Genomic DNA, 144179 nt, shown 5'->3' with positions numbered 1-144179 from the left:
ATTTTTACTAACATAATTTTTATTATTAATTTATATATAAATATACTACATGTGTACATATATATGTAAATATGTGACTAAGTTTATAAAGGCATTGTTTTTTAAATAAAGCTATTTGCTGATTCCAATGAATCGAATGTCATTATATGGAAGATGAACATTTAGTCTAGGACAGTAAGTTAATATTAATAGATAAAATGTTCTGGGTACTTACCATTTGACAGGCCTTATTCTAAAAGTTTTATATGTATTAGCTAAATACATAAATACATTGATAGAAGGTCTATAAGATAGATGATACAAATCAAAACTGCCGTGAGATGTCACTGCACACCCATATGATGGTTGCATCTAAATAAATAAGTAACAAGAATTGGCAAGGATATGGATAACTTAGAAACCTTGTGAACTGTGTTTGAAGAATGTGAAATGATGTGGCTGTTGTGGAAAACTGTTCCTCAAAAATTTACAAATAGAATTAGCATATATTTCAGGGCTGGGGTTGTGGCTCAGTGGTAGAGCATGTGCCTCACATGTGCGGGACCCTGAGTTCGATCCTCAGCACCACATAAAAATAAATTAATAAAATAAAGGTAATGTGTCCAACTACAACTAAAAAATAAATTTAAAAAAAGAATTAGCATATGTTTCAAAAATTCCACTTATGGGTATAGACCCAAAAGAAGGATCTGGAAGGGATGTATGTATACCCACATTTATAGCAGCACTATTCATAAACCCAGAAGCAACCCAAGTGCCCATCAGAATATGAATAAGCAAAATGTGGTACACACATACAATGAAATATTATTCAGCCTTATAGAAGAAGGAAATTCTGGCCCATGCTACAACACAGACGAAACTTGAGAACATTATGCTAAGTGAAATAAGCACTTAAAGGCAGATGCTGTATGATTCCTCTTAGATGAGGTACCTAGACAAGTCAAAATCACAGACAGAAAATAGAATGATAGTTTCTATGGACTGAAAAGGAAGGGAAAATGGGGAGTGGTTTCATGAGTACAGAGTTTCACTTTTGCAAGATAAAAAAAAATTCTAGAGATGGATCATGGTTGCTCAACAATACGAATTACCTAATACTACTGAATTAGATGATTTAAAACAGATAAAATGGTAGAGTTCATGTGTATTTTACCACAATAAAAAACTGGGAGATAAAAAGTTTTTCTTGCCAATTTCATTCAACAGAAGCAGTTTTTGCAACAACTAAAAAACAGTTTTCTCACAGGTCAAGGCCATCAGGAAATGATGCCTGATAATAGAAATCACCTGGGTTCCCACAGATGTTTTCAGTCTCTTCAAGTCCACCAGATTATCTCTGCAGGGAAATTACACATTTCCAGTTTCCTCCACTTTAGAAGCAACAACTTTTGTGATACACAGCACTTTGGAAAATAATAATGTCTGGTTTTCTATTAATTTGGAAATAATAAAAAATAATAGTGATAATTATATTCACCATGTAAATGTTAGTGTGTGAAGAGAATGACTTCCACAACCCGGTGGTGCTAAAGATGGGCTCTCATTCCTAACCTGAAAGTATCCCTTATTTATTTAGATCTATAAAGCAGCTATTGAACTAAATCCAGATCAAACACACGCCTGGATGAACACCAGGATAAAGGAAATCGCTCACAGCCTCATGAACAGAGGTTTCCCCCCTGGTTTCCCTTTCCATGTGTCTTCTCTTTTAAGTGATTATAAACCTAAACCCTCACTGAATTCTCTGAAGTCCCAAAACATAGATGCTTAAAAGTGAGATTTGCAGGGTGTGTCCCACCTGTGGGATCTGGATGTTGAATGCCGTCAGTCCCTCCTTCTTTTATTTTTTTGAGTGTGTAGATGAGGCACCATGATTTTACCAATCACAAACAGAATCACATGGACTTCTCGGAAATATCATTATATAGCAATTATGAACTAATTCTATGAACTAAAATCCTGTTCGAGTTCAGTTTTTTTTATTTTTTCTCACGATTTTATTGAAACATCAAGATTAAAGTGCTATTTTATCTTGGGGATGGAGTTTCCTGAACCAAACCTATGGACACTGAGGGGTCACTGTACAGATATGAGAGAGTGTTTTCCTTTTGACCCCCCCCCAAAGGCCTGCCTATTGTAATTGGCAATGTCCATGGAACCTCTGCCTCCCATCCACTTCCCTCTCTCCTCTCATGGAAGGTCTTACCTGGAAGCTAATAAGCTTGAGCTTCAGGTATCTCACTTGCCTGGGCTCTTTCCAGGCTTCAAGGGGCTGTAGCCATATGTTCAAATGGTCAGATGTTTAAAAAATAAAAATAAATCACAAAAATAAATAAAATAAATAAATAAAATATTTAACAGCTGGAAAAAAAAGTGCTATTTTAATACTATTTTCCTATTTCTCACCTAATATATCTTTCTTCCTTCCTGACTTTTTGGGTAAATTACTGTGCTTCCTTTTATTTACCTTTTTTTTTTAATTGTCAATGTTACCTTTATTTTGCTTATTTCTATGTGGTGTTGAGGATCGAACCTGGTGTCTCACACACGCTAGGCAAGCGCTCTACCACTGAGCCACAACCCTAGCCCAATTCCTGTGCTTTTTATTTCCTTTTCTTCAAGAGAATTCTTCGAACCAAGAAGGGCTGATAATTATTTGTGTGTCTCTCCCTCCCCCTCCCCCTCCTTCTCTCTCTCTCCTTCTCTCTCTCCTTCTCTCTCTCTCTCTCTCTCTCTCTCTCTCTCTCTCTCTCTCTCTCTCCTGAGATCTATATTGCTGGGGCCCACCATGCTCTGCCCTCACTCAGGCCTCAACACTTTTCAGGCCCAGCCCTCTCACACCCTCCCCCGCATCCCCTCTCCATGAACTAGTAGGAGACTTTTGTTAGGGCTCCCCCGTTCAGGGAGATCTGACCTTCACCAAGGATCTACCTGACCTTCACCAGCACGGTTTCCCATGGGGTAAAAGAGAAAAGGGGAGTCAAGGCTTCCTCCAGTTAGACTCTAGATTATACTGGACAAATAAAAGATAAAAGGATTAAAGACTTGAGTGCTCCTCTATTTTGGCTAATGGCTGCTTCTCATTACACAGGGACAGACGCAGAGGCTGCCAGCCACTTTTTAACCCTATCAACACCATCACCCTTTGTTGCAAGCCTCTCTTCCTCTGGGTGAAGTGACTTCCAGGACCAGTGCCCATACACCCCTTCATTTCTTCATCAGTCCCCTTTTGGGAGCTAGACATTAAAGACTAAGACCTTTAAAAGCAGCTGTATATGAGAGAAGAAATAGAAAGTTACATGTTCGTGCAGGGAAAGGTGCAGGCACAGAAAAGACCTAAGAAGACCTTAAATTTAGATCGTAGACTGAAATTCAGCACAGAGACAGTCCATAAGAATCAAAACCAAAACAAACAGCAGCAAACCTGGGGAAGAAAGAGAACCTGCTTGTTAGAATAAAATGCCCAGAATTAAAAAAAAAAAATCATTATGCCCACACAAAGAAACAGATCTATAGTGTATATTTAAGGAAGGAAAAAAACTACAGAAGCAGTCCCTGAGAAAGACCAGATAGCAGCCCTACTAGACAAAGACTTTAAAACAACTGTCTTAAGTACATGTATGAAGACATGAATTGGGTGTCAACCTACTTTATATACAAACATAGATATGAAAAATTGTGGTATATATGTGTAATAAGTCTTTTGCCAATTTTAAGGTGTTTTTGGTAAAGGCCCCTGGTTCAATCCATGGTCCAAAACAAACAAACAATCAAAAAAAGGGAATGCATTCTGATGGGTAACTTCGTGTTAATTGAAATGACCCAGACACCCAAGGAAAAATACTGTGTGATTCCACTTATATGACCAGGCAAGTTCACAGACACAATAAGAACACAGGTTACAAGAAATAGAGCGGCTGGCCAGGTGTGGTGGTGCACACCTGTAATCCCAGTGGCTCAGGAGGCTGAGGCAGGAAAATTGCAAGTTCAAAGCCAGCCTTAGCAAAGTGAGGCACTGAGCAATTCAGTGAGACCCTGTCTCTAAATAAAATACCAAATAGAGTGGCTCAGTGGTTGAGTGCCCCTGAGTTTCAATCCCCACTACCAAAAAAAAAAAAAAAAAAAAAAAAGATAGAGCAGAGGGGAGAGGGGAGACTAGAGAATTTTTTTGATGGACACAGAATTTGAGTTTTGTAAGGCAAAGCATCATAACACAGTACTATGACTGCATTAATGCCATTGAATTAGTCACATGAATATGGTCAATATGGTAAATTTTGTTGTACTTATTTTACTAAAATAATTTTTTTGTGTGTGATGGGGATTGAACCCAGGGCCTTGTGCTTGCAAGGCAAGCACTCTACCAACTGAGCTATATCCCCAGCCCTACAATAGAATTATTTTTATTTATTTATTTATTATTTTTTAGCTTTAGGTGGACACAATATCGTTATTTTATTTTTATGTGGTGCTGGGGATCGAACCCAGTGCCTCATGCATGCCAGGTGAGTGTGCTACTACTTGAGCCATATCCTTAGCCCCTATAATAGAATTCTTTGAAAATTATTCCAGGTTTCTCTGTGATAAATTCTGCTGCAATGCAGCCTTTCATTTAATAAATCTTTATTGGGCATTTGCTATGAGTCAAGCAATGTGGATAATTTTTTGTAGATAAAAAAGGAAAGAGACACAACCAGCATTGATCAAGTACCTATTCTAGACACCCTGGCTCCTCAGGATTTTGAGAGGTAGAAGCAAAAAAAAAATGCACAAATAACAGTAAGGACACTATACAAGGATCCTCAAGGGTGCAGGTGAAGCACTACTGGCTTTGTGAAGTGGAACGGCTCCATCGAGTCTCCAAGGATGGCCACCATAGTAACAGTAGGGTAGACAGGGTGAATCCAGGTGCCAGCAGGAAGTAAATGGCGGGGAAGAGAACAGAGACAAGTATGGAGGGGACATTGGACTTATGAAGAGGACGTGGGGAAGATTGGAAGTCAGGGGAGCTGGCTGGTTCCAGATCCTGAAGAGGTCACAAAGGCTAGTCGCAGCCTTAGTGGGTGAAGCCAAGGACATCTGCGGGTACAAGAAGCAAGGGATCTTGAGTGGGAGTAAAGCAAAAGGAGAAGGCAGGATCGAGATGCTGTCCGTGGAAAATTCTGGTCTGGAATGAGTTTGTGTTGACTAAAGCATCTCTTGCTAACTTCTAAGCACATGGAAAGTCTCATCGGTACACTCCAACTCCTGCCTAGTGAAGAAAAGCCAAGTGGGAATTTTTCCATCAAGACCTTGATTAGGGGAAAATTCCTTAGGACAGACAATTATGTCCATATATTTCTCTAATTTATATTTTGAAATGCATAAATGTTCCCAGAGGCCTGGTGACAGACTTAACATTTATAAATACAAAAAAGTTAATCTGCCACAACTGCTGGCCCCTTTCAGATTTAACCAGTCTGTTTTTTTTTTTTTAAGACAATCGTGCTTTCAATTTTTAAATATGCAGCTTATCAGTCTAAGGAAAAACAAAGTTTACTCCAATAATGCTGCAGAAGAGCATATTCCCTCAACCCCAGTTTCTTCAACATCAGAGTTTTTCTTCTTGAATCAAGAGCTGGAGACCTATGTACATCACCAGGTATGTGAAGGAAAACCTGAAGCGCTATGAGGTGCAGGCAGATGTGGTGGTATGGAGTCCAGCTATGCCATCCTGAGCACGTGGCCTCCAGGGTGGTCATGGCAGGAAAACAAATAGAAGAAGGTCACAAGGGCCACACCAATTCCACTTCCTGTCAATTGGCCAAAGCAAGACCCCTGGCCCAAACTTAACTTCAGGAAGAACTGAGAGACACAGAGAAGTGTGGAGGTATTTGCTGAGCAACTGTCATAAGTAGATAACGTTATCATATTCCCATTCCATTAGAGAGGTTAAGTGTTTCTTTCACCCAGAGCCACACAACCAATAATCAATGTAGCCAACAGTCTCATTTAACCATCTGATTCTAAAACCTACAATTTACCCACTGAATGGCATTGTCAGATGTGAAGAGCTTTTTATTATGATAAGATTGGATGATATCCTGTAGACAATGGAGAGCTACTCAAGAATCTGAAGCAGATAATGGCATGATTAGATTTTCCTTTTACATAGATCACTTGGGCTGTGGTTTGGAAGATGGCTTTGAGAGATCAAGATCAGATGTATAAAGGACATTTAGGAAGCTGTGACCACAGTTCAGATGAGAGATGATGAGGGTCTCAAGTAGAGCAAGAATAGAAGGAACATAGAAGAGGGACATACTGGAGAAGCCTTGGGGACATGGATAAAATTAGCCAGATTTATTGATTTATTATGAGAATGAGGAATAAGAACTATTCAAGAAAGATATCCCGATATTTGAATGATGGCCTAAAAAGACAGTGTCATCAATAAAAGTAAAATATATAATAAAAGCAAGTTTAGTAGTCAAAATGGTGATTTCAGTTGTGGAAATTTGAAAGACATCAAATGACAATGCATAATCAACTGCTTATAGAGCAAAGTTAGGGAACAAGTTAGGGTGGGAATTCATAGATATGTAAGTGGCTGTTGAATAAAAGACAAAGAGTTAGAATCCTGCAAAAAATAATCATTGAAAGACAAAGTTCTCAAAGGAGAAAGAAGAGGAAAAACCCAGTGGTGGTACAGTCAAAGCAGCAGACAGCCCAATATAAATATCAGTTGGGTTTTGTCATTGAAAGTCGATGATGATCATAGTGGAAAGGCTTCAGTGCAGTAGGAGTGGGGGCCAGAAGTCATCACATTGCACAGGGAAAGTGGATGTAAAATGCTGCCTCTTTTAATTCTCTCAATAAGTAATTTTGTCATCACTACTTTATAGTGAAGCTCAGAATGGTGACTTGGGGCCTTGGGGTCCCAGCTAGGAACTCAGACTCTGGAACATGGCTATTTCAAATTGGGTTCCTTGGAATTAAACTCTGAGATGGATATTGCATGTAGGTTTACTGGGGTGCATTTCCAAAACCAAGGTCTATGAGGACTGGGGATGGGAGGTGGGCAGGGGTGACGAAGGAGCTATAGGAGGGCTACTATTACCTTGCAAAGACCTCTTGAATTGGAAAGGGCATACCAAGCTGCCTTAACATAGAGGCTTTTAGTCCACATTGCCCAGACATTGGGAGTGAGCTAATTCCAAGAAAGGATTTGACCTGGGGTGTGGCAGCTCCTTTTGGTCAAGGACAACTCCCAGAGAGGGATTCAGCCAGAGTCATCAGGATGCCAGATTTCCCAGCAGCCTGGCTACTGAGTACAACAGATCTGAACAGGGACTCTGTGGGGCCTGTGACAGGATCCATGACAGCACAGTCTATTGGGTAGCAATCTCAGTTCAGCCACTTACTAGCTATGAAACCTAGATTAGTTTCCTAATCATTCTATGTTTTAGTTTTCTCAATTCTACATCAGGAAAAATACTATACATATATATACTCATTCTGATAATTGTCATGAGGATTGGATGAGTTAACAAAAGAAGATTCTAGAAACATGCCTCACACAGGGTCAGTACTTCATAAGGATAGGCTGTTATCACTAAAGGTAGAAAAACCACTGTAGCCCAAGTCTGGAGATTTTCAGACCTGGGCTGCTTCTTCAAATCATCCAGCCTCCCCCAGTCTAATTCTGTTTCCAGTACATGAAGTACTTAAGTATGGTGGGTCACATCACCATGGTGAAGTACATAGGCTACATCGGGTTAATTTGCTCCTTTACAAAAGTCTGTGTTAATTTAATATTACCAAAACAATGATCTTAACAACCTGGACATTTCAGTAATTTTATCCCAAACCTTTGCCCACTCATACATCTGAGGGTTTAGGTGATATGTCAGGGCTTAGCTGCACCTGCCTCCTAGCTGCAGGCTGAGTCCAGGCCTGCTCCACGGCACTCACCTGTATTATCAGTGCCCATGACATATTGTTTTCGTAGTAAAAGGGAAGCGCTCATGAGAACACCCAAATATGCAAGCACAGTTCAAGGCTCTGCTCACCTCTGTGGACCTCCCCTTGGCTAAAGCAACTCAAGTAGCTGAGCCCAAAATCAAGCACATGCAGCAGGGTAAAGAGCATATGCACAACACCCAGGGAGGTTGGAGTGAAGGAGGAAACAGAAAATTGCTAAACAACATCCTTCTACACATCTGAAGAACAAAGATTCTAAAGTAGAAAAGAACATACCTGTGACCAGAATTTAAACAAAAAGAAAGAAATAAAAAGCTGCAATTGCTGGGCATGGTGGTGCATACCTATAATCCCAGCAACTCAGGAGGCTGAGGCAGGAGGATGGCAAGTTTGTGTCCAGCTTGGGAAACTTAGTAAGAACCTGTCTCCAAATAAAATTAAAAGTTCTGGATATATAGCTCAGTGGTAAAGCACCTGGGTTCAATTTCCAGTACTGGTGGGGGCAAAGGTTGCACTTGAAAGCCTTTATTAAATATGTTTTGCTGGTTTGTCTGGGTAAGTCCTTCTAGCCTCTCTTTAACTCAATCTCCTCAGTTATAAATCATAATTACATTACTCCTTCAACTTAACCTGCAGGCATGAGATATTATCATTTTCATCCATGTGTCATACTTTTATGTGAAATATTGAAGCACATTTTATGAAAAATTGAAATTTTTGCCATCTAGTATAATTTTTTGTTGTTGCTACTAAGAAGCAAGGTGTTTATTTGAAGAAGTAATCAACTCAATCTGGAGAATGCTTATAATTCTTTACTGAGTGTTCCAATATGAGCCTGATTCCCAGCGCTGCCATAAAAAGATACAAGAATTGCAGATTAAGTAGACAGGAGCAGATGGAATCTTACACACTACAGATTCCACAAGCCCTGGGTCTTCATCTAAAAGCCTTGACAGTGCCCAGTATATAGAGGATCTTCCGTACTATCTAGTTAATTTCCTGAACTCCTACATCTTCAAGATTGGTTAAATAGAAGATGGTACCAAAACACTGCTGAGATAGATCCCTTTCAGCTAAAAATCTAATTCAAGTCTCATTGCCAATCACACTAAATACACAGCTGAGCACATATCTGCTTAATTCCGAAATCTTCTATTTGGGCACTACCTGTGAAGAAGCAGTAAGTTTCCTCAACAAAGGAAGAAAGAATAGTGGTTCAGCAACCTGCAGCTTCTTGTCCAAAAAAATATATATATATTTTTTTTGTCTTTCTAATCCATTCAATTACAGCAAGACAGACGCCAAACTCTTAAGGCCTCTTAGTCTAATGAAATTTGTTTACACAAAGATGAAATCTTCCTCTCTCCACTTGCCAGAAACAAGACAGAATCTTTATCCCCATAAAAAACTATCTTACTACAAGCATTATCCAGCTCCTTAAAGATACTCTGAAATCATTTAGATTTTAGTAATGCTTTTCATTAAACCTCTTCCAGACAGATCTTTTATAAGTGCTACAAGACTTCTTGAAAGAAACACTGGAGAAAGTCTCAGTGGCTTAGTGACTGTTGCTAGGACTGTATGGAGAGCAGCTGTGACCTGCTCAGAGTTATTATAAGATGCACAGAACAGCAAGTTTTGAGCTGTGCCTAAACCTGTGTTACTCTGTTTTTTAAAGCAGTAGTTTGCCATGAGCTACTATATTTTGAATACAAGTGCCAAGTAGAATAAGTCTAAACCTTGATCATATAATTAAATAGCCACCATCATCCCAGTACAATCATAAGGAATGAATTGATAAATTGTATGTGCCAATTTATTAAACTAAATCAAGTACCTAGACACATGGACATCCAAAATCATATCAGAAACACCAGACACAGGAGCTTATCAACCTCACCAGATGCAACCCCTTGCCTAAGACCCATAAAAGGGGGAATACCCTGAGAATAGACATGGCTGTACCCTGAACCCATCATCTGACCACTCATCACCAAGCCCTACCCATAAAAATCACCACAGTGACACACCTATGACTCTCTGTTCTCTGGCTTCATGTAGTGAGGCTTCTCCTGCTCCTGATGACTATTCATCACCCAAACTGAGAATCTGAAACTAAATCTGACATCCATTGTTGTCCAGACCCTCTGTTTTGACAGAACTGGTTGTTGACATTCTTATCTGGCTACCTACAGTGACTCTGACTCTGCATTCATCTCACTGCCTGTGCACTTGTCTCCGCATTCTGTAACCCTGTGGCTGCCTTAACCCTTCCTTCATCTATCGGTGATATATATCTATATGATATATATGTATAAGCATATATATCATATATGTCACAGCATACATATGTGTGTATCTATATATGTTATTATGTGAAGTATGATATGTGACTTGAGTGTTAGAGATATTAGAAATTAAGATTGGAATAAAAAAATACCATGCTTGCCTAGGTGACCCACAAGCATTTGGAGAATCATCATTAATAAAAATAGTATATCCCATGAATTTATTGTTATTCAAAAGTTCTGACACTGTGGAAAGACACAAACATGTTTGGTCTATGTTAATGACATAGCTTGCACACAACAGGCTGCCATAAAAAAAAGTTCCACAAACTGAAGGGTTTAAACATCAGAAATTGTGTTATCTCACAGCTCTGGAGGCTGGAATCCCAAGGTCCAGGTGTGAGCAGGGTGGTTCCTTCTGAGGACCATGAGGGGGGACCTGTTGCAGGCCTGTCTCCTCTCCTCACGCTTGGCTGACATTTTGGCATTTTTTGGCTTTGGATACCTCACCCAATCTCTCCTTTAGATTCACCTGGCACTTTTCCACCTATCTGTCCTCAAATTTCCTTTATATAAAGACACTAGTTATGCTGGATGAGGAAACAGCCCAATAACCTCATTCTAAGTTGAATACCCCTGTGAAGACCCTATCTCCAAATGAAGTCACAATCTGAGGTTTTAGCGAGTGGGACTTTGATATATAATTTGGGGGAGATACAATTCAACTCACAATAGTGACCTTGTGTGACACAGACTTCTAATAAACCATAAAAAAATACAATTGATAAATTGAATGTCATCAAAATCAAACACTTCTGGTATCCAAAAAACACTGTTGAGAAAATGAAAAAAAAATCAGCCATAGACTGAGTGAAAATATTTCCAAACATGTATCTGATAAGGAATATATAAAATATAAAGAAATCTTAATAATGACTCAATAAGAAAAATGAAATGACAAATAATCCAATATAAAATGAATAAAAGATTTGGAAAGACATGTTAACGAAGAAGATATATAAATGGTCAAAAGCATATGAAAACATGCTCAAAATTATTAGTGATCAAGGAAAAGCCAATTAAAACTACAGAATACCTCTGCACATCAATACATGAAAAATCAAAGGGAATGACAATACAAAGCGTTGGAAAGGCTAGGGATCAGCTGAAACTCTCATGTAGTCATGTTGGAACACAGTATGGCATTTCCTTGTGAAAGTCATCATATTTCCATATTTATACAATACATCAATACAAATCTTAGGTATTTTACACAAAAGAAACAAAACCCACATCTATACAGAGACCTACATGAATGTTCATAATGTCTTTATTCATAGTAACCCAAATCTGGAAACAACCTAAATGCCCATCAATTGAAGAATGGATGAATGATGATATACATGTACAGTGGAATACTATTCAGTAATAAAAAAATGAACTTCTAATACAAAAGAATGTATATCCTGTATTCAATATGTATGTCATTCTGGAAAAGAAAATACTATAGAGACAGGAAATAGATCAGTGGTTAGCAGGAACTGGGAGTAGTGGAGGGAACTCACTGAAGAAAAGGAGAACAGTGGAACTTTGGAGTGACAGATATTTATGTATCTTGATTGACAGACTTCTGTATCTGGATGATACTGATATTAGATGACGATGCATTTACCAAAATTCACTGAGCTATACTCTTAAAAAGGAGAATTATTGTATGTAAATTATTTTTAAAGAACTACCATATCTCTCATTCCTCCAGCATTTACAAGATTGCTGAAGCTGCCCCACCTCCATGTGCAATGCACCATGTAAATCCCCACCACAAGGTCATCAGGGATGTAGTTTCCTCCTTGTGGATCATTACTGGAGCCAGCTTCCCAGCTGGAACATACCACATACCTGCTGACTGTGTTATTCTCCCTCTGATCATTTATGGGATGAGTGTCCCCAGCCCTTCTCCTTTGCAGATAAATCAGGTTCTGATTCTGCCCACTGATTGGTACCTTCCCTGCCTCTCCCTCTGCGCACAAGTAAGCAACACTGAGGTCCTTGGGAGGCAGAATTGGGGTGGGGGAAGCTGAGGAATTAACTGTTATGAAAATATGCTTCACTTTCCAGGGCACCGAGAGAAGAATCCCACACCTGGAAAGTATGAAGAGACCAGAGCAGAACTGGGAGAGTTGGGATCAGGGTGATTCAGAGAGAGAACTGGGCTGGGCCAGGGGGTGATGAAGAAGCTCCTTCTGTGGGAGAAGAGAGATGGGCCTCCATCCATGTTGTCAGGTGCTTAGGAATGTGAGGGAAGGGGGTTGGGGTAAGAGCTGCCTATGTGTTGCATATTTGATTTGTGTGATTTTGATTCATCTTTGTAGTATTCTTTGAATGTGGCTCCATCCCAAATGAACCAGAGAGGTTGTGATTTTAAGATGATCATACGTATCACACAAGCTTTTATCAAACAACCTTCTGGGGATCCCATATCTCACTATGCAGCAAAGGATAAGCAAAAGATGTAAAAGACAGCTTTCAAAATCTTAGGATGTTTGATCCATTGTGATTTTATTAAATCCTGATTAGAACTTGGTGGGACAGATAGAATTAGTTAGTTTATCTAACTAAATAACTGAGAGTAACTGGTGTTCAGCTCAATGACAAGAACCTGAACCCAGGTCTGAAGGACTGCACATCTTGTTCCCATTGTTCTCTCTGCGACCTCTCACTCTGTCTGGTCTGATAAGAATCATGGAATACCAGAGAGAGACTCAAAGCGGAAGTCCAGTTTTTGGTGTGTAAAGTGGCACTCAGGATTTACTCCAGACACGCCTAGTTCCCTTCAGAGCAAGGATCGCCAATAAGGATTCACAGCATGTCAGGTTTCCAAGTCATCATCTGCCTTTTGGCTGGACAGTCACTCTTAGTCTAAAAGAGTTGGCTACACCCCAGGCTCACAGACCACTAATCGCATCTCATCAAACATTGGGAGATAGCTTCTATTTCTGCTTATCTCCTGGAATCCATGCTTAAGAAGAAAGAGGATCAAGTTTATCAATCTAGCACCATCCCATACAGCATTCTGTACAGGAAATGCTTTTGCCCAAAACTCCATGAAGACATCTGGCCTCCCTAGTTTTCTTCCAAGGAGAGCTGTGGATGGATTAGCAGTGATGAGTGGAGAGAGGCTGTGACTTTGAGGCAAATGATACAAGTAACACTGCTATTACATTGTATTTTCTATAAATTTTTGATAAATATGTAGCTTTGTTCTTTCCTTTGGTACAATATAAACCTAATATCTCACATGTTTTTGCATTTTTGTCTCCAATGCTTTCAGGCAACATGGGCTTTCAGAGCAGTTAGTTTTCATTACTCCATCTACCCACCATTCCTCCACTTCATCCTCTCAGCTTTAAGAGTGCATTTATCTCAATTCAGAAAAGAAGAGAAATACCTATGCTATTGCTTTTTAGATGACTCTGAACCAATTCTAACATAGCACTCAGAAGCAGATATTGCTTATTCTTTAAAGATTCTAAAGCTCCCTGAAAGAGATATTTTTAAAAACTGACACAAATTATCAATGGGTCATATTATTTACTATATTTTAAGGTTTCATGAAAAAACATGAAACAATCTGGTCTGTAACTCACAATTTGAGTGTTAACTCAAATTTTTAAAATATGTAATTTTAAAATTAATGTGGTACAGATAAATTAGAAGTCATACCTGTTGGCCTCAGAGTTATTTAGTATCTTTAATTCTCTAAAGATATTTAGTATCTTTAATTCTGTCATGAGGAAGGATTAACAGCTCAACTGCTTCACTGTAAGCATAGCAATTATTGTGGTTGGAATTCAGGGTTCTGTAAACTATCCCATCAAAGTATGTGGAGGGCAGATGTTGAATCACTATAGTTAAGGATTGCTGCCATTACGCCACTTAGATCATGCATCTTAATTTCCTATAATAAGCTCAACTACCGCAATATTTGCATAAGAAGAGTGAGGTAGATGATGGGACTGACCTTTGACCTAAGACTCAGGAAGCCTTCTGGAAAGATCTCAGCAGCAGCCCCTGCTGTCACTCTCAGATCACCTCTCAGCACATGATCCTAGTCCACGTTCCTGTCCTGTCTGGATGAGTTTCTGAGGGTTGTTTGGACTAGATGTAGAGACTGAGAATTAGTAGGCACCCAACTATATTATGATTTGGAAGATTCTTCAAAGGATCCCCTTTCTCCAAGGATAGTCCCTCTACCTTCCATTAGGATATCTGAAATCCAGATCTCAAAGGCATTCTAGTTCTTTTGACATTTTTATCTAAGATCACACATCTTACGTGGGGCACAGGGGAGGCAAAAGAGAAAGACAACACTGGGAACACTGGGATTGGTCTTTCTCCAATAAACAAGATTGCAGAGCTGGCTCAAGAAATCCTCCTTTCCTTCTTTCCTTTCTCTCTCGCTTTCTCGCTCTCTCGCTCGCTCGCTCTCTCTCTCGTCCTACTCATTCAAAATATACTTTCCACTTACATCTTCTCTTCCTTTTGCAAATTTATTCTCTTTCCTTCCCTCTCCTTTCTCCCTTTGTTTCTCTCTCCCTTCCACCTCTGACTTCTTTCCCCAAGATCAATTATAGAAAATTACCAAAAAATTATGATAATCATTTATCTTCTGTTGGCCCTTTTAAAGACTTCTCAAATTTGCTCAAAATTCAAATTAAACATGTGACTTATGACATCACCCTGATCCCCAACTTCCTTGAAAGTTGTGCACTGAAATGCACAAAATACACAGAATCTGACTGAACCCCTGAGAAAACTTTGCTTTTGTCTTCTGAACAATGCAAGTACATTTTGAAAATATGCTAGCATTTTTATATAGTTATAAACATATTGTATAAATATGGTGATAGCATAGTTTTGAATTTTCCCATGACTTCTATTGAAAACCACAAGGAGCAAGACAGAGAATTTTTTTAAAGAGACAAACTTAATTTTTGTAAAACTATGAGAAAAAAAAACTATAAATTGAATGGAAAGGTTTTCAAAAGCTGTTGAGTTCAGCAGAGCTTTTTGAGAGGCAGAAATGAGACAAATAGGATGATAAGGAGAATGCAGAAGCACCTAGTAGTAACCCACCTCAGAAATCACTAGCAAGAGTTTTCTCCCAGAGGACCTCCCCCGAATGACAACTGCTGTGGGAAGGGATGACGTTGAGTAGGTTTCGAGTTCTCGGAAAGAGTGAGAAAAGAACGTGGAAGGTGTACAGGGGTATGCAAAGTGGTAAATATCAAAAGCAGCAACCGAAACACACTCTCTAAATGTGAAGGAACCAACTACTTGAGTAGGCACAGCACTAAGTGAGGGAACCAGGGGAGTGCAGAACTGGCTGTGGCCACCACTTTGAACCAGGTAAATTCATAGACACTATATTTAGAGAAAAAAGAAAAAAAATATTTGAAGAAATAGTTACAACTTCCCACATTTGCTCAAAAACAATCTATATATCCAAGAAGGTCAATAATTTCTAAATAGAATAAACTCAGAGTTCCATGCCTAAACATATCATACTCAAATTGCCAAAAGACAGAGAAATTTTTGAATACAGCAAGAGAAAACTTACCACAAAGAATCTGCAATAAGATTAACAGCTGACATCTCATCAGTAACAATGGAGGCTCGAAAGCAGTGAATTAACAAGGTCAAAGTGCTAACAGAAAAAAAGTAGACAACTAAAAAGTACATATCCAGCAAAATTACCATTCAAAAATGCAAATGAATTAAAGAAAGACATTCCCAGATAGTCAAAGTCTGAGAGAATTTGCAACTAACATCTTCCCATACAATTAATTCTAAAGGAAGTCCTTGAGTCTAAAAAGAAATTACACTAAACATAACTTGAATCCATACAAGAAATAAAGAGCACCAGTAAAAGAAGTTATATTTTTCCTATGGCTAATGTAACAAGTTACCAGGAAATATATAGTGACCTAAAATAATGCAAAATATTATCTCATCTGTGAAATTTAAAAGTCTAGCCCAAGTTTCACTGGGTTAAAACCAAGGTGTCCTGGAGAAAGGGGAACTCTTATACATTATTGCCAAAACTAAAAATTACTGTCACCACCATGAAAAACAGTATGGAGTGCCACAGTCCAGCTGGGCAAAATAACCGGGAGGTGACAAGCAACTTGGAGGTTGAAGTGGGAACTGCTTTATTGCGGGGGAACTCATCGGGAACTGAGCGGGAACTCAACGTAGCGGGCTCCCAAGGTAGCGGGAGCCGCTTTATTGCGGAACAGCAGAGGTATATATACCTAACTGATTACACACAGCTTGACTCAATTAGCATCATCTAGATACAGCAGTCAGCCAATAAGGAAGGAATCCCCACCATCTTAATGGCTTGGTGGCATTGCTTCACAAACCACTCCTCCTGGCAAACTGCCAGGTGCCATCTTGACTTGATGTGCGGTCCCCAACAATGGAGTTTCCGCAAAACAGCTAAAAATAGAACTATCATGTGATCCAGCTATCCCAGAACTAGCTATATCCAAAGAAAATAAAATCCACATATCAAAAAGACATTTGTATTCCCATGTTTACTGTGGAAGTACTCACATAGTCAAGATATGGAATCAGCCAAGATATGTATCAATGAATGAATATACAAAAGAAAATGTGCTATACACACATACATACACAATGAAATATTATTTAGCCATAAAAAGAATGAAATTCCATCATTTGTAACAACTTTGATGGAATTGGAGGACATCATGATAAATGAAATAATCCAGGCACATAAAGACAAAGACTGAATGTTCTTCATCATATGTGGAAGCTAAAAAAGTAAATCCCATTAATGACTACTGCCAACCCCATCAGCAATTTTCTAGGCAAGTACTTTCAAATTTTTAATTGTCCTTTGCTTTCTTGAGGGGACATCTTCTAAGTGGCCTATTTCTCAGCTGCTTTATTACTGTTGTTTTCTGAAATTTTTGTAATGTGACCTGGAGTGCAACTGTACTAATTTTCAAGAACCATGCTCCCTTTGAAGAATACATCATTTTAAAAATATAAAACAAAATAACATGCTTTTGAAAACAAAATATTAAAATAACTTTGGCAAAATTGCCCTCTTTTTTTTCTCCCTGTTTTTTATTCTAAATTACAAAGAAGGAAGGAAGGAAAGAAAGAAAGACAATCCTCCTTTTACAAAATGCTGCCCTCATGATAATAAGGGTGTAATTCACCAAGGCAGCCAGGTTTCCCTCTACAAATCCCCATTCCACAGAAAAAGAAACCACCTGAGCCAGTGTCAAGACCAGGAACTAAAATACAGACATCCAGATTTCCTGAATTTCCATCTGAAAAAAAAATACCTTTCTCCTACCTGGACAGCTCTGGCTAATAGTCAGTTAATAATATCTAAAGATAATATTTAAAATAATAAACATTCTTCAAAACAGAATCCTTGAGTTACTGGCTAATGTTCTAAATAAATAATATGAAAGTATTCCGTGATATTAGTATAAGACTGTGGCTTAATTTCTAAAACCAAAATATACTCATTTACCTTTCTCCCTTTGATTTTGATTTTCATAAAGATCAAAGCATGTAACTGGCAGTTTGCCAACAGTCTCAGTCCTCTAAGTCCAACAGCAGTTTTGGAAACAAAAGTAAAGATATGCTAATGATCACTATACTCCAGTTACTTCCTTGAAGGGCTATTAAGTAGACAATAGCCTTTAGCCCCCAAAGAGATAACCCCTCCCAACAGTTTTTATGTCTAAAATATTAAAGCTAAACATTCAAGTCATCCTGGAGCAGTTCTTTTAGCTTGCTCACATGGACGAACATCTTCCACTCTTTTTCTCTCCACGTGGTTTAAGTTCACACTGTGAGGTGCATTTGTGAATGGATGATTCAGTCAGCCTTATCTGGGGCCCTTCAGAGCTGGGAAGGACCTCTGATTGGCCATATTCTATGGTGACTGAGAAAAGTGGCGGGGAACCAACAAATCAGAAAATAACAAGTACTGACGACAAGTGCTGACAACGTCACACCTGCTGTGTGCTTAGCACAAAGCAGGCATTGACACAGTGGTGGGGTGAGGTACAGGGGAAAAGTAGGCACACCCCCAGAGTTCCTCGGCAGGGCCTTCCTAGCACCAGTTGCATCACCATCATCCCCACCACCCTATGCACCAGACACAGCCCATGGTCCACTCTGATCTCAAAGCCTTTGAAATGGCACAGGTTAGGTGAATTTTCATTACTGGGATTTGACTTTTTTCCTAGCTCTGCCAAAGACCACAACATGATTGATATTACCTACTCTTTCCAAACATCTGCTTTTCTCCTTCCCCCTTTTCCTTCTTTTGTATCTAATAGTCAAAATATGCAGAGTGAACCAGATTAACAATCCTTCCGCCTCTAAAGTGTCAGTAGATAGTTAATGAGCTTAGCATGAATGGCTGCAATGTTCCTAATATAAACTAAACTTTCAAATAGGAAGAGATGAAGAGGTATCTAAAGAAATATTAGAAATCACAGGAGAAAATAGGAGGACGACAAAGTACAAAGCCTTGTCAGAAATGGTATCAATGACCTTTAAAAAGCATGTTGGCCCATAAATACTTTTTTAAAAATCAGGAAACAACATACCAAGAATTTAAAATCACAGCATGTTTTAGAGAGCATCGATAAATTTGTGTGGGTAAAAATAATGTTTGAAATTCCAAAGACAAAGTAAGTCACAACCTCTTCTTTGCAGTACTAGTAACAGAGAATGCAGGTGGCCTGGGGTGAAGCAAATAGCTCAGTGGCTCTTCCTCTGCTTGCCCAGTGTGCACGGAAAAGCAGAAGCTAGCCTTGGCCTAGGTTATGCCCATATTCTTAGATGTTGACTTTCAGACATTCTTCTTCAATAGATGGAGTTGCCGTCTCTATTTATGGTGACTTCTGTACATATCTACAGCTTTTAAAAGAGGAGAGTTGTGCAAAAAAATGTACACTCCATTTTAAAAATATTCTCTTGCACTGTCACTCAGACACATAGGAGAGCTTAGACAAACTAAGACAGCTACAATGTCACCAGGCATTATAAACTAATAGGACCAAGTATGTGCAGTATGTGATTGTTTTAGACAGAATTTGCATTACTGTGATCAAAACACCTGACAAAAACAACTTAGAGGAGGGAACATTTATTACATTTCATCGAAAAATCCCTTAGAGGCTGGAGGTTTGGTCAAACCTGATTGACAGCACATTCCATTACTCTAGTTTAGTGGTTCCCTGAATGGCAAAAGAGAATTAACAGTGTTATCAAATAACCATTGTCAAGTGACAGTTCAACAAAGACCTGGGGAGCCAAAAGCCTGTGTTATTTAATGAAACACAGGCAATTCTACTCTTATATTTTAACCTTAGATGACTTTGAAAATCATATTTCTAAGTTGAATATAACATGAGATGATAAAAATAGAACCCAATGGCAGAGAGACATGCAAGTACTATTTATTTATTTATTTATTCATTCACCATTCATTCATTCATTCATCCATCAGGAGCCACTCTGGAAATACACGCCCTTAAGTCCTGAGCAAGAGATACTGAATAATTTTTAAGCCCTGCAATAACATGGGCTTTACTCCAGCTCAGACAACACAGCATGGCTCCAGGAGTAGGCGTCTCCCACTGGGGTTGAGTTACACTCACCTGTTTCTTTTTAATCCTACCCCTTTGCCCTTTTGGGGATAGAATGTTCCATGGAATCTCCCCTTGTGTGTCCCCTATATAAGAATAAAGAATTCCAGTGGCTCTCTCTTTCCAGAACCCCTAAGGTCAGAGAGCCGTCCCAGATTTTGAAAAGGTACTTCTGTGTGTTTGCATGCTTTCTTCACCATTTTCTTATAGGAATAGTCAGATTTTGTGAACCCAGCATTAGGTTGCCAGCTAGGTTAAATGGCGGTACTTATTTACTTATTTATTTTTAGTACCGGGTATTGGGGTATTGAGCCCAGGGCCTCATGCATGCTAGACAAGTGCTCTACCACTTAGCTATATCCTGGACCCTTTTGAGTTGATTTGATTCTGAGACACATCTCATTAAATTGCCCAGACTGGCCTTGAACTTGCCATCCTCTTGCCTCAGCCTCCTGAGTAGCTGAATTTACAGGTGTGTACTATCATCAATGCCAGTGCTTCATGTACTATAGAAGAATCTACTGAAGAACTGTCTCAATTGTATGAGTTAGTAGAGCTGCCCCACGGACACATCCATAAATACAAATGAGTACATTAAGGAGTCTCGCCCACAGCTCATGCGGGCAACAGAAGCTGGGTTCCCCTGCGTGGAGTGAGCTGGCTGAGATATTTGCAAAAAATCACACAACACAGAAAATAGTTTTAAAGAGCAAGGGCAGGAGGGCTATTCGACAGTGAAGATACTAAGCAGCTCAGGAGTGGCTTCCCACAAAGGACTATAACTTGTATGAAGCCTGAATACATGAAAAATCAGCCATGGTTGCAAATAGGACTTTATGGCCATATAAATGGAAACTATAAGTTAGATCATGTCTTGTCACTTGTAGAAAGTTTTGCATATTAGAAAATAAAGTTGGGGGCTGGGGTTGTGGCTCACGCTTGCCTAGCATGTGCAAGACCCTGGGTTTGATCCTCGGCACCAAATGAAAATAAATAAAATAAAGGTGTTGTGTCCAACTATAACTAAAAAATAAATATTTTTTAAAAAAGAAAGTTGGCTAAACATTGAAACAAATGATAGTCCTTAAGAAATAATGCCTTGGGCTGGGATTGTGGCTCATGGGCTGGGTTTGTGGCTCAGTGGTAGAGCGCTTGCCTAGCATGGGCAGGACCCAGGTTCGATCCTTAGCACCACATAAAAATAAAGGCATTGTGTTGTTTTATCTACACCTAAAAAATAAATATTAAAAAAAAATAATGCCTAGCATCTGTAAACAGGTGCAAACTGAATCTAAGCTGTTTTCAGGTATACCTTAGTTTGAAAGTAGACAATCTAAACCATTTTAGGTTTATCCTATTCACTCCAAATCACTAGGGGGAAAAGTGTTTCTGAGATCCATACAATATTTTACAAAAATCACAGCTCTTTACAAGGGATACATGTCTTTAATTGGTCACTTCCATGGGTAAATAAATAGCAATCATAGAAGTGATGTTAGAAAGCATATGGGTTTTTATTTGCTGACAGACTTCAGGAAATGCAGAGAAAGATAAAAGGGGCTTCCTTGAAATTAGCTGCTTTTAGTGAATTTGAGACATCAAATTCCAAGATGATTTCTATACCACAAGATCTATGAGTTCAGCAGATTATAAAATATGCCTTCCCAAGTTGCTAGACCAGATGACACATCTTATCAAGAAGTGGTCTGTTGGAGAGGGGCCAGGATTGTAGCTCAGTGATAGAGCACTTGCCTAGCATGCATGAGGCATTGGGTTCAATCCCAGGCACCACATAAAAGTAAACAAATAAAATAAAGGTACTGTGTGCATCTACAACTAAAAAATTATATAAAAAAAGAAATAATCTGTTGGGCTAGGGATATAGCTCAGATGGTAGAGTGCTTGCCTCACATGGGGCCCTGGATTCAATCCACAGCACCACCAAAGAAGAAGAAGAAGAAGAAGAAGAAGAAGAAGAAGAAGGAGGAGGAGGAGGAGGAGGAGGAGGAGGAGGAGGAGGAGGAGGAGGAGAAGGAGAAGAAGAAGAGTAGTAGTAGTAGTAGTAGTAGAAGTGATTCTCTCCCCTCCTTTATAATCAGGGCCTGAGTATGACTCACTTTGGCCAAAAGGATGCAGAAGTGGCACTGTGGGACTTCTGAGGCTGGACAGCAAGAAGCTTTCTACTTTCTTAAAACAATTCCATACAAAGGAACCCAGTCTTGCTTCCTTAAAGCTGCAAGTTCAAATGAGAGGCCCAACTATCCCAGGGGAGCCCACTCCTCAGCTGACTTGCCAAATGGTGAGCCCACAGGAGCAGCAACCAACCAACTTACAAAATATTGAGAAATAACAAATTGTTGTTTTAAGCTGTGAATTTGGGAGTGGCTCTGTAACAAAGGCCAACTGAAAAGGGGGGATAGGGGGAATGCCATAACAAAAACCTAAAACACACAGCATTAGCCTTTGAAGCAGATGAAACACTGAAGATAGAAAGTGGGGTAACCACTATTAGATTCTGGAGAAATCATGACCCATTGTCTTAGTTTTTCACTGCTGTGACCAATAGATCCGACAAGAACAATTTTAGAGGAGGAAAAGTTTATTTGAGGTTCACAGTTTCAGAGGTCTCAGTCCATAGATGGCTGACTCAATTGCTTGGGCCTAAGATGAGGCAGGACAAAATATAGAGCCCAAAGGCACACCCCTTCCCCTGTGGGAAGCCATTCTCGCACGTGATTGGGCACCTCCCTGATTGGGTGTGAGGCATTCTGGCTAAACTGTGTCAAATTAATCCCCACCCTCTCCAGGTGTGAGAGCCCTTCCGTGTGGGGGTGTGACTGATCATTGACCCTGAGACCAGTCACTGACCCTGACCTTGGAATTCTGTCCCCCTCAACCATCATTGGATGGAATTTTTCCCTGAATTTCTTGTTCCCCAATAAAAGGCCATCCTCTGGCATGCTCTCTCTTTCTCTCCTGCTAGTCCTGAGTAAGCCTTGGTGCCCCAACAGGTGGTTCGAGGCAGGAGCCAGAGGGAGGGCCGTCTCAGACCTGGTCAAAGAAAAAGGTAGTTGAGTTTTGTGTGTTTATTTTGATCTCACTAGTTAACTTCTATGCTACGAACCTCTTGTATGAAGCCAGCGTGCTGGTCGCGCAACTGACACCCCAATGACCCAACTCCTCTAGCCACACTCTACTTGCCTGCCTTCAGTTACCAGTTAATCCCTATCAGAGAATTAATGCACTGGTTAGGTTAAGGCTCTCATAAACCAATCATTTCACCTCCAAACTTTCTTGCATTGTCTCACACATGAGCTTTTGGAGGGACACCTCATGTCTAAACCATAACATGCATGCTCCATACTGGTGGAAACATTGGTAAAACTGTTGCCCACAGTAACTCAGAGAGTTATTTTTTAAATGTACCTAATAAGGGTCAGGCCCAGCAACCAGCCAAGTGACAGCAGCTACACGCGCCTGCGGGGAACGCGGATCGGACCCACTAGGACAGGTCCCGAGGACGGCTGAGGGCTAGGCCCGTCCCCTCCCCCAGTGTCTGCAAGGTAGGCGGGACTGTGAACACCAGCAGAAAGGGCCCAAAGCCTGCTGAGGGGCGGAACCGGCCCCTCCCCCAGTGCCTGCAAGCTAGGCGAACCTGCAACCCATCGGGAGGTTAGGCCCAGCAACCTACGGAGTGACACAGGTGCCCCTGGCACCTGCTGGGTAGGTGGACCTTTGACCTACCAGCAGAGCAGACCTAGGGCCTCCCAGCATGGTAGACGGATCACACTAATTGGAGGAGGATCACAGCCACTACCTGCCCTGCAAGGGTGATTTTTCAACTATACAAGAGCAATATAAATAAATAGAGGGAAAATATCAAAGACACAACAATTTCACCAAGCAGAAAGAAACGCCAGCGGTATGAAACGACAAGGAAAGAAAGGACCACAGGCAATGCAGGTCAACTCAACTTTAGAAGAGGTAATAGCTGCAACAGATGGAATGTCAGATAGAGAGCTCAGGACATACATGCTTCAGATGATCTGGAGTCTCAAGGAAGACATGAGACAGCAAAATCAGACAATGAAAGATCACATTGACAAACAAATCCAGGAAGTAAAAGATCAATTTCACAGGGAGATAGAGGTAATAAAAAAACAAACAAATAGAAATACTAGAAATGCAGGAAACAATAAACCAACTTAAAAACTCAATTGAGAATACTACCAGCAGAGTGGATCACTTAGAAGATAGAACATCAGACAATGAAGACAGAGTATTTCAACTTGAAAAGAACATAGATAGCTCAGCAAGTCTACTAAGAAACCATGAGCAGAACATTCAAGAGCTATGGGATAATATCAAAAGACCAAACTTAAGAGTCATTGGGATACAGGAAGGCACAGAGCTCCAAACCAAAGGATTAAGCAATCTATTCAGTGAAATAATACAAGAAAACTTCCCAGACTTGAAGAATGAGACAGAATCCCAAATCCTAGAAGCCTACAGGACGCCGAATGTGCAAAATCATAAGAGATCCACACCTAGACACATTATAATGAAGATGTCCAACATACAGAATAAGGAGAGAATTTTAAAAGCTACAAGGGAAAGGAAGCAGATTACATTTAGGGGTAAACCAATCAGGATAACAGCTGATCTCTCAACACAGACTCTAAAAGCTAGAAGATCCTGGAATAACATATTTCAAACGCTAAAAGAAAATGGATTCCAACCAAGAATCGGGTATCCCACGAAATTAAGCTTCAGGATGGAAGATGAAATTAAAACCTTCCACGACAAACAAAAGTTAAAAGAATTTGCAGCTAGAAAACCATCTCTTCAAAAAATCCTTGGCAAAACACTACAGGAAGAGGAAATGGAAAACAACAATGAAAACCAACAGTGGGAGGTAGGACAGTAAAGGGGGGAAAATAATCAAAGAGGAAAACAAATCAGGTTTAATAGCATTAATAAGCAAACTATGGCTGGAAGAACAAACCATATCTCAATAATAACCCTAAATGTTAATGGCTTAAACTCACCAATTAAGAGACACAGGCTAGTTGAATGGATCATAAAACAAGACCCAACAATATGCTGCCTGCAGGAGACGCATTTGATAGGAAAAGATATACATAGACTGAAGGTGAAAGGTTGGGAAAAATCATATCACTCATATGGACTGCGGAAACAAGCAGGAGTGTCCATACTCATATCAAATAAAATAGATTTCAAGCCAAAGTTAATCAAAAGGGATAAAGAGGGACACTACATACTCCTCAAGGGAACCATACACCAACAAGACATAACAATCATAAATATATATGCCCCAAACAACGGGGCTGCTATGTTCATCAAGCAAACTCTTCTCAAGTTCAAGAATCTAATAGACCACCATACAATAATCATGGGAGACTTTAACACACCTCTCTTACCACTGGACAGATCTTCCAAACAAAAGCTGAATAAGGAAACTATAGAACTCAATAATACAATTAACAACCTAGACTTAATTGACACATATAGAATATACCACCCAACATCAAGCAGCTACACTTTTTTCTCAGCAGCACATGGATCCTTCTCAAAAATAGATCATATATTATGTCACAGGGAAACTCTTAGTCAATATAAAGGTGTAGAGATAATACCATGCATCTTATCTGATCACAATGGAATGAAACTGAAAATCAACAATAAAAGAAGGAAGGAAAAATCATGCATCACTTGGAGAATGAACAATAGGTTACTGAATGATCAATGGGTTTTAGAAGACATCAAGGAGGAAATTAAAAAATTCTTAGAGTTAAATGAAAACACAGACACAACATATCGGAATCTATGGGACACATTGAAAGCAGTTCTAAGAGGAAAATTCATTGCTTGGAGTGCATTCCTTAAAAAAAGAAAAAACCAACAAATAAATGATCTCATACTTCATCTCAAAATCCTAGAAAAAGAAGAGCAAAACAATAGCAAAAGAAGTAGAAGGCAAGAAATAATTAAAATCAGAGCTGAAATTAATGAAATCGAAACAAAAGAAACAATTGAAAAAATTGACAAAACTAAAAGTTGGTTCTTTGAAAAAATAAATAAAATTGACAGACCCTTAGCCATGCTAACGAAGAGAAGAAGAGAGAGAACTCAAATTACCAGCATACGGGATGAAAGAGGCAATATCACAACAGACACTTCAGAAATACAGAAGATAATCAGAAATTATTTTGAATCCTTATACTCCAATAAAATAGAAGATAGTGAAGGCATCGATAAATTTCTTAAGTCATATAATCTGCCCAGATTGAGTCAGGAGGATATAGACAACCTAAACAGACCAATATCAATTGAGGAAATAGAAGAAACCATCAAAAGATTACCATCTAAGAAAAGCCCAGGACCGGACGGGTATACAGCAGAGTTTTACAAAACCTTTAAAGAGGAACTAATACCAATACTTTTCAAGCTATTTCAGGAAATAGAAAAAGAGGGAGAACTACCAAATTCATTCTACGAGGCTAACATCACCCTGATTCCGAAACCAGACAAAGACACTTCAAAGAAAGAAAACTACAGACCAATATCTCTAATGAACCTAGATGCAAAAATCCTCAATAAAATTCTGGCGAATCGGATACAAAAACATATCAAAAAAATCGTGCACCATGATCAAGTAGGATTCATCCCTGGTATGCAAGGTTGGTTCAATATACGGAAATCAATAAATGTTATTCACCACATCAATAGACTTAAAAATAAGAACCATATGATCATCTCGATAGATGCGGAAAAAGCATTCGACAAAGTACAGCATCCCTTTATGTTCAAAACTCTTGAAAAACTAGGGATAACAGGAACATACCTCAACATTGTAAAAGCAATTTATGCTAAGCCTCAGGCTAGCATCATTCTGAATGGAGAAAAATTGAAGGCATTCCCTCTAAGACCTGGAACAAGACAGGGATGCCCTCTTTCACCACTTCTGTTCAACATAGTTCTCGAAACACTGGCCAGAGCAATTAGACAGATGAAAGAAATTAAAGGCATAAAAATAGGAAAAGAAGAACTTAAATTATCACTATTTGCAGATGACATGATTATATACCTAGCAGACCCAAAAGGGTCTACAAAGAAACTATTAGAGATAATAAATGAATTCAGCAAAGTGGCAGGTTATAAAATCAACACGCATAAATCAAAGGCATTCCTGTATATCAGCGACAAATCCTCTGAAATGGAAACGAGGACAACCACGCCGTTCACAATATCCTCAAAAAGAATAAAATACTTGGGAATCAACCTAACAAAAGAGGTGAAAGACTTATACAATGAAAACTACAGAACCCTAAAAAGAGAAATTGAAGAAGACCTTAGAAGATGGAAAAACATACCCTGTTCATGGATAGGCAGAACTAACATCATCAAAATGGCGATATTACCAAAAGTTCTCTATAGGTTTAATGCAATGCCAATCAAAATCCCAACGGCATTTCTTGTAGAAATGGAGAAAGCAATCATGAAATTCATATGGAAGAATAAAAGACCAGAATAGCAAAAACAATACTAAGCAGGAAGTGTGAATCAGGTGGTATAGCGATTCCAGATCTCAAACTATACTACAGAGCAATAGTAACAAAAACAGCATGGTACTGGTACCAAAACAGGCGGGTGGACCAATGGTACAGAATAGAGGACACAGAAACCAACCCACAAAACTACAACTTTCTTATATTTGATAAAGGGGCTAAAAGCTTGCAATGGAGGAAGGATAGCATCTTCAACAAATGGTGCTGGGAAAACTGGAAATCCATATGCAACAAAATGAATCTGAATCCCTTTCTCTCTCCAAGCACAAAAGTTAACTCAAAATGGATCAAGGAGCTTGATATCAAATCAGAGACACGGCATCTGATAGAAGAAAAAGTTGGCTACGACCTACATGCTGTGGGGTCGGGCTCCAAATTCCTCAATAGGACACCCATAGCACAAGAGTTAACATTTAGAATCAACAAATGGGACTTACTTAAACTAAAAAGTTTTTTCTCAGCAAAAGAAACAATAAGAGAGATAAACAGGGAGCCTACATCATGGGAACAAATCTTTACTCCTCACACTTCAGATAGAGCCCTAATATCCAGAACTCAGAAAATTAGACAATAAGATAACAAATAACCCAATCAACAAATGGGCCAAGGACTTGAATAGACACTTCTCAGAGGAGGACATACAATCAATCAACAAGTACATGAAAAAATGCTCACCATCGCTAGCAGTCAGAGAAATGCAAATCAAAACCACCCTAAGATACCATCTCACTCCAGTAAGATTGGCAGCCATTATGAAGTCGAACAACAATAAGTGCTGGCGAGGTTGTGGGGAAAAGGGTACTCTTGTACATTGTTGGTGGGACTGCAAATTGGTGCAGCCAATTTGGAAAGCGGTATGGAGATTTCTTGGAAAGCTGGGAATGGAACCACCATTTGACCCAGCCATTCCCCTTCTCCGTCTATTCCCTAAAGACCTAAAAAGAGCATGCTACAGGGACACTGCTACATCGATGTTCATAGCAGCACAATTCACAATTGCAAGACTGTGGAATCAACCTAGATGCCCTTCAATAGACGAATGGATAAAAAAAATGTGGCATTTATACACAATGGAGTATTACTCTGCAGTAAAAAATGACAAAATCATAGAATTTGGAGGGAAATGGATGGCATTAGAGCAGATTATGCTAAGCGAAGCTAGCCAAGCCCTAAAAAACAAATGCCAAATGTCTCCTTTGATATAAGGAGAGTAACTAAGAACAGACTAGGGAAGAAGAGCACGAGAAGAAGACCAACATTAAACAAGGATGAGAGGTGGGAGGGAAAGGGAGAGAGAAGGGAAATTGCATGGAAATGGAAGGAGACCCTCAGGGTTATACAAAATTACACACAAGAGGAAGTGAGGGGAAAGGGAAAAACAGTACAAGGGGGAGGAATGAATTACAGTAGTGGGGGTAGAGAGAGAAGAGGGGAGGGGAGGGGAGGGGAGGTGGGATAGTAGAGGATAGGAAAGGCAGCAGAATACAACAGACATGAGTTTATCAATATGTAAAGCAATGAAGTGTAACTGATGTGATTCTGCAAGCTGTATACGGGGTAAAATGGGAGTTCATAACCCGCTTGAATCAAAATGTGAAATATGATATATCAAGAACTATGTAATGTTTTGAACAACCAACATTAAAAAAAATAAAATAATAAAAAAAATAAAAAATAAATGTACCTAATAAAACTGTGTATCTGATTAAGGATATTTAGAGGCAAACTTTGTAAAAATCAGTGGGCTTTTTTTCTTTTTTACCTCTACATGTTATAGCATGAAAAGAAAACTAAAAAGATTTGTTCAGTTTTCAAGTCAAATTTGGAAGAGGTATAGAAGACTCAGGATGTTTTATATCAGGAAATAAACTGTTAAACATTTCTAATATTTCCAATCAGAAAAAAAAATCAAAGTAAGAGAAGACCTTGGTGTAGAATCAAAGATGTGGCTATAAGATCATTTTTTGTTGAGACTTCAGAAAGATGTAAGGCAGCATCTAGTAGACATTGCTCAGAAGGATAAAAGGCCTCCTAGGAATCTTAAAAACATTGTCTCAGCTGTGGGACAAATTAGGTCTGTCTCAAAAGAATAATGCACGTGGCTTTGGATTATGAAAAGAACCCCAATAAGACACATAACAAATCCACAAAGTTTCTGAGAGAATTATATTGGTAAGGATGCCACTAGTTTAGAATAGAAGAGACAGAGACAGTTAAAAATGGAGAGTCTGGGCTTCAATTTTTCTACAGTTGGCAAATAGATTAAGAAAGTTACTTTTCAAAAACAAAAGAAAAAGAAAAAAGAAAGTTACTTTTCTACAAACATGGGACATTTTTAACCAAAAAGGAAAAATATCTCAGAAGGCACAACTGAGGGCCTAAAGGGTACCAAGATCCCACTGCAAAGCCAAGAACCAGGGATCAAGTAGGATAAGACAATCACTCTAAGGGACTAGAACTAGGTGCTTGTTAATCATTCCCTGCTACCAAAGAAGTGGGTCCTAGCAAGATGAACCCAGCAAGCCATGTTTCAAAATTCCTGTTAACTAGTCACTATCAAGTACCTTCCATTCCTCATATTTTTCCATGAGAGTGCTCTGTGGACATCCTCTTCCTGTCTCACCTTTGGATGTGCATTGGGTGGGGAGGGAAGAAAACCTCTGAGCTCTCAGTTCTCTGCATCAGGAGGAGCTACACCCATGGAGACTAAACCATTTGGACCTAATGCAGATCATAAAATAATGGACTTTGAGACTAATGCAAAAACTGGATAAGACTTCAGGTATCTTGGGAAGAACTGAGTGTATTTTGCATGTAGAAGGAATTTGAATTACTGGAAAAGAATGCAGAAGTGGCAGGTTCTTACTATAATGACTTCCAATGAATTATAGCATCCTATGGCCACACTCTTTTGTAATGTGATTTTGCCACTCCACCCATCAAGAACTAATCTGTTTCTATCACTTTAATCTGATAAGGACTTGTTTTATACAATAAAATGCAGCCTAAGTGATTCTGTGACTTCAAAGGCTTTTAGACCATGCAGCTTCCATTCATACTGTATCATGTGAAAAACTTTGGCCTTCCAGCTCCAGGAAGAAAGAGGCCTCATTTGCTCAGGTGAGCACCCCCACAGGCAATCAAGCAGCTAAATGCAGTTGCATGAGTGAGTCCTGAGAATGTAACCAAAAACATGCACAGAATAGTGTGAGGGAAACTTATTTTTTAAGCCAACAAATCTTGGGGGTGGTTTGTTACACAGCAAAACTGAAACAGTATATAACAAAATGCATGTTTTGGAATAGGTAGCTAACTAATTTTAAATCCCCTTCTTAAATTGTCTAATTCCTAAATCTCTGCCATCATTATTTAGCCTCAACAAGATGCAGATTATCTGATCAATCTACGTAAGTTTTACAATGTGTCTAAAATTGCTTTTTATTTTTTTGTTTTTTTTTAAAGAGAGAGAGAGAATTTTAATATTTATTTTTTAGTTTTCAGCAGATACAACATCTTTGTTTGTATGTGGTGCTGAGGATCGAACCTGGGCCGCACGCATGCCAGGCGAGCGCGCTACCGCTTGAGCCACATCTTCAGCCCCTAAAATTGCTTTTTAGAAACATTAAAAATGCTCCATCCTTTTTTCTGCCTTGTCCCCTCTCAATTCTGGGTATGAACAATGTATTAGTTATTTATAGCACACAACAAAATGTCCTCAAATGTAGCAGCTCAAAACAATTATTGCTGAAGGGTCAGGATCCAGGCTCTCAAGAGGTTATAGTCAGCTGTCAGCCAGGCTGAAGATTCTGAAGAATCCACAGGGCTGAAGTATCTACCTCCAGGTTCACTCATGTCTTTTGGCAGGAGGCTTCAGTTCCAAACCATGCAGATCTCTCCACAGGACTGCTCATGATGTGGCTTCCTCCAGAGTCAATGATATAGCAGAGAGACAGGGAGAGAGAGCACCTGAGACAAAGTCACAGCTCTTAATAACCTAATCTTGGAAATGACATACCATACATAACTTCTCCTGAATACTATCACCCTGAAGTCCAGCTGCAGAGCAATGTGAGAGGGACTCAGTGGAGAAACAGAATTTAGTACTGGACACTCAAAGCAGATTAGGGACTCAGGAGGTTGGATATTAAAAAAATAAGGAAGAAATCTCCAGCACCACAATCTCAGCTTCTGCTAGAGGCACCAACCAAAGCAGTCCCTCTATGAGCACAGTGGAGGGATAAGAGAATTAGAGGTACCCGCATATTTAGGAGGATTGGGGCGTGTCTGGGTACAGAGAGTTTACAAATCAAAAACACTTGCCTGACTAAGCTGAAAGAGGTGCTTCATAACAGCCTTGTATGGGAAAGAAACCACACCTCTCCTGGAGGTGTGTAGAGGACAGAGGAAGAAACCATTTGAAGCTGTGCGTAGGGACTAGCAGCAGAGGGAGCCAATTCCTGGCTAACACAAATCTGGCCCAAAACACAAGCCTGGCAAACCCACACTGCACAACATAGAGTGTGCCTAAGAATATCAAACCTGGAAAGAGGTTTACACAGGAGACAGCTGGTCATGGAAACCCACATAGCTATCCTTCTCCCCTTCCGATCAGGCTGCTTGCAGGATCTCCTGGGAGAGACGTGCCTGACCAGGAATTTTAAAAGGCCAAGGAGGGAGAGATTGAGTTTGGAGAGTGAACCCGGAACCAGGAAATGTGGGGCCCACAGGTGACATAGTGGACTAAGAATTCGCTCCTCCACCACATAAGTGGAACCCAGAGGAGATCCCTGGGGTGCAGACTTCCAGCTTGAACCAGCAATTGCCAGGCCCTGGAAGTACATTGATTTAAAATCTCCAGACAACTGGCATTCAGCAAAGAGCCTGCAGCCTATTTAAGCCTAAATCCTGCCTTCAGAAGTCCTGCCTATGGGATTAACTCTCTCACCCTAGCAACTCCACGCTAAGGGTGTAGCAAGCATCATGCTGCAGAAAACCCCACCAAGCTATTGAGAAAGAAAGCTGAGAATCTTTTGAACTCCAATAGAAACAATTCTTTAACTTTTCATTGAGATCTTTTTCCCCCTTTTTGTTTTCTCGAGTTAGTTTTTTGAGGACTAGGAATTTTGATTGTTATATTTCAGTTTTGTTTTGTATTCTTTTATTTTTTTATTTCTCAAATTTTTACTTTATATATTTTTTCTTTCACTTATTTATTTCCCTTGAATCTTTTTCTAGCTTTTCTTCTGCTAACAGCCAAACCCTATTGTTCTGTCACTCTTCCTTTAATTTTTTACTTCTATTCCCTTCCCTCCTTCCTTATAATCCTTACATTCTACATCATTTCTTTTCTCTCCCTGTGCACCATTTGAACTGTAAACCCTTTTGCAAACTTACTGTTTTTACTGTAGGCAATAACTGATCATTTAATTTCTGTTTATTGTGACAACATTGTAGACATCATAGCAGGGGCTCTTTGGTTTAATGCTGTATATTGTTAACATTGGTTGTTGTTATAATTTGTCTCTCCCCTAGATGGTGAAGTCTTCAGGGAAACTATAAGTTCAAAGGGGAGAAACTCTACTGCCTCAAATTCATATTGTTAGGTGGGTAGATACACAAATAACATGAAAAAGCAAGGGAACAAAATGTACCAAACAAACCAAAATACTTCAATAACAGAATCCATCACCAGCACAGTGGAAGAAATGTCAGAGAAGGAGTTCAAAATGTACATAGTTAAACTGATCTTTGAAGAAAATAATGATATGAGGAGTGAAATCAGAGAGAAAATACAGGAGGTGAAAGATCACTTCAACAGAGAGATGAAGATTCTGAACAACAACAACAACAACAACAGAAAGCAGAAATCCTCAAAATGAAGGAATCAATAAACCAAATTAAGAACTCAACTGAAAGTATCACTAACAGGCTAGACAACTTGGAAGACAGAATTTCAGGCAATGAAGGCAAAATATATATTCTTGAAAACAAAGCTGAACATGGAGAAAACATGTTAAAAGACCATGAACAGGACTTCCAAGAAATATGAGATAACCTAAAAGACCACACTTAATATTTATTGGGATAGACAAAGGCTCAGAGATAAAAATGAAAGGAATGCACAATCTTTTCAATGAAATAATATCAGAAAATTCCCCAAACCTAAAGAATGAAATGGAAAATCAAATACAGGAGGCCTACAGCACCCCAAAAATACAAAATCACAACATACCCACACCAAGGCACGTTATTATGAAAATGCCTAACATACAGAATGAGAATAAAATTTTAAAGGCTGCTAGAGAAAACTAACAAGCCACGTTTAGAGGGAAACCAATGCAGATCTCAGCTGATTTCTCAACTCAGACCCTCAGAGCTAGGAAGCCTTGGAGATATATATATATATATATATATATATGATGTCAGCTGAGAATACTACACCCAGCAATATAGCTTCAGAATTGACAATGAAATAAAAACATTCCATGATAAATAAAAGTTAAAAGAATTCACAATTAGAAATCCTGCTCTATAAAACATACTACACTAAAAGAAGAGTAAATCAATGGAGAAATTAATTCAAATTAAAAACCAGAAAAAAATAAAAGTGACAGGAAATAAAAATTATTTCTCAATAACATGAATGTAAATGACCTAAACTCATCAATCAAAAGACATAGACTGGCAGGTAGGATTAAAACACAAGACCTGGGCTGAGATTGTGGCTCAGTGACAGAGTGCTTGCCTAGCATGTGTGAGGCACTGGGTTTGATCCTCAGCACCACATAAAAATAAATAAATAAACAGAGGTCCATCAACAACTAAAAAATATTTTTTAAAAAAAACAACAATATTCTGTCTCCAAGAGACTTACCTCTTAGCAAAGACATCCACAGACAAAAGGTAAAAGTATGGGAAAATACATATCACTCACATGTATCTCGTAAACATGCAGGAGTTTCTATCACATAAAGTGGACTTCAAGCCAAAGCTAATCAGAAGGGACAAAGTACATTTGCTTAAGGGAATTATATATCAACAAGACATAACAATTATAAACATTTATGCCCCAAACAATGGAGCATCTACATACATCAAACAAACACTTCTCAATTTCAAGAATCAAATAGATCACAACACAAATAATACTGGTTGACTTTAAAACATCTCTCCACCATGGGATAAATCCTCCAAACAAACACTAAAAAAAGAAGTGATACAACTAAAAACTACAATTTATAATTTAGACTTAAGAGACATATTCGAATATTTCATCCATCAATGACTGAATAGACTTTCTTCTCAACAGCACACAGATCCTTCTCTAAAATAGACCCTATGTTACGCCACAAAGCAACTTTTAGCAAATTAAAAAAAAATAGAGATAATACTTGTATTCTATCAGACCATAACGGAATGAAATTAAAAATCAATGAGAAAATAAAAAATAGAAGCTACTCTAAAACTTGGAGACTAAATAATAAGATATGAATGACCAATGGATAGCAGAAGAAATCAGGAATGAAATTTTAAAAAATAAAAAACTTAGAAGTAAATGAGAACAGGAATACATCCTATCAAAATCTCTGGGACATTCTGAAGGCAGTGCTAAGACAAAAGTTTGTTGAGAGCCACAGCCAAAGGGGCCCCAGCAAACTTCCAGCTGCCAGCAAACTTCCAGCTGCTAGATGATGATTGGCTCACAGCGGCCCCAGCAAACTTCTAGCTGCCAACTGATTGGCTCCTCTGCGGTGATGCTCATTGGGCTGTTTCCCCGCCCTTTCAAACCACAGAGCTGCTCATTGGGGACTTTTTTTGGCTCTGCCCATGCAACCCAGCCAATCAGCCTCAAGAGCAGGAGGAGAGGGGGAAGTTGAGAGGCTTGTGGGAAGCCGGTGGTGGCAGTTGGGCTCTGAGGGTTTTTCCTGAAGAGCTGTGTTGGGCGGTGTGTGTGGTTCTAAAAATAAAGTTCATTTCTTTTGACAAGTGGCTCCTGAATTGTGCCCAGCCAGACTGCAGCATTTGGTGGCTCGCATGGGGGAACGACTGAGGGTAAGTGATAAGGTAAACTCCTCGCCCCTGAGGACAGGGCGAGAGGATGGGTAGCCATTTTAAGATTCTTCTTTTGTTTTCCTTCACTTTTCTTTTAAGTTGCCTGTCCCTGGAAATGTGTAAGGTGGAAGAAAAACTGCTCACATCTGAGGAACAGATAGGGAGAAAGGACGGATGGACATTTCAGGAGGATAGAAAGGCTGATATAATGATTTTTTGTTGTTCCAATTTTGTTTCACTCTGTTTCAGTTTTGTTTGGCGTTATCTTGTTGGGTTGTATTATAGTTATAGTAGAAAAATTCAAGTAAAAGAGAAGGTCTCTTGAGCTAGTCAGACAGAGGAAAAAAATTCAAGTAAAAGAGAAGGTCTCTTGAGCTAGTCAGACAGAGGAAAAAATTCAAGTAAAAGAGAAGGTCTCTTGAGCTAGTCAGACAGAGGAAAAAATTCAAGTAAAAGAGAAGGTCTCTCGAACTAGTCAGAGGAAGAAAGTTTAGAGCAGAAAAAGCCATCAGGGGGAAAGTTACAACAGGAGACTGCTACTAACACCTTTCTATCACCAGAGGGTATAAGTGTCCAACCAACAACACCACCTCCATATGCTGGGAGGCCCCCAACCCCCGCAGTTGATAGATGGGATCCTGAGACAGGATCTCAAATATTAACATGCCCTGTATTTGAGCAGGCAGGAGGGCAGCGAATTCACAATGCTTTAAATTTTAAAACAGTGAAGCAGCTAAAAGAGGCTGTAACAACAGATGGTCCTCAAGCACCCTTCACTGTAAGCATGGTCGCATCCATTACCAACTTGAACATGACGCCAGCAGATTGGGCTAATATGTGTAAAGCTGTGCTAAATAGAGGACAATACATGTTATGGAAGGTTGCCAATGAGGAATTTTGCAAGGAGACGCCTAGGCAAAATGCAGCAGCTGGTTATCCTCAGAGAAATCTAGATATGTTGTTAGGAAAGGGACCTTATGAGGATCAGCAGCAACAAATTGCATACGATCCTGACGTATACTCACAAATTGCTGTAGATGCAGTTAGGGCATGGAAGACTTTACAAGGACATGGAGGTTTACAAGGTCAATTATCTAAGGTAATACAAGGAGCTAATGAACCTTACGCTGAATTTGTAGATACGCTTATTCAAACAGCTACCAGAGTTCTTGGGAATACAGAACAAGCAATGCCATTAATAAAACAACTGGCTTATGAGCAAGCGAATCATTGGTGCAGAGAAGTCATTAGACGATGGAAACATGAAGATTTAAACACATATATTAAATTATGTAGAGACATTAATGAACAAGGGCAAGTCTTGGCAGCTACAGTACAACAGGCTTTAGATGCCAGGCCAAAAACATGCTACAATTGTGAACAAACAGGACATTTTAAAAGGAGTTGCCCCATAGGAGGAGGGTTTAACAAAACTAGGTATCAAAGGAGTAGAATACCGGGTATTTGCCCACAATGCCATAGAGGGAGACATTGGGATAATGAATGCCGTTCTCAAACCACCATAGAGGGTACCGCGTTATCAAAAAATGGACAAGGGCCAGGTGTTTATCCACGATATCGTGGAGAAAGGCATCGGGCTCCATTGCCAAAAAATGGACAGGGGGGCCCAATTCTCCGGGGCACAAGACCACAAATATATGGAGTACTGGAGGAACCCAGCAACCCCATCAGGGTAGTGCCCAGGACACATTGTCCATTAGATCTCTCATCAGACAAACCAGAGGGAGCTCAGGGTTGGACATCTGCACCTCCACCAGAGCAGTACTAACTCCAAAGATGGGAGTTCAAATCATTCCCACAGGGGTAAAAGGACCTCTTCCCAAAGGAACAGTAGGCTTATTATTGGGACGCAGTTCTTCTACTCTAAAAGGACTTATGATAAGTCCTGGGGTAATTGATCCCAATTATAAAGGTGAAATAAAAAATATAGCCAGTTCTCCAAAGGGTATATCAGTAATTTCACCAGGAGATAGAATAGCACAGTTACTAATAATACCCAGCCTACATGATAAATTTTCCAGTCGTACTGTAGAAAGAGGTTCCAGAGGATTAGGCTCCACAGGTGTAGATTGGGCTATGCTTTCTTTAAATTTAGATTCTCGCCCCATGCTAAAACTAAATATTCAAGGACATGAGTTTAATGGGCTACTGGATACAGGTGCAGACCTTAGCATCATCTCTCATCAACAATGGCCAAAACAATTTATACACAATGGAGTATTACGCAGCACTAAAAAACGACAAAATCATGGATTTTGCAGGGAAATGGGTGGCATTAGAGCAGATTATGCTAAGTGAAGCTAGCCAATCCTTAAAAAACAAATGCCAAATGTCTTCTTTGATATAAAGAGAGCAACTAATATCAGAACAGGGAAGAAGAGCATGAGGAAAAGATTAACATTAAACAGAGACGAGTTGGGGGAGAGAAAGGGAGAGAGAAGGGAAACTGTATGGAAATGGAAGGAGACCCTCATTGTTACACAAAACTACATATAAGAGTTTGTGAGGGGAAAGGGGAAAAAAACAAGGGAGAGAATTAAACAACAGCAGATGGGGTAGAGAGGGAAGATGAGAGGGAAGGGGAGGGGAGATAGTAGGGGATAGGAAAGGTAGCAGAATACAACAGTCATTAATATGGTATTATGTAAAAATGTGGATGTGTAACCGATGTGATTCTGCAACTTGTATTTGGGGTAAAAAATAGGAGTTCATAACCCACTTGAATCAAATGTATGGAAGATGATATGTCAAGAGCTTTGTAATGTTTTGAACAACCAATAAAAAAATAAATAAAAAATAAAAGAATGGCCAAAACATTGGCCATTACAACAAGCCACTCAAATGCTTTGAGGCCTAGGAGTGGCAACTAATCCCCATAGAAGTACAATGGTATTGGATTGGAAGGATGCTGAAGGATGTGAAGGAAAGCCATATGTATTGGATCATCTTCCCGTAAATTTATGGGGACGAGATGTCCTGGATCAATTAGGTTTGACATTAACAAAAAAAATCAATCAAAATGCACCCACTATTAGGGCTAGACAAGGTTTTAGGAAAGAAAAAAGATTAGGAGACAAGATTAAAAGACAAGGTATAGCAGCACCAATTCAAATAGATCAAGGAATAAATAGACATGGATTGGGTTTTCAGAAGGGGTCACTGAGACAATAAAAATTACTTGGAAATCAGAAAGAAAAGTATGGGTTCCTCAGTGGCCCCTGACTAAAGAAAAGATACAAGCAGCCCATGACCTGGTCAAACAACAATTAGCGGAAGGACATATACAACCTTCTGTATCTCCCCATAATACTCCCATTTTTGTCATCAAAAAGAAATCTGGTAATGGAGATTATTGCAAGATTTAAGAGCCATTAATAATTAGATGGTTATTATGGGACCTGCTCAATCAGGGATTCCTCAATTGTCTGCTTTGCCAAAAACTTGGTATGTTTTAGTTATAGATATTAAAGATTTTTTTTTCAGTTCCAATTCATCCTGAGGATAGTCCACGTTTTGCATTTACTATCCCTGCACTGAATCATGAAGGTCCTGATCAGAGATATGAATGGAAAGTACTCCCTCAAGGGATGGCTAACAGCCCAACTATGTGTCAAATTCATGTTAACAAAGTAATCCAGCCACTTAGAAATCAAAATTCTGAATTACAAATATTTCACTATATGGATGATGTATTATTAGCACACAAAGATAAAAACACATGGCTAGAATGTTATGCCACACTTACAAACTTATTAAAAAATTATAATCTAGAGATAGCAATAAGTAAAGTATAATTAAATTTTCCAATTGATTATTTAGGAGTTCTATTATCCTCAACCATGATCTGTCCACCAAAAATTCAAATACGAGTAGATCAACTCAAATCACTTAACAACTTTCAAAAGTTATTAGGAGACATAAATTGGATAAGGCCTTATCTAGGTATACCAACAGGAGAGTTGGGACCTTTATTTGATATCCTAAAAGGTCCATCAGATCCAAATTCACCCCGAATGTTAACGCCTAAAGCAAGAAAGGCATTAAAAATCATTGAAACATATATGGAAAATATGCATTTGGATAGAATTGATATAAGTTTGGCTTTATTATTTATTGTACTACCAACAAAAAATATTCCTACAGGCGTATTTTGGCAAGAAGGTCCTTTATTATGGATACATTTATCTTATTCTCCTAACACTATTCTTACTAGGTATCCTGAGGCTGTAGGACAATTAATACTCAAAGGAATAAAAGCAGCAAAGGGAGTGTTTGGAATTTCTTCCAATAAAATTATTACTCCATATACTATGAATCAAATTGATGAGTTAGCTAATGAGTTAAATACTTGGGCAATAATCATGTGTAAATCTAATGTTTCATTTGATAACCACTTACCATCTAATCCTTTATTGTCTTTTTGGTCATCACATCCTGTCATTTTTCCAAAAATGACAAGAAAAACACCTATCATGAATGCTCCAAATATATTCACTGATGGGTCAAATAATGGTACAGCAGCAATAGTCACACCTGATCAAACTTTTACATTTTTAGTACCCAAACAATCAGCTCAAAAGGTAGAGCTTAATGCAGTATTACAAGCTTTTGTGATGTTTAAAGATTCTGTATTTAATTTATTTTCTGATAGTCAGTATATAGTTAATGCTATAGTATCCCTTGAAGATGCTGGTAGGATTTCCCCTTCCTCTACTGTTTTCTCTTTGCTTTCCACTATACAAAGTCTAATTTGGGACAGAAAAGATCTATTCTTTATAGGACATATCAGGGCACATACAGGATTGCCTGGAGCCCTTAGTTTGGGCAATGATTTAGCAGATAAAACTACACATGACATACATATTTTCTCTACACTAGAAGAAGCTACAAATTTTCATAAAAAGTTCCATGTTAATGCTAATACCTTATAAAAGTGTTTTAAAATAACTAAGGAACAAACTAGACAAATAATAAAACAATGTCAAAATTGTGTGACCTTTTTACCACAAGTTAATCTTGAAGTCAATCCTAGAGGACTGATACCTAACCATATTTGGCAGATGGACGTCACACACTTGCCAGAATTTGGAAAATTAAAATATTTGCATGTTATAGTTGATACTTCTTCTGGATTTTTGATGGGCTCCCTTCATGCCGGAGAAAAAACTAGATATTATAGCTCATTGCTTACAAAATTTTGCCACTGTGGGCGTTCCAAAACAGTTAAAAACAGATAATGGCCCTAGTTATACTTCTACCTCTTTTAAACAATTTTGCTCATCATTTGGCATTACTCATATAACAGGAATCCCATACAATCCACAGGGACAAGGCATAGTTGAAAGAGCTCATCGAACTATTAAAATGTACTTATTAAAACAAAAAGAGGGAATTGGGAAGGGGAATATATTCCCCAAAGATAAACTTAAAATAACCCTTTTTACTCTAAACTTTTTAAATTTGGATTCATCAGGACTTAGTGCTGCAGAAAGGCATATGTGTCCAAAAAATGTACATAAGCCTAAGGCACTTTGGAAGGATATTCTAACAGGACAATGGAAAGGTCCTGACCCAGTAATTGTCTGGAGTCAGGGGGCTGTTTGTGTGTTTCCACAGGGAGAACAGTAGCTGATTTAGATTCCAGAGAGATTAACTAAAGTGATTTCTACAGACCAAAAAGATGATGATTTGGTTCAAATTCATAACAGCTGATATCCAAAACTCCAGTTTGGCTATCCTTACATCTTTGACAGAACCAGGATGTTTTTTCAATATCTATTTTATTATTACCCTTTCCCACATCATGAAGTTCTATTTTGTTTTTTGAGCTCATACAGACCTTGGTTAATGTTTTGCTGATCAGTTCTATTTTTTGACTATAGAGTTTTTAAACATTGCAATCGAGATTTCACCTGTAAAAAGTTATAAGGCCTTTACTATTATGTTATGTGTTGTATGTATATTATGTGTGCACACTTGTGTTTTATGTTGTATGTTTGTATGTACGTATGTCCATATATATGATGAGCAATCATGAAAAAATGGATCCAATTTTTTTTTATTCACGTGATTTAAATGGTCTAATTTAAATTGGGTAAACAGCTGTTGAGGATTGTTTTAATATGTGAACAAAAAAGGTTAACAGATCTATTTGTTTACTTTCACCTTTCCTTTTCATTATATTTAATAATTCTGTTCAAGATAATGTAAATTGTTCAGAAAATTGTTTTCTTTTAGTGCCTTCTGGAATGTAACATAATTTTTTTCTTTAGCCATTATTGCCAGAATTCCTATCTTTATCCCAGTGCCGGTGAAGAGAAAGATAAAACCAATCTACAGCTTCTGCAATAGCTATCACTGAACTGCTTGCAGAACTTGCCTGGACTACGTATCACTTGTATGCATTGTGAACTATCTGTTAGTGAAGGGACTTGTGGTAGTGTTGGGGTATTTTTGCTGATGGTGTCATCAGTGGTACAATTTTTCCAAAAGGAGGCGTCAATTGGCTTGGTGTATCTTCCTCCCTTCTGCTTGTCATGGTTGTTCAGCTAAAATTTTGGGGCCAACAAAGTTGAGGCAAAGAACCTCACCCCCCGCCCCCCCGCTGGTACAAAGACCTATCCACAGGTGTGGCTGTATGCTGGACCAGTAGTCAATGACGGGTAAGATCCAATTGCAATGGTACCAACCTAAGACAGGAGGCTGACGCCTTGAGGTCAGCTCATCCGATGACGGGTAAGGACCATATATAGTATTGGACAACCTAAGGCAGGCACAGTCCCTAAGCCACATGCTTGTTGTTTAAACAGAAAGGGGGAGATGTTGAGAGCCACAGCCAAAGAGGCCCCAGCAAACTTCCAGCTGCCAGCAAACTTCCAGCTGCCAGATGATGATTGGCTCACAGCGGTCCCAGCAAACTTCTAGCTGCCAACTGATTGGCTTCTCTGCAGTGATGCTCATTGGGCTGTTTCCCCGCCCTTTCAGACCACAGAGCTGCTCATAGGAGGACTTTTTTTGGCTCTGCCCACACAACCCAGCCAATCAGCCTCAAGAGCAGGAGGAGAGGGGAAGTTGAGAGGCTTGTGGAAAGCCGGTGGTGGAAGTTGGGCTCTGAGGGTTTTTCCTGAAGAGCTGTGTGGTGCGGTGTGTGTTCTAAAAATAAAGTTCGTTTCTTTTGACAAGTGGCTCCCGAATTATGCCCAGCCAGACTGCAGCAAAAGTTCATTGCGTTAAGCTCATTCACTAACAGGATAGTCAACAAATAAACAACCAAACATTACATCTCAAAGCCCTAGAAAAAGAACAAATCAACACCAAAATGCTGCAACCTGTACAGCCATTAATTCAGAAACCCAACAAAGGGTCATGGTGGCCTGGAAAAGATAAAGAGAGAAAAAGCTGAAACCAGGTGTATCATCACACTCCGATGGAGATATAATGACCCAGAGGTAGCTCAGCACGTTTATCATATAGGGTTTAATATCAAAAGGATTTTTTCTGGGAAAGTTTCTCCAAAGCAGGCAGGGTAAAGGATGAAAAAATAAAATGTCTATCAACAACTAAAAAAAATTTTTAAAAATAGAAAATCTTGAAGACATTGACAAATTTCTAGAAACCTATGACCTACTAAAATTGCAATGGGAGGACATAGAAAATTTAAGCAGATAATTTTTGAGCAATGATATTGAAGATGCCATTAAAAGCTTACCAACAAAGAAAAGCCCAGGCCCAGATGGATTCTCAGTCACATTCTACAAGACCTTCAAAGAAGAACTAACACTAATCCTCCTCAAATTATGCCATGAAATAGAAAAGGAGGGAACTCTTCCAAAATCATTCTCTGAAGCTAGAATCACCCTGACACCAAAATCATAAAGAGACACATCAAGGAAAGAAAATTTCAGAATATCCCTAATGAACATAGATGCAAAAATTCTTAATTAAATACTGGCAAATTGCATACAAAAACATATTTAAAAGATAGTGCACCATGATTAAGTGGGGTTCATCCCAGGATGCAAGGTTGGTTGGACATACAGAATTCAATAAATGTAATTCATCACATCCAGTGACTTAAAGACAAGAATTACATTATTATCTCAATATATGTAGAAAAGGCATTTGACGAAATACAGCATCCATCCATGTTCAAACAACTAGAAAAACTGGGAATAGTAAGAACATACCTCAACATTGTAAAAGCTACCTAAGTTAAACCCAAGGCCAACACTATATTAAATGGAGAAAAATCAAAAGCATTCCCTCTAAAACCTGGAACGAGACAGGGATACCCCCCTCTTTTACTACTTCTATTAAACAATCCTGGAAACTCTAGCCACAGCAATTAGACATAAGAAAGAAATCAAATGGATACCAATAGGAAAAGAAGAACTCAAACTATCTCTATGACATGATTCTATATTTAGAAGACCCAAAATACTCCACCAGAAAACTTCTAGAACTCATATGTAAATTTAATAATGTAGCTGGATATAAAATTAACACCCATGAATCAACTGCATTCCTATATATCAGTGATGAATCCAACAGAAGAAAAATTAGGAAAACTATCCCATTCACAAGAGCCTCAAAGAAAATAAAATGTTTGGGAATCAATCTAACAAAAGAGTTAAAAGATCTGTACAATGAAAACTACAGATCTCTTTAAAAAGAAATTGAAGAAAACCTTAGAAGATGGAAAGATCTCCCATGTTCTTGGATAGGCAGAATTAATACTGTCAAAATGGCCAAACTACCAAAAGCACTATACAGATTTAATGCAATTCCTATTAAGGGTCTAATGATGTTCTTCATATAAATAGAAAAAAGCAGTCATTTGGAAAAATAAGAGACCCACAATAGAAAAAGCAATCCTCTGCAGGAAAAGTGAAGCAAAAGGCACCATAATTAACTAGAACCTAAATTAGTCTACAGAGCTAAAGTAACAAAAATAACATGGTATTGGCACCAAAACAGACATGAAAACCAATGGTACAGAACAGAAAACACAGAGACAAACCCACATAAATACAGTTCTCAAATACATTGAAGAAAAAATAGCCTCTTCAATAAATGGTGCTGGGAAAACTGGAAATCCATATGTAACAAAATGAGATTAAACCACTCTCTCTCACCCTGCGCAGAACTCAGCTCAATGTGGATCAATGACCTAGGCAATAGACCAGAGAACCTGTGCCTATTAGAAGAAAAAGTAGGCCCAAATTTTCATCATAAAGGGTTAGGAACCCATTCCTCAACAAGATTCCTAAAGTGCAAAAAATAAAATCAAAAATCAGTAAATGGCATAGTATCAAATATCAACCTAAAAACTTCTTCACAGCAAAGGAAACAAGAACATGAAGAGAGAGCCTACAGAGTAGGAGAAAATCTTTGTCACCTGCACCTCAGATACAGCATTAATTTCCAAGATTTATAAAGAACTCAAGAAGCCAGGCATGGTGGCACATACTGTAATCCCAGAGGCTCAGGAGGCTGAAGCAGGAGTATCATGAGTTCAAATCCAGCTTCAGCAAAAGCAAAGCACTAAGCAATTCAGTGAGACCCTGTCTCTAAATAAAAGACAAAATGGGACTGGGGATGTGGCTCGGATGCCAAGTGCCCCTGAGTTCAATCCCTGGTACAAAAAAAAAAAAAAAAAACTAAAAACTTAACACCAAAAAAACAAATAACCCAATCAATAAATGGGCCAAGAAACTGAACAGACACATCACAGAAGAAGAAATACGATCACTCAACAAATATATATATATAAAAATTGAACTTCTCTAGCAAATTAAAACTACACTGAGAATTCATCTCACACTAGTCAGAATGGCAATGACCCAGAATACAAGTTAATACAATAAATGTTGGTGAGGATGTGGAGAAAAAGATTCACTCATACATTGCTGGTGGGAATGCAAACTGGTGCAACCACTCTGAAAAGCAAAATGCAGATTCCTCAGGAAACTTGGAATGGAACCACCATTTGATCCAGTTATCCCACTCCTCGGTTATAACCAAAGGACTTAAAATCAGCATACTACAGTAAAAGAGCCACATCAATGTTTACAGCAGCTCAATTCATAATAGCTAAGCTATGGAACCAACCTAGGTACCCTTCAACAGATGAATGGATAAAGAAAATGTGGTACATACAATGGACTATTACCCAGCCATGAAGAATGAAATATGGCATTTACTGGTAAAAGGATGAAACTGGAGACTATCACGCTAAGTAAAATAAGCTAATTCCCAAAATCTCTCTGATATGCAGACACTGACTCACAATAAGCAGAGGGTGGGGAGCAGTTCACCAAATTGGAGGGAGTATGGGCAAAAGAGGGGGAGAGAATGGGAACAGGAAAGACAGTAGAATGGATCAGACATAACTTTCTTATGTTCATATATGAATACACAATCATTGTAACTCCACATTGTGTACAAGCATGAAAGTGGGAAGTTACACTCGATATATGTGTGATATGTTAAAATACATTCTACTGTCATGTATAACTAAAAAGAACAAATTTTTTAAATTAGCTGGCTACAAATACGTGGGTTTATTTCTGGTTCTCTATCCTTTTCCACTATTTGTGTTTCATGCTATTGCAGTTACTCTATCTTTGTATTGTGTTTTCAGTATTGTGATACCTCCAGCATTGTTCTTTTTTGCTCAGAACTGCTTTAATTCTTTGAAGTGTCTTGCAGTTTCAAACAAATTTTAGGATTCTTTTTTCAATTTCTGTAAAGAATATCATTGACATTTCGATAGGGAGTGTCATTAATCTATAGATCTCTTAAGGCATTATAGACATGTTAACAGTATTAATTCCTCCAATCCACAAACATTGTGTGTGTTTGGGTGTGTGTGTCCTCTTCTGCTTCATTCATCAGCAATTTACAGTTTTCATTGTAGAGTTTTTTTAATCTCCTTGGTTAAATTTATTCCTAGGTTTTATTTTTGTAACTATTGTTAATGGAATTACATCCTTGATTTCTTTTTCAGCTAATTCATTGTTGGTGAATTGAAATGTTAATTTTTGTATGTTTATCTTATGTCCACAAATCTCTAAATATATCAGTTTTAAGTATTTTGATGAAGTCTTTAGGTTTCTCTATTTATAATGCCATTTGCAAACAAGGATAATTTGACTTTCCCTTTCTATTTGGATGCCCTTTCTTTTTCTGGCCTAACTACTCTGGCCATGACTTCCAAATTGTGTTGAATAAGAGTGACAAAACTGAGCTTCTTTGTCTTGTTCCAGATTTTACAGAATGTTTTCAACTCTTCCCCATTTTGTATGATGTTAGCTGTTAATTCATCATAAAGAGTTAAGAAATTATATTCTGTCTATATCTGATAAGACTTTTTATCATGAAGGAATATTGAATTTTATCATTCTTCATATCTATTGAGATGATCATATGGTTTTTGTCCTTTTGATGTTTAATATGCATGTTGAACCATCCTTGCATTCCTGAGATAAACCCACTTAATCATGGTGTATAATTTTTTTTTTAAAGAGACAATTTTTTAATATTTATTTTTTAGTTATCGGTGGACACAACATCTTTGTTTGTATGTGGTGCTGAGGATCGAACCCGGGCCGCAAACATGCCAGGCGAGCGCGCTACTGCTTGAGCCACGTCCCAGCCCCTGTATAATCTTTTTTGAAGAGCTGTTGGATTCAGTTTGCTAGTATTTTATTGGGAATTTTTGCACATATATTCACCATGGATATTATTGGTCCATAATTTTACTGTTATTATATTCTTATCTGGTACTGATAACAGGGCCATTCTGGCCTCATAGAAGGAGTTTGAAAGTACCCCCTTCTCCTTTAATTTCTCTGGGGGGAGATTTTGAGAATTGGTGTTAGTTGTGCTTTAAATTTTTGGTAAAATTCAGCTGTAAAGTCATCAAGAGAGATTTTCTTCACAGAAGAGGGCACATTACAAGCAATGCCACAGAAATTCTTTTAAAAAGATAATAAGGGATTATTTATGAACAATTACAGGCCAACAAATTTCACAACCTAGAAGAAATGAATAAATTCATAGGAACATATAAGATTAAATAATTAATCATATATATTAAACATATAAGATTAAATAACATACCAAGATTAAATCAAGATGAAACAGGAAGCCCAAGCAGAACAAAAACAAACAGGATTGAGTTAGGAATTTTAAAACTTTCAACAAAGAAAAGGCCAGGAACCAACTAGAAGAAACACATGAATTGGAAACACTGAAAATAGGCAACTAAAGGTTACGGAGGGTGAGGAACAGCCAGATTACTTTGGACATTATACATCACATTAAAGATTTTCTCTTTATCCAAAGCCATTGAATACATCTTAGGTTTGTGATACCATCAAGATTAGGATTTTGAAAAATCTGTCTACTCTGTGAACAATGGGAAAGGACAGTGAGGTGGGTCACAGGAGCAGGTAGATGATCTCAGGTTTGAGATATAGGAAGAAAAAAGTGATATAGGAAGAAGTAAACAGATTCAAAATGTATTTCAGAGAAGGAATTAGTGAGACTTTGTGTTTGCAGGGTGAGTGTGAAACAGTGGGAGTTATCAGTATGAACAAGCTTAGAAGTTACACAGAGGATAATGACTCCATAAAGGGAAAAAAAAAAAAAAAAACCATGTTGGAGTTAGGAGAAAGGCAACTAGAGAGGTCTGAGAAAGAAAAAAAATAGGAGGAGGAACCTATTTTGAACACTGCTCACTGCTGCACATAAAAACTGTGCACTGGGGGCTGGATCTGTGGCTCAGTGGTAGCACAGTTGCCTGGCATGTGTAAGGCACTGGGTTTGATTCTCAGCACCACATATAAATAAAGATCTATTAGCAGCTGAAAAAATATATTTTAAAAAATTGTGCACTAGGTGTAGAAAGAACAGGAAGTACAGCCACAGTGATTCACAAACATCTCGCTTTCACTGGCACAAGCCAACTTTTCTTACCAAGGAGCTGCTGCTGATACTGCATTTTTGTTTTCTCCTTCTAAAAGCCAGGTGCCTCCACAGAAATCTCTGTCTCTAAGCCCTTTTTGGTGTCCTCTGAGATATTTCTAAGTTCCAAGCTCATTGGTAGAACCTCAAATATTCATTCATTCTATCAGCCATGCTTAGCCACCAGGTGCAGCACATCATAAATATGACAAGATGTTTTTGTTTTTATTTATTTATTTTATTTGTGGAGCTGGAATTGAACCCAGGGCCTTGTGCATGTAAGGCAAGCACTCTTACCAACTGGGCTATATCCCCAGCCCAAATAAGACAAAGCACTATATAAAGCAGTCTCCTCCCTCAAGCCTATCATCAATGGTGTAATCTAAGGCAAGGCAATAAAACACAAGTGACAGGAACACAGTTCTAGTTCATTGCCATGCTTAAGACATAAGCCTAGTGGAGTCGGACTATATGGAAATTAATAGGAGGGAAGACCCAGTTATAGAACATGTCTCCAGGACAGAATGACTGGCAAGAAAAAGAAACAGGGTGCTGTCCTCACCTTCTAGGCAGAACTGGAGAATCATTCTAAATTTACAAAAGCAGTGTATTTGACGCAAAGACACAGCTGAAAGGTACCCGTGAGGCCTTGTGGGGAAGTTCCCGTTCTTACCAGGTTTTTCTTCCATGCCTAGATAGGTTCTTTGGAGGAAAAGTTTCCTGAAGATATTCTTCTCCAAATAGATCTTAGCTCCTATGCATTCCAAATCATTGTGATAGTCCTGAGACAACCCCATCTACTTGCAAAATCTTTTTCAAGTTCGGCAACCTCCAAGCTGAATTTCTTCTCATGTGTCCTGCTAGGAGCACGTGAACCCACTCCCTCTTCCTCCCTGATGGCACAGTTTGCATCCCCCCTCTCCGGAGCACACTCCTCTCCTTCCTCTACCAGCACTACTACTGTCTTGCCCAGCCTCTCCAAACACATGCTCTTGATTATATACTTCTGCTGTCTTAGCTACAGAATTAACTGTTTGCCCTATGCTTCTTCCTCAAGCACAGTCCATGCACAAATAAGAAGCCATTCTCTTGATTTTGCAGACTTATCAGCAGAGTACCCAAAAGCTCACAACCCACCCAGAGTCAGCACTGTACACTGGTCCCAATGCAGACAATGGAGTATGGACAGGAAGGGTTGTCATCTACAGCACACCTGAATGATTTTTAACAGATAACACTTGTGTGCATGCACACAGAGATGGTTCCTAATACTAGGCCAAGTTCCCCCTGGATTTTCAGTCCCCTTTACTGAAAACTATACTATATGTAATTCACTCTATCACCTAGAAAACAATTATTTAAAAATTGTCATTTATCTTAGAAACATTCACTAACTTCCAGTGTATTGGTTCAGTGTAGTCTTAAAATAACTTGGAGGTGAAGATTTTATTGTCAAGAAAGGGAAGCACTAAGAATATAAAGGCTAGCATATATCCAACCAGTTATGACCACTCCGAATTTCATAATAAGAATATTGGTCCAATTTAGTCACCTTTTCTCTTCCTTCCCTTTCACCTTCCCTTCCTGATGTAGGTAAATGACCTTGCTTTTCCAGAACTCTGTCACTCTCATTTGGATATGTGACTGGGGCTCAGTGGTAGAGTACTTGCCTATCACTGTGTGGGGCGCTGGGTTCAATTCTCAGCACCACATAAAATAAATAAATAAATAAAGGTGTTGAGTCCATCTACAACAAAAAATATTTGAGAGAGAGAGAGAGAGACAGAGAGACAGAGAAAGACAGACAGAGAGAGAGAGAGAGAGAGAGAGAGATAGGGGGCTGGCTTCCTACCACTCCCCATACTTTGGCTGTTCCTGATGAGACCTTCTGTTGGCCCAGATGAGTCCCTGGTACCTTCCAGACCAAGTCACCTTGCTGCAGTTGTCAGAAAAAGGTACTGATAGTTTGTTATCTGCCTAAAGCGCCTGCACATTTTGGAAAACATTTTACACAGAAGAGTTCAGAATCCTGGGAATCAGTCCGCATTTTATTTTACAGTACATTCGTGTAAGTTCCTGCATTTCCAAGATAACCAGATCACATTCAGGTTAGCACTGCTGGTAACAAAATCATACAACTTCCCTGGCTTCAAATACAAGATAGGGCAATGCACATTAATACTTCTTTCCCTTTAATACTGCAGAAGATAATACATCACACACACAAAAATCACATGCCTTTTACAATCCAGTGTGAAGGCATTTTATGTTAAAATTAAGCCATGTGGAACATGGGCACAATAAGAGTTCCAAAGTTCCCTAACATTCCCAACAATGCCATCTTTCTCTTAACTGACAAGGATAAGATTCAGCTTCAATGCCTTGGGAAGTGAGGGATGGGAAAGCAGAGGATTATTTAATTCTGAAACTCATGGCTTTTCAGACTACTTCTGTGAAAATTATTTAAATAATCTAAAATTGTAAAGAGTTAATATGAATATGGGATAGTAATATAGGAAGCACCTGGGAAAAAAATTCCACCAGTCACTGATGGGAAATTTAAACTGCAGACATTTCACAAAAATGGAAAATCTGTATCACATCCAGTAATATGTAAATTTTCAAGGTACATTTTCATTTTACTGAATGAACACACTATGATCCATGTTCTGGTCTTGAACAGTTCAGAAAAATCCTCCATCTGCAATATTTACTAAAAGCCATCCTAGATCATAACCCATCTAAAAATAAAACTGACCAATATACCCAACCCTTACAAACTGAGCTATAATAAAAACGAAAACAAGATATGTAGGAGAAAATCAGAAGTGTAGGAAAGCAAGTTAGACTTGTTTAAGTCGTGTGACTAAATAAACAATTACATTATAAAATGGTTCAGACCCTGGTCCAACACAGCTGGAATGATGAGTTACTGAAGATACAAGCCCCCATCCAGAAAGACACTGTGCTACGCAGCATCTTTCTCCTAAAAGTTCAATGTGCTTTAGGTAAAATCATTACTTCACTGCATAATTAAGTACATGATTCAGAATATCTTCAGACTTGCTGTTAACTCCAGTGACTAATGAGCCTCTGCCACTTGCTTCCAAGAAGCTGCTGAGTCCTGAACGTATCAGGTTCTGAATAAAATCGATATGCATATTTGTTGATCCTGAAAGAAATCCCACCCCTTTCAAGGCAGAAAAATATGATGGAAGAGGGAATAAGACACTTCTTAGGAAAGCCACAAAACAACTTATGAAAAACCAGAGCCAGTGCATATTTTACAACCCCTGAAGAAAGCCCCCGTAGCAGGGTGGGCAAAGGGAGCAGTGATGTTTTTGAAACCAGAGTGACTTGCAGCTAACTGCCTAACAGTAAATTCACAGAGTAAAATGCAGAATAAGTCGACATATAACCAAGGTTTACATTGTATCTAGAAATATGTTTTATGCTTTAAAAAAATTGCAATGCACTCCAAAAAAAGTTTTCTGATAATTCATGTACAACAGAAGGCACTGTTATCCGCATAAATCCATGGATTCTGCATGGCAAAAACCTGAGACCTGCAAGTCAATCCAATCCTCTAAAAACCACCATAGGCTGTCAGCCTTTGGAGCGTATGGTTTGTCTTTTTCCAATGCAATGATTCTGTTTTTCTTTAATTTCATACATTACAGTAGCTGTTGAAAATATATATTTCAGGGTGAGAAAGGTCAAAGGGGAAAGGGAGAGTGGATAAAAGTACTGCCTAATGCCAGATGATAACTGGTGCAGCAGGAGGGCCCTGAAAAGCAGCCCCCTAATTTCTCCCCTTGACTCTCACACTCCCTTTGTGAAATTGTGAGATAAAACACAGCGAAGACATCTGGTCAGCTGATGTCCTTCCTTCAGTTGTTGCCCGGCACAGTCCCAAAGTTAAAGGCAGAGAGAACTCCTTTGTTTTCAAACGTGAAGCCTCCTTGTTGTTCAATCTTCTTCTTTGCCTCTAGCATTTTCAAAAAAAAAAGAGGAAGAAAACAGAAGAGTCCATAAGGCACAAAGTTGGAAAGAATCTCAAAAGAGCCAGATTCTTTACATACTTAGAACTGAAGAACTGTGACTTATGGTATTTGTTACCTGGCCAAATTGAATGCCAGCCTTTAGCAGGAGCACATCAATAAGTAATTATGTTTACTATCACAGAAAAACATTACTACAGTAAGTGAAATTAAAACAAGTCTCAAGCTAGATTCCAATAGCTTCACTGTCTTTACTGCTGAAAAGGCACCAGACTTCTCATAGCAGGAGGGTCGATACCAAATCCGAAGACCTAAGTCTGTGAAGAACCAGATTTCTCAACTCTAGATGCCCATCCACGATGTTTTCTACCAAAATATTTTTGTGATCACAAAGTCTTTTCCATTGCTAATCTAGGAGTGACCATAACAATCTCAACATAAAAATAAAATAATTTCTTTAGCTTAAAAACTGAAAATCAACATGAGTCACCAACACAAAAAGCCCAACAAATATAAATGGAGAGCATTTGTTACAGTTTGGATTGTAAATATCCCCCCAAAGCCTACATGCTGAAGGCTTGGTTGCCAGCCTTGGCACTCCTGGGGGGGATGAAACCTTCAAGAGGTAGGGCCTAGTTATGGGAAGTTAGGTCAACAGGGGCATGCCCTTGGCTCCTTCCTTCCTCTGTTTCCCAGCCACCTCAATGAGCAGGTTTCCTCCACCACAAACTCCTACATGATGTTCAGCCGTACCACAGGCCTAAAAGCAACAGGGCCAAGTGACCATGGATTGAAGCCTCTGAGATTAGAAGCCAAAATAAACTTTCCTTCCTTATAAGTTTATTTTCTCAGACATTTTGTCACAGCAACAGAGAGATGACTAATGTAGTATTTCATTTCCAGGAATACAAGTTCCTTGCAAGAATTCATAAAGGGACTTTGGTCTACCTGTGGTTAAGATGTTTAGGTAGGTGTCCATCTGATTAAGTCTCTCTCAGCAAGATTCATGCCTACCCTTACTTTTTACCTATACCTCCAAAATAACATAAGGATCTGAATGGGAATACCACTAATAAACACATAATGGACAGATTTTTGCAAATCTAAGATATTGGAAATGATTAAAAAGAACAACCATTCAATGATAAAAACTCCTCATTATCATAAAGGGTTGGTCTCTAAAAATTTAAAAAGCATATTTAGGTGCCCCCTAGGACACTGAAAAAGTCTGGCTGCCAGCAGTCTGACACATGTGAAAGTGAGTGGCTGACCTGCCACCGTCCTTCGGTGCTCTGCCAATGTGTACACCTCCTGCAGTGTTCTCTTCTGGTCCTCACTGAGAGGGGCTAACAGCAACTGGTACCAGGCAGCATCCCGATTCTGCACAGCTGTTGCATTTCAGGGGTGTATAGGAAAAGGAGAAAAAGATAAGAGTCCAATAACAACTATTACCTCAGATAAAAACGAGTGGCATGATCAAATTACAATGAAATTACTTCAGATAATAAGGGACAGGATGATGAAACTTAACCAAGGAATAAATTGTTCTTCTTTCTAAATTTTACCATCTATAAATGTTCCCTAAAATCCAGATCATGGGACATACACCTGTACTCACTTGTTACCATTTTCCTCTAGAGTTTTCTAGAGGAAAATGCAGCTTCAGCATTATTTCCACAACAAGGACCCACATCTGTGTGCATTTAGGCAAAGTCTTCCCCTTAGCTACTGGACTTTCCCCCTTAGATAGCTCATCTCAAATTCTACACAATAAAACCAAATTCAGCACTTTCCTCCCAAACTCTGTTTATCTCCTTATTTCTATCACTGGTTCTATTAGTCTCCCAGGCACCCATCCCAAGCCCTTACCACCTCTGCCCACATTCTCTTCATGTCCAATCCTCTGAGACTTGATGTTTTCTACTCACATGATTCTTTCCATTAAATCCCATTCTCTACTCCAGGACCTTATTCCTCCTACTTTAACAAAATAATCTCAGAATGCTTGGCTCCCTCAGCTCTTTTTACACATTGAACACCTGGAAACTCCCTGAAGGTAAACTACCACATGCCCTTACAGAAAACACTCAACACTCTACTGGGGAATGGAGACCAGAACTCAAAGCCGCTACAATCTCGTCCTGTTTCCTTCCTTCACTGAGGCTTTCAGCAGTGGTCATTACAAACTGGCCCAAAGCTGGGTACCTAACTATCACTTGAGGAGCATTTTAATAATACCATACATGCCGAGCACAGAGGCACACACCTATAATTCCAGATACTCAGGAGGCTGAGGTAGGAGGATCACAAGTTTCAGGCCAGCCTCTGTAATTTAGCAAGACCCTATCTTAAAATAAAAAATCAAAAGGACTAGAGATAGGGGTGTTTAGCCACTGAGCCCTGAGTTCATTCTCCAGTACCTAAAAATAAAAAAGGGTGGGAGTATAGCTCAGTGGTAAATCACCTCTAGAGTCAATCCCCATTACTGAAAAATTAAAAAATGAACTACATCTTTTGAGACTCCACTCAATACCTAAAAGTTTCGTTGGTGACTAGGGTGCACACCCATGTCTGGAAAAAACTATCTTGGTACACATCATATTTCCATCTCCACATTTATGCTTTTATTTTCCTAATTATTTTGTAATGACATTCCTTGTACTCTCTTTAATTCCTGTGAAATTTCAATAAAAATATTTAGGTAGTTTTTAATCTTCATCAATGGTATTTGCAACAACACCAAATGATGCCAAAATTATGCTAATATTGTCCCTGCCAGTAAAAATATTTTATACAGAAGCATATCCACTTTAATATCACTTATAACAAAAAACTAGAAATAATCCTAAATGCCCAACAATAAAAATAAGTTATATTATGATACAATCACAGAAATACCATCTAACCATAACAGAATATACATTAGTGGGATTTTTTCATTATAATTTCTTTAATAATTTTCTAAATATTATCATTGGTTTATCATTTCTTTTGCAGGAGGGACTGAACTCAGGGGCACCCAACCACTGAGCCACATCCCCAGCCCTGTTTTGTATTTTATTTAGAAACAGGGTCTCACTGAGTTGCTTAATACCTCACTTTTGCTGATTCTGGTTTTGAGCTTACAATCCTCCTGCCTCAGCCTCCAGAACTACTAGGATTACAGGTGTGCACCACTATGCCCGGTTCATTTATTTTTATTCTGTAAAATTTCTATTTCCCATTTTTATACTAGTTCATTGGTCTTACTCATTTGTAGAAGGCTTTTGGATGTTGTGCATCATAAGCCTATGATATATTTAGCAAGTCTTCTCTCCCAATCTTCAATGAGTCTTTTAATTATATTTATGTGTCTTGCTGTACAAAATTGGTAAACTGTTTAAGAAGTAAAGAGCTACCCTCTGTTCCTTCCCTCAGGGACTGTGAATAACTAAAAGGTTTACACCACCATTTTTAAGTAATATACATCTGAAATACTTCATTCTTTTCTGTTAATGCTTGCTCGATTTTTGCCTAAAGGATCAACAACACATTTGCCTGGAATTGCTTTCGTGAGGATAACCAACAGGCTCACCCTATTGCTTTAAAATGATGAAAGATGCTAGGACTGGGTGATCAGAGTTTCTTTATGCTAATCCCTTTCATTTTGCATATGTATGGATATTTCTGTAACAAAAAATTAAAATTTTAAGTGTCTATACCAATTTTTAGTCAGATCCCAAAACAAGTAACAGAAAGGAATGAAAAAAAAAATCTAAGAAATAGCTCAAAATTCAGGGAGTAAAGACATACTTAACAGAGCTTGTGTAAAGAACTGATATTCATCCACACTATTGTCAAGGTCAAGTGGAGTGCTGAACCCCTCAAGGGCAGTTTCTTCCAGCACTTCTTCATCCCAGTCATCCTCCTCTTCCTCCTCGTCTCCACCTCTCCCGTTATTTGCCTGCATGGCTTGAGCAGCAACGTTTGTATCCTCCTCATCACTGGAAATCTCCTCTGTGGATCCATTAATTATTTAAAAGGAATCAAAATATGCAAGTGTAATAGATCAAATTCTATGAAAAAGACTATTTTAAAAATGTAGAAATGGAAAAACAACAATTTTACATAAATACATAAAAATAAACCTTATGCCTACTCTACAGTTTGATAAATTGAGAATGGCTTTATCCTTCTCACTGAAAACAATTTCCCTAGATCTGCGGGTTACCTGAACATTGCTAATGTTATACTATAGCTGACTCATTAACTTGAGAATACTATTTAACTGCAGATTTCCCATAATTTTTGTTAAAAAAAAGACATCAAATGATTTTGTAATCAGTACACGTTTTAGATAACAATGACCTCCCATTGAGAATTCAGGTCTCTCATTGATTAAACAGATTACAAAGTGTTCAGAAGTACCAAAATGAGGAGGTCATTTCCTTTAATAGAAATAGTAAAAATGCAAAAAATGTAAATAATAATAAAGTAGTCAACTACATGTGCCTTGAAAAGTTATAAGCCAAGTTACACATGACCTATTTTCAGTGCTGCTCTGTTCCAAGTGGTTAGATGAATATTATAACTGGAATATTGTAACTAGAAGGCAGCAAATGCAGAATAAAAATCAACTTAAAAGGAAAAACCTAGAGTAAACCAGGCAACGTCAATCTAAAACTAGTTCCATAAAACACACCACACTGAAACAGTTGGATTAAACTAAAAGACAGAGATAAAACAAGAAACCATAGTTTGGGACCAGACATGTAGTGGGGGAAAGTGGCAAAGGTACAATTACAAAGATAGCAAGAAATACCTTTGCTAGTTAATAATTCTACACTTTGGTAGGAAATTCAACAAGTCTTGGAATATTACTAGAAAAAAAAAATATTTCAAGCCATATTATTTATAAGCCAAAAACCAGCAAAACATGAAGTTAGAAAGAGATCATAACAAAATGAAAAAAGAATTTGTAATTCTTGGAATATGCTTAACCCCCTCCAAAAAAAATAATAAAGAGGGGGAAAAAAGTAACTTCTAAAAAGAAACTATTTCAAAAGATCTACTCAGAAATCAGAAAAATCAGAAACTTTTGTGGTAAGAGTGGTAAAGGGTAGCTTAAAATTCCTTATATACCAGTTAAAACAAAAAGTGTTTTAAATCTATACCTGCTGAAATCACAAAGTTTAGCATCAAAAAATAGTTTGGTTTTTTGTTTGTTTGTTTGTTTGTTTTTGTTTCCTGGCAAGAATTCTGATTTTTCTTAGCTAAAGATAAATGTCTGTTTTTAACCAGAAAAGGAAAACCTCCACTCAGAATTAAATAGTGCTATTTCCTGGGCCCTAGCAAGTAGCTTTACAATCTCATTATTAAATGTCTAATATTCTTGATATTGACAATCTTATTCTGACTTTAGATTAAGCAAATCATCTTCATTTCTGAACTTTATTCTAAATGTATATTTAGACTACAAATACATCTCTCATTAATAATTTTGGAAGATGAATCACCTACCAATCCTTTTTTTTAAAAAAAAAAAAATCAATCTCCACTGTTCTTAATCTAGTGTTTCATTTAATTCATGGTTGCTGCCTTCATTGAGTCTATTAGCATTAACTAGAAAATAAAATACTAAGTTGTTAATGTGTAGCAAGACCATATGATTCTGTTACAAATATATTTACCAGGTATAAAAACATCCATTAGGCTCAGGTTTAAAAATAATTCAGTTTACAGTTTCAAGAAGTACACAAATCTGTTATCCCACATGATACAATTAACAAGTCAATCAAGTCCAAGATATTTGTCAAATGTTCAGCAAGCCAAAGAATGTAAATCTGTTTAATGAAGCCAAACAGACTAAAAGTCAAAGAAAACAATGCTCAAATCACAATCAATTCTAGCACCGTATAAGACTTTACCATTTTCTTCTATGTCAACTTTCTCTGCTTTTGAGCGATCTTCCCGGTTTACCAGTTGCCTAGTGGCACAGACCTGCTTTAGGCCAAGGAAAAGGAAAAGTATTGAAGGGACAATCTGTCCCACCACAGCATCTACTGCAGGAGGTCGATTTTGCAATTCAAAAAGGATACTTAGTCCTATTATACACATCTTCCGATCATGATGCCTGCAAAATTTAAAGGGAAAAAAATGTAGACATGAGAAGTGCAATAAAGGACAAAACCCAGAGAAATTACAAAAAGAAATGTTCAAGGCAAACTCTAGGGTTTATTCATTGGGATTGTACAGAAATATCTCCAGTTTTCTGCTATATGAAATCTTACATTAAAAAAGTTTTATAAATCATTATCATTAAAGACCCATGGGAGTCTGCAATTAGCATGGTGAATCTTGCTGTAATACCAACTTATGACTAATGTAAATGCTACATTTCAGTGTTGGCATAATGGGTTTTGTTAAAGCAGAAAATTCTTATACAATGGAAAACATGGAGAGTTCCCCAGACTCTTCCCATTAGTCTAGTCCTCAAGTTTTCTTGGCACAGGTATTGTACACTAACATCAGGTGCCAAAAGCTATTTCAAAAACTCGACATCCAATAAGCTGAGCTTAATAGATCTAAGTAAATCTACTAGCATCCTCTGCTATAACACGGATAAGGAACTCTTTTTATTAAATTATTTATTCTAATTTGTTATACACAATGGCAGAATGCAATTCATTTCATGTTACACATATGAAGCACAATTTTTCAAATCACTGATTGTACACAAAGTATTTTCACACCATTCATGTATTCATACGCGTACTGAGGGTAATGCTGTCTAACTCATTCCACCATCATTCCTACCCTCATGCCTCCTCCCTTCCCCTCCCTCCCTTTTGCCCTATCTAAAGTGCCTCCATTCCTCCCATCCTCCGCACCACACCAGGAAAATTTAATTCTAAAGGAAAAGATGTTTGACCAATTTATATTAGTCATATTTTTCTATATATTCCCTTTAAATTGTTTAAAACTAAAGATACTAAGAACTAAAAGACTATTATATTAGTATAACCACTTAAAATTGCAAGCATGAACAAAAAAAATCACTTGCAGTGGTTCAATTCATTTAAAATGAGATTATAATACAACAACCTCATGAATACTTTACAAGCTTCTGTTATTCCTCATTATTTGCATTGCTTGCTTCATTTGAGTTACTAATGGCCAAGTCGTATGACATAAGAGGAATTGTACTTGACCGAAGGCTTTCTCATTCTCATAGTATCAAACTAGTAGTGCATACCAGTCAAGTGGATCATAGCAGGAAAGACGATTAACCAGTGGGTCTCTAAATAATCTAAGGAAGCACTCTCCAAGGATGCCCAGTGTATGCAAAAGCTAAAAAAGACTGTCTTTGAAAAACTGCTTATTCATGTTGACAAAGATATAAGAATACCAACTACATAACTTTGCATGAACAAATCTCTATTCTAAATCTTTGTCAGAGATAACTTTAAGCACACTTTCTTTTTCTTTTTTTTTTTTGGGGGGGGGGGTGGGGGCGGCTACCAGGGATTGAACTCAGGGACACTCAAACACTGAGCCACATCCCCAGCCCTATTTTGTATTTTATTTAGAGACAGGGTCTCACTGAGTTGCTTAGCACCTTGCTGTTGTTGAGGCTAGCTTTGAAGAATGTTTTTCCCTTGAAAGTTTTATAAAAAAATATAAGTGAGGGACAAATTCCAGGCTTCTACAAGTAGAAAACAGGCAGAGCATCCTGTAAGTGTGTTCACTCAGTCCTACTCTACCATCCTAACCCAGGCCTTCACCATCACCCACACACATGGTAGTGTACTGATCATTTCTACCCAAGTGTCTACTCCCTTCAGCAAACTTTTCTAAGTAATATCTTACAAAACTTAAAAAATGTTCCCAAATTAAGACAGCAAGCAAGCTCAAATTCTAATATAATATGGCCATCAACATGTGTTGGGTGACTTGAGATGGGCATATAACAACGTAGGACCTTATTTTTCCTGTGTTTGAACCATGCCCCCTGCCTTTTTTTTTTTCTCGCAATACTGAGGATGGAACCCAAGGCCTCACGCATGCTACGCAAGCACTCTACCTTAGCTATATCCCCAGACATAATTTGTGTTTTTTTTTCTTTGTGGCACTAGGGAATGAACCCAAGACCTTGTACATGCCTCGCAAATGCTTTACCACTGAGCTCCATTTCCATACCTATGTTTAAAAACTAGGAGAGTGAGTCACAGAAAGCCAAACTCTTCTACAGAGGCAATCTCTAAGCTAAAATTAATAATCTTTCTGACCACATTTCAGAACAGGCTCCTTTGAGAGCTGCAAAGAGCTAAACATCCCAGGACAGTATGTAACATCTTTGGCAGACTGGTATCCTCCTTAGAAACCTGATTGCCCCTAGAATGTCTGCCCACAGACACATAATAGTCATAGCATTTAGACCCTTAATTTTTGCTGCCTAAGATAATGACACACAATAATCAAAAACAAATGGGAAGGGGTTGGGGATATAGCTCAGTGGCAGAGCACTTGCCTAGCACATGTTGAGGCACTGGGTTTAATCCTTAGCCCACATAAAAATAAACAAAATAAAGGCATTCTGTCCACCTACAAGTATTAAAAAAAAACTTTTTTAAATGGGAAGAGGCTTGAATTCTTTTCACTAGATTGTACTGTTGAAACACATTCATAACACTCTAAAAATTAAATATCATGTTACTAATATACCAAAAATAGCTCCAATGATATGAAAATTAATTTTGTACATGGTATCCTACATATATATATATGAAGTAAACTTTCCAGAAACAGAAAGTCAATATGAAGTCCAAAGGCACACATACCCAAGAAAATAATCTGTATCGTTCATCCACTGGTTTATAAACTGTACAGTGATAGGTCCAGGGTTGTGAGGCAACTGAATTCGCTCTAAAGTATGTAGCAGCAAATCAGGGTTATAGTACAAGGCAGCAATTGCAACCTGAAGACACATCGTACGGAGTTCACTAGTTTTGACCCCTCGAGTTAATCGCTCCAAAACAAGTTGAACAAAGAGAGGAATGCACTAAAGAGTAAAAAGAAAAGAAGAGTCAACCATACACAGAGCAACCAAGTGACTTACAGAAAGCTAATGCTGGCAAAGAGTAGTATCAAAAAGTCAATAAAATGACAATAAAATTTTTGCTTAAATTGTTTTTAGATATTTACAAGATTTACATGTTCATAAAATTCACAGAAATTAAGTAAACAAAACAACAGTCCTTCAGCAATGCCAGGAAATCTGCTTTCTTAAGTGAACACTGGAGTTCATGCAAGACTGTCCAGTAGAGTCCACACTCAAATGGTGACAATAACCCATGGGTAAACTCAGCTAGATAAAATGATGAAGGTGGACTTTTCTTTGATTAATCAAATTGAAAATAAATGATTGGGACTAAAAATAAGTATGATAGTCTCAGTATGTCTCTTGAAAACAATTTTACATGAAAGATGAAAAAGAAGTGGTGAACCCCACACATTAAAATAAAATGATCTAATTCCAATGCTAACTCTGTTTCTTACTCAGATGCAGAATATTCCTGGTTCTAATGTAATAGCACAACACATATGATTTTAAAATACATTAAAAATTATTACCCTGGCCAAATAACTGGTTGAGAATCAGTGAAGTCACAATGGAAAACAAACCTGAAGAGCTCTTTTTGAGAGGTTTTAAAAGTAAATTTTAATTTTAATTAAATTTTTTAAATTAATTTTTACTAATACATACAAAGCCAAGAGGAACCAAAGGAATCTAAGTTTTAAACTAGTAACACTAAAATTATCCCCTTTACAGTATATTAAGACAAAACTGATTATGGAGACAGGTTGGACAAGTTACACAAATCCACAAATAAAGCACAGTGCAACTACGAGAGCAGTGCAGGAGAGCTGCTAGTACCACTGTGGAGGGTGGTCGCCAAGAGAAGAACGACGAAAAACATAGGTAGAGTGCACTACTGTCTATGTAAAAAGCAAGGAAAGAATGAATTTAAAATGGAGGGAAATAGGGAATTGCAGTAAAGGTAAAAGGATCAGTGATGGAGGCTAGACTCCTCTGAATACACCTTGTTTATTAAGTTAGACTTTAGAACTGTGTATATGTTCTATATTCGTTAATTTTTTTAAAAAAAGCAATCCCTAAAAATTCAGATTAATTGAGGTAAATGAATAAGCCAAACAGGGATTATTTTAGTGACTTTAAATTTAATGATTTGACTGTATATTAACTACATGTATATATTTGTATACTCCCAGAGTATGGACATACCTTGGGTGAAAAGAGCTACCAAAAAATCTTGAACTGTTAACAGTAATTTTTTTTTAAAGAGAGAGAGAGAATTTTTTAATATTTATTTTTTAGGTTTTGGTGGACACAACATCTTTATTTTATTTTTATGTGGTGCTGAGGATCAAACCCAGCGCCCCACGCATACCAGACGAGCACGCTACCGCGTGAGCCACATCCCCAGCCCAACAGTAATCACATATTGATGATAATAATGATATAATTATTCTGAGACTATTATTTATATTAGTGGAATAAAGCACATAAGTAATTATGATGATAACCTAATTGGTCCTACCTCCTACACCAAAAATTATATTTAACTAAAAATAAAGAAGCCCTGAATTTTAATTGGAAATTAGAAACATCTACATATATCTAAGTGTACTAATGATGCACAGACTAAAAAAAGAAAAAGGTATTTCAGCTCTTCTTCATAGAAACAATGACCAACTCAATATTGATGACTATACATAAATAGCAGTAAAATATATATTATATATGAATGTTAATATATAATTGATGCATATTACATCATCAACATACTAATATATTAATGATATACTACATCTACATAGAGAGAAAATGTGCATGCATGCATAATAAATATCACTTATGCCCAGCTTATAGTCTTGAAATACCATTTCCCAGGGTAGGGCAGTCTAGGACAAGAAATCTTTACAATGATCCTGGAACAGCTAGTTCTACCTGATAATAGGAAATCTACCAACGACTATCAGAGTTAAGTCAAAAGGATTCATAAGGGCTGGGGTTACAGCTCAGTGATAGAGTGCCTGTCTAGTACGTGTGAGACACTGGGTTTGATTCTCAGCACTGCATATAAATAAATAAAGTCCATCAACAACTTTTTAAAAAATCAAAAAAAAAAATGACTCATAAGACAAATTCAAGAGGTTCCCACTGGCCAAAGATGACACATCTTTGTATACTTGGAATATATTCAAATACCTCAACCAATTTGAATTCATAAGTTCACAATGATACAAATCAACAGAATGAAACAAAAACAACATAATAAAATACTTCATTGGTCATCTCTGGAAGATGTCAAGAAACAAAAGTATTATCTTGCTGGGCACAGTGGCGCACACCTATAATCCCAGCAGCTCGGAAGGCTGAGGCAGGGGGATCGTGAATTCAAAGCCAGCCTCAGAAACAGCAAGGCACTAAGCAACTCAGTGAGACTCTGTCTTTAAATAAACTACAAAATAGGGCCAGGGATGTGGCTCAGTGGTCAAGTGCCACAGTGAAAGTTCAATCCCTAGTACCCAAGATAAAAAGTATTATTTTGAATCATGGCAGAAGAGAGAATTAACATACTTAAATACTCAAACTTTCTCAGGATAATCTGATAATTTATGAGAAAACATTTCGTTTTACAGAAATATTTCATATAATAAATGAAGAAGGAATGGTAATTAGAATATCACTTTCAGCACCACTAACCTCAGAGGATAGGAGACAACTAGACATACTGTGCTTCCTGGGAGAAATACACATCATCACCCATGACTTGTTCTTGCCAGAAAAGTAAAACCTGAGTCTAACCCAATCTCTAAATTTAACTACCATGTGACAGGAAATTTAGAGAAATGGAATGCCAAGGTAATGTGTTCCTTAATAGATAGTGAATGCACTGTGTATTCGCAACCATTAGAAATCCTCTTAAGTCCTCAGCTTTCTGATTAAAAATTGTCTAATACTATCTTCCCAGATCCTTCTACCACCCAGTTTTAGGAGTAGAAATTGACTATATCACTTTAGAGATTTTTGGTTGCTGACTTTAAATGAACCACCACAAATAAACAATCCTCTTATTCAACTCTTGATTACCTACCATATTGCTCCAAACTGAAATTTCAATTTTTTGCACTTTTACAAGTCTTCCTAATTTGCTGATAAACAAAGCTAAGATAGGCCAGTAGTTCAGCAGAAAAAGCCCAGGAAGGAGACAGCCAAGAACAACTTTCCTGGGGAACAAGAACAATCTTCATGGGGACAAGACAAACCTCACAAGAACCTGAAAACAAAAAATCAGCCATTACAAATGCTTAAAGAATAAAGGAGGGCTAGGATATAGATGAGTCTAGAGAGCTTGCCTAGAGGTGAAGCCCCTGGGTTCAACCACCATGAAGGAAGAGGAAACCATTCTTAAAGGAAACTTTGATTACAATACCTCAAATATAAAATAACAATAAAAACAGACATTATAAAAAAAACAAACAAAAATTCTGAACTTAAATACTATGAACAAAATGAAAAATTCACTAAAGAAGCTCCACTGGCCAAAGGTTTAAAATGGCAGAAGAGAGAATTAACATACTTAAAAGACAAGCAATAAAGACTATGAATTCCAAAGACCAGAGGAAAAAAAAGAATAAAGAAAAATGTCCATAACCTCAAGGAAATGTGGAACATAATTAAGCACACTAGTATACGAATAACAAGAGTAACAGGAAAAAAAAACAGGACAGAAAGGGGGGGAAATACAGAATCAATGGTTGAAAACTTCTCAAGTTTGACAAAAATAATCTGCACATTTAAGAAGCTCACAAATTTCAATTAAGATAAACACAAAGAGAGCCACACACATCCACATCATAGTAAAAATGCTGAAAGACACAATCTCGACAGTAGTGGTAAAAGAAAAACATATACCAACACAATGAACAAAGGAAGGTTAATAAGATTAACATCTGTTAATCATTGTTTCTTCCCAGAAATAATGGAGGCCAAAAGGCACTGTCATAGCATAGGTAAAATTTTGAAAAAGTTGTTCACCAAAAATCTACCAAAACTACCTTTCAAATATGAAAGCAAATCTTTTCTAGCTACACTTCTGACAGAGGATTAATATGCAGAATATATAAAGAACTCAAAAAATTTAACACCAAAAAAAAAACCCACCAAAAATCAAATAACCCAAATGATAAATGGGCAAATGAACTAATTAGACACTTCTCAAAAGAAGAAATACAAATGTCCAAAAAATATATTAAAAGTTCAACATCTTTAGCAATTACAGAAAAGCAAATCAAAACTATACTGAGATTTCATCTTATTTCAGTTAGAATGGCAACCATCAAGAATACAAATGACATCCAGGCGTGGTGACATATGCCTATAATCCTCAGCTCAGGAGGCTGAGGCAGGAGGATCACAAATTCAAAACCAATCTCAGCAATTTAGCAAGGCCCTAAACAACTTCATGAGACCCTGTCTCAAAATGAAAAACAAAAAGGCCTGGGAATAGGTCTCTGTATTTATGCAACCCTGGGTTCAATCCCTGGTACCAAAAAAGTATGAACAATAATAAATGCTGAAGAGGATATGGGAAAAAAGTTAAACTTGTACATTGTTGGTGAGAATGTAAATCAGTACAACTACAGTATGAAGGTTCTTCAAAAGACAAAGAATGAAATTTCCATATGATCCAGCTATATCACTCTTATTTATACAAAAGAATTTTAAGTTATCATACTATAGTGATACATGCATACCACTTTATAGCAGCACAACTCATAATATCCAAACTATGGAACCAAACCTACGTGTCTCTCAGTGAATGAATGAACAAAGAAAATGTGGTATGTACATACAATGAAGTTTCTTTCAGCCATAATGAACAAAATTATGTCATTTGCAGGAAAATGGGTGGAATATGAGACCATAATGTTTACCAAAATTAGCCAAATTCAGAAAGTCAAAGGTCATGCGTTTTCTCTAATATGCAGAAGCTAGAAAGATAAAAAGAAAAGAAAGGTGGGGGTGGATCTCATGAAAATTGAAGGGACATTAGTAGAGTAGAGGAAAGGGAACAGGGAGTGAGAGGAGGGGAGGTAAAGGAGAAATACTGGGAAATGGTATCTGCCAAATTATATTGTTATATTGTGTGCATGTATAAATATGTAAAAACAAATCCCTCCATTATGTACAACTACAATATACCAATTAAAATATTTAAAAAAAAATAAATATCCCTTTAAAAAACAAATACAAGGGGCTTGGGTTGCAGCTCAGTGGTAGAGTGCTTGCTTAGCATGTGTGAAGCCCTGGGTTCAATCCTAAGCACCACATAAAAATAAGTGAATAAAATAAAGCTATAAAAATATGAAGGTAAGATAAAGGCATACTCAGATAAAGAAAACCAGAGAGGGGCTGGGGATATGGCTCACGTGGTAGAGTGCTTGCCTCACATGTACAAGGCCCTGAGTTCAATCCCCAGCACCACCACCAAAAAAAAAAAAAAAAAAAAAAAAAAAAAAAAAAAAACGAGAATCCATTGCTAACATAGCTGCATTATAATAAGTACTAAAGGAAGTTCTTTGGGCTGTGAAAGCAAATGACCCAGATGGCAATTAAATGTTACACACACACACTCATACACATACACACAGCACCAGTAAAGACAGCATACACAATATTTCTTTGACTTTGTTTTCTTTACTGTTTTAAAAAGCAACTACATAAAACAAAGTATACCACAATTGTACTGTTGGGCCTATGACATAAAGCAATGTAATAATACAGAAGAGGTAGGAGGAGCAAGGTAATCTTGAAGCAAGGAAATAACACCAGATGGTAACTTAAGTCCACAGGAACAAGAAAACAGAGATGGTTAAATAAGAAAGCTAATATAAAAAACCCCATATTCCACAAACCAAGAACAACTTTGTGCATACATAGTCTCCTCTCTCTCTTCAATTTCTTTAACAGATGCAAAGTTACAAAAAGTGATAATTATTAATAATGTATTATTGGATTTGTAACATAAACATAATATGTATAAGAACAGTACAAAGAGAGAAGAGGAAAGAGTTATCAGACTATTTGTTATCTTTCTGAAATTAATATTAAGTGGATTCTATAAATCACCAGAAAAAATTTATTAAAATGAAAAAAGTTTATAAGCCTATGTCAGATTCCTTAAAATCTTCAGCTATACCAACAACTCTTAAACAATATATATATATATATATATATATATATATATATATATATATATATTTCCTTAAACTATAGGTTCCTGGCCATGATTATTTGCTGTAAACCCATGATAAAGGGGGATCAGGAAGAGAAAATATTTAGGCTGACAGGTTTGGCCTTAGGTTTCTCTGTCCAATTTCCTGGCCTATGCGTACTTCCATTTCAGATGGAATCTCTCACTGGGCTTCTCTGTGATTCAAATGAACAATCACTATTTATATCAAACACTACTTTAGTCATGTCTTTAAATTTTTTAACATCCAAAAAATTTAAAAAGTGAAAAAATATAGAGTAATCACTAAGAGAACAAAAAAGTATAGTGAAAAAAATAAAGAAATTAAGATGTGACATTGGAAAATATTTACTTAATCAAAATAAAGCAGATAAAGGATTAAATAATGGGAACAAAAACACATGAGATATAAAAAATTGACTAAATCCACATGTAACAATAACAGAGAATGTCAGGATGTCAGATTGGATTAAAAAACAAGATCCAATTATAAACTGTATACAGAAAACACTTTAGATTCAAGACACAGAATAGATTAAAAGCAAAACCATAGGAAAAAAATATATCAGGGAACACAATTATGAAAAAAGATAATATCAGACAAAATAGACATTAAAACAGTTTCTAGAAATAGAAATTTTGACTAATGAGTCAATCCATCAGAAAGCTAAAACTATTATAAATATACACAAACCTAACAACAGAGCCAAAAAAATATGAAGCAAAAATGAACAGAAATTAGAGAAGTAGACAATCCAACAATAGTTGCAGGCGACTTAAATACTTCACTTTCAATAATGGACAGATCAAGTAGGCAGACCATCAAGATATATAGGACTTAACATTATAAACCAACAACTAGACCTAACAAACACCTATGGAACACATCAAAGAACAGCAGAATATACATTATTCACAAGTGCACACAGAACACTAAGACAGACTAGATGAGAAGCATAAAACAACCCCCAAGGTTTTAAAAAGGAGTGAGATCACACAAAATGTGTTCTCCACTCAAAATGGAGTCAGAAATTTCTGAAAATCTACAAATTCACAAAAATTTTTAAAAATACTTCTAAATGATTGGTGGGTCCAGAATAAATCACAATGGAAACTAGAAAACATTTTGAGATAATAAAACAAACACATATCAAAATTTATGGAATTTATCTAAATCAGTGCTGAGAGGAAAATCTATAGCTGTAGGTTCTTATATTAAAAAAGAAGAAAGATCTCAAATTGATAACCTAAAATTCCACCTCAAAACACTAGAAAAAGAATAACAAATCAACAAAGGAGAAAAAAATAAAGATTAGAGGGGAGACTAAAAAATGGAAAACAGAAAATAAAGAATGAAACCAAAAGTTAGTTCTTTAAAAAGATGGACAAAATTGACAAAACCATCAAGTCAATTACCAAAGGGAAAAAAAAAAAGAGAGAAGACTGCTAAAATCAGGAACAAAATAAGGTCATTATTGCCACTCCTATAGAAAAAAAAAAAGAATTGTAGAGAATCACTATAAACAACCACATGTCAACAAACTAGACAACTTTGATGAAATGGCCAAATTCCAGAAAGATGCTAGATAATGAAATTGATTTCAAAAAAAACTGGAAATATTAATAGACTAACAAATGAAGAAACTATGATAGTAAGTTTAAAACTAACCACTGAAGTCTACCAAACATAGAAGAATACCAATCCTTCACAAACTCTTGGAAAGAATAGGGAAGAACTTCCAAAATTCTGAGACCAACATTACTCTGATACCAAAGCCAGCCAAAGACATCACAAGAAATGAAAATTCTAATTAATCTCTCTTATGAATACAGACACAGCCAGACATAATGGTGCATATCTGTACTCCCAGTGGAAGGGAAAAAGAGAAAAAAAAAAGTAAGGAAGGAAGAGAGGGAGGGAGGGAGGAAATCAACAAACTTTGTCTAGAAATACATAAAATGAATTATACTCTATGCCCAAGTTTGTACCAGGGCTGTAAAGTTGACTTAACATCTGAAAACTGAAAGAAGGGGAGGAAACCACATCATCTCAATAGACGCCAAAAAAAGCATTTGACAAAAATTCAAACCCCCTTCATTGTAAGGGTCCAGCGAAGCATCGGAGGAAGAGACCACAAGAGACTGTCTTCATGCAATTGGCAGCAGGGGTTTTATTGATTCAGCATGCTGAGGCTCAAGGCTCACTCAGGAAGATAGAGCAGCCCAGAGCCCAGAGGAGTGGTCAAGCAGAGCTTAAGTACACTTTTTGGGGAGGGCGGGGGGCTTTGCATACATCAGAACAAATCATCATGAGGCGCGGGAAAACTGAAAAACTCCTCTTAGACCTGATTAGTACATTCATTGGCGGGAACAGGCTGGTCAGGGGTGATTGGTCACTTCTAAGCGGGGTACACATTTAAACTGATTGGTTTTGGGCCTAAATAACTACGTGACAAACTACACAGAATCCCTGGTTATCAGACAACCAGTGGAAACAGTGGGGATATTTACTGGGCAGTTCCAGTATTGTCCTAACAGCTACAGGGATTACAGGTTCTGGGGGTAGCAGAGGAATTTTAACAATACCTAGTCTTTTACTTTTTAACCCAGGCCTTGCAGCTTGGAAACTTTACAATGTCTTGTCTTCTACACTTTAACTCAGGCTTTGCAGCTTAGAATCAGCTTAGAAATTTTACCTTTACATCATGATAAAAATATTCAATAACTAGCAATAGTCAAGAACCTCCCTCAACTTGATAAAGGGCATCTTTAAAAAACCCCAATTAACACTAGATCTAATGGTAAAAGACAGGATGTTTTCTCTTCCTAAAACCAGGAACAAGACAAGATGTCACCTCCCACCAAAGGCAGTCAACATGGGATACAAAGTTCTAATCAGGCAATTAGTCAAGAGAAAGAAATAAAAAGCATCCAAATTAGAAAGGTAAAACTATTTGTAGATGATATGATCTTTTATATAAAAAATCCTAAGTAATTACTAAAACAAATGAGTTTAGCAAGGTAATAGAAGATAAACATACAAAACACATTTGTTTTTCTATACACAGGCAGTGAATCTAAAAATAAAATTATGAAAACAATTCTACTTATAATAGTATCAAAAAGAATAAAATACATAGAAATATTTTAAGAATAGAATTGTAAAGCATATACTCTGACAACTATCAAATATTGAAAGAACATAAAGATGATCTAATAAAAGTTAAGACATACCATGTTGAGCCTGCAGCAGGACCCGGGAGATCCAGGCCAACTGATTCCCGCGGCCTGCCCTGCGGCTACAGAAGGCGTGGCGCCTCAGTGAAGCCATTAATTAGCAAGCAGGGAGGTTAGGAACTGCCATTAGGTGGAATCCCGCCAGCCAAGCCCACACAGACCCTTGGGCCGAGCACGGGATCTCAGAAGGGGAAGGAAGCGGTACAGTCCCATCCCCCACAGCGGACACTCCACCAAGGCAGTCAGCGGCCACCATCCGGTAAAGCTGAAGGATACACCGCCACTCTCCTTCAGAGTGTAATATCAAAACAGGTTGGTGTCAATCAGCTCACCCCCCAGACAGCGGGAATTCGCATAAAATCTCTCCTAGGCTTGCCGGGAGAGGGAGTATCAAGCTGAGCCTCCATAAAGACTAGGGGGAAACTAGAGACACCTGACCTCCAACCCCTCCTCCCAGTAGCAGCCAAAAGGAAACCTGGCTAGCCAGCGCTGGGGGAGGGGCAAGCAGAAAAAAAATCAAAGTGATAGAGTGCCAGGGATCCCAACAGCCTGCAGCAGGACCCAGGAGATCCAGGCCAACTGATTCGCGCGGCCTGCCCTGCGGCTACAGAAGGCGTGGCGCCTCAGTGAAGCTATTAATTAGCAAGCAGGGAGGTTAGGGACTGCCATTAGGTGGAATCCCGCCAGCCAAGCCCACACGGACCCTTGGGCCGAGTACAGGATTTCAGAAGGGGAAGGAAGCAGTACAGTCCCGTCCCATCCCACACAGCGGACACTCCATCCAGGCAGTCAGTGGCCACCATCCGGGAAAGCTGAAGGATACACCACCACTCTCCAACAGCTTGCAACATCAAAACAGCCAGCAGCAGGACCCCGGAGATCCAGGCCAACTGATTCGCGCTGCCTGCCCCGCAGCTACAGAAGGCGTGGCGCCTCAGAGAAGCCATTAATTAGCAAGCAGGGAGGCTAGGGACTGCCATTAGGTGGAATCCCGCCAGCCAAGCCCACCGCCCACGCCCGGAACAGGCCCAGCGACCTGCCAGCATGGTAGTCACGACACCCCAATTGGAATAGGAACAGAGCAGAGCCACTTTCCACTCCCGGAACAGGCCCAGAGAGACGCCAGCGTGGTAGACACGTCACGCCAATTGGAGTAGGGGCACAGCTGCCGCCCGCACCTGCAAGGGAGACTTTTCAACTATACAAGAGCAACATAAATAAATAGGGGGTAAATTTCAAAAACACAACAGTTGCACCAAGCAGAAAGAAACGCGAGCAGTATGAAAAGACAAGGAAAGAAAGGACCACAGGCAATGCAGGTCAACTCAACTTTAGAAGAGGTAATAGCTGCAACAGATGGAATATCAGATAAAGAGTTCAGGATATATATGCTTCAGATGATCTGGAGTCTCAAGGAAGACATGAGACAGCAAAATCAGACAATGAAAGATCACATTGACAAACAAATCCAGGAAGTAAAAGATCAATTTCACAGGGAGATAGAGGTAATAAAAAAACAAACAAATAGAAATACTAGAAATGCAGGAAACAATAAACCAACTTAAAAACTCAATTGAGAATACTACCAGCAGAGTGGATCACTTAGAAGATAGAACATCAGACAATGAAGACAGAGTATTTCAACTTGAAAAGAACATAGATAGCTCAGCAAGTCTACTAAGAAACCATGAGCAGAACATTCAAGAGCTATGGGATAATATCAAAAGACCAAACTTAAGAGTCATTGGGATACAGGAAGGCACAGAGCTCCAAACCAAAGGATTAAGCAATCTATTCAGTGAAATAATACAAGAAAACTTCCCAGACTTGAAGAATGAGACAGAATCCCAAATCCTAGAAGCCTACAGGACGCCGAATGTGCAAAATCATAAGAGATCCACACCTAGACACATTATAATGAAGATGTCCAACATACAGAATAAGGAGAGAATTTTAAAAGCTACAAGGGAAAGGAAGCAGATTACATTTAGGGGTAAACCAATCAGGATAACAGCTGATCTCTCAACACAGACTCTAAAAGCTAGAAGATCCTGGAATAACATATTTCAAACGCTAAAAGAAAATGGATTCCAACCAAGAATCGGGTATCCCACGAAATTAAGCTTCAGGATGGAAGATGAAATTAAAACCTTCCACGACAAACAAAAGTTAAAAGAATTTGCAGCTAGAAAACCATCTCTTCAAAAAATCCTTGGCAAAACACTACAGGAAGAGGAAATGGAAAACAACAATGAAAACCAACAGTGGGAGGTAGGACAGTAAAGGGGGGAAAATAATCAAAGAGGAAAACAAATCAGGTTTAATAGCATTAATAAGCAAACTATGGCTGGAAGAACAAACCATATCTCAATAATAACCCTAAATGTTAATGGCTTAAACTCACCAATTAAGAGACACAGGCTAGTTGAATGGATCATAAAACAAGACCCAACAATATGCTGCCTGCAGGAGACGCATTTGATAGGAAAAGATATACATAGACTGAAGGTGAAAGGTTGGGAAAAATCATATCACTCATATGGACTGCGGAAACAAGCAGGAGTGTCCATACTCATATCAAATAAAATAGATTTCAAGCCAAAGTTAATCAAAAGGGATAAAGAGGGACACTACATACTCCTCAAGGGAACCATACACCAACAAGACATAACAATCATAAATATATATGCCCCAAACAACGGGGCTGCTATGTTCATCAAGCAAACTCTTCTCAAGTTCAAGAATCTAATAGACCACCATACAATAATCATGGGAGACTTTAACACACCTCTCTTACCACTGGACAGATCTTCCAAACAAAAGCTGAATAAGGAAACTATAGAACTCAATAATACAATTAACAACCTAGACTTAATTGACACATATAGAATATACCACCCAACATCAAGCAGCTACACTTTTTTCTCAGCAGCACATGGATCCTTCTCAAAAATAGATCATATATTATGTCACAGGGAAACTCTTAGTCAATATAAAGGTGTAGAGATAATACCATGCATCTTATCTGATCACAATGGAATGAAACTGAAAATCAACAATAAAAGAAGGAAGGAAAAATCATGCATCACTTGGAGAATGAACAATAGGTTACTGAATGATCAATGGGTTTTAGAAGACATCAAGGAGGAAATTAAAAAATTCTTAGAGTTAAATGAAAACACAGACACAACATATCGGAATCTATGGGACACATTGAAAGCAGTTCTAAGAGGAAAATTCATTGCTTGGAGTGCATTCCTTAAAAAAAGAAAAAACCAACAAATAAATGATCTCATACTTCATCTCAAAATCCTAGAAAAAGAAGAGCAAAACAATAGCAAAAGAAGTAGAAGGCAAGAAATAATTAAAATCAGAGCTGAAATTAATGAAATCGAAACAAAAGAAACAATTGAAAAAATTGACAAAACTAAAAGTTGGTTCTTTGAAAAAATAAATAAAATTGACAGACCCTTAGCCATGCTAACGAAGAGAAGAAGAGAGAGAACTCAAATTACCAGCATACGGGATGAAAGAGGCAATATCACAACAGACACTTCAGAAATACAGAAGATAATCAGAAATTATTTTGAATCCTTATACTCCAATAAAATAGAAGATAGTGAAGGCATCGATAAATTTCTTAAGTCATATAATCTGCCCAGATTGAGTCAGGAGGATATAGACAACCTAAACAGACCAATATCAATTGAGGAAATAGAAGAAACCATCAAAAGATTACCATCTAAGAAAAGCCCAGGACCGGACGGGTATACAGCAGAGTTTTACAAAACCTTTAAAGAGGAACTAATACCAATACTTTTCAAGCTATTTCAGGAAATAGAAAAAGAGGGAGAACTACCAAATTCATTCTACGAGGCTAACATCACCCTGATTCCGAAACCAGACAAAGACACTTCAAAGAAAGAAAACTACAGACCAATATCTCTAATGAACCTAGATGCAAAAATCCTCAATAAAATTCTGGCGAATCGGATACAAAAACATATCAAAAAAATCGTGCACCACGATCAAGTAGGATTCATCCCTGGTATGCAAGGTTGGTTCAATATACGGAAATCAATAAATGTTATTCACCACATCAATAGACTTAAAAATAAGAACCATATGATCATCTCGATAGATGCGGAAAAAGCATTCGACAAAGTACAGCATCCCTTTATGTTCAAAACTCTTGAAAAACTAGGGATAACAGGAACATACCTCAACATTGTAAAAGCAATTTATGCTAAGCCTCAGGCTAGCATCATTCTGAATGGAGAAAAATTGAAGGCATTCCCTCTAAGACCTGGAACAAGACAGGGATGCCCTCTTTCACCACTTCTGTTCAACATAGTTCTCGAAACACTGGCCAGAGCAATTAGACAGATGAAAGAAATTAAAGGCATAAAAATAGGAAAAGAAGAACTTAAATTATCACTATTTGCAGATGACATGATTATATACCTAGCAGACCCAAAAGGGTCTACAAAGAAACTATTAGAGATAATAAATGAATTCAGCAAAGTGGCAGGTTATAAAATCAACACGCATAAATCAAAGGCATTCCTGTATATCAGCAACAAATCCTCTGAAATGGAAACGAGGACAACCACGCCGTTCACAATATCCTCAAAAAGAATAAAATACTTGGGAATCAACCTAACAAAAGAGGTGAAAGACTTATACAATGAAAACTACAGAACCCTAAAAAGAGAAATTGAAGAAGACCTTAGAAGATGGAAAAACATACCCTGTTCATGGATAGGCAGAACTAACATCATCAAAATGGCGATATTACCAAAAGTTCTCTATAGGTTTAATGCAATGCCAATCAAAATCCCAACGGCATTTCTTGTAGAAATGGAGAAAGCAATCATGAAATTCATATGGAAGAATAAAAGACCAGAATAGCAAAAACAATACTAAGCAGGAAGTGTGAATCAGGTGGTATAGCGATTCCAGATCTCAAACTATACTACAGAGCAATAGTAACAAAAACAGCATGGTACTGGTACCAAAACAGGCGGGTGGACCAATGGTACAGAATAGAGGACACAGAAACCAACCCACAAAACTACAACTTTCTTATATTTGATAAAGGGGCTAAAAGCTTGCAATGGAGGAAGGATAGCATCTTCAACAAATGGTGCTGGGAAAACTGGAAATCCATATGCAACAAAATGAATCTGAATCCCTTTCTCTCTCCAAGCACAAAAGTTAACTCAAAATGGATCAAGGAGCTTGATATCAAATCAGAGACACGGCATCTGATAGAAGAAAAAGTTGGCTACGACCTACATGCTGTGGGGTCGGGCTCCAAATTCCTCAATAGGACACCCATAGCACAAGAGTTAACATTTAGAATCAACAAATGGGACTTACTTAAACTAAAAAGTTTTTTCTCAGCAAAAGAAACAATAAGAGAGATAAACAGGGAGCCTACATCATGGGAACAAATCTTTACTCCTCACACTTCAGATAGAGCCCTAATATCCAGAACTCAGAAAATTAGACAATAAGATAACAAATAACCCAATCAACAAATGGGCCAAGGACTTGAATAGACACTTCTCAGAGGAGGACATACAATCAATCAACAAGTACATGAAAAAATGCTCACCATCGCTAGCAGTCAGAGAAATGCAAATCAAAACCACCCTAAGATACCATCTCACTCCAGTAAGATTGGCAGCCATTATGAAGTCGAACAACAATAAGTGCTGGCGAGGTTGTGGGGAAAAGGGTACTCTTGTACATTGTTGGTGGGACTGCAAATTGGTGCAGCCAATTTGGAAAGCGGTATGGAGATTTCTTGGAAAGCTGGGAATGGAACCACCATTTGACCCAGCCATTCCCCTTCTCCGTCTATTCCCTAAAGACCTAAAAAGAGCATGCTACAGGGACACTGCTACATCGATGTTCATAGCAGCACAATTCACAATTGCAAGACTGTGGAATCAACCTAGATGCCCTTCAATAGACGAATGGATAAAAAAAATGTGGCATTTATACACAATGGAGTATTACTCTGCAGTAAAAAATGACAAAATCATAGAATTTGGAGGGAAATGGATGGCATTAGAGCAGATTATGCTAAGCGAAGCTAGCCAAGCCCTAAAAAACAAATGCCAAATGTCTCCTTTGATATAAGGAGAGTAACTAAGAACAGACTAGGGAAGAAGAGCACGAGAAGAAGACCAACATTAAACAAGGATGAGAGGTGGGAGGGAAAGGGAGAGAGAAGGGAAATTGCATGGAAATGGAAGGAGACCCTCAGGGTTATACAAAATTACACACAAGAGGAAGTGAGGGGAAAGGGAAAAACAGTACAAGGGGGAGGAATGAATTACAGTAGTGGGGGTAGAGAGAGAAGAGGGGAGGGGAGGGGAGGGGAGGTGGGATAGTAGAGGATAGGAAAGGCAGCAGAATACATCAGACACTAGAAAGGCAATTTGTCAATCAATGGAAGGGTAACTGATGTGATACAGCAATCTGTATACGGGGTAAAATTGGGAGTTCATAACCCACTTGAATCAAACTGTGAAATATGATGTATTAAGAACTATGTAATGTTTTGAACGACCAACAATTAAAAAAAAAAGACATACCATGTTTAGGGATTAAAATACTAAATATTCTTAAAATGGCAATACCTCGCAAATTGATCTACAAATTCCAAACAAGGCCTATCCCAATCCCTGCTGGGTTCTTTACTAAAATTGGTCAGCTGATTCTAAAATTCATATGTGGAAATTTAGGGGATCCTGAATCACCAAAATGATCTTGCAAAACAATAAAGTTGGAAGATTCAAATTTCCTGATTTCAAAACTTACCACAAAGCTACAGGAATAAAGATAGAGCAGTTACTAGCAAAAACAGATAAATAAGTAAATCACAGTGGCAGCCCAGAAAAAATACCCTCACATTTAAGGTCAATTGATTTGACAAGGATGCCAAGAAAACTCAATGGGGGAAAAGTCTTTTCAGTATACTGTGCTGAAACAACTTAATATCCACATGCAATGAGTAATTTAGAGCTCCTCTCACTTCATTTGCAAGAAAATTAACTCAAAATGGAGCAAAGATCCAAGTATTAAGAGCTAAAACTATAAAATTCTTAGAAGGAAACAGGTAAATCTTTGTGATCTTGGATTTAGAAATTTTTTTTAAATATGACACCAACCACAGGCAATAAAAAAAATAAACTGAACAGCATCAAAATTAAAAACTGATGTGCTTCAAAGGACATGATCAAGAAAGTTAAAAGACAGCCTACAAATTGAGAGAAAATTTGTGCAAATCATTTATCTGCAAGGGACTTGAATCTAGAATATATAATGAATTCCAACAATTCCACAATAAAGAACGCAATTAAAAATTAAAAATAAGTGTAGAATCTGATTAGACATTTCTCAAAAAAAAATAAATAAGTATACAAAGTCAATTATCCTTGAAAAGATCTTCAACATCCTTAACTATCAGAGGAAAAAAAAAAAAAAAAACTAGAGCGAGGCACTGGATTCAATTCTCAGCACTACACAAAAATAAAATAAAAGAAAGGTATTGTGTCCATCTACAACTAAAAAAAAACCTACAATGAGACACTACTTAATACCTACTACAATGACTATCACAAAAAGATGAAACAAGTGTTGTCAAGGACTTGAAGAAATGGAAAACCGCCTTCACTCCTTTGGGGAATAGAAACAGTTTGACAATTCCTCAAATGATTAAACTTTGAATTCCACATGATCCAGCAATTCCACTCATAGGAAATGAAAATATGTCCACATAAAAACTTATACACAATCATTCATAACAGCATACTCATCATAACCACAACAGGGAAATAACTCAGATGATGAACAATTGGTAAATGAATGAAAAATGTGATATTTCTACATGATAGAATATTATTTGGCAACAAAAAGAAATAAAGAACTGATACACTACCACTTGGATTAACCTTGAGAACCTTAAGTGAAAGAAGCCTACAAGAAAGCATCATATAATGTGATTACATATAATGTGATTCCATTTGCATGAAGTGTTCAGAATAGGCCAGTCTATAAAGATGGGAAATATAGTAGTGATTGCATGGGCTGGAGGGAGTGAGAGAAGTGTTGGAGAAAGTGATTGCCCATGAAAACAGAGGGGTTACTCTTTTTGGGTGGGGCAGATGATGAAACATTATAAAATCATGGCAATAGTTACACAATTCTGTGAATACAATGAAAATCATCAAGGTGTACACTTTAAATGGGTAAAATGTACATCAAGTGAATTACATCCATACTACTATTATAATAAATAAAAGAAAAATACAAAACTAAAGAGAAATTCACAATTTTACTCAAATGCCTCCATATGTAAACTTAATCAACAAATATCATAATAGTACCAAAAAATAATCTCATTGAAAATTTATAAATTTATCTTATAAAAAAGAAAATACAAATTTATAATTTTAAAATTTGTCAAGAGAAACTTTCTCCTTTTCATTTTTTCATAGTATCTTAATTTCTATTTAGAAAAGATATTTGGTGAGTATTTAAACAGCATACACAAAAACAAAGAAATGTACTAGAGAGCACCGCAGTTGAGTGCTTGCGTGTGGGATGCCCTGAGTTTAATCCTCAGCACTGCCAAAAAATAAAAGAGAAACATGCAAACACTAGGGCTCCAAATAAGTAAAATTTACTTACACACTTATTTCTTTCATTATTTCATAACTCCTTAAATTATTATATATTTATTATGCATCCTTCTCAGCTAGGATGCAAGGTACAATCTCCAAAATGCATGATTGTTTGGTCATTTAAATAAAATTTGCACCCACAAGCACAAATTATCGGCTATCTTTTAAATTTTGCATCAAAAGAAAATGTCAATCAGGCATATAAACTTTAAATTTGAATGTTTAGACACTTTCCAGAATTGTATTACCTGATCAATTCCCCTTCCTTTGCACTGAAGAATAATGACTTCAAGAAGTTTGGCTGCATGACATTCTGCATCTTCTCCTGCATCTCCACATAGTACCTACAGCAATTACAATTTACCTCAGTAGTGAGTGGTATTGCATGCAATTTAATCAAGACCACTTGAAGCAAATATTCTATACAAAATCAATCATAGGGATTATAGTTTTCCAAGTTTACTTATCAACCCAAAGAAGGGAAGGTCAAAATAAAGTCCATCTATCTTCTCTAGTACCACTCTAATTCCTTATAAGGCATAATAATTCACTCATTTGACTCTAAATTAATAAAGTAAGCTATTTGCATTAACTACCCAGATAAATAAAGATTCCCTTTTAAAGCAGCAAAGCAATGAAAAGAAAATAACTTTTCAAGCAAACTATTTTTCTGTCTCTTTTGCCCATTTTTTTCATAACTGTAATTTGATACTATACATTTTTTAATTTTCCCACCTGGAATTCATAATTAGAATATTTTCGTTGACTATTATAACTAATCATGTTACATATAGTAGGACATAGTACATGAATATAACAAAGTTACTAAACTGTTCCTCTATTGTCAATTCTGTATTTTTGCTATTATAAATGATTCTATAATAAACATGTTCATATGTAAAATATGGAATATAATTTTCTTATGATCCCTCGAAGAGAGGTTCCTAGAGTAGAACATGCTTATATTAGAAATTAAGACAAAAAATGAGTTCAAACACAAAACATAAGAAAATGAACTGACTTAACCAAAAAAAATAAAAAATGAGAGCAGAAAATTAAAATACAAAGAGATTACAAAGAGAAACCAAAAGCAGATTCACTAAGAAAAAAATGACTAAGTAGACAACTTTTGCCAAATGTTTACAAAGCAAAAACTTAAATATATTAGAAATGTAAGACAAATATAAAAGAGAAATAAGAAATAAGAATATGGGGAACACTATTTCCATATTTGAAAACCTAAACAAATTGAATTATTTCCTAGAAAAATACAATTTTAAAAAACTGATTTGAGAAAGACAACAGAAGGAACATTCCTATTTAATTGCATTCCCTCCCAAGAGGTTACTAAAATAACAGTGAAGAGTTTTTAATAGTATATATTCAACAAAGAGAAAAGGAAAGATACACCAGTAAAAATTTTGGAAGCTGGAAAATAGTGAGCTAATTCACAAGCAGATGACGGCAGAGCTAAGAGTGAGGGCTATTTACATAAGTTTAAATCTCTCCCTCCAGGACAATGAACAAAATCTAGCTTCTAAAACAGCTCTGGAACATGTACAGCTCTGCCACTCATTACTTGTACTTTTAAAAGCCACCTAACCCCTGTGTCTTACTTTCCATCTATAAAATGAGGATAATAATAGTACCTACCTCAGGGATTTGTATGATATAAAACAAAAAAAAAAACATTTCCCAAAATTGCACTCACATGGAAACTTGTTTGCTTAATTGATTTCTGTTTTCTCAAGAGGAAACAAACAAAATACATCCTGTAATTTTAAAAATGGAGGCAAGGAATGGTAGCACACACCTGTAATCTCAGCAACTCAGGAGGCTGAGGCAGGAGGATGGCAAGTTTTAGGCCAGCCTCAACAACTTAGCGAAGTCCTGTCTCAAAAAAAATTTTTTAAGGAAGAGGGTGTATGTTGATGGGAGAGTGCCACTAGGGTCAATCTCCAGAACCACTAAACACGTAGAGAGGGCTCTGGAACTAGACTACCTGGGCTTCAAATCTGCCTCCAACACATAGTAGCTATGTGATTTAAAACAATTTACTAAACTCTAGCCACAGCAAAAGAAATTAAATTATGCCCTAGTTCTCTCATTAATAAAAATGTGACACCTTCTTCATAATATTACAAAGATTAAAACAGTCAATACGTATAAGGTGCTCAGAAAATACCTGATATATTGAAAATTAGGTAAATATAATTTTATATTAAAACCAAGAATATGAAATATATTTTAACTACTTAGTAAGTATAAGGACATTATGAGTATCAGTTTTAGTGTACATGCTTTAACACAGAGCACCTGAGTTACTAATGGAACATACAGGATTGCTGTTTTCTACTTGTTTTCTTTCTCCCTTTCTGTCTCCATAATGGGAAAACTGAAGATGCCAGTGATTTTGATTTAACAAGATGGGCTATCACAGTGCTAAACTGAGGTTTTTAAATATCACAGCTTAGATGTGAAGTTTAATGACTTCCCAAAATCTCCCAGGCTTTTAATAATGAACTGGAACCTAAAAGAGACAGACTGATTTTCAGTTCACAGCTCTTACCAGATTCTGGTACACATCTCTTCCAGTGAGAATACACACTTGCTATTTTATTCCCTACTCCAGAATCAAACTTTTTGTTTTCAGGCTAGTTAAGCTTTCTAAAATCTGCCTGATGGCTTTAGGCAATATAGTTTTAAATTTATGTATATGCCAATAATTATCTAAATGAGAAGGAAAACATTATTTAGCCATCAAAGATTCCAAGACATAACCAACAGTGGCCTAAATCTAATCTATAAAGACAACACAGTAGACAATCATGTTTGTGCATAAAGATAAGAATAGCTATAAAAAAAATAATAATAAAATAAAGAATAAATTAGGGCACAGGGGTTAGGGCACAGGGGTTATGGCTCAGTGGTAGAATACTTGGCTAGCACATGTGAGGCACTGGGTTCAATCCTCAACACCACATAAATAAACAAATAAAATAAAAAATTTTAAAAAAAGGATTGCCATTATAGGGATTATAAGTTATCTTGTCCTGAGCTAAATGATGCTGTTTTTCTAACTACTATAATTGTTTGGGGCTGGGTTTATAGCTAAGTGGTAGAGCTCTTGTCTAGCATACATGAGGTCCTAGATTCAATTCCAAGTACTGCTTAAAAAAAAAAAATTGTCTTATATTGTTCAAATTACCTATACCTAGTGATATCCAATATACACATTCAATCAAAAGAGAAAAGATCAATGACAGAATGGGAAATTGTGTGGCCAGTTTTCCTAGCTTTTCTTAGCACATTTCTTTATTAAGTAATGAGTTTATATTTTAGAAAGAAAAAAAGTAGAGAAGTACAGTTGGTCCTCCATAGGTTACCTATCCAGATTCAACCAAAATATCAAAAATACTTTTTAGAAGAACTACATCTGTATTGAACACATAGTCTTATCATATAACAATTATTTATACAATATTTACATTGTATCAGTTATTATAAGTAGAGATGACTTAAAGTATATAGAAAGTATGTGCATAGATCATATGCAAATACTATCCCCTATTACTCAATGGGCTTGAGCATTCGTGGAGTTTGGCATCCACGGGGATCATGAAATCAATTCTTCATTAATACTAAGGAACAGGGCTGGGGTTGTGGCCCTGTGGTAGAGCACTTGCCTAGCATATGGGAGGCATTGGGTTCAATCCTCAGCATCACATAAAGTTGTTCATCTACTGCTAAAAATATTTTTTTTTAAATTCTAAGGAACAACTATATTTATCTTTAAAATTATAATGTAGATATTAAAGTAGTAAACATTTTAAGCACAACATATATCATGAAACTTTCAAATTACAACAATCCCAAATTCATTCTTAAAATGCAAATTGACAAATACATGTTGATAAAGGATATAAATATTCAAGTATTAGTAAGAAACACTGTGACAATTGATTAGGATATGCTTACCTTTCTACACATTGTAAAAAGTACTTCTAAATGCTTTGGATTTGATAGTAAAGTATTTGTATCTATTGTCACATAATTATGCAGGAGAGGCATCATGTCTAAGAAAAAATTCAAAATCCCAATGAGATTTGAGCAACAGGAGTAGAAAAAATTATTCCTAGTGAAACCACACTTCCGTAATGCCCAACATAATTCTTTTACCTAGCAACTACAAAATGCTAGAAATGAAGGTGGTCTGCCCTTTTTGTAAATGAGGAAAATGTGAATTTGAAAGATTAAGATGCTTACCATTTATTGTAGTGATTGTCCTGAATTTTTGCTTATTCACCTGAATACTTCCCTGCCCTCTCCCATTCCCCACCAGAATGCAAGCTTCAAAAGGGTTTCTGAAGTTCACTGCCATATTACTGAGTTTAGAAGAGCATTTGGAACATAGCTGACATTCAGAAAATATTTATTGAATTAACATAAGGACATGTGCTCTGGTTGCAAAGTAACTTAACACAACAAGAAACACAGCCTAACTTTTGATTATATATAAACACTGCTACAACAGCTCCACCCTATTCAGGACAGAAAAATAAGAACATTTTCTAATTAGTGCTAGAATCATGTGTGATATTTGAAGTGTCAAAGGAGTAAATATCCAGAACCAGAAAGTAAAAAGGCTATATGGTCAAAGCCATACCTGTAAAGTATTCAAAGCAATCCTGCTGGAAAACTTCATATAAAATACCTAGAAGTTGCCACATTTGAGGGGAAATTGTGTGACAGGTTAAACTATATGCCAGTGAAAGAATTTCTTCATAGAATTCTAGAAGGAAGAAAATCTCTCATTAGAATATCAGAAATAGCAAAAAATAAACGCAAAGACCACGCAGAGGAGCAACACACGTTCCTCCTATATCTAATGTGCTTACCAACATCCCTTTCTTAGCATCAGCACTTTCACCCTTCAAGACTTGTCCTCAACTTGAGGCAAGGCAAAAATTTGTTTTTACTAAACTTTCTTTTAATACTGGAAAAAATATAAGTTTTTCTATTTTATAACAAAATATAATTTATTTTTATAAAGTTATATTAGAATTCATGAGAGAAGGAATAGATTATCATACCTCTTTCACGTAGAGGATTTTAAACTTATAAATAATAATATTCTTTGAAGAGCTTAATTACGTAGGGATTAAAATATCTACCTATTTCACATTTATATTTTTAAAAGCAATTGTTGCTACCAGTATTTTTCAATCCATAAAACTTAAAGATTTGCACAGTATTCTTCAATTTACCTCAAAACAATTATACCCACGGGGCACAGTAGCACACACCTGTAATCCCAGTGGCTCGGGAGGCTGAGGCAGGAGGATCTTGAGTTCAAAGCCAGCCTCAGCAAAGGTGAGGTGCTAAGCAACTCAGTAAGACCCTGTCTCTAAATAAAACACAAGATAGCGCTGGGATATCACTCAGTGGTCGAGTGTCTGAATTCAATCCCCAGTACAAAAAAAAAAAAATTATACCCACTGTAAAGTAGAAGAGTCCAAAAGAAATGTTCTTACATTCACACATATTTAATACCATCACCCTCAATCAAAAGTAAATTATAGCTAAATATATAATCAGAAAAGACAAGCCTCACTGTAAGTTTCAAATAACTCCTACCATGTCACTGAGCCAAGAAGTCTAACTAGAAAGTTTTATTTTTGTCTCAGAAAGGTAACTAACACTTACCCTGAAAGCCTGAATAATATATTCTTTGTCTTACTTAAAAGAACATATTCAGAAGCTACTAATACAGACATTTGCCTTATTAAAAGTAAAATAAGATAGAAAGTATAAATTTTGGGAAATAATCTGCTATATAAGGTAATCACTTGAAAACCAACAAATTGTCTGAATAAAGGATTTCTGAAAGTTTCAACATGGCATAAAAATCAGTAAAATAGAATGGAAAACCTAGAAATAAATCCATGTATTCACACTCAATTCATTTTCTACAAAAAAAAAGCACAAGAAAACATATAGGGAAAAGACAGTCTCTTCAATAAATGGTGCTGATAAAACTGGATATCCACATACTGAAAAATGAAATTAGATCTTCATCTCATACCATATACAAAAATCAACTCAAGATGAATTAAACACTTGAACATTAAGACCTGAAATTATAACACTACTAGAAGAAAACAGAAGGAAAAGTTCTGTGCCATTACTCTGGGGAGCAATTTTTTATGACCCCAAAAGTACAGAAAACAAAAGCAAAAAAATAGATAAACAGAATTATGTCAAACTAAAGTTTTTCTGCATAGCAAAGGAAACAATAGAGTGAGGAGACAATCTACAGAATGCAAGACAATATTTATACACCATACATCTGGGGGAAAAAATCATATGTCTAATAAAGAATTACTATCCAAAATACATTAGGAACTTAATTCAACAGCAAGAAAATACAAAATATAATTTTAAAATTGGAATCAGGCAATCTGGCATGGTCCCATAGTCCAAGCTACTCAGGAGGCCTAGGCAAGATGATTGCTTCAGTCCAAGCCACAGTTAGACCTCATCTCAAAAAATAAAAAGACAAATAGATATTTTCAAAAGAAAACATGTAAATGGCCCATAAGTATATGAAAAAAATGCTCAGTATAACTAATCATCAAGGAAATGCATATTAAAGCAGATTAAAACTCACATCTGTTAGAACGTTTACTATCAAAAAGATAAATGCTGGAAAGGATGTTGAGCAAAGGGAATCCTCAAACACTGTTAGTCATGCAGCCACATGGACAACAATGTAGAGGTTCCTCAAAAAAGAAAAACCAGAACTACCATATGATTCAGCAAAACCACTAATGGATACATATCCAAAGGAACTGAAATCAGGATCTTGAAGAGATGTAATAGTTAGAAATGAAAAAGCTAAGTGCCCATTGACAGATGAATAAATAAAGAAAATGTGGTACATATCCAGGATAGAATACTATCTAGTATTTTGGAATTCTATTCTATTACTATTATTATTATTATTATTATTATTATTATTACTACTACTACTACTACTACTATATTACTATTAAAAATATTTAGAGTTAATTCTTTATACTGCACATTCTACGCATTTTGACAAATGTATATAATGACATATGTCTATCAATACTGTATCATACAGAAGAGTTTCAATGTCCTAAACATCCCATACTCCCACATATTCATCCTTCCCTCTCTCCCATTCCTAGTCCCTAGCAAGTATTGATCATTTTACTGAAACACATACTTTTTAAAAATTATCTTTTATGTATTTTTTAATTGGCCAAATTAAAAATGTGCATTTTATAGTGTACAGCAAAATGTTTTGAAATATACATGTTTTCTGGAATAGTTAAATCATCTAATTAAGGTATCCATTACTTCACATACTTATTTTTTGTTGTGAAAACACAAAAACGACTCTCTTAGCAATTTCCAAATATATAATACATTAACTATAGTCAACATTTTGACCAACATCTCCACATCTCAATCCACTCCCACCCTTGGAAACCACCATTCTAGTGTCTCTTTCCAAGAGTTCAACGTTTTTAGATTTCACATGAGATCTCACAGTACTTGTCTGTTTCTGACTTATTTCTATCAACAGCCATCCTTGAATTGTATGTGAAGACCTTTTCAGCATTGCAGCCAGGGAGTGGGAAAGTCTGGTAATGGGAACTTCCCGTGGCAATCCCACAGAGTAAGATCACCCAAATACATGTGAACTCCCTCTCAGCTCTGCTCAAAAAGGTCTCATACAGTACCGGAGATGGGGTGACCTGCTGTTGTCACACAGCCTCTCAGAGATGGGTGAAACCTGCCAAGATGCCAACCTGTTGACTGCAAGACATCAAAAGCAAGATTCCACCCTCAAAACTTTATCACTGACTTTGATATATACCCCCTTAGATAAACCACAGGAACCATTTTCTAATTGTCCAGCTCCAGCTCCTATGAGGGCTGAACCTATCAGGTCCTCCATCCTTCAAAACTATAATTCTATCTCTGTATTTTGTTCTTTACTAATTATTTCAGACTTTAAGTTCTTTAGAGGCTTATCCCTCTGAGCAGAAAAGGTTTCCCTGGTGAGGAGCTGGCACCCACGATATATTTCACTTTATATAATTTCCTTTAGGTTTGTCCACATTCTTGCAAATGACCAAAGTTCTTTCTTTTTAAAGGCTGTGTAAATACTGTGTGTGTATGTACATGTATCATATTTTATTCAAATAATCTCAAATACTATAAGCATTTGAGTGAGATCAATACTTATTGAATAAATATTCTCAAATACTATTAATATATATTAGACATGCATGCTCAATTTTTTACTAATGAGTGAACAATAAAAAGTTTGGAGACAACTACTCTTAAGCCATAACACACTTTTCTTACATCTTTCCACATCAGTACTAAATAACTTGTGTCTTTCTCATGCCCACATGTCTTGGGATTGGCATCTTCAAAATGCTTGAAACTACAGAAAGTAGCCTCCTCTATCAAAAATACCCATCAGCTCATAATATCTAGCATCAGTTACTGATTCTACTCACAAGTCAGGCACTTTTAACAGAAAACAGGACAATTCACACTGCTAGTAATAAATATTTCTGTTTTTAAACATTTTTCAATCCCAGATTAAAGAATCTCACCAAAACCTCACCTCAGTTCATTTCTGAAAATGTAAAATACAACATTCTCTGTCCTTTATACTTTTCAAAGCCAAAAATTCTCACTGGATATATTATATAAGTTACTCCTTCTCTAAATTGTCCATCTGTCAAATTGAAGGGCTAAAAATGTACTTTAAGTTCATCAAATTGAAAAAATAAAGTCTCGATTATCTTTCGTTGGGGGGGAGGGGTTTTGAACCTAGGGCCTTGCACATGCTAGGCAAGTGCTCTACCATTAAGTTATATCCTCAATCTTCAATTAACCTTTTTTGGGAGTGGGGTGATGGTACAGGGAATTGATCCCAGGGACACTTAACAGCTAAGCTATATTCCCGGACTATTTTTATATTTAATTAGAGACAGGATTTCACTGAGTTGCTAAGGGCATCACTAAGTTGCCGAGGCAGGCTTTGAACTCGCGATCCTCCTGCATCAGCCTCCTGAGCCGCTGGGATTACAGGCATGCACCACCACTACCGATTTTTATTTAACTTCTGAACTTACCAATTACATGCTTCTGTAAAACAAGGTCAATGATCCGTAGACAGATATTCTCTAATTGCTGTGTGATCTGAAAACAAATTTTAAATATTTACTTTAAAATTCATCATGATAACCTTTAAGTTAATATATAAATTAATATTATCCCAATAAAAATACCTATAAGACATTTCTGAGGGGAACTTGATAAATTCTAATTTTCATGTGAAAAATTAACCATGCAAAAATGCAAGGAAGGGGCTGGGGTTGTGGCTCGCAGTAGAGTGCTCACCTAGCACATGCAAGGCCCTGGGTTCGATCCTCAGCAGCACATATAAATAAAATAAAGGTATTGTGTCCAACTAAAAAATAAATTTTTTAAAAAATGCAAGGAAATTCCAAAAAGTAGACCAAAGATGGGGATAAGAATAAATCCATAGTAAATCTGTGAATTAGATTAGTTCCTTACCTGTTTTATACCAAAATAAATTTATAATGGATAAAGATTTTAGATGCAAAGAATTAAAACAAACAAACAAAAATACTAGAATAAAAAAAAAAAGAATTCTCGTGTAATCCTGAAGTGGGAAAGTGAATCAAAGCCCAGAAATTAAAAAAAAAAAAAAAAAGCTGAGCCATCTGACTGCAAAAATTAAAATTTTCTGCATGGAGACAAAATAAAAATTTGAGTGAAATACTATCAAATAGTATTACAAAAATCAAATTCCCATTATATGAAATCAACAGAAAAACAGGCAAAGGTTATGAAAAATAAATCTAAACAAGCCTTAAGCTTATTAAAAAAAGATGTTTACTGTATGAGAAAATTATAAATTCAAAGTGCAATATTAATACTTTTGACCTATCAGACTGCCAATGATCAAAAAGTATGAGACTGGAAAGAAAGACATTGTGGTACATTGATTCGTGGACTATAAATGGGCACACTCTATTTAGGACAAATTAGCAACATCCTTAGAACTAACTCATATACATACCATTTATCCCAACAATTCCACGTCAAGAAATTACCCTCCAGACATTGTTATGTGCACAAAATGACATGCAAAAAGCATTCATTGCAACAATATTTGTGATTTCTCACCAATGTCCATTTAAACAAGGGACATCTAAATTATTTCTATTAACTAGCAACCTGTTATATAAATTTGACACATCATACAAGAGAATAGTATGCAACCATTAAAAATGTGTAAGTTTACTGACTGGTATAGAAGGGTCACCAAGATGAATTAAATAGAAAATGGTAGCTAAAAATTGTGCATAGTATGTTACTGTGTTCATAAAAGAAAAATATGTACACTTTTTGTTTGTATGACAGTAGAAAAACCTCTGGAAGAATACCAAAAAAACCTGAAAAAACTTTGCTATCTTCTGCAAGGGATAAAATTAAGACAACTAGAGAACTGAGTAAGAAAGTAAAATTTCACTGAGTAATCTTTTCAGACCTTTTAAATCATTCAACATGCTTGTTTTAAACTTTTAAATAAGTTACAATTAAAATCCATCATGTTAGATTTTTACTGTAAATATCCAATTTCATCTTTTAAGCACTTTCTAATACTCCATTATTTTCTTCATTGTTGTTTTTGAAGTATTGGGGATTGAACACAGATTAAACTCCTGAACCCAGGAATGCTCTAGCACTGCCCTATATTCCCAGTTTTTTTGTTTGTTTTTGTTTTGAGATAGTCTAAATTAGCGAGGCTGGACTTCTAATCCTCCTGCCTCAACTTCCCAAGTAGCTGGGATTATAGATCCATACCACTACCTCCAGCTGTGTTTTTATTTTTAATTTTCAAATAATGGTGCATTTTTGTGGGAGACAGTTTAGTAACCCGATATATGTTAAACTATTATCTAAAGTTCAAATGATCCAAAATGTCCCAGTTTAAAAATTGCCAATATACTTAAAACCATTAAATAAAAATGTACATGCTTAAGCACCTATTTCAGATTTCCAATTATGCTCTTCATGCATTAAGTATTTGTACAGATATGGGTTTTTTCCCTTTTAAGGAAATACTGCTTTCAAAGTTTGCTTTTAACAAGGCAAAGTTCAAAATTAAAGGGCAAGTGACCTAGAGACCAAGATTTCAGTTGGTGTTTTGTCTCTATGACCTCAGTAAAGCCAGTTACCTAAATCATTAAGGCTTTGCTCTATAGTATAGGTAAGGGAGTTAGATTTGTGTTTCTCAGTTTTAACCCACTCCTCCTTTGAAAACCAGAGTTCACAGCTCCTTTAACATTATTTGAAATTCAAAATAAATTTAATATCAATAGTGAAAAATTAAAACAAAAAGACCAAATGCTATTTAGTTTTCAAACTAATCCTAAAGCTAATTCTCCTACTTCTTACACCCTCACCCACACTCAGAAAAACTGGAATAGGTGATTTCTAAGGTGTCTTCAAATTTAAAGCACAAGTTCCAAATTTAAGGTGAAAAAACTATCCTTACAATACATATTGTAACTTAACTTGGAATATCTCACTGTTACAAGAGGACCATAGTTTCAACATGAACAAAAAAATAAAATGATGAATATGAAAATAAAAATTCACATTAGCCCTTCAATTAAGAAGATGCATCCAAGAGAGAATACTGAACCATTTTTAAGACACTAGCAAGCTCTCATTAATATCTGATAAACACAGGATAAATCAACAGTCACATGGTTTAACAATAATAATGCTGTTATGGTTTAGATGTGAGGTGTCCCCCAAAAGCTCAAACGTGAGACAATGCAAGAAGGTTTATAGAAAAAAAAAATGAGCCTTAACCCAATCAGTGAATTAATCCCCTAATGGGATTAACTGAATGGTAACTGAAGGTGGGTTGGGTGTGTCTAGAGGAGGTAGGTCCCTGGGGGCGGGGGCATGACTTTGGGGTATATGTTTTTGTATCTGGTGAGTAGAGTGTTTTCTGATCATCATGTCAGCTGCTTCACTCCAACACACTCTTCTGCCATGTTGTTCTGCCTCAACTCAAGCCCCAAGGAATGGAGCCAGCTGTCTATGGACTGAGACCTCTGAAACTGAGCCCATAAATAAACTTTTCCTCCTCAAAACTGTTTTTGGCAGGTATTGTAGTCACAGCAGCAAAAAAAAAAAAAAAAAAAAAAAAAAAAAAAAAAAAAAAACCTGACTAAAACATGCTATTTAAAGAACTGGCACCTACTCCCTAAGTCCTCACTGTATAAAACAAGAGCTCCATCCCTGACAAACCAATCAACTTGTGCTCACAGAAATAATGAGTAAAAATCTAATTTGAGATGAGTCCACGTTATAATTCAGAAGGAGAACTGCAGGTTTTAAGTGGTGGGGAAAAACCAATACATTACCAGAATGATCTGACTACAAACCTAAATGCACAACTTATTAGCTCTGTAACCATGAACAAGTCTCCTGAACCTACCTGAACTTGTCCTGTTTCAGCAAAAAGAGATTACCAACACCTGCTCGCTCTCTCTCTCTCTCTCTCACATGACATCAATAAGACTACATCAGCTAATGATATGAAGACACAGGATACATGTCTTTGTAAATTCTTATCCCAATACTATTCTAGAAATTGGTTTATGAAAAATGTCTAAGTTCTTGCCACTCTTCTATTCTTACAATACTAGTAACATCAGAATTCTATTCCTTTACTTAACATTTGCCACTGTGATTGAATAGCTATCTGTTTTTCTCTACCACAAAGACCAAACTGTGGGTTCCCAGAAAACAGGGCTCATGTCTTATACAAAACCTAGCCTGGCACATAGCAGATATGATGAACTAAACTCTTTAATACAGAGAGATATACTATGTACTTTAAGTGCATCTCAATGTTTCTTTAAAATTTGAGGGCAATTTTTAAAGCCTAGCAACATAACTAAAGAGCAACTTCAAGGTCAAGACTTTAAAACTCATGCCCACCAGTCATAAAAATTTCAGTCACTATTATGTCATAATAAAACACAAAGAAATCCCACCTCTTTATGATCTTCTACAACTGTTAAGATAGTATCAATAGTATGTAAAATTCCCATAGCCATTACTGTTTTGTCTTCAACTTCTTCATATTCATCACTTTGAAGAACTTTGCCAAATATCTCAGCCTAGGCAAAACATATTAAAATATTCAACAGTTGATACTGTTACAACCCCCCTCATTATAAAAATTAGCAAAAGGGTAATGTCACATATTAAAATATCAGCATCACTCAAACGTTAATTTCTGCACTTTGTGAATAAATCACCTTTTTTCTTACAAAAATATAATCTGTCATATTTTAAATATAGCCATTTCCCCCATATAGTTATCAGTGTGGAATATTCATTAGCCATTACAACCGTTAATTTTTTTTTTTTTTTGAGAGAGAGAGAGAGGAGAGAAAGAATTTTAATATTTATTATTTAGTTTTCGGCAGACACAACATCTTTGTTTCTATGTGGTGCTGAGGATCAAACCCAGGCAGCATGCATGCCAGGCGAGCGCGCAACCGCTTGAGCCACATCCCCACCCCACCCCCCCAACCCCCGTTAACTAATTTTATTGGTTGTCATTAAGCAAAATGATTTTAAAAAACAGAGAAATTTATCAAAGTGGTAAAACAAAAACGCCCCAATGTAAAGAAATTGAGATACCAGAATCAAAGTTAAGAAAGTAAAAATTTAGAACGTTCACATCAAGACACATTATGAAATCTTAGGATACTACAGATGAAGAGAGATTATCCTACATGTTATTAGCTTCAAGTCTGCTTAACTACAGGAATATCAGAATTATCAGAGCAAACATTTTTATATTAGTATTTCAGTTACAAATAAAACTGAACTTGAAATTACGGGGTTTAATTTAGATTACTCAAGGATTCCAAGCCAAGCTAACAAAAAACTGTCACGTCTTACCAAGTGTTGGGTCATATCAATAGCAATCGAGGCTACCTCTTGACTGTATTCACATATCATCTTCTGGATTACATTAGTAACATCATCATTTTCTGTCTCTCTAACAATGTGCAACAGCTCCTGCATAATAGGCCTCACATGTGGCTTCATATATTCCTTAGCTAATGCAACAAGACAAAATTAGTAAAAGTTAGCCATTCACAGATAGTAAAAGGAATTAACTTGGTAACAGGTCAAGTGACACAAGGTAATACCTAGATAAGGTTCTAGATACACTCATGCTCTACGGTGAATAAGTTACAGAGTTGCATCAAATAATGTTCACCACTATACCAACTTCAAGAATATAAAAGGGATAAGCAGTTCTACATAAGAAAGGACTGTCCTATTCCAAATGCTAATAGTTCCCACTGAAAAATTCTAACTACACATGTTGTCATCAGCATAACTTGGAGAACATAAATATTACATCAGTCTTGATGTCAAGTATAAAAACTCATGTACATAAAGATTATCCCAACACTGATGGGGCCCACTCCCTACCCTAATCCATTTCTACCCCTAGATCTCTGGAAAATCCTCATACAAAATCCAGTCCTCCCATTAAAACATGTTAAATAAAGGTAAACAAGGTTCATGTTTTTCATAAAGCTGAATTTGTTTGTAAAGGTTTATTTGAACTTTGAACAGAACATTCTTCTAAACAAACAAATGAGATATTTGTTTTATCACTCCCTAGAAATATTACTTGCTAGAACTGGTAGAACCAAAGAATTCTAAAGTTGAAAAAAATCCTGAAGCCATCTAATCTAACCCCCTCAAGTTTAAATATGTGGAATCTAAGCCTTGACAGATCATATGTCTCACCCAGCTTTTCATGACAAGTTAGTAGCAAAATCAAAACTGAACCCAAGCCTCTCTTCCCAGTCTACCTTAGTGCCCAGCAATTATTAACTTGTTCCTCATGTAAAACTTTTCCAGAAACCACAATCAATAGGAACTCCTAAAAAAGGGACAAGAATAATCCCCTACAAAATTCTGAGGGAGCAAAAGCCCAGGAATCCAAACTCCTGGAACCTAAAGAACCCCCTTTATTAGGGAAGGAAGTGAATGAAAAATTACCCTTCTAAAAGGCATTTTGGTTTTACCTTGTATCTGATTAGAAATTAATGACTGAAGAGCAAGGGCAGCTTCAACTTTGACTGGCATCTCCTTATCTTCAATCAGGCTCTTCTTTGCTAATTCAACTGCATTTCTGAGGTTGAGTTCATTGTGAAACTTCAAAGAACTAAATGCATGAAGCACCCAGCATGACTATAGTATGAGCAGAAAGTAAACAGAAAGCTATTAGGATTATGGCACTGAGCAATAATGTCACATAAACAAGAACTTTTTTTTGTTTGTTTGTTTTTGGTGGTGGTGGTGCTAGGAATTGAATCCAAGGTCTCACACATGCTAGGCAGGCACTATAACTATAAGCTACACCTGCATCCCTCACACAAGAACTTCTTATTAAAATATCACATTTATTTCAATAATTTTCTTACAGACGAGGATTTTAAGGTATAAAATAGATACACAGAAAACTTACTCTAGCTCGAAGATATCCCAGGTTAGACAACAATAAAGGAAATACATGATTCTGTAGGAATAGCTCGATTTGGTCCTTGAATAAACTCTTCTGTTAGGAAACAGAAATTAAATTTCAATTTATCAGTGGCTTTTCTCATATGTAAGAATCACTTCCTGATGAAGCATGTTTATTATGACTTGCATTTATATACTTCTATTCACAATTTTGTAAAATTGTCTGACCTACATACTGTATATTTTAAAACACAATAATAGTACTTTAGGTCAATTAGATATTCATGGATTTTTGTAGAAATAATAACACTAAAATCATTTCGTATCCTTTTTTATAGAGCAGCTTCTTAAGGAAAAACTGACAAAAGTCAAATTTTCTCTTAATAAAGAAATAGGTTACAAAAAGAAGGATCTGTATCGTTGACTCAATCACCCAGAGTAAGTCATAATTTTTAAATTATCCATAACTTTCATACTATCTTATTAGTCTGTGCTTTGCAATTTTATTAAGTAAATTAAATTTTGATAATCTTAACCTTCAATAAAATCTCAGCTAGGGAACCAATCACATGCAGGGCTCCATCTTTCTTCCTAGGGTCAAAGTTCGGGTCTGTTAGGATTTGATAACAGAATGCCATCATTTTTGGCAACACCTAAAGAAATAGAAGAATCCATTTTAGTCTACAAGAACTTTCATTATCTTAATAAAGAATTAAATATGATATAAATTTTCAAAAATAAAAACCATTTTATTGTGTTTTATCAAATAACCTTAAGCTCAATAAGAAAGGTACATTAAAAAAAAAAACTAACCAAAATACTTCACTCTTTTCCCCTACTAGAACAAAGAATATTCTTAAACTGACAAGTTACAACTAATGATAATATTATTTTTGAATACTAGGGGTATATTAGAATATACTTTTTCCTTACTAGAGCAAAAATATTCTTAAACTAGGTTATAACTAATACAAGATAATTTTCAAATACAATGGGTACATTAAAAAGAATAATTAAATACCTCTTTCCTTTTCTTTGCAGCAGTATATAAGAGAGTCTGGGCTGCTGTGGTAGGAGAAGCATAATCTTCAAAAATATCTAAGATTTCAAAAGGTCAAACCATATTAGTAAAAATGTAGTGACTTATGATACAGATTTTAAATCTGACCAACCAATAATTCAGACCAAAAAATAAAATAATCCACATAATGCCATTCACAGCATAAAGAAGCTAAGAAAAACAGGTGCAGTAGTACACGCCTATAATCCCAGCAACTATAGAGACTGAGGCAAGAGGAACACGAGTTTGACATCAGCCTCAGCAACTTAGTGAGATCCTATCTCAACAAAAAGGGCTTAGGAGTGTAGCTCAGTGGTAAAACACCCTAGGGTTCAATCCCTGGTACCAAGTCGGGGGGGGGGGGGGGGGGAGGAGAAAATTAGCTAATCATTTTGTCTTGTCAAAGCAAACTAGAAAAACAAATACATAAGGAAGGGGAAGTAATAAATTCTACACATGAGTTTCAAAAAAACAAAGAAACAAAGCAGGTGGTAAATGTTTCATTTGCTCTTCTTGAACTTTGTCTCCAAGAGAAAAAGTACCTCCTCACTTACAAAGCCCTGTAAAAACACCAGAGTCTGATAATCTAATGCTCATACCAGTAAGTTTAACTCAGATAGCTAGAGACACCTGGCTGAACAGATGACAACACAGCTTTGTCATGGTACATTTGGCATCTTTGTGTTAGTTCTAGTAGTTGATTTCGACATTTACTGAAGACATTAAGGCCACGCACTAGTAGAGGAATACAGAGGAGGAAAGGATAAAAAATATAAAACAAACAAGACAAAGCTCCTGACTTCAGATAGCTTCTAACTTGTGGGAGAGCCAGAAACACACAAATTAATATTTTACTATGTTAAGTGCTTAAAGGAGGATAAAGGGAAACAACTTAGGCAACCTACACAGTTCAACAGCTTCCAGGAAGATCAAATTGCAAAGAACCCCAGAGAATTGTGCACATGCAGTATGTCTAAAAGAAATCCTATTCCCTGTGGAATACTTAGTCATAGGGAAAGGAGACAGGTGAAATAGGGTGCCCCCAAAACATGCAGAAATCTAAAGGCTGTCTCAGAGTTGAGAACAACCCAATCCGTAGGTGAGAACAAAGAAAAAGATGGTCCCTGCAAATCCACGGGACACAGCCTAAGTAACAGATGGCTTCATGAGTATTTCAGCACTCCTAAGAGAGATACAGAGGATTTTCATCTCCCACACCCAAAGGCCTCAAATTCTCTTGTTCAAAAGGATACCAAACTCTGATGAGCTTCAGTTAAACAAACAAAGTGAAACTTTGGGAATTTAACAAAGTGATTAAAAAAAACTGCTTAAAATGTAAATATAGTTATATTATTTTACATATCCAGGAACTATTAAGGAAAAAATATCTCAAGTACCAAATTTCATCCTTATATACTCATATGGATCTTCTTGCCACAGCTCTTCATCCTCATCTTTATAGCACATCACAGAAAAAATCACATCTTCGGAGATATTCTAAGATGAGAAACAAACAAAATAACAAATGGGTATGGGCTATTCAAATTTGGGGAATACCAATAGTGTACTCATTGACAGTCTCTATGATCGTATTCTTCCAATTATAGTAATTCTTCTTTTAAGCCTGCATTCACTATGGTGAAAGCAAGTAAGCAAAAGTCCCCAAGCAGGCATAGGGGTTAGAATTACAGGTAAGATTGCTTTTGAACAGCGAGAAAAAGCACAGAGAAAGAAACAAATATAAACTACTCTTTGAAGCAACAACAAGGACAATGAAATTTTACTAACAAATTGACATTAAACAGACTTTGATTTCTTTAAGGAAGAAAAATGTCAAGTCAGGGATATATTTCTACTTCTTATGTTGAAATTCTTAACATTTCCACATTGGTCCTAAATGTCCACTGATCAACAATATTATAATTTTCTTTTTTTTCTTCGACTTTCAAAAGACTAATTTTCAACCTCCAAACTGCATGTTTAGGGCTGGGGATATAGCTCAGTTGGTAGAGTGCTTGCCTTGCATGCACAAGGCCCTGGGTTCAATCCCCAGTAACCCCCCCCACAAAAAAATGGCATGTTTAGGGAGGTCCTAAACTAGTGGCCTCTCTTACACTGCTCTAACAACTACTTATACAAAACTGAATAATTCAAGAGTGGATCCTTCTCTAAAACAGACCATATCTTATGCCATAAAGCAACTGTTACCAAATACAAAGAATAAAGGTAATAACCTGCATCCTTTCAGATCATAATGGAAAAAATTAGAAATCAATGATAGAATGAAAAATAGAAGCTACTGTAATACCTGGAGAAAAATAATATGCTATTGAATGATGAATGGATAATAGCAGAAATCAGAGATGAAATTAAAAAATACTTAGAGGTAAATGAGAATAGTAATACAATGTATCAAAATCTCTGGGACACCATGAAGGCAGTACTAAGAGGAAAGTTCATTGCATTGAGCTCATTCATTAAAAGAATAATAAGTCAACATATAAATTACCTAACATTACAACTCAAAGCCACAGAAAAAGAACAATTCAACACCAAAAATAGAAGACAGGAAGTAACTAAAATCAGAGCAGAAAATAATGAAACTGAAAGGAAAGAAACAATTGAAAAAACTGACAAAACAAAGAGTTGGTTCTTTGAAAAAATAAGTAAAATTGATAAACTCCTAGCCATACTAACAAAGAGAAAAAGAGAGAAAACTCAAATTACTAAACATATGAGGAAAAAAGAAATATCACAACAAACACAACTAAAATACAGAAGATAATTAGAAACTATTTTGAAATTTATACTCCAATAAAATAGAAAACTTAGAAGACACCAACAAATTTCTAGAGACCTACCCAAACTGAATCAGTAGAACATACACAATTTAAATCAAGGATCAATTAAAAGTAATGAAATAGAAAATGCCAGGCTGGGGTTGTAGCTCAGTGGTAGAGCAATTGCCAAGCATGTGTGAGGCACTGGGTTCAATTCTCAGCACCACTTATAAATAAATAAATAAATAAATAATGAAGGTTCATCAACCAAAAAAAAGAAAAAAGATATAGAAAATGCCATCAAAAGCCTACCAATCAAGAAAAGCCCAGGACAAAACAGATCCTCAGCCAAGTTCTACAAGATACTATATATTTTTTTAAAAGCACTTCTCAGTTCTCAAAGGACGTCTATTTTATTTATTTATATATGGTGCTGAGGATCGAACCCAGTGCCTCACACATGCTAGGCAAGCACTCTGCCACTTAGCCACAATCCCAGCCCCAAGATACTATATTTTTAAAACTAGTAGTAACAGAATGCTAACCAAATCCTATGCTGGACACAAAGGAAAAGTGAAATAATTTATTTTCTTGTTACATACCAACTTACAGAACTTAAGAACTCATAGTTGGGAAGTGGTGATTCAGCTCCTAATGTTTTTGAATTAGCCAGGATTATTTATGTGTGAGTTATTTATTAATGGCCCATAATTTTTTATTCTCGTTTGTAGTTTAAGTAATAATGCTGAATTCTACCTTAAGTAAACAATTGGTATAAAAACAGAAAATGTTAACTTCTACTGAAGAACTTAATCTAAAGAAAATAAAAAGCTTTTCTGCTCAGACCTATAAAAGAAAAACGGTCCACATATCAGATTTTATTTTCTATAAAATAATACTGTCTTAGTAGAGCCCAACTGAGTTTTCAAAATACTTTCTCACAAAATGCCTCATTTGATCCTAGTAACCTTTAGATAAGAAATGTTATGAGCCTCAACAGAAGAGAAACTGAGATAAATGAGATTTTAAACAAAGTCAACTTTCAATCCAAGTCTTCCAACTCTCAAAATGAAAGGCCTCGCTCTTTTCAAATGACTAAATTTTTCAAGTCCATAACAGACGTAAGATTGTGCTTATTAGAAGTTATTAATGGAAATAAAGAGATACTAAATATAAATACAGGATTAATAACACTAATTTTACCTGGGAAACCTAAGTTAACTGGAGAACGATTCTGGAGAGCTGCTCTATGATACTTACCTGTATGTGTGGCTTCATCTGCTTCCAGGTTACAGAATGAACAACCCCTTGGTTGAGATAGTTGAATGCTTGCTGAAGAATACGAGGGGCTACATACTCTTTCTGTCTATATTGATCTAAAATTTTTAGTAGTACCTACAGGAAAATAGGAAGAGATAATATGGGAAAACAACTTTAAAATTAAAAGAGATGGGGCACTTTAGGCATAACAAAATCCAAAATACAGAGATTAAAAATAATAGATTTAGGAGGAAATCAATATTTTGTGAGAAAGCTCACATAGGCAGTTATAATTATTAGATACATCCGCGTTACACTGAATCAAAGGCTGACTTGCTGTGACTCCCAGGCATTTGTCCTACTTCTAACCTGCAGAAATACTCAGACCAAGTCTAATTTCTATTCCACTGTTGGCTCTTTGAAATAAATTAAGACTTCTATTTTAAGAAAAATGCCGCTCAGTGGTAGAGCACCCTAGCTTCAATCCCCACTACCACAAAAATAATGTAATGAATTAGTATGTCTATAATTCACTTTTGAGTAGATGGAAATAATTTTCTGTTTTAAAAGTGAAGGCTTATTACCTGCTGAATTCCCACTGCATAGGTTTTCAAGAAGAATTCAGAAAATTCAAAATATTCTTTTGTGACATTTCCTGGGCTTCCATACCTTAAAATTCAAAGAAAAATTTCAAATACTATGAAGTTTAAAAACAAAGCAAGCTCACTAGCTTAAATATAGTCATTGAAAGATGCATTCTATTGTAACAAAACTAACACATTCCTCTTTTTCAGAAGGCACAAAATGAAATCATAAAGAGCTGTGCTCAAACTCTGAGCCATACTTAAAATTTCACATGTAAGCTTTTACTTTCTAAATCAAGAATTCCTACAGAGCTAATGGTAAGACTAAAAAATGCTTATCTGATGTGTAATAATTTTCTTTCCATAAAATGTTTATCTGACATGTAATAAATTTCTCTCAATAAATGTTCTTTTTTAAATTTTTTTTAATTTGTTCTAATGATTTATACATTACAGTAGAATGCATTTTGACACACTGTACACAAATGAAGTACAACTTTTCATTTGTCTGGCTGTACGTGGTGCAGAGTCACTCCAGTAGTGTAATCATACATGTATGTAGGGTAATAATGTCCATCTCATTACACCATCCTTCCCATCCCCACAGCCCTTTCCCTCCCCTCACTGCCCTCTGCACAATCCAAAGTTCCTTCATTCTTCCCTATCTCCCCAATAAATGCTCTTACAATTAAATTTTACTTTCTAATGGAGCTTGATAGCCATGCACCTTCTTACATAATTCCTGGATATTTCTAATGGACTAAATAATGTTATTTTTCCATGTTTTTTCACAGAATAAAAGAAAAGAGCCAGAGAAGGCTCCCTACCTCATTATGATCTCAAAGCCAATGATCGCAATTAAGCCACTTTAAACCAAGGGTGACTTTTTGCCCTCTGTGGTTTTGAAGACATACAATTATAAACTGCAGAGCAAGAAGGGAAGTATCCACTTTTATTATACTGACTGTACAAGCTAAATGTAATAAACAGAGAATTACCGTTCAAAGAGACGAGCTACAATATGCAGAGCCCACTTTTTACACTTCCACCATACTAGTTCTGGTCTATCATCTTCATCAATTTGCAGAGTCTCCTAAGAGGGCAAAAATCACCCAGATTAAATGTCTGCATAATAGAAGGATTTATGTGACTAACAAAAACAGAATAAGTTTTGGTATAGATTAAATCATATTAAATGTGTAGTTAGATTGCTCTACAAGCATTCTTTATAGATTGCTAGGTGGAAATTAAATAAGCAAATTTCATAGTCAATGCCATTGTTCACATTATCTACTATCTTCAATAGGGCCAAATAAGTAGACAACAAAATATAAACATCATGATCCCTTGATAAAACTCTTGAGATAGCAAAAAGCCTCTATACTTTAATCTGAGTGATGCTCACAAAATTTTACATACTAAATTTTGAGCATCTATATATGTACATTAAACCTTTATATACTGTTTCAAATTAAAGAGAATAAAACTAGGGATATAGCTTAGTGGTAGAAAGTATACTTAGCATGTGTAAGACCTACATTTATTCCTAGCACACACATACACAAAGATAAGAACAATGGAAAGAATATTGTACACTTTAAGACCAGCTTAAATGTAAAAATACAAAAATTTAAGCCAAATGTAGTAATCCCAGCAACTCAGGAAGCTAAGGCAGAAGTATCACAAGTTTGAGGCCAGCCTAGGCAACTTAGTGAGACCTCGTTTCAAAATTTAAAAAGGGCTGGGGATGTGTCTCACTGTAAAGGACCCCTGGGTTCAACCCTAAGAACAGCAAAGAAAAAATATATTGGGAAGTGAGGGATTAATTTGACAGATGCAGAAATACTCTCACTGCAGATCAAAAGAAGAGACATATGAAATAGGCAAACTTAGAATTCAGTGTATACTCATAATAGGCATCTTCAGCCACTGTTTATTAAAGTATAAATCAGGGTGCCCTTTCTGGAAATCATTCCATAAGATGTATCAAAAGCCTAGACACTTTTAGAAATTTTTCTAGAGAAAATAATTGTGCACGTGCACAAAAATTTAACTGTGTTCTCATATTTAAAACACTAAAAGCATCTGACAAAAATAAAGTATAAAACATTCATAATCTATATATATATATATATATATATATTAAATTTTAGGCCAAAATGAACTTCAAAATAGTATATACAAGTACTATTTTTTATTCATAAACTATTGTATGTAGATGCAGAGAAAAAAGGCTAGAGGAATACCAAGTTTTAAAAATGGTTTTTACGATATTTAGTAGAATTAGCTATTTCATTATTTTTGCTTCTGAGCTTTCTAAAAGTGATTATGAATTATTTTATTAATTATTATTATTACAGTAGCAATTTTCTTTTTTCAAATAGCAGGATAGGATAATGAATTAGCCCAACACAAGCACTCCAAACCCAAGACTGCCCATTTTTTTCTCAGAACACCCCTATCTTACAGGAGGGACTGTCCTGTCAATAATAGTTCGGAAGATCTCCATCCATGTTGTCATGGTTTGGTTATTCACCAACTGAAGAGGCAATGCATACTGGAAAAACAGAACAACAACATAAAGAAGAATTCCCATTTACCATAAAAATCAGCAATTTTATCTACTGTAAAAGGTTAAAATATGTAAAATAGCTAATTTTTAAGCATTAAAATAGCAATTTCATATGATTCAACCTAAAATTAACTTGAATTAGATGTGTAAGTATATGTCTAGGCTAGGGATATAGCTCAGTTGGTAGAGTGCTTGACTGGCATGCACAAGGCCCTGGGTTCAATACCCAGCACCAGCAAAAAGAAAAAGTAAACTTTTAAATTATGTACAATTTTGAAAAAAAATTTAATTAAGCTCTTATTTATTCAGCAACACTATATCATTTCAAATGGACAAACATAGTCTATAGATGGTAAAAGTAAATAAAACAGGACCTACATAACTGTGAGAAGCTTACCTATGGACCTATACTTTAACTAGAATTGATATTCCAAGTAAGTGATTTTTACTATTTATCCCTTTGCATGTCAAACTTTTAATTTCAACCACTTTTAATGATAATCTTTACCTTACTGAACACTCATGAAACTATTTTTCAGTTACTCTCATCTACACTGTGACATAATAACCACAGTCCACTTTGAAGCAGGCACTTGTCTTCCTGCTACATTGTGAGCTATAGAAGAGGAGGGACAGTGCCTCTATGTTTATTCCAAAATGTGCTAAGGACATAGTAAGAAAGATAGTCATTGCCCTCACAAGCTTACAGTCTAATTGGAAAACACACACACACACACACAAAAAAAAAAAAAAAAAAAAAAGTGGTAAAGATAAAGGTGGAGGGATGAAGAGTTTTATAGGCTACATTCAGTTCACACTTTATTCAAAATGCCCTGGGGATGCATTCAGACTTGAATTAGGGTGCAGAGGAGGACAAGGCTGAGAGTTAAGCAAAGAATGGTGATTTCTCTGGAATGTACGAAATATCCAAGTACCCATACAAATAAATGCTACTCAGACAAAATCAATCTCATTGTACAGACTTTTAAAAAATATTCCTCTGCCTCTTCCATATTGTCAGTCACTTTTTAGTTACATTATTATTGCAACTGTGTCCCTCAATGCTTTGAAATTTTTTGCTTTCAAAGGAACATATTATATTAGTACATTAACAGATTACCAAAATGGTTAAAAGTGTTGAGGGTATTTACCTATTTTTTAGGTTTTTAGCATGTATAGATTGAGAGAAAAAAAATTTAGATTTTGCCCCATTGGGCAAATAACAACAGGCCTTAGAAAAAATGATTTGGTCAGTCTTTATCTTACTGCTCAATTCCTAGCTATGTTTCTCCCAATAAGAAAGTCAAGTCTGGTCCTAAACAAAAGGGTTATTACCAAATCTAATGGCAAAACGTCTCACTGAACAAAAAATTTGCCTCAAAGTAAAGTGATCCTCCTGAGGAAGATTTCTAAACAGTGCTTCAATAAGTAGAGGCATCATGCATCTTCCTTCCCTATTCTATTAAAAAAAAAAAAAAGGTAGAGGAATATACTTTTCTAATATTCTAGTTCTTCTCTCTTCTCAGATTTGCCTCCTTTTCTTTCCTCTCTCAATCCTTCAAAAGGCTGATCTAAAAAACAAAAGTCTGGCTCAGACTGTCTTTAGTAAAAGTTTAAAAGATGTAAGGCTGAGGGTATAGCTAAGTGGTAGAGTGCTTGCCTGGCATACCCAAGGTCCTGGGTTCAATTGCCAGTAATACCCCCTACACAGACAGTTTTAAAGATGAGACTTCAATATAACTATAAATCTATATTGAAATGAAATGTTCTGAAACAGTGCCAAGAACAAACTGTCCTGCCTCTCAAGTTCAACGAAACTATCCTAGTATCATGAGGAATTTAACTAAAAACATGTATTAGAGCTTCAATTCACTAATCATTGCATTATTTAGGGTGACAACAAGGATTCTTCCCCCAACCAGACCTCATTTACTCAAGCCTTTCAAAGATTTATTGTTAAATACTTTTATATTTTATACACATTACATGTCTGTCTTATAATTTTTTTTCACTCCCACATTAGTAGCCCTTATAGCTTTCAGATATGAAAAAAGAACATTTTGAATCAAGAAAAATGAGCCACCAAATCTTGGTTAGCTTTAGGTTGGTGGAAGACAGAGAAATTATCATAAATATGATTTTCCAATAAAAGAAGGACTCTATTCTTATTTTCCTTACTCTTTTCTTATAATCATAACTATGCTTTGGACAGAAATGTCTACTAAAAGTTTCGGGGAAAGTAATGTGTTGGTTCTTACTGACCTGGAGCTTCAGATACTGGAATGGAAGCACAGACACTGAATCTCACCTCTGTTAACTTCTGTGATCCTGTTTCTCATATTTCTTTTTAAAATATATATGAAAATATATAATAATTTTTAATAATAACTGACTCTGAACATTTTCCACATGTGAGGAAGAAATACAAGACCTCATTTTTGGGTTCTGCAGTAGAAACTTACCTGAACAAGAGCATAAAAGATTTTGAGAATCTGTTTCTGTAGTAATACAGAATAATGGGAGGAATCAGGAAGGAGCTGCATGATTTGCTGCTGAATACGTGGCAAAAATATCTGCATCGCTGCTATAAGAGGTTCTCTTTCTTCTGCTTTCTTATATCTACATGAGCAAAGACAAAAAGAATGAAAAATAATGTCCCCTCTTCCCCAAAGAACTATAAACAATGAATGAAAAATATTTGTTAACATAAAACAAACCCCTCCCCAAAAAATTTTTTTGGCTTACACTTTCTGTTCAGATTGTTGGAATAAACTTTGGGAGTATGTCCCTGTTCTAAGCAAAATACCTAAAATCTTTCTAAAAAAAATTTAGGCTAATTTTTAATAAAAGCATCCAAGACTAATGCAGCTTTCTTAAATTTTTCTAGTATCTATAGTCATTTTTATTAAATCACAATTCTATAAAATACAAGTTGAAAAGCTAGTTTATATAGGCACTCATAATGTGGGGAAATTTTTTCTTATTATCCTAAATTGAGAAGTAAAAATAACTTACAAATTTAGCTGCTCTTAGATCACTTTAATTGCTAAAAATCTAAAATATTCTATAAAAATTGTACAAATAAGAGTCTGCACTAATTTCATGAGTCAGCCATGGGCTGTGTGTGTGAGCTATGAGCATTTGAGCGCTGGAGGGGACTGGACAGATGCTGCTGTTCTGAATGGGTTGTGTGACATATGTGTCCTTTTCACTTGCTTCGCCTTTGATCCCACACAGCACCTGACGTGTGTGGCCTTCCAAGATGTCAATCTGCTGACCATAAAACATCACTAAGCAACCTCCTGAAACCCAATCCCATACCTTATTTGGGTTGAACTTTCTTGACTGTCTTCCCCTCAATAAACAGGATGGTCTCAGGAGTACTCTCTTTCTTTTGTCTGCCTCTATTGCTTCCTCTGTGGGAGCTGGGGCCAAGAAGCAATCAGAAAAACATACTTTCTGTGTCTGTGGGATTATTCAGTGCCAAACCAATTTACCTGGAGTGACCCTGACTGATTTAGTTGTGTGTTGAGGCACATTAAATATTTTAAAAGAAGGGAAATAAGATTTTGAATGCAAAAGCAGAAATCCTCTTTTAAACCAGAAAATACTATTAAATGTGATTCTAGTCCTCTACCTCTCAAACAACTTTTATGGGAGAAGAATATCCCCAGCAAAGAAACTTTAACATTTTCATTCTTACATCCAGAAAGGTATCTGATTTGACTTATTTCATAATATGCTCCTGAGAAGACAAATGTTAAGGTAAAACATTTAGAGTCTCCAAGTAAAACTGTTAATAAATGTTTGAGAAACACTGCATATTATATCTGCATTAGAAATTAGCAATATACATTAAAAGACTAAAGTGGCTTTGAATAACTGTAGTAAATTAACATGCTTAACTATATTTAACCCAACATTTTCCAAATTAACCTGGTTTTACAGAACACCCACAGCAGACCTCTCTACCCAAATTAATCCCAAAGTGACACAAGACTATTCTCTTTAGCCAAGAGAAATCAACTTACTCATAAGTCTTCACCAGTTGGTAAAGACATAACAAACTGCCAAGCCAGCTTCCACTGTTCTGCGATTGTAAGTAAAAGTTTATCTTGTCCACTACGGCTGGCCAGTGACCAGGAAAATCATGCTTAATGATGACACGGAGACACATTGTTAACTGGATTCTGTAAGGTGAGAGGGAAAAAGGTAAAAAATACAAGTAGTTAGAAGTATAATGTATCAAGGACCTCTAATATTTTACATAAAAGTTCTCCAGTTCCTATTTGCCCATTATGTAGTCACAGTCACACATAACTTACCACCATGGATAACGTTATGAAAAATGCATAAATTAGCAAATTCACAGCTTTGGGAATAACACAGAGTGAACTTTTTATAAACTTAAGATGGCTATATCACTAGATAATGTAATTTTATGGGACCTATCATCATATATACGGTTGACCAAAATGCTGTAATGTGGCATGAGGCTGCATTATATGTGGAGTAGGAAGGAAAACAGTAGTCCTTAAAAAAAAAAAAAAAAAAAAAATTCCTGGGGCTGGGGTTGTGGCTCAGTGGTAGAGTGCTCACCTAGCATGCACAAGGCACTGGGTTCGATCCTCAGCACCACATAAATGTAAAATAAAGATACTGTGTCCACCTAAAACAAACAAAAATAATAATAAATAAAAGATACTCTATGTGCTGGCAGAGAATCAATAAAATAGGTTTTTTTTAAAAAAAAATTCCTCAGTAGCTCAATTTACTAAAAAATAAACAGAACGAAAATGAATAAAGCTTTTCAAAGTGTCTTATTTTAAAGACAGCTTTTTAAAATATGAACTTAAAAATAAATTTGTAAGGCCAAGCATAATAGTACATGCCTGTAATCCCAGCAACTCAGGAGGCTAAGGTAGGGGAATTACAAGTTCGAGATCAGCCTCAGCAATTTATTGAGAACCTGCCTCAAAATAAAAAATAAAAAAGGGCTGGGTATGTAGCTCAATAGTAAAGTATCCCTGGGTTAAATCCCAGTACCAAAAAAAAAAAAAGAACTCATAAAAATTTCAAAACAATGAATCTACCTCAGCTTTGTAAGATTTCTCAGCATGCTGTATTTTATATTTTGGTTACCAAATCCTAAAAGGAATGAGAAGAGAAAATAGTTCATCATTTCAACTAGACAGACTTAGTTTGCAGATGGTAAAAGTAAGTTAAATGGAGGTTTACAAAACTATGGGAAGCATCTCAATGAACCAAAACATTGAACACTCATCCCTCATCAGTTAACAACCAGCAGTGAGTGCTGCACTCGTCAAAGCAGCTGAGATACTAATTTTTGTACTCTGAGTATAAGAAAAAAACATGCGGGCACCGGACCCCTGGTGAGCTCCGGGTGAGGGCGGCAGTGCTCTGAGGGACCTAGGAGGAGGCCCGGCTTCCAGCGAGCGAGGCAGTTGTTCAGCATTGAGGCTGGGAGGCCTGTCCGGGTGAAGAGTAGCAGCGAGGAGGACCCTTCCCCTTCTGAGGGGGACTTAGCTGCATCCCGCGCCACCCTTGAGCCTTACATGGGTGGCCCTGGAAGGATACGGGGTAGACTTCTGGGATGCTGAGGACCTGAGCCGAATCTTAGAGTATTTCTCCAGCCCTTTTGGGCAGCATCTCGCTGCAGGGATTTCCCGCCCATCCTGGTCGTGGGGCTGACTGGCACAGACTTCTCTGGACTCCTCTAAAAGTTCTCCACATACGATTCTACCTGCCAAATTGCCCAAGAAATTGCTGAGAAAATTCAACAACGAAATCAGTATGAAAGAAGAGGTGAAAAGACATCCAAGCTTACGGTGACAATCAGAACTTTGTTGCAGAATCTGAAGGAAAAGATCGCCCTTTGAAGGACTTATTGCTCAGAGCTGTGTCAACACATCAGATGTATCCATGAGCACTAGGCAATGATGAGCTGACGTGGATCTGGGGTGAACAGTCTGGGCCTCTCAGAACACACACCGAGCCCGGATCGGCTGAATTCAGGCTCCCATTCGCCTGCTTCCCGCAGACAAACAGCTGCGACTCAGCACTAATCCATCCGGCTGAAACAACTGGTCAGCCCTTCTGATCCTACGGAGGTAATGCCAACCGAGCCTTCATAGGTAGCGGCCACAGGTTTGAAACGGGGCTTGGGAGAGACAGTAAGGACCCACCCGTTGCATTGGTCACCCGGCAAAGGGAAATGAACTGTCGCCATTTGCAAGAGATACCACCATGGCAGAGAACTGACGTCATCAGACTGCGACGGAGGAGATAACTTCATTGAATCCTGCGGCTACAGGTGTGTAATCCCCTAGCCTTCCCTCTCCACACATCGGGGAAACCTTAAGGGCCCCTCCCAGCTCTCCTGTGAGCGCGGTAGCCAGACCGAGGGAATTATAGGTGGCGTGGGACCCGCGGCGTGGAACTACCGCTCCCACCAGTGCTGACAGCTGAGGTCTCTTGCACCAGCTACCAGGGGCATGGCTACCGGAGGGGCAGTAAAATTCGCTGAGGATTCTCAGCCCCAAGCTCTACAAACTTAGGGTCTGAGGGAATGGCAAACTGGAAGAGTGTGCCCAGTCATTCAAGACAACAGGGCTCCCGAGAGCAGCAGACCTGGCCTGTACCCAGTATTGTGGTGAGCAGCACCCGTGAGAGGGACCTGGCTAGAGGAAAAGTGGGAAAGTGACTAGGCACAAGAGGAGGCCCTAGGCACTCAGGATTGGAGACTCGCCCAGTCTGGGAGGAGGAGCTGCTGCACAGTGATTGGTTCCCGCGTACTGACAGGAGAAACTTGGCCTGGTGGGCACAGCGCCACCTACTGGAAGAGAAGTTAATCAAACTCTAAGACTGCATTTATTCGTTTTTTTTTTCTTTTTTCTTTTTTTTTATTTTGATTTGGGTTTTTCTTTCACTTTCATTTTACTTTCTTGTTTTTTAAATTTTTTTTTACAATTTTTTTAAATTTTTTTCTTCCAATTTTAATTTTAATTTTTTTATTTTTTTTTTAATTTTTTTTCTTTTATTTCCTATTTTTTTTTCTTCTTTTGTCTTTTCATTTCTTTTCAATTATCTTATCCCCCCTTCCTTGAATTCTACCTGCTTACTCTCATTCTCTTTAGTGACTTCTTCCCTTCCCTTTTAATACCTTTCCTCCCAAGCATCAAATAAATTTATAGGAGTAAACAGTAACTCAGCAGTCAAACAGAACAAGAAGTAACATGAGCAGCTTCAAAAAGCAAGGAAGAAAAGGAGTACAAACAATGCACAACAGCCTAAATATTCAGGAGGACCTAGAGTCATCAGAAAAATGGTCATATAAAGAACTCATGGAACACCTTAGACAGATGGAATGGAACCTTAAAGATCACATTGAAAATGAATTACATAAAGAGATAAAAGAAGAAGTTAAGCATCTTTATCAGGAGATAGAGATTATAAAAAATAATCAAACAATAATTCTAGAAATGAAGGAAACGATAAACCAAATTAAAAACTCAATTGAGAGTATCACTAACAGTGGATCAAGTAGAAGCCAGAACGTCAGATAATGAAGACAAAATATATCATCTTGAAAAGAGCCTAGCCAACTCAAAAAGGCTGGTAAAAAATCACGAGAAAAACATCCAAGAGTTATGAGGTAACATAAAAAAAACAAACTTACGAGTCATCGGGATAGAAGAAGGTACAGAGATTCAAACCAAGGGAATGAGAAACCTGCTGAATGAAATAATTACAGAAAACTTTCCAGAAATAAAAAAGGAAACAGATATACAAATTGAAGATGCATACAGAACACAGAGCACACAAAATCACAGTAGACCAATGCCAAGACACATTGTTATGAAGATATCCAATATACAGAACAAAGAGAAAATATTAAAAGCTACAAGAGAAAGGAGACAGATTACATTCAGGGGTAAACCAATAAGGTTAACAACGGATTTTTCATCACAGATACTGAAAGCAAGAAGGTCATGGAACAATGTATTTCAAACACTGAAAGACAATGGATGCCAACCAAGAATTCTGTATCCAGCAAAATTAAGCTTCAGGTATGACAACGAAATAAAAATCTTTCATGATAAACAAAAGTTAAAAGAATTTGCAGCCAGAAAACCAGCATTGCAAAGCATTTTGAGCAAAACACTACACGAGGAAGAAATGAAAAACAATAACCAAAACCATCAGAGGGAAGTGCCTCGGTAAAGACAGAGGGCGAGGGGAAAGATAATCATAGAGAAACAAACTAAATTTTTTTAAAAAGGATAAATAATCAAACATGGATGGAAGTACAAACCATATATCAATAGTAACTCTGAATGTTAATGGCTTAAACTCTCCAATAAAGCGACACAGGCTGGTATCATGGATTAAAAAAACAAATCCAACAATATGCTGCCTCCAGGAGACACATCTGATTGGAAAAGACATACACAGGCTGAAGGTGAAAGGATGGGAAAAAATATACCACGCACACGGTCCTCGTAAGCAAGCAGGGGTGGCCATCCTCATATCGAATACAATCGACTTCAAGACTAAGTTAATCAAAAGGGATAAAGAAGGACATTATATACTGTTAAAAGGAACCATTCACCAACAAGACATAACAATTATCAATATTTATGCACCAAATAATGGCACTGTGACATTCATAAAACAAATTCTCCTCAAGTTCAAGAATCAAATAGACCACAACACAAAATAGACACAAATAGACCACAACACAAATAGACCACATGCACAAAAGTTAACTCAAAATGGATCAAGGAGCTTGATATCAAATCAGAGACTCTGCGTCTGATAGAAGAAAAGTTGGCTCCGATCTACATATTGTGGGGTCGGGCTCCAAATTCCTTAATAGGACACCCATAGCACAAGAGTTAACAACAAGAATCAACAAATGGGACTTACTTAAACTGAAAAGTTTTTTCTCAGCAAGAGAAACAATAAGAGAGGTAAATAGGGAGCCTACATCCTGGGAACAAATTTTTACTCCTCACACTTCAAATAGAGCCCTAATATCCAGAGTATACAAAGAACTCAAAAAATTAAACAATAAGAAAACAAATAACCCAATCAACAAATGGGCCAAAGACCTGAACAGACACTTCTCAGAGGAGGACATACAATCAATCAACAAGTACATGAAAAAATGCTCACCATCGCTAGCAGTCAGAGAAATGCAAATCAAAACCACCCTAAGATACCATCTCACTCCAGTAAGATTGGCAGCCACTATGAAGTCAAACAACAACAAGTGCTGGTGAGGATGTGGGGAAAAGGGTACTCTTGTACATTGCTGGTGGGACTGCAAATTGGTGCGGCCAATTTGGAAAGCAGTTTGGAGATTCCTGGGAAAGCTGGGAATGGAACCACCATTTGACCCTGCTATTGCCCTTCTCGGACTATTCCCTGAAGACCTTAAAAGAGCATGCTACAGGGATGCTGCCACATCGATGTTCATAGCAGCACAATTCACAATAGCTAGACTGTGGAACCAACCCAGATACCCTTCAATAGATGAATGGATAAAAAAATGTGGCATTTATACACAATGGAGTACTATGCAGCAATAAAAAATGACAAAATCATAGAATTTGCAGGGAAATGGATGGCACTAGAGCAGATTATGCTTAGTGAAGCTAGTCAATCCCTAAAAAACAAATACCAAATGTCTTCTTTGATATAATGAGAGCAACTATGAACAGAGCAGGGAGGAAGAGCAGGAAGAAAAGATTAACATTAAACAGAGACATGAGATGGGAGAGAAAAGGGAAATTGCATGGAAATGAAGGGAGGCCCTCATTGCTATACAAAATTACATATAAGAGGTTGAGAGGGGAATGGGAAAATAAACAAGGAGAGAAATGAATTACAGTAGATGGGGCAGAGAGACAAGATGGGAGGGGAGGGGAGGGGGGATAGTAGGGGATAGGAAAGGTAGCAGAATACAACAATTACTAATTGGGCATTATGTAAAATTGTGGATGTGTAACTGATGTGATTCTGCAATCTGCATTTGGGGTAAAATTGGGAGTTCATAACCCACTTCAATCTAATGTATGAAATATGTCAAGAGCTTTGTAATGTTGTGAACAACCAATAAAAAAAAAAAAAGAAAAGAAAAAAACATGCATTAGCCAGGCAATTTCTGAAGAGGAAAGCTAAGAGCCGTCTCCAAATAAATAAATTTAGAAAGCAACAGAAAAGATACAAAACAGAAAAAGAGACTATCCCTTTCATGAAACCACAAAGTTAAGTGATAAAAGATGTTGTCTCAACATTTAGCTCAGTGATCACTTCCTCAATAGGCTCTCAATCATAATAGAGATTTAAAATAAGGGAAAAAATGTGGCTTCTAGAAACTATCAACATTATCACTAAATTTGTTCTTATATACAATTTGCAAATGGTTAAAAAATTGGTCTGGCAAATTAGGATTCTATGATACAAAAGAAAAAATGTTCAGTTCAATATCTGCTAACTTGGATTCCCAAAAAGCAGTAAATTTAAAAAAAAAAAAAAAAAAAAGGCTTTTTCTTTTGCTACCAAATCTATTTGAAATTTTCTTTGCAATACTTTTAAATAAAACTGGAGAACTGGAAGAAAATATGTCTTCAGGGTGATTACAATTAAGCCTTAAAGACAGAAGGAGCAAAGCCACAAAGAACTTTCATAACAGGAGGCCTTCTCATGTCACCAGCAACAGTCCTTACAAATAGGTCATATTTGTATGTAATAAAACTGACACTTTTAATTTCTTAAAAATCTCATCTTCAAGGAGCCAGGCACAATGGCGCATGCCTGTAATCCCAGCAGCTGGGGAGGCTGAGGCAGGAGCATCGTGAGTTCAAAGCCAGCCGAGGCACTAAGCAACTCAATGGGACCCTGTCTCATAAAATACAAAAATAGGGCTGGGGATGGGGCTCAGCGGTTGAGTGCCCCTGAGTTCAATCCCTGGTACACCCTCACCTCTAAAAAATTTCATCTTCAGAGCTGGGGTTGTAGCTCAGCAAGAGAGCTTGCCTAGCACGCAAGGGCCCTGGATTCAACAGCAACACCACAAAACAAGAAAAAAAAAATCATCTTTGGTTGACCTCTCAGTTTTTTCTCATTCCAAGCCAAAGAATGACTATGAAAGGCCATCCTTCATGTTACTATGTAAAATCATTAGAAGAGTCAGGTAGATCAGAAAATGTAAGCATTTTGACAAAAAAAAATGGATACGTGATGATACTGCAGGGTTATCAGGGCCATGACTGGCAACTAGTGAGAATCATGATGATTTTCATCAATTAGCACATCTATTTTCTCCTCTTAACAAAATAACTGCACAAATGGTTCAATGTTTGTTCTTCCTATTACTGTTACTCTCTTATTTACCTCCTTTCCCATTGCCTATATCATAATTTCTGTTAGACACTCAGGGCTAAAGTTAAAATTAAACAATTTCATTCCCTTACCACTGTTTAATCTGTTTGCTTCTTTTTTTTTCTTTTTTTTTTTTTTCTCTTTTGTACTGGAGACTGAACCCAGAGACCTTTTACCACTGAGCTACACCTGCACCCCTTATTTTTCACTTTGAGATAGAATCTCTAAGTGGCCAAGGTTGGCCTCAAACTTACAATCCTCTTGCCTCAGGCTCCCCAACAGCTTGGATTACAGGCATGCACCACTACATCTGGCTTGCCCAACATTTTTTTTTAATATTTATTTACATGTAGATGAACACATAGTATCTTTATGTATTTTTATGTGGCACTGAGAATTGAACCCAGTGCCTCACACATGTGAGGCAAGCACTTTACCACTGAGCTACAATCTCAGCCCCTTGTCCACCATTTTTAGCTCATATGTTGGAGTAAATCTGTTTCTACTACTTTAATCCATTTTTTTCCATTATTCCAAATGTGAAACTATAAAAACTAATAAATTGAGCAACAAATACAACACTATGGTAAATGATATTTGAATATTTACTATATTTGCAGAATTGGAAACTTGGGACTTAATGGGTTTAGACTGCAAATCTTGGGGCTGGGAGTGTAACTCAGTGATAGAGTTAGCATGCACAAGGCTCTGGGTTCAGTCTCTAGCACTGTAAGAAAAAAGAAAAAAATCTCAACCTAAGACTGCAAAATCTGTATGACTCATTGGCTTTGTTGCTTAACAGAACAGTCACTAACTACATATACACACTTTAAATGCATCAAAATTAAATGAAATTTAAAATGCAGTTCCTCAGTTACACTAGCCACATTTTCAAGTGCTCAAAAGGCAAGTCACATGGCTAAATACTGGACAGTTTGGACAAAGAACACTTCTATCACTGCAGAAAGTTCTATTGGGCAGTGCTCTCCACAGCCTCTAATCTAATCTATGAATCTAAAAAACTGGCATTAACTTTTGTAGTTTATATTGACTATTCTTTCTTTGCTGCAGGAAAAGACATTTAGTTCATTTAAAACATGAATAAAAACATAGGTAAAGAATTAAAATAACAATAGATTAAAATTCCCAGAATTGTCTGGGCACAGTGTAATCCCAGCGGCTTGGTAGGCTGAGGCAGGAAGATCACAAATTCAAAGACAGCCTCAGCAACTTAGCAAGGCACTAAGCAACTTAGTGAGACCTTGTCTCTAAATAAAATATTTTAAAAAGCTGGGAATGTAGTTCAGCACTCCTGGCTTCAATCCCAAATACCAAAAAGAAAAGGAAAAAAAGAAAATTCCCAGAATCAATCCTTCATATCAAAAAAAATGAAAGCAAATATAAAATAAAGAAGAGATTATTATTAACAACATAGGTTATTTACTTCATAAGAATTTACACAATCATTTTAGTTAAGTTTGATTTTTACCTTACTTTTTTTTGAGGCAACTTATGACAACTAAATCTTTTCCAAAATATTTTGAGGCAAAGAATTATAAATGCAAAGACATAAGTTAGATAATACTCCTTGAGTGTCCATCTTTCTTATTTACCTTTTTTAAGAAAAAAACTCACCGCTCTCATCCCCAGATCCAAATATTTCATGTTCCCTAGTAATTACACAGATAAAACACAACATACCTCACTAAATCTGGTGATCGAATTATCCCTTCCACAATGTTATCACGTATTTGCTGGCGGTCATTTTCATGAATATTGAAGGGAAATATTGCTTCTCCTGGTGGAGGTTCTCGATCTGGCCAATACTGGGTCACCATGTTCTTTAGGTAGATGGCAGCTGTGTTTGGGAAAATAATGTTAATGTGTTAGTATCAAAAGAAATGCTTCAATTCAGCTGAATAGGGCATGAAAGGCTAAGCCTTTCAGTGCCGAACGTGACACCCAGCAGAAAAGGCAAATCTTGCAGGAATAAAGCCAAGTTAGGAAGGGGAAATGGGTAAGAATTTAAAGGTTTCACTTTAGGTAGTCAAAGCAGAAAATATTTTGCCAAATCAAACTCCAGAGCTTAAAAGCCAGAAAAAAAATGATCTAGGAATCGTGTGTGTGTGTGTGTGTGTGTGTGTGTGTGTGTATCTCCTTAGACAAAACACAAAGTGGTCTAAATGAGTCCATACAAAACACACACTAACATCACAAAAATCACACTTTTCATAATGCCTAATACTGAACTGACAACAGGTAAAGCTCTGCTTTCCTTTACACAGACTGGTATTTCCGTTTATTTTCTTTCACTGGCTACTATCTGGTACTACCATCTTAGAATATTTATGCTTTTTAAAGCACTGGTAATTTTTATTTAACCCTTTTGAGATATTTATTACTTATAACTAATAGGGAAATTGGGCATCATTTCTATCCTTCAAATATTTTTGGAAAATCTCAGAAAAGAAATAAACAGAAGAAAAATTTCCTATTAATTTCTATCAATTATTTTGTTCCCACTCTTTTTTTTTTTATAAGAGATGTCTTATACTGGAGTATAACTTCCTATTGTTGTGGTTTACATGATGTAGACTACACTGGTCATGTATTCGTATATGAATACATATATTCTTTCCCATTCCCATCCCCCTTCCTTTGTCACCATTCCAATCCAGTGAACCTCCACTCCCTTCAACTCCATTGGGAGTCAGCATCCACATATCAAAGAGAACATCTGGCCTTTGTTTTTTTAGGATTGGTTTATTTCACTTAGCTTGAGAGTCTCCAGTTCCAACCAATTACCAGCAAATGCCATGATTTCATTCTTCTTTATGACTAAGTAATAGTCCATTGTGTATATGTACCACTTGTTCCTATTCTTTTTAACAACCCTCAACTTTTAACAGTAAGCTTTTCAAAGAAGATGAAATACTATTAAGGGATTTTAAGAGAAAATGTTAAGTTTTCCAACTGTTCCAATTGAACGCTGAATGAAGGAAAAATACTAAAGATATGAATATTAACAATCTTAAAACCTCCCTTTAATCATTTAAGTATTTAATAGTTAATTGGTCAGAGCTCAGAAATAAAACACTAATATCATCTTAATCTAATTCATAGTGTTATACTTCATTTTCTCACCAAATCCATTTACTATTTATGTATCTTAAGTTTAAAATTATTTTTTGTTGGAACATAATATTTGAATGATTGTGATAATTCAACTCACATATTATATACATGTACACAATCTTTAATAATCCAATCGTGGTTTCTTTGGTTTTTGAGCTAAATCCCTAGTCCCCAATAATTGATTTCATTTCATGATCTATCTCCTCTACTCCACTGAACTTCCTATCACTCATCTATTCATATTTCACTGGTCCTTTTTACTTATAAATATGAAATTCCCTGTGGTATATTTAGATAGGTACATGAAATGATTTTCTTAAAATCATTTTTCATTGCCTCCGATTATTCATCCTCTCACTCTGTAGATCTCCTTCTACATTACTAATCTTTGCATTGTCTTTATGTTATTCTATCACTCTCGCCCTCTTCCTTTATTTTACTCTAATTTCTGCATATGAAAGAAAACATTTGATCTTTGTGATTCTCAGTTTGGCTTATTTCACTTAGCATGATATTGTCCATTTCCACAAGTTTACCAGCAAATGCCATAATTTCATTCTGTATTGTTGCTGAGAAGAACTCTAATCTATCTATCTAATCTATCAATCTATATCTATTATCTATCTATATACCTATCTATCTATATATATATACATATATATACATCTAGATATATATATGTCTATTATCTATCTATATCTATATATCTATCTAATCTATCAATCTATCTATGTCTATTATCTATCTATATACCTATATTAACCCATTTATTTATAGGCACCTGGGTTGATTCCATAGTTTACTATTTTTAATTTTGCTGCTATAAACACTGAAGTAATGTTTTAATCATAATTTTTTAATGGACACAACACAATGCCTTTATTTTTATGTGGTGCTGAGGATCGAACCCAGGTCCCACCCATGGTAGGCGAGCGCTCTACCGCTGAACCACAATCCCAGCCACTTAATCATAATGTTTTAATAAGTATTTCCATCTCTTCAAACATTCACTTTTACATGCTGGGAATTTTGTATTATTCTAATCATTTTGAAATATGTCAGATTGTTTTGATCTATCATTACCTTATTGTGCTAAAGAAGAACCAGAAGTAATTCCTCTACTCTGTTTTGGAGCCCCTTAATGAAATTCCTTCTAACCCCCCTTCACCCTAACTTTTCAAAAGTCTAATGACCACTATTCCATTCTCTTCTTCTACAAAACTGACTTATTAGCTACCACAAATGAGTGAGAACATATGCTATGTGACCTTCTGTGTTTGCCTAATTTCACTTAGCATAATGACCCCCAGTTTTGTTCATGTTGCTACAAATGACAGAATTTCATTCTTTTTAGGGAAGAATAATATTTCATTTGGGGGGATCTTTATCCACTCATCCACTGAAGGGCATCTAAGTTGATTTCATATTTTAGCTGTTATGAAAAGTACTGAAATAAACAGGAGAATACAAATGTTTCTGGAATAAGAATTTTATCACCTTTGGACATATACCCAGAAGCACAGTGCTGGATCATATGGAGTTCTATTTTTAGTTTTCTGAGGAATTTCCATACTGTTTTCCATAGTGATTATACTAAATTTACATTCCCACCAAAAGTGTGTAAGAACTCCCTTTTAGAGAAAAGGAAGCATTTGCTTTTTTAGTTATTCTTTGTTTGCAATACTGTGGATCAATCCCACAAGGCCTCACATAGGCTAGGTAAGGGCTCTACCACTGAACTATGTCCCCAGCCCATTTTGTGTTTTTTTGATGATAACCATTCTAACTGGGGTGAAATAATATCTAATTGTGGCTTTCAGTTGCCTGCCTCTCTCCTTCACAAGCACAATGTATCATCACTTAAACTTCACTCTCTACTCAGAAACACAACTACAGAAATAAATTGGGCTCCACAACCTCAAAGGATCAAGATAGTGCTGTTATAAACTCAGTGAGGCAGAATGCCATGCTTTTTAGGTGATCTTTCAAAGCCTTTGCATTCTTCATCATAATTTGGTAGCCCTTCTCTCCATTGCTATTACTTCAATCTGTTAAAGGCTAGGAGATCTGATAACAAATGTATAAGCTATAAATAAAATTAAATAGATTTTTAGTAAGAGCAGAGAAGCATCCCACAAATAAAATAGTTTTAAGAAAAGAGCTTTTTGAAATGCTTCTGAAAAGATAAACATTATCTTTCTGTTTATCACTAGCTTCTTCATTTTATAATGCTGAAGTTAGTCTTAACAAACAAATTACACATAAAAAACTGTAAATTGTAATATCATCACCCCATCCCTTTGACATACAAAAAGGAAAACAACCTAGAAGAATGAAAACCAGGCAGGTGGGGGAGGGGGGTCCTGTTAAGCTTTTTTCTGTCTTTTCAATTGATTGGTCCTACATCATTCACTGCAGATGACTTCTTCAGGTCCAATATAATATTCTTCTCAACCTCCACTTTTAAATACAAACTACTCTTCTCACAGCAACTGCAAAATGCATTAAAGAAAACTACATTCTGAAGCCAAGTTTACATTTACTAGAGGAACTTTACTAAAGGGTCTCTTTCTCTTCAGAGACAAGGAGTTGAACACTTAAAAACAAAAGTGACTTGAAAGATTCCAAACTACAACTTCAATATCCTATATTTAAAACAGGCTTCCTCCCAGGCAAGGTGGTGCACTCCTGTAATCCCAGCAGCTTGAGAGGCTGAGGCAGGAGGATTGAGAGATGAAAGCCAGCCTCAGCAACTCAGTGAGACCCTGTCTCTAAATACAAAAAAAGGGATAGGGAAGTGGCTCAGGGGTCGAATGCTCCAGTACCAAAAAAAAAAAGGCTTCCTTCTCTGCATATTACCTGGTTATAATATTATTATGCTTATCAATACTTTGAAAGGAAAGCAATAGAGCAAACCTCCAAATTTATTTTGACATGGCAATATTAAAATATTAATTTTTTTTCCTATTTCTTTAAAATTCACAGTAAGCTAAAAGCAAACATTTACTACTAAGTTTACTTAATAATAGAAAGAATATTTTAGAATTGTCTACCAAAAAGATGAAAATTTAAAAAAAAAAATTTCCCAGGTACCTGGGGTTGTGGCTCAGTGCTAAAGTGCTCGCCTAGCATGCACAAGGCACTGGGTTCGATCCTCAGCACCTCATAAATGTAAAATAAAGATGTTGTATCCACCTAAAACTTAAAAATAAATATTTTTTAAAAAATTTTCCAGCACTAAGAAAGAAAACACTAACATCTTAATCCAATTCATAAGGAAATAAATTTGTTTTCCTACAAAAATAGGGCTATGTAGAGCTATATCTTTCCACTTAATTTTTCTTTTTTTGGTTGGTTTGTTGTTTGCTTTTTGTTTGTTTATTTTAACAGTTTATATAGGCTGATCTTTCTTTAAAACAAAGACCACATCATTCTATTTTTAATATCATGATGAAATGACAGGCTAACTAGATGTCACCTTAAAGTGATAAAGCATCCTTGTATTTTAATAATAGACTAAATAGAAAAGAATATTTATAAACTATTCTTTAGGATAGCTGTAAAATGTTATACAATATATTTCAAACTCGATGGCAAAAATGGATGCTTTAAGATTGAAAGTTTGTTCAAATACATTAGGAAATAATCAATCACCAAGCCAAACTGTCCTGCAGCTAAAAGATTTAAAATTCACATACATTATAAAGAAAACAAGCACCTTTACACACAGATTATATTTTATATGAAAACTTCATTACCTAAGTTATTAAGATTCAAAGTTGTAGAGCTAGAGATATGGCTCAATGGTAGAGCACTTGCCTAATATATAGGAGGCCCTGGGTTGGATTCCAAGCACCACAAAAAATAATTTTTTTTAAAAAGTTGTACACAGGCGCCCAGCCAGACAGGAGGAGGAAGACGCGCCAGGCGCCCAGCCAGACCGGAGGAGGAAGCCCGGCCCCGCCCGGAATGCTAGTCCGGAGGAAGCCCATCAACCCTTAAAACCCATCAAAGGGGGTGTGGCTACCAGCACGGTTCTGTGGCTGATCCAGGTACCCGGTTTCCAACTCCCCCACCCTTAGCTGCTATAACTCAAAATATTTCCCACAAGCTTTTGGGGGTTGTAGCTATCAACGCAAAACAACAACTGTACGGGCACCTGGTTTCTACCTCAGAGACTAGAGTAGGGAAGATACAGGTGGAAGCTCATTTCCTTTCACACTGGCTATACCCACCACCCTGAATACAGAAGCTCAAGCTAGGAATAGATAACGCCACCTACTGGAAGCAAGGAAAGCAGTGTTCTGGGAGACTTTTTTTTTCTTTCTTTCTCTTTTCTTCTCTCTTCCACAACTTCAGCATATGTGAAACCAAGAACTGTGCATGAATTACCAAAGTAATATAATATAGAGGAATTGCATATACCCAACCTCCCCCCCCCATTTTTTTCTTTATTTCTATCTTACTTCCCTTTTCTTTCTCTTATTTCTCTTTTCTTCCTTGTTATTTTTTTCTTTTTTTTAATTCGTATTCTCTCTATCCCACTTTTAACCTCCTAACTTTTGCTATCTATACATAGGGTAAATATCTAAATAGATAGGAGGTTGAGTCTATACATTCTTCCATAAATTACCAGTCTAGTGGTTAGAGTTCTCCAAAGGTGCTAAGTAAGTGTAACCTCATACCCTCATTCCTTTCCCTCTAAGTATAACATCCTTCATCTGAAATTAAGTTTTCTATATGCCACCAGATATGGTACACCTTTTATGAAACTAATGAATATATTCTTAAGTAATAATTAAAACCAACATCTATAGTCCTAGAATCTAAATATAAATGTATTAATAATGAAAACTTGTGCTTAGATAATGTACTGTTGATATTGGGATCTGTTAACATTGTCTTTCTCCGCAAAAGAGGGATTTTGGAGCTATACAAGAACAATACAAATATATAAGGGGAAAAACATTAGCACAACAGTTTCACAAAGCTAGAAAGAATCATGAGCAGTATGAAAAGACAAGGAAAGAAAGGACCACAAACAATACAGGTCAATTCAACATTAGACGAGGTAATATCTGCAGCTGATGGAATGTCAGACAAAGAGTTCAGGATATACATGCTTCAGATGATCTGGAGTCTCAAGGAAGACATTATACATCGAATTCATACAATGAAAAATCACGTTGACAATGAATTACATAAACAAATCCAAGAAGCAAAAGATCAACTCTATAGGGAGATAGAGGATATTTAAAAAAAAAAAAAAAAAAACAGAAATCCTGGAAATGCAGGAAACAATAAACCAAATTAAAAACTCAAATGAGAGTATTACCAGCAGAGTAGAACACTTAGAAGATAGAACTTCAGACAACGAAGACAAAGTTTTTCAACTTGAAAAGAACATAGACAGCTCAGCGAGAATGTTAAGAAATCATGAGAAAAAAAAAAAGAAAGAAAGAAATCATGAGCAGAACATACAAGAATTATGGGATAACATCAAGAAACCAAACCTAAGAGTTATTGGGATACAAGAGGGTACAGAGGTCCAAACCAAGGGAATGAGCAATCTATTCAATAATACTAGAAAACTTCCCAGACTTAAAGAATGAAAAAGAAATCCAAATACTAGAAGCCTACAGGACACCGAATGTACAAAATCATAAGAGATCCACACCAAGACACATCAACATACAGAATAAGGAGAGAATCTTAAAAGCCACAAGAGAGAGGAAGCAGATTACATTTAGGGGTAAACCAATCAGGATAACTGCTGATCTTTCAGACTCTGAAAGCTAGAAGATCCTGGAACAACATATTTCAAACGCTGAAAGAAAAAGGGTTCCAACCAAGAATCATGTATCCAGCGAAATTAAGCTTCAGGATTGAAGATGAAATAAAAATCTTCCACGATAAACAAAAGTTAAAAGAATTTGCAGCTAGAAAACCAGCACTTCAAAACATCCTTGGCAAAACATTACAGGAAGAGGAAATGAAAAATAACAATGAAAACCAACTTCGGGAGGTAGTACAGTAAAGGAAAAACTAAGCATAGAGGAAAAACAAATCATGTTAAGTATCATACATAACCAAATATGGCTGGAAATACAAACCATATCTCAATAGTAACCCTAAATGTTAATGGCTTAAATGCACCAATCAAAAGACATAGGCTAGTAGAATGGATTAAAAAAAAAAAGATCCAACAATATGCTGCCTACAGGAGACTCATCTGATAGGAAAAGACATACACAGACTGAAGGTGAAAGGTTGGGAAAAATCATATCACTCATACGGACCCCGGAAGCAAGCAGGGGTGTCCATACTTGTATCAAATAAAATAGACTTCAAGCCAAATTTAATCAAAAGGGATAAACAAGGACACTACATACTGCCCAAGGGAACCATACACCAACAAGACTTGACGATCATTAATATATATGCACCAAATAATGGTGCAGCTACATTCATCAAACGAACTCTTCAAGTTCAAGAGTCTAATAGACCACAACACAATAATCATGGGAGATTTTAACACACCTCTCTCACCAATGGACAGATCTTCCAAACAAAAGTTGAATAAAGAAACCATAGAGCTGAATAATACAATTAATAATTTAGACTTAATTTATATATACAGAATATACCACCCAACATCAAGTGGATACACTTTCTTCTCAGCAGCACATAGATCCTTCTCAAAAATAGACCATATATTATGTCACAGGGCAAATCTTAGCAATTACAAAGGAGTTGAGATACTACCATGCATTTTATCTGATCATAATGGAATGAAATTGGAAATCAATAATAAAATGAGAAAGGAAATAAAAAGAGAAGAGAGAGAACCCAAATTACTAGCTTATGGGATGAAAAAGGCAACATCACAACAGACAATTCAGAAATACAGAAGATAATTAGAAATTATTTTGAAACCCTATACTCTAATAAAATAGAAGACAGTGAAGGCATCGATAAATTCCTTAAGACATATGAACTACCCAGATTGAGTCAGGAAGATATAAACAACCTAAACAGACCAATATCAAGTGAGGAAATAGAAGAAGCCATGAAAAGACTACCAACCAAGAAAAGCCCAGGACCGGATGGATATACAGCAGAGTTTTACAAGAACTTTAAAGAAGAACTAATACCAATACTCCACAATCTATTTCAGGAGATAGAAAAAGAGAGAGAACTTCCAAATTCATTCTATGAGGCCAATATCACCCTGATTCCCAAACCAGATAAAGACACCTCAAAGAAAGAAAACTACAGACCAATATCCCTAATGAATTTAGATGCAAAAATCCTCAATAAAATTCTGGCAAATCGTATACAAAAACATATCAAAAAGATTGTGCACCATGATCAAGTAGGATTCATCCCTGGGATGCAAGGTTGGTTCAATATACGGAAATCAATAAACGTTATTCAACACATCAATAGACTTAAAAATAAGAACCATATGATCATCTCGATCGATAGATGCGGAAAAAGCATTCGACAAAGTACAGCATCCCTTTATATTCAAAACATTAGAAAAACTAGGGTTAACAGGAACTTACCTCAACATTATAAAAGCTATATATGCTAAGCCTCAGGCTAGCATCATTCTAAATGGAAAAAAACTGAAGGCATTCCCTCTAAAATCTGGAACAAGACAGGGATGCCCTCTATCACCACTTCTATTCAATAGAGTTCTCGAAATACTGGCCAGAGCAATTAGACAAAAGAAATTAAAGGCATTAAGATAGGAAAAGAACTTAAATTATCACTATTTGCGGATGATATGATTTTATACCTAGAAGACCCAAAAGGGTCTACAAAGAAACTACTAGAGCTAATAAATGAATTCAGCAAAGTGGCAGGATATAAAATCAACATGCATAAATCAAAGACATTCCTGTATATCAGCGACAAATCTTCTGAATTGGAAATGAGGAAAACCATCCCATTCACAATATCCTCAAAAAAAATAAAATACTTGGGAATCAACCTAACAAAAGAGGTGAAAGATTTATACAATGAAAACTACAGAACCCTAAAGAGAGAAATAAAAGAAGATCTTAGAAGATGGAAAAATATACCCTGCTCATGGATAGGCAGAACTAACATCATCAAAATGGCGATATTACCAAAAGTTCTCTATAGGTTCAATGCAATGCCAATCAAAATCCCAATGGCATTTCTTGTAGAAATAGATAAAGAAATCATGAAATTCATATGGAAAAAGAAAAGACCCAGAATAGCAAAAGCAATTCTAAGCAGGAAGTGTGAATCAAGAGGTGTAGCGATACCAGATTTCAAACTGTACTACAGAGCAATAGTAACAAAAACAGCATGGTACTGGTACCAAAACAGGCGGGTGGACCAATGGTATAGAATAGAGGACACAGAGACCAATCCGCAAAATTACAACTATCTTATATTCTATAAAGGGGCTAAAAGCCTGCAATGGAGGAAGGATAGCATCTTCAACAAATGGTGCTGGGAAAACTGGAAATCCATATGCAACAAAATGAAACTGAATCCCCTTCTCTCGCCATGCACAAAAGTTAACTCAAAATGGATCAAGGACCTTGATATCAAATCAGAGACTCTGCGTCTGATAGAAGAAAAGGTTGGCTCCAATCTACATATTGTGGGGTCGGGCTCCAAATTCCTTAATAGGACACCCATAGCACAAGAGTTAATAACAAGAATCAACAAATGGGACTTACTCAAACTAAAATTTTTTTCTCAGCAAGAGAAACAATAAGAGAGGTAAATAGGGAGCCTACATCCTGGGAACAAATTTTTACTCCTCACACTTCAGATAGAGCCCTAATATCCAGAGTATACAAAGAACTCAATAAATTAGACAATAAGAAAACAAATAACCCAATCAACAAATGGGCCAAAGACCTGAACAGACACTTCTCAGAGGAGGACATACAATCAATCAACAAGTACATGAAAAAATGCTCACCATCGCTAGCAGTCAGAGAAATGCAAATCAAAACCACCCTAAGATACCATCTCACTCCAGTAAGATTGGCAGCCACTATGAAGTCAAACAACAACAAGTGCTGGTGAGGATGTGGGGAAAAGGGTACTCTTGTACATTGCTGGTGGGACTGCCAATTGGTTCGACCAATATGGAAAGCAGTATGGAGATTCCTGGGAAATCTGGGAATGGAACCACCATTTGACCCAGCTATTGCCCTTCTCGGACTATTCCCTGAAGACCTTAAAAGAGCGTACTACAGGGATACTGCCACATCGATGTTCATAGCAGCACAATTCACAATACCTAGACTGTGGGGAGCCATTCTAACACGTGATCGGGTGCCTCCCGTTAAGGGTCTGAGGCACTTTGGCAAAAGTCGAAGTTTTCCCGACCCTTTCCTGATGAGAGAGCCCATCCGTGTGGGGGTGTGCCTGACCACTGACCCCGGGGACCCAATCACTGACCCTGACCTTGGAGTACAGCCCCCCTCAACCTTCACTGGATGGAATTCTCCCCTGAATCTCTTGTTCCCTAATAAAAGGCTAGTCCCCGGCGTGCTCTCTCTCTCTCTCCTGCTAGCCCTGAGTAATCCCTGCTGTCCTGCTGGGCAGTTTAGAGGAGCAAACCAGAAAGGGGAGCCGTCTCGGACCTAGCAATAGAAATAAGGTAATTGAGTCTTGTGTTTTTATTTCGATTTCGTCTAACTTTATGCCTAGAACCTCATTAATGAAACCACTGCGCAGGCCGCGTGGTAGACTAGACTGTGGAACCAACCCCGATGCCCCTCAATAGATGAATGGATAAAAAAAATGTGGCATTTATACACAATGGAGTACTACGCAGCACTAAAAAATGACAAAATCATGGAATTTGCAGGGAAATGGATGGCATTAGAGCAGATCATGCTAAGTGAAGCTCGACAATCCCTAAAAAACAAATGCCGAATGTCTTCTTTGATATAATGAGAGCAACCAAGAACAGAGCAGGGAGGAAGAGCAGGAGGAAAAGATTAACATTAAATAGAGTCATAAAGTGGGAGGGAAAGGGAGAGAAAAGGGAAATTGCATGGAAATGGAAGGAGACACTCATTGTTATACAAAATTACATATATGAGGTTGTGAGGCGAATGGGAAAAAATAAGGAGAGAAATGAATTACAGTAGATGGGGTAGAGAGAGAAGATGGGAGGGGAGGGGGGGAGATAGTAGAGGATAGGAAAGGTAGCAGAATACAACAGTTACTATTATGGCATTATGTAAAAATGTGAGTGTGTAACCGATGTGATTCTGCAATCTTTGTAATGTTTTGAGTAACCAATAAAAATAAATTAAATTTTTAAAAAAAGTTGTACACAGGGCTGGGGATATAGCTCAGTTGGTGGAGTGCTTGCCTTGCATGCACAAGGCCCTGGGTTCAATCCTCAGCACCACAAAAAAAAAGTTTGCACACAGTTGGTGAGGATATGGGGAACCTAACATTCTAAGGCACATTTTTTCCTCCACAGTGCTGGGGATCAAATCCAGGGCCTCCTGCCAGGGCTCTGCTATTGAGCTACACACCCAACCCTCTTAGGTACATTGATAGAAAAAGTAAGCAAGGGCTGGGGTTGTGGCTCAATGGTAGAGCACTTAGCTACCATGTTCGAGGCCCTGGGTTCGATCCTCAGCACCACATAAAAATAAACAAAATAAGTATCCAACTAAAAAATAAATATTTAAAAAAAGAAAGAAAAAGCAAAAGCAATTTTGTGATCGGATTCAAAATTATAACTGTTAATATCTTTAACAACTATTAACCTAGCATTTCATTCCTAATAATTCATTCTAAAAAATAAAAATTCCCAAATACCCAGAGTACATTTCTAAAGATGCTCATTAAGCACTGCTTCTATTAACAACAAAAAAGGACAATGAGGGAAATGTCTGTCAATATCAAATTGTTTAAATAAACCATGACAGTTCTACACAATGAAATACTACTGAGTCACTGTAAGAATGAAGAATTCGTGTGTACATAAACATGGAATAATCTCCAAGGTACATGGTTTAATGAAAGAAAGGAAACTTGAAAACAGCATGTGTAATGTAAATGGAAAAAACTAAAGCACTGCCCCAAATTTGATGGCAGCTATCTTTGAGAGTGGTATTAAGTATAATCTAATGTAAAAGTTCTGTGTTTTGTTTGTATGTTATAAAACAACACATTAATGTAATAAATTGTTTTAAGATCTTCTAAAACAATATATTTTGAAATTTTTTTAAAAGCTTTATAAGAACATCACAATGTCCCTACAAATACTTGGATTATTAAAATTGGTTTCATTTAGTAAAATGTTGTTTCAGAACAGCCCCACTTTAAATTTTTTATTTTTATTTATTTTTTTTTTTTTTTTTTAGTTTTCGGCAGATACAACATCTTTGTATGTGGTGCCGAGGATCAAACCCAGGCCGCACGCATGGCAGGCGATCGCGCTACCGCTTGAGCCACATCCTTAGCCCTAGAACAGCCCCACTTTATAAAGTCAAAGATTAAACAAATGAGATCCAAAATTGCAAAAAGCATTTACAGAATTCTTATAAACCTTATTAAAATAAATAATTCCAACATGAATGTTTTTCCATAGGTTTTTCTTTTTTATCTAAACCACAAAACAATCTTGTAGGAAATCATACAGAGTTATGTTCCACATAATGACATTTCAGTCATTATGACAATCAACCACTTTTCCAAAGGTAAATACCACAAAGCCTAGATGTGTAGGAAGCCATCCTGTCCAGGTTTGTTTAGGTAGATGCTATGATATTTGAACAGTGATAAGTAAATTGCCTGCCTACACATTTCTCAGAACATGTCCCCATCATCAGGCAACACATAACTGTATTTTCATAAACATAGTCCCAGAATTTAATTATTCCTTCTTTATTCTTTGTCCAAGTGAAATTAAATACTTTGAATGGCATGTAGATTATAATTCAATTTCTATGAAACTATTCTTCTACCCTTGTACCTGAACATGTAAGACTAATGCTCACCTAATGTCAATGAGGGTCATTTCTGAATGATGAATATTGGATAATTTTACTTTCTTCTTTGTATTCTTCTTCATTGCTCAGATCAATTATAATGAATAGAGATGACTTATCGTGGTTCAATGCATGCTTATTTAACTTCAGAATGATGCAAAAGAAGTATGCATTCAATAGAACCCATACTTGAAATTTTGAATTTTGATATTTTCTGGGGCTAGCAATATGTTGCAAGATACTTTCTCATGATGTTAAGCAACCACAGTCAAGAGATCATGAGGGTAAACAGAAACTCAAGAGTATACTGTGTTGTTAAGCTATGGTGTTCAATAGATTAGGTGCATCAAATGAAATTTGTTTGTTTGTTTTTTGGTACCAGGGATTGAACCCAGGGGCGCTCAACCACTGAGCCACATCCCCAGACACCTTCATTTTCTATTTTGAGACATGGTCTCACTAAATTACTTAGGGCCTCACTAAGTTGCTGAGACTGGCCTCAAACCTGTGATCCTCCTGCCTCATCCTCTGGAGTCACTGGGACTTCAGGCATGCACCACCATGTCCTGAATCAAATGCAATTTTGACTTATTATTTTTCAACTAACAATGTTTTCAACTTATAATGGGTTTATCAGAAGGGAATTCATCATTAGTGGAGGGACATCTATATATATCACTAACATAAGGCTTTTAAATACACTTATTTTTTAAATTAGCTATTGTCATTTTACCCCTGTTGGTTTATAATTATTATCTTTTCCGGATATTCCAAGGACTTGTGATATTCCAAGGCTTTCTCAATATTTAACCTTTGAGCTGTAATGATAAGCCCACTTAAAAAAAAAAAGTGCATTAAGCAATTACATAAAATCCCAGACTTAAGAATAAATTTGTGTTTAAAACAAAAAGTCCAGCTCTCCAAACATCTGGTTAGGAACATCTGTGTGACAATTACCACCATCAACTGACACATAATTAGAGCTTGAATTCCGATACATAAACTCATGGTCTTCATCTGTGAGTCCAAAGGTGAGGCTATCAGGAATCATAAGAAATTAGGGAGATAAGCAATTAAAACTGGGAAAACTAAGTGAGAAACTGACATTGTAACAAAGGCAAGGAACTGAGGCGTAGAGCAAGAGGGTAGGGGGGAGCTATTTGAGAGTTTAGTATTTACCTTTAAGTTTTCAGTGGGAAAAAAAGGTAAATTTTTATGCCTTAGAAATATGTAGATGCGCTTCCTACTTTTTCAAGAAATTATATTTAGAATTAAAATAAAATTCTCATTCTATTTTCACCTATAAATCAATTTTTAAAGTATTAAAAAAAAAAAAAACTCACCTGCCTGGCGTACTGGAAATTCCACATGGTCAGAGACTATAATCCGAAGTAAACTGGGGGCAAAATTGATAATCTTGTAAGACTGAAATGACAAAGAATAGTTTTATAAAAAGAGAGAAATGTCAATAAATATCTATTAGCACCTGTTAATGAATACCTTATCATCCAGATAAAAGAAAAACTGCTGGGGCTGGGGATGTGGCTCAAGCGGTAGCGCGCTCGCCTGGCATGCGTGCGGCCTGGGTTCGATCCTCAGCACCACATACAAACAAAGATGTTGTGTCCGCCAATAACTAAAAAAATAAATATTAAAAATTCTCTCTCTCTCTCTCTTTAAAAAAAAAGAAAAACTAATATAAAACAAATTCTCCATGGCAAAATGAAGATTATTAAGATACTTCAAGTCAAAAGACAATTTCTTAGAATAAGCTCATAAATAAAAGTGTGAACACTTAGGATTTTTTTTTTTAACTAGGTACTGAACTTAGGGGCACTCTGCCACTGAGCCACATCCTCAGTCCTATTTTTTATTTTGTTTAGAGATAAGGTCTTACGGAGTTGCTTAGTGCCTCACCTTTGCTGAGGCTGGCTTTGAACTAAAGATCCTCATGCCTCAGCCTCCCGAGCCACTGGGATTACAGATGTGCACCACTCCACCAGGCACTTATGATTTTTTTTTTTTTATTTTTAGAGAGAGAGAGAGAGAGAGAGAGAGAGAGAGAAGAGAGAGAGTTTTTTAATATTTATTTTTTAATTTTCGGTGGGCACAACATCTTTGTTTGTATGTGGTGCTGAGGATCGAACCCGGGCCGCACACTTGCCAGGCGAGCGTGTTACCGCTTGAGCCACATCCCCAATGATTTTTGACATATGCTGCCAAAATGCTTTTCACAAAGAATATGCAAAATCACACACTCAACAGTAGTATACAAGTGTCCATATAAGCAATGTAGGTAGAGTATTAACCATTTCTTTGAAACTTTAATACTTTAAGTTATATTTCCTCTATTACTAAGGAGGCTTTTTGTGGTTGCTATTGTTTTGTTTGGGTGCTAATTGCTTCCACAAATTCCTTACTCTATTTATCTTTTTGTAGGTGAAATTTTCACTTTTTCTCAATAAAGTCTAAAAGCTATTTATGGAATAACTCATTACAAGTGTTTATTCTCAAATTATTTGTACATTAATTTTGTTTGTTATTTTTGACAAACGCAAATCAAGAAAACATCAGCTACAGAAAACTGGATATCCAGTACCATGAACCAGATGTTAAATAATGCCTAAGCTATGGAGAAGAGCCAGTCCAGATTGGAACAGGGTGACTCACAAGACAGGGTTGAAAGCTGTCATTGCCAGCTGTCCTCTGCGGCTATAGCATCTTTTAAACTTAATAATGCCTAAGGGAGCCTATGCTGGTGGAGTTTCTTCTCTGCCCTGCTGCTTGAGTCACTTCACGCCCCAGACATGCTCTACACCAGTAATCTGCTCCTGAGTTTGGCCATGGTAACCTTAGAAGCAAAGAAAAGAAACAGAGCAGCCGGTTCCTTCTGGCCATGCTCTACATAGATGTTTAGTATCTGGACCTTCACAACCTTGTACATTCCCAGAGCCCATAAATGGATTTGCCCACTGACAATCCCAGAAAAGACTTGTAAATTCTCACTGAAGCCAAACCAGACAATGCCCCAGAGAGTCTGTCTAGCTTACATTCTCCTGGGAGCCTGAATCTCTGGTATCATCCCTTTGAAGATACAGCTAGGTTTGTGCATACACTCATTTATTTAATCACCTCTTCTATTACTTGATTTATAAAGTAGCATTTAAGGTAAATATGATTAAAAATAAATTTGGAGAAAAACAACATCTTTTCCATTCAAGTACATTTTTGTGCTTTCCCAAATACTTCAGTAAAATTTTGTATTATCTTATAATTATTCTTCCCTCCTGTATAGTCTTTAAAATCTTAAATCTGGGGCTGAGATTGTGGCTCAGTGGTAGAGTGCTCGCCTAGCTTGTGAGAGGCATGGGTTCGAAAGATTTATAAATAAATAAAGGTATTGTCCATCTATAACTAAAAAATTTTTTTAAAAATCTTAAATCTATCATACTTAAGGGAAATTCATTTTCATAATTGAAACTACAAAATTTCAATTTTTTTTTAAGTTGTAGTTGGACACAATACCTTTATTTGTTTTTATGTGGTGCTGAGGATCGAACCCAGGGCCTCGTGCTTGCAAGGCAAGCACACTACCACTGAGCCACAACGCCAGCCCCAAAATTTCAATTCTTAAACATATTTAACTATAATTTACAAGTGGCAAGATTAATATAGATTTAGCACCATCTTCTACATCTCTCTACATACACGTTATAAAATAATTCATTTGTGCTGGGCACAGTGGCACACTTTGTAATCCCAGCAGCTCAGGAGGCAACAGCAGGAGGATCAGAAGTTTTGAGAGTGAAGCCCTAAAGCAACTTAGCAAGACCCTGTCTCAAAATGAAAAATAAAAAGAGGGCTTGGGATGTGGCCCAGTGGTTAAGTGCTCCTGGGTTAAATCCCCAGTCCAAAAAAAAAAAAAAAACTATATAAGTTACTTTAATCATAAAACTAATTGGTTACTTTTTAAAAAATCTTCCTACACATAAAAACAACATAACCTTTACACTTAGATAATGCTACTTATTTGAAATTAATTTCAGCATTGTTGCCACAGTTGGAACTTCTCTTTTTTCAACTGTTTACATTTTAAAGAACTTCAGGAACTTTGTCTTCTCCTTTTAGCTTTGTTTCAATGTATGCTAATTTGGCCAGATAAAACATTCAGCAGTAAATTCTGGTATATTCTCATACTATTTGCCTCACAAATATTACTCAATTTCTTTGTCCTCCTTTGGGCTTCAAGTTTCTAAAAAATAAATAAATATTTAAATAAATAAATACATAAATGAGATAACTGATTTCTCCATGATTTCTTAAGGATGTTTATTTTGAATCTGTGAAGTTCACTGAAAACTGTTTTCTTGCTTGGCTATCTTCTGCATTTTATGAGAACTCCTATAAAGCAAAAGCCTGATTTTCCCATTCTCTGATTCACTGCTCTGACTACATTTACCTTTCAAGTCTTCTAAAATGACAGGTTGAGGGCCTTTTCTGAACTTGTTATTCCCTCTGCTCCTCTCCCAATTCTCTTAGCTCACTCATTCACAACATCTATGTCTGTTCAATGTCATTCCTCAGAGAATGATTACCCTATGCATACATTCCAACACACTTTCTCAGGCTTTATTAGCATGAAATTATATTATTTGCTTGCCTGTATCTCTCACTAGCACATAAGCTCCATGGGAGAAGAATCTTATACCAATGCCTACAATATAACTCTATAAATATATCTGTCATTCATATAAACAAACTCTCTAAAAGAGGAATAAAAATGGGCTAGGGGTGTAGCTACTGGGTGTAGAATAGTTACTGGAGATCTACTGGGTGTAGATCCCCATTAACTAATATGCAGGCTCGAGTCACACACACACACTTCCATGGAAAATGGGGATTCCAAATTTTGGCAATTAAAGTAATTATCTTTATTTCCCTATTGAAAACATGTGGAGGATAATTTTAAAAAGACGACTTTTTAAAAAATGTTTAGTTATAGATGGACACACAATACCTTTATTTTATTTATTTATTTGTATGTAGTGCTGAGAATCAAACCCAGTGCCTCATGCTCAAAAGAAGGCATCTTGGGGCTGGGGTTGTGGCTCAGCAGTAGAGCACTCACCTAGCACGTGTGAGGCCCTGTATTCGATCCTCAGCACCACATAAAAATAAATAAAAACAAAGATATTAAAAAAAAAAAAAAGACGACGACATCTTTCTGAGTGAGTTACAGAAGCAAGACATCTACCCAATGCTACCCCTCTATGCTGCTGCTAAAGGGACTTCTGGTGGAGAGACAGTGAGGAAGGTGTACAGTATTCATTTTTAATAAAAAAAGACTCAAAAATCTATTTTCCATAGAAACAATATCACAGACAGTCAGAGAACCAGTCACTGCTAAGAGAAAAAAGCTGGCCTAAGAAAACATAGCTTCCAAATAAGAATTTATCCCTTAGACCTTAGGCTGTTATGCTGAAGCTACTTACTCTTAAAGCAATTGACAGATCAATCGGCAAGCACACTGTAGAAGCTACCCCCATTTCCTATGCAAAGCATATTTGCTAAGGTGGGACAGTCTAGACTAAAATTAATGAGCTGGGGACTAGAATGTAGCTCCATGGTAGAGTATTTGTCTAGCATGTGCAGGAACCCTGAGTTGGATCCCCAGCACTATGAAAATAAAAATTTTAAAAACACAAAATTTTAAGAGGAGAACCATAAATACTTATGATAGATTACCCACCAGATTATCCAGCAAAGCAGAAAGTTACAGTGGTGGTAACGGACAAGCATACAAAACCCAAAAACCATAAACTATGTGTGTTTTTGTTTTCCATACTGGGGACTGAACCCAGGGATTCTCTACCACTGCACTACATCTCTAGTCCTTGTTATTTTAAGACAAGGTCTAAGTTGCTCAGGCTGGCCTAAAACATGCAATCCTTCTGCCTCCAGCCTCCCAAACAGCTGGGATTACACATGTGTGTCACCATGTCTAGCTAAACCGTGTTTTACTATAAGGTTAAGTAACACTATATGGTGGCCTTCTACTTAAAGACAATTCCAAAAAACAGTGTGGATATATTGCAATGCAAAACACCATACAAAACAAATGCTAAATGAGTGGCATGGCAATAATCTACATACATACATTTATTTATTTATTTATTTATAGAGTTTTTTGTTGTTGGTAGTGGTTTTGCAGTGCTGGGGATGAACAAAGGGCCTCAAGCATGAATAAGGTACCTTAAGAAGTTGCACTGGAAATGGTCTGTGATGAGGAGAAGGGGGTCACAAACAAGCTAACTCTCCTGTTCATATTAGAAAATTGCAAGTTCAGCTCTTGTTTTGTTCTTCCTAACCAACCCCTGGATTACTATTCTTCCAGCTAATCTGCAAAGCAGGTGCTGACTTTAACTTTATCCTGAGTGATGGTCCTGACACATCCCCTTTGGGTTTTAATACAATCTCTCGTCTTCATAGTACTTTCACAATCCCTTTTATCGCTTGGGAATCCAGGTTTCAGTCTACTCAGAACTCCACACAGATTTCCCATTAAGATAATTCCTTTCAAAGACTCACAACTCATATCTGCTTTTTAAAATTAACCCCAACAGAAACATTTACTTAGGACAGACTTTATCACATTTTAGAAGGAACAGAATCACCTGGTGAGTTAGTTAAAACACAATTGGTTCCCACGCCCATAATCTCCCTTTAAGTCTGGGAAGAAACCCCATAACTTGCACTTTCAATAAATTCTCAGAGGATGTTGATGTGCTGGTCCTGAGCAAATACCTTGCAAGTAATTAATTTGAGAATATTCCTTTATATTTTAAGGATTGTTAGAACTTCAAACAGTAGTCACCTCATCCTAGGAGTAGGTATCATTTGTACTTTTTAGTAACAGGTCTGTGGTTCAGTGTTACAGGTATGAAGGAAGAAATACGTTAGAGTCCGGGATCATTAAGTTTTTGGAATATTGGGGATAACACTGTAACAAAGCCAAGGTTGGTTAGGAAGAACATCTGAAGTCGAATAGAAGAAATTCTTACACATTTTAGCATTTAAAAGAAATCCCTCCAAACACCGATTAGGGGATGTGTCTTTGGTAAAGCACATGAAAACTGCCCTTTCTTCCCAGAGCACTCTCCCGACAGCAATGCCCAGCGCTCCAACAAAACTCTTGCCACTCTTTGTCAAAAGAGACCGTGCCAACCCCACAGAAGCAGGCGATGGGCAGGGTTTCCCACAGCAACACCTAAAAAGGGTTGGGTCTGGAGAAAAGCTAACTCGGCTTTGAATATGAAGTGAATTTCCCCCAACCGCGTCCCCAATTCCAGAGCGCTTACGGAAAAGCTTCCCACCCTGAAGACACGGGCAAAGGTTGCAAAAGCTTCTCTATTTGGACCAAGTGGGGTTGACAAACTGCACTGGGAAGGAAGGCGACACGAAAAGATGCAAAGGTGACCAACAGGTGCGTGAGTTGTTCTGCAAAGACCCCGGGGGAGTGCCATGCTGCTCCACTGGACCCGGGGCGGGACAGGCCGAGGGAGCGCCGGGGTCCCGAGCCCGGGTGGGGGTAGAGACGAAGGGCGTCGAGCGGGGACAGCTGGCAATCCGGCTGGGGGCACCGCTTCGGCGGCAGCGGGGCGCCGAAGGCCCGCTCTCACCTGGTTGAGCTCGTTCTCTGCTGCAATCCGAAGCTTCGGGTCGATGGTGCCCTTCAGCGCCTGGATGATCCGGTTGAGGTCCATCTCCCCGGGTGGGGGCTCCGCGGCCCCCGGACCAGTAGGCCAGACTGCAGATTTAGTTTTATTTGGACCCTCTCACCTTCCTCCTCCGCGACGCCTAGACTACCTCACTCCCCAACCCCCGCCACCGTCGCCACCTGCAGCCACTTGCTGCGCCACTCTGACTCCGCGCCCCCTGTCCTCCCTCTTTCCCCCCCACAACTCGCTCTCCATTCACCCTTTTACGACAGCCGGTGGGAGGCGGGAGAAGTAAGAAGAGGAAGCGGCGCCTCCTTTACGGCGGCCTCTTCCCCCGGGCGTGATGCTGTGACCGGCTCCCACGGGCGGCGCCATGATACTGTACGGACAGAGCTTTCGACTTCTACCCGCAGAGGGAACGTGCGGCCGAGTTCAGGAAGGCAGCTGCCATGCTGCTGTACGGAAAACAGCCTCGGGGGAAACAAGCTTGGCTGTGTCTTCTTACAGCCGCTTCCAAACGAAGCGGGTCTAGTGGAGTGACACTTTCTGTTACTCCGAAAACTGCTTGGGCATCGCAGCTAAACCTATTCCATCACAGACTTGTTGGGACCTTAAGATTATGTAGCCGCCGGGAGGACAGAGTTGCATCCCAGTCTATTATGGGAACCATCATTCATTCATTGACTCACTCACCGAACATTTGTTAAACTTATATTTCGGATCCAGAATTCTAGGATGTCTAAGTACCACGTTATAACAAGATGAATTCGATACAGTTTAATATAAAGGCATTCAGGACCTGCTAGGAAAGACAAATATAAACATATGAAGTATATTTTCTGCGTGAGGAAACACAGGTCAGGGAAAGTCTATGGCTGAGATTTTTCAGAAAAAAATTCCAGAGGCTCTCAGAAAAATAGTAAATGACAAGAAGAGGGTGACACTATTTCCAATTACAACAGCCGTATCTGGCCCCACAACTTTAATGACATAAGAATGTAGAGCGAATTTTTCCTGAAATTAGCCCAGAAAAGAGAGTTTTAATTACACTTAGTAAACATGGCTGTGAGCAAAATACAATTGAGGTATGGTGGTCTTTCCAGGAGCACAAAATCAAGATTGATTGGTTCAATTAACTGGGTTTAATGAAAAGGGTAGATTTTGTGGCAAAAAACTTATCTGAAACAAGGCCCTTCAGCTGGGTGCAGAAGTAATGAACTTGTCTCTGATTGCTTTGAGTGTTGCCCCTCTTTTAATTCATTATCCACAGTACCATCAGAGTAAGGTTTCTGAAAGGTTAATATGGTCCTATCCCTTCTTTGACTTTCCATAAATTCTAAGATAAAAAAAACAAATTCCTTAACACTGCAGGGTCCTTTGAAACAATGGCTTTCATCTCTTTCATTGTGGCATTCTCTCTCTCTCTTGGACCTCATGATTATCTCAAGCTTCTTTACATCTGAAATCTTAACTCCAATATCATCTTTTCTAGTCAGAAAGTGTTGTTCCATGTTTCTCTTGCTCAATAATTCTACACCTTTTTTCTAACCCAACTGATACTACTGGTTATCTGCCACGAATTCTGCTCCCCCACATATTGATATTTGAACACTGGAGAAGCACTCTGGAGGCAAGCATATAAAGCAGGGTTTATTTAGAAAGGGGTAACATAGGAGGAACATAGGGAGGGAGAAGGGGGCCATAGTGATATCCTGGTATCCCCAGAAGCCAGATGTTCTGCCCTTTTTATAAGTCCTAGGCTTCCTTTGTTCTGCCCTCTTCCCCTTATCTCTCTCCTTTCCCCATACAGGATTAGGCCTAGGAAGTCCTTGGTGGGATGGCCAAAAGGTGGAAACAGGTGGGATGAAGGGGGAAGGGCAGAATGGTGCAACCAACTACACTTCAACAACTTATAGCTCCCTGTAGGGCGGTTACCTTGGCAACAGGTTGGAGCAGGAGCAGGTTCTAGATAAGGGTGATGGAAGGGCTCTGTAGGAATTAACGTTTCAGTCCTCCAGGGGAGTCTCCAACTTCTCGGACTCACTCAAAATTGGCCTCCTTGATCCGACTTGACTCAATTTACCTATCTATGCTGACTGCCTGTCTAATTCTGGCTTCACAATCACTACTTCAGTTCTCTTAGACTATCCACTCCTGACTCCACATCCTCTTCTTCTATTAAACTCCCAATTCAATTTCTCAAGCCCACCCTGGCCCCACTGTACAAACTGACAACACTACAAACACGTGTTTTTTTCCTCAGACTCAACAATCCTATTCCTTGTGATTAATCAGCACCATCTCTCATTTCTTCAATGACTGTTCCAACCCTCAGGACTCTTCTCAAACCCCCACCCCAAGGATGAGGAAAGCCATTAGGCTGAACTCACCAAACACAAATTAATCTCAGCTTACCCCTCTCCACCTCCCTCCCACCAGTCTGAACCAAATCCTCTCTCCCATCTCTTCCAGAACCTTTCTCCTTAAATCTCTCCTTTCTTTTGTATAATTTTTCATTAAGATAAATTTGGGGTATTATTACATGCTCTTTGTTGACTAATTATAAGATTTTTTCCTATATTTTTGGGGTATTCTCCCCAGTAATTCAACTTTATCCTAAAACTTTGGCCTCCAGTTTTTTTCAAATCATTTTTCCATTAATACTCTCTAATTATTGCTTATTCTTTTCACTTTACATTCAAAGAATCGCTTCATTCATTACCTCCACTTTATTTCCCATTCATGCTTCAAGTAGGTATCTCTGGTCTTCTGCCTGCATTTCTACTGAAACTGCCAAGCAAAAATGAACACTCATCCCTTTAGCTACCAAATGCAAGATATATTTTTAGTCTTCCAATTAAATTGTCTCTCATCTGGCATATAACACTGTATTATATGCTCTTTTGCTAATGTCTCACTTCTTGTTTTACTTTCCAAAGTATATCCTAGCCCTTTGATTACTCAGTTACCCAACTCTTAAGTATGAATGGACTCTGGACTCAGTTCCTTTCTTTCTCTTCCACCCACACTGCATGAGTCATTTCATCTACTTACATAACTTTAACCATAAACTTAAAGAGACAATTCACAAAAGTTCTAACCAACGTCTCTTTCTTTAAGTTAGATGAATCCAAATGCCTACTACATTTATACCAAGATATGTCATCTCTCAACAATTTTTCGGCCCATGTCTGAAAATGAATTTTGACACCATTAAAGAAGATGGTCAGGAGTAGAGAGACTTGATGTAGTTATTTCAATAATGTAAAAGGAGAGGAGACAGAAAAATTCTAGTGGTTTGAAGTACTGGCTGGAGCAGCCGAGTGGTAAAAGGGGCCGTTATGGGAGCAGGAGCTGCCTATTAAGCCTGATCAGGATGGCAGCACCACAAAAGCACAGAGATTTCGTGTCAAAGTCTATAGAGGGACTGCCAGTGGGGAGCCTGGCCAGGATTGAGTAAGTCCTGGACAAGAAGCTGGAGGAAAAGGACTTTCATAAGACATATGTGGTCCTAGTTTGGGATGCTAAAGAAAGATGAAGAAGGAAATGGGGCTCCAAGGCCAAAAAAGAGTCCCAGGACGGCTTTGGGTGCTTTTAAGAATAGTGTGATGCCTTCTTGTGATGTGCTCTGGAGAACCCTCAGTCCCCAACCCCATTGAATGTCCAGAGTTGGCAGCTGAGTGGGGGTTCCTTGTCCTCTACAAAGGAAAAGATTCCTATTGTTGTACTTCAGGGTCTCTCAGAGTTCTCTCCCCTCACCATTTCTATCTTTTTGGAATTATTGCTCTTGCATGCATCTGCCTTCCTCCTTCCCCTGCTAGTTTCATGGAAACATTTAACCAACTTTTCTGATTGGGCTTTTGGCCCCTTCCCTCACCCCATCTTTCACTTCTGGTCTGTTTGATTCCATTTGGTGCCTTTTATGGCATAAATCACTGTCCTTGTAAATTTTTTAGATCAATAAAGTCATTGGCCTTAAAAAACAGGGGTGGTTGGGGGCGCTCGTGTACACCTATAATCCCAGCTGCTCGGGAGGCTGAGTCAGGAGGATTGCCAAATTCAAAGCCAGCCTCAGCAAAAGGGAGGCACTAAGCAACTCAGTGAGACCCTGTCTCTAAATAAAATACAAAATAGGGCTGGAGATGTGGCTCAGTGGTCAAGTGCCCCTGAGTTCAATCCCTGGTATCCCCAAACACACACACACACACACAAAAAAAAAAAAAAAAAAAAACTAAACATGCAACTTCCACATGACCCAGAAATTGCACTCCTGAGCATTTGTCAGAGAAATGAAGGCTTGTACTCATGTAAAACTTTCAGGTAAGCTGGGAATGGTGCCCTGTGTTGGGAGGCTGAAGCAAGAGGATCATGAGGCCAGCATGGGCAACACAGTGAGACCCTGGCTCACTGAGAGAATTGGGGTACCTCAGTGGCAGAGCCCACACTCAAGCCCTAAGTTCAATCTCTCTCACTGGGGGGCTGGGGAGAAGCACCTATTAATAGCAGTTCTCCTCATTATAGCTAAAAACTAGAAACAATCCAGATATCCTTCAATGGGAAAATGGTTAAACTGTGATACATCTATGCCTTGGAACTCTACTGAGCAAAAAAAAAAAAAAAAAGGAATGATACATGCAACAACCTGGATGATCTGTAGAGAATTATATTAAGTGAAAGAGGCCAAAGGATATGTATTGAGCTGTGAATATAACTCAAGGGTAAAGCACTGACAGCAATAGGAGATGCCCTCAGTTGAATCCCCAGAACTACACACAAAAAAGGGGGGCAAAATAATGTGTATTTTCTAATTCCATTTACATAAAATCCTTAAATTTTTTTAAAGAGAGAGTGAGAGAGAGAGAGAGAATTTTTTTAATATTTATTTTTTAGTTATCGTCGGACACAACATCTTTGTTTGTATGTGGTGCTGAGGATAGAACCCGGGCCACACGAATGCCAAACGAGCGCACTACCGCTTGAGCCACATCCCCAGCCCAAAGCCTTAATATTAAAATATATAGAAAGATCAAGTCAGTAGTTTCTGCAGGCTAAAAGAAGGGCAACTTGAGAGATTCTTGTAATAATAGAAATGTTCTGTATCTTTTTTAAAAAAAATTATTAGTTCTTAGTTATATATGACATGTTCTGTATCTTAACTGTATCTATTAGTATCCTGGTTGTAATATTGTACTATAGTTTTGCAAGATATTACCATGAAAGAAAGTGGATAAAGGATACATGAGATATATTTGTATTATTTCCTACAACTGAATGTGCACCTTCAATTATCTCAAAACAAAATTTTTAACTAGAGCTATGGATGTAGCTTATTGGAAGAGACCTTGCCTAGCATGCAGAATGCCCTGAGTTTGATCCCAACTCAAATATTAAATTAATTAAAATAATACATAACCAAAAAGTCAATTTTCCCATGAAAACCTTTTCAAAAAAATTTTTTGTAGTTGTAGATGGACACAATACTTTTATGTTTTGTCTACTTTTATGTGGTGCTGAGGATTGAACCCAGTGCCTCACACATTCAAGCAAGCATTCTGCCACTGAGCTACAGCCCCAGCCATCCCATGAAAACTTTTTATGCTTTAGTGCACACTCCGTGAAGACAAAAAAAAAAAAAAAAAAAAAAAAAAACTATCAAATTTGAGGTCACCAAGGTAATAGGTAAAGATCAAAATCAGGATAAAGATATAGGCTCTCAGATTCTGCTCTAAATTTTCTTTATGTGTGTTTTGCTCCCTGTTACATGTGGCTCATTGTTCTGAGTCCTTTCTTTTTGTATTACTTTGCGTGAAAGGATTTCTATATTTCCTAATGACCTCATTTTGGTCTCAGTACCTTGAGTCACCTGTATTGTCTTGTTATAATTTGCAGATATGCCTCATCTCTTAGCACTTGTTTCCTCATCTGCTTCTAAGAGTTATTATGAAGACTAAATAAGTCCTGTTGCCCTTGGGAAATGCTCAATAAATCTTAACCACTATTGCCATCTCTTTAAAAGGAAGGAAGAATGCTGGGCCCAGTGGCTCATGCCTATAATCCCAGCAGGGTGGGAGGCTGAGACAGGAGGATCACTAGTTCAAAGCCAGCATCAGCAAAAGCGAGGCGCTAA

General features: G+C 37.1%; 1 protein-coding gene, 1 non-coding gene and 1 pseudogene across 2 annotated transcripts; 2 read left to right on the top strand and 1 right to left on the bottom strand.

Moving 5' to 3' along the window:
- Nucleotides 1-51947: 51947 nt before the first annotated feature.
- Ipo8 (importin 8) lies at nucleotides 51948-138299 on the bottom strand. The gene is made up of 25 exons (XM_077799176.1): nucleotides 138014-138299; nucleotides 131678-131759; nucleotides 116887-117043; nucleotides 107808-107966; nucleotides 106239-106395; nucleotides 103672-103761; nucleotides 102203-102297; nucleotides 101205-101289; nucleotides 100621-100755; nucleotides 97978-98077; nucleotides 96542-96618; nucleotides 96057-96173; nucleotides 95525-95614; nucleotides 95082-95247; nucleotides 93934-94094; nucleotides 93015-93140; nucleotides 89040-89106; nucleotides 84521-84646; nucleotides 83833-83930; nucleotides 80103-80198; nucleotides 61415-61635; nucleotides 58502-58707; nucleotides 56388-56591; nucleotides 53867-53983; nucleotides 51948-52582 (listed from the first exon to the last, which is right to left on the bottom strand). The coding sequence occupies exons 1-25, from the start codon at nucleotides 138095-138097 to the stop codon at nucleotides 52485-52487; spliced, it is 3114 nt and encodes a 1037-aa protein (XP_077655302.1). The 5' UTR covers nucleotides 138098-138299; the 3' UTR covers nucleotides 51948-52484.
- Nucleotides 98569-98641, top strand: Trnaa-ugc (transfer RNA alanine (anticodon UGC)). Its single transcript has one exon. It is a non-coding gene; the product is annotated as a tRNA-Ala (tRNA).
- Nucleotides 108985-109723, top strand: LOC144254824 (syntaxin-8 pseudogene; annotated as a pseudogene).
- Nucleotides 138300-144179: the final 5880 nt, after the last annotated feature.

The sequence above is a fragment of the Urocitellus parryii genome, chromosome 5, assembly GCF_045843805.1.
Source record: "Urocitellus parryii isolate mUroPar1 chromosome 5, mUroPar1.hap1, whole genome shotgun sequence".
In the NCBI taxonomy this organism is placed as follows: domain Eukaryota; kingdom Metazoa; phylum Chordata; class Mammalia; order Rodentia; family Sciuridae; genus Urocitellus; species Urocitellus parryii.
This window is presented reverse-complemented; position numbering and strand designations above follow the sequence as displayed.

Bases quoted from the DNA above. Each gene is read 5' to 3' on its own strand.
- Ipo8 (XM_077799176.1), bottom strand. From the start codon at position 138,097: ATGGACCTCAACCGGATCATCCAGGCGCTGAAGGGCACCATCGACCCG. The intron at 107,967-116,886 runs GTATGTTGTGTT...CTCACCTTACAG, and splicing joins CGATCACCAGATTTAGTGAG to AATCCAGTTAACAATGTGTC. The intron at 61,636-80,102 runs GTAATACAATTC...TTTACTCTTTAG, and splicing joins AAGGAAGGGGAATTGATCAG to TGCATTCCTCTCTTTGTTCA.